This window comes from Colletotrichum scovillei, assembly GCF_011075155.1.
Source record: "Colletotrichum scovillei strain TJNH1 chromosome Unknown Contig00006, whole genome shotgun sequence".
Lineage (NCBI taxonomy): Eukaryota > Fungi > Ascomycota > Sordariomycetes > Glomerellales > Glomerellaceae > Colletotrichum > Colletotrichum scovillei.
The window spans coordinates 1,155,430-1,277,750 of NW_023336264.1; the positions used below are offsets into that span (position 1 = coordinate 1,155,430).

Sequence of the window (122,321 nt, forward strand, 5' to 3'; positions counted from 1 at the left end):
TTAGAACCTTTATAGTTAAGGGCCGCCTCTAACCTTTATAACTAACTATTATAGCTAATTATTATAGCTAACCTCTGCTATTAACCTTTCTAACTAGTACTGCTATATAAGTATATTACTTAGCTTATTATTAATAAATAGTTAAAAGGGTAGTTTATTTATCCCGAATTAAATAGCGGTTTCGTATTAAAATTATTATATTATATTAAGTGCGTATTTAGGGTATATTATGCGTATTATATAGTTAAAAAGTATACCGTATTATATAATTTTTTTAAAAGCGTAATCCTGTTAAGGTCGATTTTTATGCCTATAAAGCTAGAAAAAACTACTATATACTTAGCTTTTTTTACGTAATATATAGTAGTCTTTTTAGTTTTATAAGCGTAAAAGATTAATTTTAATAAGATTATATTTTTAAAAATAATTACATAATATATATAATATACCCTAAGTACGCGCTTAATATAATATTATAATTTTAATATAAAAACTACTATTTAATTTAGGATAAATAAGCTACTCTTTTTAGTTACTTATTAATAATAAGCTAAGTAAAATACTTATATAGTAGCGCTGGTTAAAAAGGTTAATAGTAGAGGTCGGCTATAAAAGTCGAAAGCGGCCTTTTAATAAAAAAGTTAATTACCCTTAACTACAGAGGTTCTAAACTTTAATAATAACGTAAACTAATACGTAAAATATAATATAGTCCTAGCGGATTACTCCATTAGGGAAAGTATTAGTTTATAAAAATAATAAACTTTTATAATTATATTATAAGAAATAGTTAAATTATAAGCTTTTTAATTATTATATAGTTTTAATTTAGGATTTATATAATTATTATATAAGTAGGCTATAATACGTATTTTAAAGAATATTAAATTTAAATATAAATTCAAAAAGAAAATAAGAGAACCTATATTAATATAGTAATTTTTTTATTTTTATAGCAAGGTACTATTTCTTTTAAACTAATTACGAAGCTAAATAGCAATATTAATATAGGCAACGCTAGTATATTAATTTTTAATATTAATATATTAACTTTTATAAATATTATTAATTAAACTATTTATTAACTTATTATATTTTTTATTTTTAATATAATTATAACGGTATTATATTATAACTTAATATATATAACTAAGACTAGGGCCTATTTTTAAGCTTATAATAGCTATAATACGCTATATATATATATAAGGATATTAATATAAGAGTTATTTTAATAAAATAAAACCTATAAATAAGTTATGTAATAATAAAAGAATTAATAAATAATAAGTAGTTTATAAATAGAATTAATAAAATAAAAGCGGTCTACCCTTATAAAACTAATATTATAATATCGGTCTTAATTATAAAAACGATTTAAATAATATATAGGATTTATATATAGTATAGACTTAAGCTGGGTTTAAAAATAGACTTTTATAGCTTTTTTAATAATTAACTTAATATTAAATTTTATAATTATTTTTAATTATTTTATTGAGAAACTTTTTAATAAGATTATAATTAATTACTAAAGCTTTATTTATTTTATAATTTATAAATATAGTTTTAAAAGCTATTTATAACTAAAAAGCTATTTATAACTACGATGTTATTTATATAATTATTATAGCTTTAACTTTGCTAATATACTTATTATAACTAACTAGCCGTAATATAGTGCTAGTTAAAAAGTCGATAATAAAAGTTAGTTATAATAATTAATTATAAAAATTAGAAGCGGCCTTAGTTATTAAGGCTCTAAACTTTAATAATAACTTAGAGGTTTTTTTTTAAAAAAGAGTTAAAAAGATTAATATTTAGCTACTAAGAGCTCGTAAAAATTCTTTCAATCTTTATTACTTTTAGTATTATATAAAGCTATATTTATATTAAATAAATTTATTAATTAAACTTATTAAACGAACTTATTAATATATAATTAATACTTAATAAGCTAGGACTTTAAAACGCCCTTATTAAGTCCTCTACTCTAAAGCTTAATAAACTAAGCCCCTTGATAACTTAACTATTATAACCAAAATAAATATACTTAAAAATAATATAATACTTTTTAATAATACGGAATTTAATTAAATAATAATATAAATATTATAAATAGCCGTATTAATATAAATACTAAAGTTTAATATATCAAAATTTATTTAAAAACTATATTTTATAAAATTAGAAATTCTTTTAAAACGAGCTATATTATAAACATAAAAGAATATATAAAGTATTCTATGATTTCTAATAAAAGAAAATATATAATATAAGATCTAATTATTTATATAAACTAATATTAAAAAGCTTTATATATATTAAAAGAAATATAGCTCGCTCTTTAAATAACTTAAATTTAAAAATTATATTAAAAAGTTAAAAGCTATTTTAGTTAATAATTAAGTATAAAACATAATATACTTAGCTTTTTTATAAGTAATATATAATATAGCCCTAGCGGATTACTTTATTAAAAGAACGAAATTTATATATAATATAAATTTAAGCTAAGGTTAAAAATAGACTTTTATAGTTTTTTAATAATTAATTAATATTAAACTTTATAATTATTTTTAATTATTTTTATTAATAACTCTTTTAATAAATAATAAAACTATAATTAATTACTAATGCCTTACTAATTTTATATCTTATAATTATAGTTTTAAAAAGCTATTTATAATTATAATATTATTTATTTAATATTTATAATCTTAACTTTTATTAATATACTTATTATAACTAGCTAATTATAATAAAAGTAGACCTTAGTTTAATTATATTTTATTAAGTTATAATAACTTTTATATTTATAAAACTTAAAAGAAAAAGACTACTATATATTTAGTTTATATTAATTAGAATTAAAGCTTAAAAAGATAAGTAATTATAAAATATTAAATATTTAAATACTTAACTAAATAAAACTTAGCTTCGAAGCTATAACTAAAGTTTAATTAGTATTTTTATAAAACCGAGTTAAAAAAAGAGTTTTAATAATAGTTTTATAAAAACGATATATTTAAATTTATTAACTATAATAAACTTGCTTTTTTTTTAAATATAGTATTTAGTTATATCTTCATAATAAGATTTAAAAGCTTTTAATAAATAATTACATTTTTAATTTAATTTCAATTTTTATTAAATACTTAAGCAGCTTTTAATATAGATATATAATATTAAAAATACTTCTACTTCTAATAAATTCAAATAATATCATAAATAGTTTTTTTAAATTATTATAATAGCTATAGCTATAAAGAAGATACGGGCTAAAATAGTAAAAAAAGAGAATAAAAGTAAAAGCCTTAGTAATCTAGACACTAGCAGGAAAAGTAAAATACTATACTCATAACAAATCTCTTAATAAGAGTAAGCATAACAGTTAGCTAACGTCATTACGCAGCAATATCTCACGGATTTCTCTAAAACAGGACTTTCTCAACGGCGCAATTCCCAGCTTTATTCATATAGCTTCATTCCATTTACTCTTCCTATAGCTAAACGCCCAATTTCTTAGAAAGTCAGTGTTTATACAAAATACTCATTAAGGGTTCCTTTACAATCAGCAAAGTATACTCATACTAAGATACCTCTACCACCTCCAATAAGACAACTTCGACCGTTACGTCCCCTAATACAAGCCCAAAATACGGCTGCCCGACATAAAAACGTCGAAGAGCTATCGCAGAAGAAGCCTCGGTCAGTACTAGCTACTTACAATGCATACCGTAGGCATAAGTCGAAGGTATAATAGCTCTATACTTCTAATCATCATAGCATAGGCATAAAAAAAGGCTCGCTCAAATTCAAAGCAGTATACTAGAGAAAGGCCAGTCTGCGGCGTCTGCGTTCTTCAACGCAGCTTTTACAAATATACCACGCGACCTAAGGAATCTCAGCAACAAACTACGGATCGAAAACACCATAAAGTACAAAATCGAGCGACTATTCACCAAAAAGTTCTTACTTTACTAAGGGACCTACCCGAAGCCGCTACTAAGGATGTTTTCCAAAAAATCAGGTCTAGGACAGACGTCACCACCATCGTAAATCATATCCAGACTAGGCATTTAATACTCCAGATAGCTATTACGCCTAAGACTCGGCTACGATATAATTTTCCCTACCAGACAGAGATGCCAGAAAGATTAATACAGAACAATCCTTATTTAAATTCGTTCATCTACGAAGCGGCGTCATTATACTCGGCTCACGGATCTACGAAATCTTTAGGTACCACCGGCAGTAAATCGCAAGAAGTCCAGAGCATCTATATCAAACCGTTCCATACAGCACAAATAGTCGAGCCACGACTATCAGATACCAAGATATCGTAGTAAACCACAGTATACAGCGATAACTCACTAATACGAGACCTTCTAAAGGCCTAGTTCAGATATAAGTTTCAATTCTCGGCTACATTTCAAAAAGACCTATTCCTCGAAAACTTAGTAACACAAAAGCAAGATTTTTACTCTTCGTTACTTATCAATATAATCCTTACCTATGCTTATGTATAATACCTACACCTTTATAATCAACACATCTAATAAGCCACAGGTCTACTATCCACAATTCTCAAACCGGGTTAAGTATTAGAATCCTAATACACTTATATACCGCTTTCTAACAAAAGCCAAACGTCTTTAGGAGCTACAAACCTCCGAAGCACGAATTACCACTATACAAGCTAGCATTCTATTTAGCGTCTTCCACAATTTATATAGTTTAGACAAGATCGGCCAGCCGTACAGAGTTCACAGCGTCGTCTTAGCACAAAAGCTTCGCCTACTTTCAAAAAACTCATATAGAAACAATAACCCGAAACAGAAGGGTTAGGCATTCACCGCTTAGGCTTTATACAACTAGGAAACGTAAGTATAACGACCCGAAGTCCTCTATAAGCTTCTAAATATTTTAAGCTAGTTTCATTCTCCTTCATAATACCGCCTTCTATACAAGAGCCTCCAGATTAGCCGCTACCTAACCCTATAAAAAACGGCGGCTAGTACGCCGAAATCTAGCTCAAGTACCCACTCGTACCAAACCTTCAACCAACTCACTTTAGCCACATCTTACGAGCAAAGAGCGAATTTCGAGTAATCATAAATCAGTACTACAACGCAGCATTTTCTTCAAATAGTACTATTAATCTCAATAAAGCTAGAAGGCTTCATAAACAACTAAAAAGTTAGTATAGTAGGTTACCAGAGCCACTTCAACCTAAAACGATTACACTCCCTAGTCATTTTCAACTACAGTAAGTATATACGTCCCTAACCTACTAAATTCCAAAAAGAATAATACTAATTAATAATTTATATTCGTAGTATATACTACTATCATTTACTACTCATGATATACGAACCTTTACTTACCGTAGATAGGGACCCCGATATCGCCTTACAACACATTATTACCAATAGAAAGAAATATCTTAAAACCCTAATCCGTCTTTATTACCTCCAGCATAATTACGAAGCCATAGACCTGTTCCTGGTCATTCCTCTCATACTCATAAGATACAACTATATCAACGCAATTTTAAAAGAAAAATCTAAATATCAAATTAAAACCCTGCAGTCTACGCTCATCCTAGTTACGAAGGGGTTACATTATCAGCGTCGTAATCATTACTTAGCAGAGGCACTATTTCGAGTCTTAAGGGGACGGATGCGCCCACAAGAGGTAGCCCTTCTAAGAAATTCGATAACTTTTAACAACAACCGAGAGGAAGAAAAGCACGGCATAGTACAAGCCGTGCGCAGTCGATAGCCAGTCGCTATTATTAGCAAACAAGAGGATATAAATAATCACATCTTAACACATCTTATTAAGACCTACGGGTCATACGCAGAGGAGAACGCCCGGTAATAGGTACCGGACGTGGGTTAAGCTACAATTTCATTTCACTAAGCATCCAAGTAAAAGCTCGATTGTACCTTAGTTGGCTGCTGAACCTCCTCACCACAACATATTACCGCCTATATATTCCCATCGCCTTAATCCATACAAGCAAAATACCCTCGCGGCTAAATTTACTTAGTATACGCTATAATCCATACGCAACTATTAATATATAATCCAGTATATATGATCCTAATATTCAAACTATTTACACCTTCAGTAAATAGGACTTTCCCACGGCACCTATTCGGTCGGATCAGGGCTAAAGCATGCATATAGACAAGTCGAGAGGTAAGTAAGCAAGTAGCAGACACAAACAGGGGTAATACAAACAAAGAAAGAGGCAGGGATAGTATAAAAAAGTCTAAGAGGGCACCATATCCAAATCAATTTCTCTTACTCCTAATAATATACCAGGGAGCTTAAAAAAACCGACTAGGTACATAATTTCTTCCATCAGAAAACATAAAAAAGTGCTTTACGCAAGTCTTCCGTTCGCCTTCGTAGGTCCCCTACATTAGAGGCTAGTATAAAACCACTTATCTCTATAATCTGTTTATAGATAATAAAGTCTTTTAGAGCTTTCTTTATTTCCTCCAGTGCCTCCAGACAAGTCAATTACTTCTATTTCTAATTAAAAAACATTCCTCAAAGCTCCAAAATTCCGCACGAATAAAATCGCATATTAATATCGTCGAGCTACGGATAAAAGGGCCCAGCAGAGTTTCTCTACGAAGCTCCAACATCCTTAGCAAAGAAGAGAGTAATATTATACTACATATTAAAACTAGTACGGGGCTTTTCTCCCGTTCGTAAAATCCTTAAATAAGTAAACGACTAAGTATAGTAGCTAAGAATTACCTTATAAGCAAAACCTACCAATAAAATCACAATTAGTTTCGTCCGTTTATAATTAGATAGTCACACTAGCTACTATAAAGAAGTGCGCTAAGTAGCTTATGGGTAGATAAAAATAGGCTTAGAAACTTAAGGCTCAGTTAACGAGCTCTCAATAACCAAAAAAGCGGTTTACTACCCCAACAGATAAAAAGTACGGCCCCAATCTGCATAGCTAGGGACGGTAATAGTTAAGAAAATACTAGCAAATAGATACATTTTGCTAACGCAAATACACAAGTAAGCACTGCACTCTAGAGATACGTCGCATTCACAGCGGTAAGTTCAAACAAAGGGCCTCAGAGATTTCTCTCTGCCCTCTAAAAGACTCCGTTAGCCTAAGGAATAGGAATCCTTATTATCGATAGGGACAATCAGAGAAACAAAAAGGAAAGGGGGAAAAGAGAAAAGGGACCCATAGGTAGAACTTATACATAGTAGTATACAAGCTTTACCAATCACTAATCATTATCTTCTCTCGAACACGGAGGCTACGCCCGTCCCGCTAGGCACTTATCACTAGTTAAGTTTCATTCTCGATATTTCTCAACCTATCAGAACGTTCGAACTAAGACTGCATTTTACCTACCGGCAATCCATTCTATCTCCTTGCGCTGTTTTCCAGCGCATTACCATTAAAACTAAGCCTCATTTACCTCACTCAATAAAGCGAGTACGTACCGGCCTATAACATCCGGCTTAAGTACGGTTAGCCAGTTACGTGCTATTTATCTATCAAATATATAAGGGGGCCTTAGTTACAGCTTTACAATCAAGTCACCTGGGCTCATTCCCATTCCCTCAACAGTTCCTCATAGGTCTCAGTAGCCTATTCCCCTATAAGTTTAGAAGTGCATCCGTCTCTTTCTCAGCCTAGTGTAGTCACTAACTATCTCCAGTTTCATCCATCGTACAGTCATCCAACATTCCCAGTACCGATTTCTATCTCATCAGTTAATCCAGTGTAGTCGTAAGAGCCCCCAGTATTACGTCGCCAAAGCATTAGAAATTTGCGGTCACTTGCGCAAATACCATTACTAAGCAAGCTATTCCTAAAGGGGTCCATTTTTATCCTATAAGCGAATTTCCGTGCGTTTACCCAGAACGGGGTATCAATCCAGCTGGGCAACAGACAATAGCTTCGTCGGACGACCCCTGCCTGCCAGATATAGCTAATATTACCGCTATATGCATATTCGTACCACTATATCCCGCACCTACTGGCCGGATCTGCTTAGTCTCCCCTAGTAGTAACCTCCAATGCCACCAATAGATTGGGCAGAACGACCAAGTAGCCGAAACAACGTATAACGAACAAGAAGCATTCAAATTTAAACATTCTTCGCATTCAGAGTTTAACGCGCAGAGTCTAGAGTCTTCACACATTAGAATGGGCGAAACTCATATAACTACTACGTGGGCTTTCCAAGCGAACAACTAGCCGGCTTTTCAACAGGAAAACCTTCAACAGCCGCTGCCATCCCTTAAAAACAGAGACAGGGCCTCGCTTTATCTCGATGCATAACCACAGCCCAAATCCCATCCTCGAGTCGAGACATAGTCAAAACAGATAGCAAAGACGAGGACGAGGACGAGTACCAACATAAAGGCTCGCACCGCTTCTAAGGTCCGCCAACAAGGCCCCGAGAGTAAAACGATGCGAGTTAGAGGTATCGTCGAGCTCGAATTTAGACGATAAAAAGACGATAGCAATAAATTTCAACAGCAAAGACAAGGATGAGCGCGAGGAGCCGGGCAAGCAGGGCAACAGCTCACGTCTAGGACCCAAAAAAGCTTACGGTGTCAAGAACAGGGCAGCTACAAATCGATCTCGGGGGAAGGCGAAACAGTATGAGCAACACCTTGCAGCGAAAGAGGACGAAGTAATAAAAGAGAGGATATAACTCGGTGCGCGCCTGAAAGCGCTCATGGGCAGAGGCTAGACGACTCCGAAATGGGGTTGTAGAATCGTGGTGTTGAAACAATCAGCGACGTAGCATCAGGATATGTATTGCTTTTGTTTCGCCTACTATCCTATCTTTCCTTTTCCACCTTCCGTGTCAGCCCTATTGCCCGCGACTGAGTGTTGCAGCCAGTCAGCTAACTATGTTTCTTAGATTTCATTTATATCTATTAATATGTTCGTGAAAGACCCCCTATAGAAGATATGTCGCCTTTCTTCACTTCTTTACTGCCATTTCATGACTTCCTGTCCGCCAATGGCAAGCACGTGGTCGTACACCCGCAGGTGGGACATTGGTCAGCTGGTGACGTGGCGGCTATTGGGGGAACCGAAGGGGAAACCGAAGGAGCCATCTAAAATGCTTCCGTATTCAGTACAGCAATATGGTTTACTTCGTCTTTTTCTTATATAACACGCAGTCTACAGGGTGGCTTCATCGGATCGCTCCGTCGAGAGTGCGAAACATTTTATATCAGGAAGCCAAGGCTGGCCCGACCGCCGGTTCCTGATCCTGGTACCCACCAGTCCCCTCACTTCTATTCCGGCAGACAAGCGGCATTAGAGCCGGTGCCAAGCCAGGCCCATCGTATCCACACAGTCTTGTCGACGGGTTCAGGGTTTCTACACCCGGATGTAATCAGTCTCTTGTGATTGGCGGGTTCTGTCAAACAACATCCCTCGAAATTCGTCAGAGAGTACGTACATATGTAAAGGCCGTTGATCATGCAATCTCATTTGCTTGTGCACTTTCCATGCGGATTCAGGCAAGAGTCACCCGCACCGAAGCTATCTAACCTATCTCACGCAGAGATATCGTGTTGGGGTTCGAGTCACCAGGGCTGAGTGGCTCCCGACAGTGACGGCCAAGCTATTCTTGAGACTGCGGAACGGGCTTTATTAAACACGAGTACAGTGGTAAGTGGCTGGGGTCATCGACTATAAGGAAATGGGGTCGTCGAAGATCGAGCCCTTCCGGCCTCTCGCGCCGTGCCAACAAGGCAAATGAACAGACTTTCTAGATGTGGTTGTGACATAGTCATTGTCAGTACCTGCGGAGGCGAAAACTTCCGCAATTGACATTAGAAACCATAATTAGTGGACCGCAAGCACGCCCTTTCAAACACATGTCCTATTACGTTTCGGCAGGAACTAAAGGAAATACACGGAAGCGCCCGGCCCTATAAAGCCGGTAGACCGACATAAACCGCCGTCACTGGATCAACTTCAGCGCCATCAATTTCAACCCATCATTATCAACGAACAACAACGCCATTTAGCCAAATTTCTGTGCCTGTTTCCTTGTCTTCGACACCATGCAACTTCGGAAAGATCACGTGGAGAACAGCATCCGCGTCCTTCGTTAACTCATCAAGGACTATCCCCTCGGCGCACTCACAACAGCCATACCGTCAGCCGATCACCCATTCATCCAGTCTAGCCATATCCCCTGGGTATTGGATGTTGAAGATGACTCTGAAACCGAGCTCGGTGTCCTAAGAGGTCATATGGCGCGCGCAAATCCTCAGTGCAAGGCGATGGTCGAGTCACTAGCAGCAGAAAACCGGACAGGGACCGGAAACGTTCTCGATCAGGAGGTGCTGGTCCTCTTCACCGCGCCCGCCCACTCCTATGTGACGCCGAAATTCTACGTCGAGACGAAGCCAACAACGGCCAAAGTCGTGCCGACCTGGAACTACGCCGCGGTACAGGCGTATGGCCGCGCCAAGATCTTTTACGAGTCCAAGGCCGAGGAGACGTCGAGTTTCCTGAACAAGCAGCTCCACGATCTCTCACAACTGGGAGAGCAGTCAATCATGGGATACACTGGTCAAGACGGCCGTCCTGGGCCGTGGCAAATCTCGGATGCCCCGCAACGGTACATTGATCTGTCTAAAATGGCTATCATTGGCATCGAGATCACCATCGACAGGCTGCAGGGCAAATTCAAGATGAGCCAGGAGTTGGGCGAGGGTGATCGCCAAGGTGTTGTCGAGGGATTCAAGGCGTTGAAATCGGACTTGGGCAACCAGATTTCAGACCTGGTAAAGGAGCGCGGCGAGTTGAAGCAGAAATCTAAATAATAAAACTCACCAAAGATTTTGTCCCTGAAATGTTGTATCTTACCGATAGGTGACTCCAGTCAAGCCATTCCCCCGCGTATATGGCGTAAATCCGGGGTTCAACGTTGATGGGCCGCAAGCGCACGTAGCCGGCCCGGTGCTGAGCTAGGGGCTGGCATGTACTATATGTAGGTACAGCTTCAAGCGACCAATGCAAGGGCCTAAATTACATATCGAACCACGTCAAGACGAACTATTGGCTTTGTAGAAGTACCAACACCGGACCGGCACTCAGCTCTAAGTGGAGTACCCGTCCACTCATCATGATACTCTTTACCAACGAAGTCTAGGAGACATACTAACTGCTCGATGATGTCTCAAAGAGCTAGCCTCGATAACCGGGCTTTTTGGCTGAGAGAGAAAACAATGATGACTCGGTGTTATTAAGAAAATCAGCAACGAGGTAGATTTAACAGGCGCGTCGCAATCATCAACACCCCCTTCCCGCACTTCCATGAATCTCTCGCCACTTGCTACAACCACCCGCGGCATCCACCGCAGCTCCGCCATTTTTAACAATGTCTGTAGTCCATCCAAGCGAGCCCCGAACCACCATCACATCTCCACTATGAGCAAATAATGACTTCTCGTCGGGCTCAATGACCTGTTTGTAGTAAGGGTCCGCGTAAGCGGACAAGAACTGCTCGATGCTCGATATGGTGAAGTCGGCTGCTCCGTCGTATTGTAAGATGTACTCGTCCGGCAGCCTCAGAGCTTTTTGAAGGGTCGTGCGGTTTGCCTCGGTGGTGTGGTACTGTGGAATTCATCTCTGTGAGTTCCAAAGGCTCTACGTCTGAGGATTGGGTAATGATATCACGTCACTTACCTGAGTGTACCGATTGACGCCGTACTGGAGAGCCCATGGCACGACGAGGGGGCCATGAGTGTTCGTCCAGTGATCGTGGAACTCTTGCTCCGTCATCCCGGCCTTTCGGGTGAAGAAAGTGATGATGCGCGCAGATTCTTCCGCTAGAGCTGGAACGAGAAGAGTGAGAAGGGCACCAAGGCCGCACGTCGTTGACGTGAACTTCATCGTGTACGCTGGCTGGAAAAATATGTGTAAAGATAGGACCTGGGGTCTCGAATTGAAGCTGCAACCATCGTAATGTAACGACTTTCCTTTTCTTTTATACTCTTCGAGAACCTAGAGTTCAAGAGAAGACCCAAACTTCATTTTCAATGGGTCTTGGCCTTCCGCTGAGGATCGGGGGTTACAATTACCGTCAAAGTGGTCTGGCATCGCCGACTCCGTCTCGTTCCTCGGGCAAGCCGGAGCACATATCTCGACAAAGAGAAATAGCTGCGATACTTTGAAGGTGATCCGTGATGCTCGATAACTTCGGCATGAACGAGCGGATCTTGAAAACCACCGACTACGATATCGAACCGTTGATTTGTTGGGTTTGAGGCCCTGGTCATTTGCGGCAGGGCGCGTACGATGAACCCTGTCCGTTGGCACACGAGTTTGAAGCAGGCTACAGCATTTTGCCATTCCACTAAATCAATTGTACTTTGCGTTTGGCTTGCTCTTTATTTCTTAAGGTTTGAATTACTGCTTCGTGCTGCCTTCTGGCGAAAAAGAATTTCATGGAAGACTGAAGTTGATATCGTCCGACTTCGGTGCGGATTTTTACTGGCAATCGGCAAAGATACAAACGTCAAACCTCGTAGCCGAGATCGTAGAGCCTGTAAGTCGTGCAAATTGCTCCGAGGCCGCTAGTTCTCTTCTGTGTCGCTCGACGGGCTATTTTTTCCTGTAAATGCTCAACATGGCGGCCCAATTGGAAGGATCCCCTGAAGTCCGACCAGTCCCGTTCTCCTCATGCTCTTTGCGCGGGGAGGTGATACCGAGAAGGGATCGGCACCGTAGCCAACCGATACTCGTGGAACAACTCACTCACATGCGTTATCGGTGCGAATCAAGCTTCACCTCATGCAACTGGCCGTCTTTGGTATGCCGCTTCTCGGTCTCGCATGCGGGGGAACGGTTGGGGGGAACTCGGGTGTTTATACGCGCGGGATAGGCCGAGGAGGGGTCGAGAAAACGCAACATGCGGCTCGACGGAAAAAGGTTGACGACATGGACTTTATTTGGGATGAAACTAAAGCTTGTAATTGCCAACACCTACAACATTCTCACATACCGTCAATGAAGACATACAAGTACGAGATTCTCGAGATTCTATATGTGCGTTTATGACTTGAACCGCCTGCAGCTACTTCAATCTAGTAAGAGGCTTTCAGATTGCCTCACAAGAATTGTACTCAAGACTTCAACGCTCGCCTCGTAACATGATGGCAGAAGTGACGAAATCGAGCGACGTCAAAGGTCTGAATAAAAATGGCTCACTCAACGACGAGGAAACTGGCGGATCGCACTCAGAGGCACCCCTCGAGGTCCACGCAGACGAAGACATCGTAGCGCGGATGAACAACCTTGATCCACCCGTGACGCCAGAGGAGGAGAGACGCGTACGGAGAAAAATTGATATGCGACTGCCTCCCTTCCTGCTCATTCTTTACATGTTCACCTGGCTGGACCGTGGGGCACTGGGGAACGCGGCGCTAATGGGCATCAAGGAAGATCTTGGGTTCACGAGCAGAGACTTCTCTCTCGCAGTGAGCATGTTCTTTGTCGGGACGGCGATTTCTGACCTGTTCACGAATATTGGGATGAGGTATGTCCGGCCTTCGGTGTACCTTGCTACGGCTATGGTAAGTCTAGTTCTCAAGATGATAATCAATACAAGGAAGAAAGCTCACTGATTTCATAGATCATCTGGGGTATCTTTGCGACGCTGCAAGCTGTTGCCGGCGGTCCTAGCGGGATGTTCGCCATCCGGTTCTTCCTCGGCATCTTTGAGGCGGCCTTCATCTCCGGAGCGCCATACCTGACGACAGTCCTCTATCCCAGAGCCGTAAGTCTCTCCTCCATATGCTCTTCGTCCTCTCAACGTCTGACGTAACATCACCAAAGGAATGGGGCCGCCGCATAAGCGTCTACCTCTCAGCAACCCCCCTCGCAGGCGCCTTCGGCGGCTGGGTAGCCTACGGCGTCTCCAACATCTCCAACCCGCTCATAAAGCATTGGCAAGCCCTCTTCGTTATTGAGGGGCTCGTAACCATCCTCTTCGGCGTGGCCTGCATCTGGGTTCTGCCCGACCGCCCGCACAACACGCGCTGGCTCACCCCGCGCGAGCGCGACGTCGCCACCTGGCGGATGATGCGCGATGGCAACCGCACGCACGGCAAAGTCCACTGGCGCACGACGGCGGCGCAGCTGACGGGAGATTGGCGGCTGTGGTTGAATATCGCGATTTACATGGGCCAGGTGCTGCAGACGTACACGATTGCGACTTTTACGCCGATTATTGTGGCAACTTTTGGGTATGATAACGTCAAGGCGCAGTTGATGACGGCGCCGCCTTATTGTGTTGCGTTTGTCATGGTATTCGTGGTCGGGTGGGCGAGTGATCGGGTGAAGTCATGTTCGGGGTTGTTGGTAGGGTGTTCTGTTGTTGCTGCTGTTGGGGATTTGTTGCTTGCTGTGTTGCCGCATACGGCTGCGAGCGCGAGGTATGGCGCGACGTTTTTGATCTTGTCTGGGATTTTGTCTGGCGTTACGTTGAGCGTTGGCAACATCACGAGTAATTGCTGCGGCGACATCAAGAAGGGGATCGCGACGGGGTTGTTCCAGTCTTTTGGGAGTACGATGGGCATAGCGACGGGATATCTCTTCCCCTCGACGGATGGACCTAGCTATAAGAAAGGGTTCTGGACGTTGTTTGCGGCTACGTGTTGGACTGGTGTTGGAGCTGCTTTCGTGACGGTGATGAATATCAGGGAAAATAGGAGGCGAGATCGGGAGTTTGGGAAGCCCCCCCAGGATGTCGTGATTGATTATGACGAGGATGGCCAGATGGAGAATCATCCATATTGGAGATTCTACAATTAGGCTCTTGTCAATTGATAAAGATTAGAGACATCTGACTAGAAGCCTTACCACAGGCTCAAGGCGCTCATCAAGTGAGGCAATGGAGTTGACATAGATGTATGTCTTGATAAAGCTATATCTCGTAAGACGTGGAGTTCTTCTAGCGGCAGCTGCCCACTTCAGAGCCCATAGACTTATAGCCAACTCAAACGAGATCTGAGGATGCCCAATAGACTCACTCATCGACTTCAATGAGTCCTAGTTCTGAAAGAGGCTCTAGATCTATTTCGTCGTTGCTTCCTATGACTGAATTACTCAGACCTTCACCGTGCCTTTTGTCATCTAGGTTTTCGTTTACTTTTCCCAAGCGTCACGTTTCGGATGGCGAGATCAGGGATTCTGTGCAAGTGATGGGATTGAGATACAGTCGAGAGGGAGAAACGGAGGTGAGCAGGGGATGAGGATGCGCGCGCAGTGATCTCGATGAAATGTCGCAGCTAGGGTGATGCATTCAACTTAATTAATGATTCTCGAGCTTCAGACATCTCGGACGGTCGCTTTGAGTTACTCTGCCCCGAAAAGTCTACAGCAGTTGAGGGGCGGCTCGAAAGTTGCAATGACTTTCACTTGCCTCCCTCAAAACACCAAACCAGAAATGCTTCTAATTTTCTCACGATGGGAATTGGGGAGACGGAAATCTGTGCCATGAGGGTGCAGCTACCTTGACGCAGTAATCTCCGATGCCGGTTGTCTCATTCGTTCAACTCGCACCGTATCCACAGTTAAGTTTCAACAATAAGTTCACAACCCCAGTAAATATCGGTATTCGTATGTATAGAGATCGGGATAAAAAACCATGACCTGGCTTGACGTCTGTTAGAGCGAGGTTCCCGAGGGAACATAGCTCCATTTGCCCGTGCAGGATCCAAAAAAGTATTGTCTTGTCTCTTTTTTCTTGTCTCCTTTTCTGGTACGAATACAGATCCTTTGCTGCTTCGCTTCCGTTGCGCATTCCTCGTTTCCTCGACGAACACATCGCGTACCCATACGGGACGAGAATACTGTCCCCGAATCGTTCGGTGTCAGCTGAGCAAAGTTACTCAAATTACCCGGAGATCAACTCGAACACACGGCAAGCAAAATGGGGACCAAGACTGGTCTCGCCAACCTGCCCACCGAGCTCGTCCACCAGATCCTCGAATCTATCGCCGTCCCAGTCCGCGCCCGACGAAATGAAGAAGGACCACAGCTCAGCCCCTCGCGCGAGAGCCGCCGAGCACTGAAGAACATCTCGCAGACCTGCCGAGTAATCCGAGAACTCGCGACGCCCCTGCTGTCCAAGCACCTCTGCTTCTTCATGCACCCATCTTCCGACTTCGAGCTGTATGCCCTGCTCCAGTGGTGGTCCAGCCGTCCGGGACAGGCGTTGGCGGTGCAGTCTCTCTATATCGGTGCCAAAGAAGAAGGAGCGTCAAGTCGGCCCCAGAACGAGGATGGGCTGGCCTTCACGGCGTCGGAAATGGCGTTTCTGCAAGCCGCCGCGGAGCAATCCGGACTGCAAGTGACGGAAGATTGGCTGCAGCCGGGCATCCAGCGGACCCGTGTCTTGGCGATGATGGTCCTTCTACAGGTGCGCAACATCAAGACCTTGGAGCTATCCATCAATATCAAAGGGTTCTTAAGATGTCTCCCCGCTGGGAGCGTCGGATTTCCGACACACTACGATGCGCTTACGGACATTCGGCTCGGCAAGAACACACTTGGAACGTTTGATACTACGGATGAAGATGACCCACACTCCGGCAGCAGCGACGCGAGACGTCTGCTAGAATCAGCACCGCAGCGCGAGACAGTCCATCTTGATTTCTTCGCAGGCAACCATCGAGAGTGGTCCGCCATAGATTGGTCCAGCGTCAGGAACCTGCACTTGCGGCGGCTAGAGAGCGATGACGTCCGTGTGACGGATCTGGCGACGTTTTCCCATATTGTACATGCCTGTCGAGGCCTACGGGAGTTGTCGATTTGCCTCGATGGCGTAGAACGGATCGATGGACAACGTGGAGAGCTCATGCGACACATAGCGGCGCATAAGAAGACTCTCCGGGAACTAGACGTCGCCTGGGACTTATTAGACGAACGCGAGGAATGGGCTGCAGTGGCGATGATGCAACGTTGCCAGAACCTCGAGCTGCTCAAGTTACCTCAATCACTCGCTCCATGGGGAATCATTGAAAGGCTGCCCCCAAATACACGCTGGCTGTATGTTCCCACGGACTACTCACTTCAAAGAGACGGACAACATGGCCACTTCGAGTGGCTCAACAACTTTAGCTGTTTGGACGGTCCACTCTATGAAAGAGTGTTTGAAGATGGGAGCCTCCCAAACCTCGAAGGGGTGGTTATTCCGGCCTTCGTATGTCCACACGGTCAGCAGTGTCTGTCTGCGCTGAAAAACGAGCTCAGCAAAGGCTTCGTGCAGAAATTCCCGACCCCTTCGTCTCTAGAAACAGATGTTGCTATCGTGGAGTGTAAGGTATCGAGAAATGTTCGGGAAGGACTCTTCATGCTCCTCGAATCAGGGCTACCCTGTGGCGTGGAATTCGACGACCTCCGTTGCAAAGTGGAGATGCAGCCGGGCCACGCACCTAGCCCGGTTGCTTCTGAGCTGCAGGTGAAGCTCATTCCCTCTGTTATTTAGACCGGAAGCTTTTCACCGGAAACTCCACAAAGTATACAGAGGCCTACAACCTCCCCATCATACATTGGGGAGACAGTGGAACGATTCCTTGAATGACCAAGAGGATTGACAGTAGCACAGGGGATATTGCCTCTTGGAACATGACGATAGGGTTGGGTGGTGGTTTTCGAAGGAGTCAGGTCAGCGTTGTAAGTACAACTCTTGGGAACTGACGAGGCTACGGATGACGCATCACGTCGGACGCGTCATGTTTGTTTAACAGCGGCAGTGAGATGGGCATCCGTTTGATGCGGATATAGGGAATATCGATAGACGTAGGAGTAGTCTTCACTAGATAGCTTGGAGCAATCTGATGTTCCGTCAAGTGTAATACTTGCCTTCCTCATAACTGTCTACCAAAGTGGTCTTGGTGGCAATGCTGTACGGAAAGTGGCAGTCGTCGAGCATTCTTCCAGCTCAAATTCAACTTGTGGAGTCATGTGAGGAGTAACTGGCGGGGCGAATCGGAGGCGGCCTCAGTCAATCCAACTGTTTGGGCAACAGGAAAGAGCAAGGGTTAGCCCGGTATCTGATCACGCTGGGCAGAGGGTCGGGACGGGCGGGAGACCGGGCTGGTGACTGGGATGTTTGCTTGTGTTCCGTGGCCGGGTCATGGATAGACAGTAGGCGGCTGGGACAGGAGTGTTGGAACTCGGACGGCGGAGACGACGAGGAATGGGTATCGCATCTCGACATATGTTTGCTTCTTGGCGGTTGGTGATGAGAAATTATGTGCTTGCATGGTCTCTGCATCTTGAGCAATATCTTGAAAGGCCATGCATGACAGCAGGGTGTCTGACCATATCCGTATGATCGTAGGCTCGAATGGTGGGAGGCATGTTGGCATTCGCCAACCAGCCATTGAAGGTGGACATGTTGTTGGCGGCCCAATCTATTGGGACCAGGGATCGAAGGAGATTCGTCACATCTTGAGCCAGGCTATTGGCGGTTGGCGGTTCTGGGCGGCGGGGTCGAATTCTGTCGCTTTCGCCTGTTTGGGATGCACGTCAATCTGGACTTCCAGATCTGGCTGGAAAGAGGCGGCCAGGAGGAGGTATTCACCGTGTGCTTGACTCGGGTAAAGATTTAAATGCCATGTTCAAATGCTGCAACCGTAGCATTGGGAGAGAGAGAAAGAAGAGGGGTTCTTGAACAAGTACGACTGGTCATCTGTCAGCGACATTGGAGTGGTCCAAGTAAGCGGTTGCAGGTCGCAGGTTTTTGTCCTCGGAGGAACGTGGTGCATTGCAGAAGTCAGGTACCGGCCGGTGAGCGAACAAAGAATCTTGTTCATCAGAGAAAACAGCTGTTCATCAAGAGGAAGCTTGGTTTTACCATATGGTTAAAAGGACGGATAGAGTGAGGTGCAGTTGCCCAACATCCGTCCAGGGCAGGTCAAGGTCCAGTCGGGTCCACGGGTCGGTGCTGGACGGAATGCGGCGGAAGCTTGGGCCGGAAAGCTTCAACAGGCAAGACCCAACTACCAACCAACCAAAAGTCAATGGGAAAGACTGAACATGGACCTGGAGGGTGCGGGCGACGGGACGGGCGTGGTTGCCCTGAATGGTTGGTACATAGGGAGGTAACTGCGGTGGTGCCAGTAGGTAGGTAGGTACGAGTACCCCGTACCTGCTAGTCGACCTGAGGTTTCTGGATACGTACCGCGGTGTGACTAGCGCAAGGAGGGGCACACAAACGCGCATAGTGGAGAATAATTCAATATCCCAGCCAACCAAAACTACCGAATTACCGCCCGTAGTGGCCGGGGTCCGAACGGGAAGGTAACCCCACTGGAGCTTTCCCTTTCCCAAATCTGCGAATCACGCTGCAATGCCGGGGGTCTCCCGCCTTTTTCGACCGTCTCCGCCGTTCCTCGTCCTCCTCCCTCGGCCTTTCTGTCAAAGTTGTCGACCACATCTTTGCCCGTCACATCCTCTTCTCACTCTGCGATTCGACCGCCACCAAGAACATCAACCGCCCCCAATATGCACCTGTCCACCATGTGTGCCGACCCATGCAGCTTCTGCAGGCCCTCGCCTTGCAGTTTCTTGGTCACTTTTGCCAGCTGTTGGTCAATTCCATCTCAATGTTTCCTTCGGCGGTCAACCTGACGGCCTCTACTGCGTACTGATTGCACCTCAAAATGCTCTCCCGTCATTCCGGCGTTGCTCCAATGGCAGCTGGTGAAAGAGTAGTGTTACCTGCGCTCTACGGCCCTTCCCATCATCTTATGGCACATGGCACGACCGAACCAACAAAAACTCAGTTCCGCTGTTCCAGAAGTTACTGAAGCATATCTGTGGCCGTCAGCATCCGCATCTTCCACGCCGTGGGATGCCGCGACTGCCGCTTACGTTTCTGGACTGGCAACCTCCGGGTACACAGACAGACTTCTTCACCGAGGACGTTACCTCGACGGTATTCCAAAGTCGTTTCCTGTTTATACAGCTGCCTACGACCACCCTCGTTCAGTTCAAGTGTCTGGACATCGACCCAGACGACATCGATATGAACTAGCGCTGCGGCGACGTTGGCAATCTGGACATCTTACCTCCCGCCGATCACACTCTTCATTAATGGCGCCCGGAACCAACGCATCCATCCCGCTTGCCATCCCTGGTCTTCATCTTCAATAGTCGTTGTCTGCCGAGCAAACGGCCGTACCTTTGCCCAAGAGCTTGCAGCTTGCTCCTGCATCGCATCCACACCTCTAGCGCCCACGCACCGGCCTGCATTGTGTGACATCCGCCCGCGGGGAACGACCAGAATCGCGGCCAGCCAATATTAAAGTACGGTCAGCCGCTGGGCCTTGTGCCATTCACACTCGCCCATCCGACCCAGAGAAGCCCTTCATCCCCCATCTGGCTTTTCATTGCACGACCCCATCGAGGCCGCAGCCCATCCGACCCCCTCCACATGGAATATTCGCCGTCTTATCACATATCCTCTGCCTTTACACATGTCACCACGCTTGACTGAACCCGCTTCCCAACCGAATCTGTAGGCAACGTGACGAGACTGTCGATAACAGAGGTGTGCTCATCACGCCGCCCACACCCCAGAGTCAACAACTGGGACCTCTCCACTTCGGAGCGTCTCCGATCTCACCTCCATATATCCCCTGGTGGCGCCCCCAATTCGCGCTTCGCCGTGCTCCCGTCTGTTTTCCTGCCGGTCGCTCGTTACTCCGCCAAAGCATAGCATCGCATTGCATCGAACCTACTCATCTTGGCCCCGCTACCAAGGGTTCTTGCACACATCACGCAACACCTCGATTCTTCTCAGCTGGCAACACGATCAACCGACCAGCGAGGGGCAGGTGTCTTACGATCTCGACGACTCCCGGCCATTAGACTCTTTCAGACTGCACCGTATGTCGACATAACTGTACATTTCCGCGCGCAGTCGCCTTACCGCGCAGTATAATTCAAGTTCTGTCGCCTTGCTGCAATGGCTACTCGTATCCGCGACCTGGCAGACGCTGCCACCAAAACGGCAGCACAACTAGCCAAGCGCATTGCCATCACGCCCAAACCCGACAGTCCGCCGGGTTTAATCGAGGCCTTAACAGTTGACCCTTGGTCCAAGTCTGGGAAATATGGCATGGGCTGGACTTACTTCGCGCTGGCCCTCATGGGAACAGTTCTGTTTATGCGATCTTGGCACTTTTGGCAAGACAAAATTCGCCAAGCCATCTACAAGCAAGAAGTGGAGGAATACTATGCCAATCTCTACAACACTGATCCCGACTACGCGCACGCCGTACATACGGGACAAGCACAGCACTTCTTCCCCGACTCTGAAGGGCTTGGCGAGAAGCAATTCAAGCCAAGGGCTCACTTCTCCTCAGTTGGCTTCGTTAACGATACCTTGGCCCTCTTCCGCTGGGTCTTTTACCGGCCGATTCCCGACTTTGTATGGGGTAGCCACCGGTTCACATTCTCCTCCCTCGCCGTAGTTACCTGCGGTCTCATCGCTTTGGCTTTTGTGACGCTCTACTGCTTTCTCCAGCAACCACTCTACTGGCAGAGCATTCAATTCGGTTCGCCACCCGTTGCTATTCGAGCCGGAATGATTGCTGTCGCATTGACACCTTGGATCATTGTGACCAGCATGAAGGCAAATGTCTTGTCCATCCTGATTGGCATCGGGCCGGAGCGCCTCAATGTCTTCCACAGGTGGGCAGGCTACCTCTGTCTGTTTCTGTCGCTTGTACACACCATTCCATTCTACGTTCAGCCAGTATGGGACGACGGTGGCATGGATGTCTTTTCTCGCCTATTCCCCGGCGGCAGCGGCGTCATCTACGGTACTGGTATAGCCTGTCTTGTGCCACTGGTCTGGCTTTGCGTCGCATCTCTGCCCTTCATTCGCCGAGTCGCATACGAGCTCTTCGTCATGCTACATGTACCTGTTGGCATGGTGTATGTTGGGCTCTTGTTCTGGCACACCAAGAATTACCTTGCTTCTTGGGACTACCTGTGGGCAACAGTCGGCATCTGGGTTCTCTGCTATGCCATTCGCCTGATAAACCTCAACTGGACAAGACCATGGCGACTGAGCTTCATGGTCGGAGATGAAGCGGCCATTAGCCTTCTCGCTGAGAACGCCATCAAGATTACGATCCCGACTCAGATGAGGTGGAAGCCTGGCCAATATGTTTACCTTCGCATGCCGGGAGTCGCCTTTTTCGACAATCACCCTTTTACCATCTCGTCGCTCTGCAGCGAGGATTTCCCCTCCGAGTACGGCGAGCAGTACCGTGATTGCGTGCTGGTTTTCAAGCCGTATGGTGGTTTCACGCGGAAGGTCCTCGACATGGCTATCGAGAGGGGGCCATTCCACACATATCGCGCCTTCTTGGATGGGCCATATGGAGGCATGCGAAGAGACCTAGCAGCCTTCGACACCTGCATCCTCATTGCCGGTGGGAGCGGCATCACGGCTTTGATGTCGCAATTACTCAACTTGATCAAGCGCATGCGTGATGGGAAAGCCATCACGCGCAAAGTGGTCGTGGTATGGGCCCTCAAAAGACTCGAAGCCATGGACTGGTTCCGTGAAGAGCTCAGAATCTGCCGCGAGTCTGCGCCGCCAGAGAGTGTTACTTGCAAGTTTTTCGTCACTTCAGCAGTGCGCAACCGGGCCATGATGATGGCTGGCCACGATCGTCCTGCACCGAGGGCCTTGAGTCACATGTTCCATGACAAGCTCGATGGCTTCGTGGCAGGAATTGCTTCCAAGCGCAATTCTGCTCTCATCCAGTCTGTAGCACAAGGCGATCCTGACCGAGAGCAGGAATTGCGCGCCGAGCAAGAGGATAGAATCACCGCCTTACCGCAACAGAAATATTTACAACCACATCAATACCCACCTCCACCCCCAGGACCACCACCCTCTAATCGCTTCTCTGCCCAGGAAGAGTCGTTGCGTAAGCTTGAGGGCCGCGAATACGATGAGGAGGAAGATAGAGATTCCAAAAAGCGCGAGTTCCACTTCCCTCCCATCAACACCAAAGGCGAAGTGCCGCACTTCAACTACGCACCTGCCTCCCCAAGGAAGATCCCCGAGACAAGCCCGCGAAACTCGGATGTGCCAATACGGCCTCCAGAGCTGGCCCACTTGAGGACGACCAACCTCCCGAGCGCAGGTCAAACCCGTCCCACCAGCACGTTCGGCCCGCCTTCAGGCTTTGACTTTGGCTTCCCGGAGACGCCGACAGAGTTCCAAAAAAGCCTGATGCGCTTTGCTTTCCCCGTGCCCCATCAGATCGATGGCGGCTGGAGCGTCGAGTATGGCCGGCCCGACTTGGGATACATGCTGAAAGAATGGGCGACGGGCGGTGCCGACGGAAGAGGCATCCTCGGCAGGCGAACGGCGGTATTCGTGTGTGGGCCGCCAGCCATGCGTGTTGGCGTGGCAAACACTGTTGCCCGGCTTCAGGCAGCGATATGGGGTGATGACATGCTCGAGGAGATTTACTTGCACACTGAGAATTACGCCCTCTAAATCAGGGGCTTGTATTTGTAATGACTGGACGGAAAAGATACCACGGATGACAGCATTTTACATCCATAATAACGAGCCTTTTATTTCACTTCAAAGATCGATACGTGCCTGCTTCCGGTGTACGTTGTTGAACCTCAACGAGTTCATGCTTGTAGGGAAACCCATGAGACAGAAGGTCGGAATGAAGGAGGCAGACGTAGGCTGTATAGGTCGGGAGCTTGTTTGACCTTGATGTGTTTAGAGTCGTTGTCGTCGTGGTAACTCAGTGAGCCAATATCACAGCATGTTAAGCAGGTAAACCAGCGAAACTTATCACCAGAAACCCTTATGACAACAAGGCCACAGTAAGGTAGTTGCAAGGATGCAGATGATATCTCCATTGATGCATGGATAGGCGCCAGTGACAGCTTCCCCTCCCTGTGTTCATAGTAACGCCCCTTGTATGCGAGTTGCAAAACTGTAAAACATGGGGAACGTCGGAAATACTCAAGATTTAGCCACCCGGGCGCTAGGACGGTGTGTAGGGCTGAGTTTGGGTTGCTACCCTTGCAGGATTCAAGCCGGTGACATCGCGACCTCTACGGCCCTGCCATTCTCTTACAAAAAGGGCTGCACCACCCGTCGTTTGGCATTGCTGTTCGTTTTGATCTTCAACAGCTCCCACAGACATACACATTTTCTTTGTCTGTATTGATTCTTGAATACACTGCCCAAGACCGTCTTCATGTCTTCATCCGCGAATCACGTCAATCCACCATCTACTTCAACAACCACAATGTCGTCAAACAACTCTTCATCTCCAACCGACGCCAATGCCAAGGAAAATGGAATGTACGGCATCAGCATGGTCACCGCAACAGCCTACCTCCGCAAACTCCAGCGCGAAACTCCGCCAGAAGAACTCAGAAAAATGCTAGACAACATGGCGAAAGAACGCCGAGCTTCTCCCGAGGAGCGAGTTCGCAGGAAAGAAGCCAGAGCCCGCTTGGTGGCAGCGCGGGAGAGAGTGGAAGCCCACCGCGAGGAGCGGAGGGCTCAAAGAGAGCGCGACTTTGAGGCAGGAAATCAGGGGCCGAATGATACTTCGCGTCCTACGATGGAATCAACTGAAAGCCAGGCCGAGAGGACTGAGGATAGGATGCCTGAGACTGGTTTCTTTACTGGTTTCCGACTATCGCAACAGCTGGGCCACGGATATGTAGCTTCGGGGTCTGGAGACTATACTGTTCCGTTTGAGGCACTGGACGGATATAGCGAATACTTGCCTCAGAGTGCTGCCCTGTATGGATCGGACTGGATCCTTCCTTGGACGGACGTCCGCGAGGATGACTAAAGGGAATAAGGACAATTTCCTTCATTCCGACTTGTATTGCTACATCGGCATTCCTCTTATCGAGAATTCTGCTGGCGATGAAACATACAACGACCTTGAAGGGGCGGAACTCCCGCCCGGAAGCCTAGGTAGCCCGAAAGACTCAACACAATCATAAAGACAGAAAAGGACACTTCGGGTAAAGTTGACTGAGGTGAATGGGAGACGACACAGGTATGACTCATTTCAATAGGGTTGAGCAACGTGAAGATGTCGCTCATTTGCTTTACTTCAGGGACCAAGTCAGAAAACCTGCGACATCGGGTCAAGATATCGGGCTTGAACTCGCTGCGTCGCACACATGGTGCATCACATAGCACTACTAGCTACATTGATCGTCTACAAACATGCACAATTCAAATAATTCCCATTGGCTTTCGTGTGATTTGCCTTGCTCTTTGCTTATCTCTCTCTCAGCCGCTCGAAACACCGCTATCGCAACTGCGGATGTTTGCGCTCCGCACATTGACGATAGGGTTGAGAGCGAGAACACCGGAAGTTCTTGGCAGTGCGCCGGCCCCTCGCCCCAACCCAAGCATCCACATTCTTCATTATACAACATCTGATGATCGATTACTGGTTCAGTCAAGTGGATGACGCGATAGTTTGTTGCTAAATACTTTCCTTTGCTCTAATTCTACTAGCCCTGTCACTGCTATCTCTATTATTACTACTGCTATCCTTGCTGCTGTTCTTGCTACCGCTATGATTATTGTCTACTTCTTATGTATTCCACGCAGAATACCCATCGGAAAGCGCAGGGTAGTTATGATAATAGCTCTAGACTTTGTAATGGTAGCTCTAGGAAGGCAGTTAATACTCGGAATACTCGTCGACTGGTGTTTGATTTTATCGCCCACTGGCCAGACTTTTGTGATAAATCCCTTATTCCGAAAATCATCGGGGGGAATTCTAAGCCGGTATGGATACTTGGATCCTTTGCGCCCTTGAATTGACAGCAACGTCATTCCAGCATCCCACGGTGATCTGTCAGCAAACAGGGCAGACTGGAGAAAACCTATGCTTTGATTCGCCTAACGCCCCCGCGGAGATCTAATCAAGAGGCCGATAGATGGAGCAAATGAGCAGCATTGAAAGAAAAAGGGTCCATGCATCTCCCCACGGCGCCTATTACCTTACCGTGCTTACCTTAACCAGCTAACTGACCCCGCACATCTCCATCTTATCCAATGCTCTAATCATGACAGACAGGGAAGAAGAGGAGGAGGAAGAGGAGAAAGCTCAGCTTCCTTGTTGCCGGCACTAACGCTAGCCGAAAGTCTCAAACACGTATAAAAACGGCGATCGGACATTCTGTACTGTAGATTCCCCCTCATCCCAAGCGGTTAAAGTCAGCCTATTCCAAACATCTCGACTTCATTACATCCTTTACTCTTTTTTTTTCTACACTGATTACTGAACAGTTCATACGTCACTATACACAATGGGTCTGAAGGGAAGCTGTATGTGCAAGGCGATCAAGTACGAGAGTACTGGTAGGCTGGCCTGATTGCAACATCGTGTGAACCACGCTGATAAGAAGTAGAGGACCCTCAAGTCACCGCCCTGTGCCACTGCACAGATTGTCAAAAGGTATGAAAACCGTATCTCACGACTCTCATCAAGTCCATACATGTTGCTAATGAATTACAGTGGAGCGGCTCAGCTTTCACTTCCAACGCCGTCGTTCCTCGTACATCTTTCAAGGTCACCCAAGGTACGAGAGGCTCACCTGGGCTCATAATCTTCCCTAAATATGCACTAAACCCTGATCATCTAGGTGAGCCCAAGTTCTACGACATCACTGGCGACTCGGGCAAGAACAACAGGCACTTCTTCTGCTCCAACTGCGGGTCCAGTCTCTATACCGAGCTGGACTTGATGGCCGACGTCACGTGCATCAAGGCTGGTGGTCTTGATGAGGGAAAGGCGAGCTTGGAGGGGAAGCCCGCCGTCGAGTTCTACTGCAAGGATCGGGTCTCGTACTTGGTCGATGTTAAGGGTGCTGATCAGAAGCCCGCTTTCAGTTGAATGGTGAGACGTGTGCGGTATACATGTAGCTAAGATTCCTTTATAGGCGAGCATTGAAGTTGCGCGATGATATGAAATGAAGTAAACCAATCCTAGTATACCCAATTGTCTCCTATAGTTGGTGGGGTGAGACTTTCCCAAACTAACCTGTCCCATCTCAAAATCTCAGGCACAGCATTAGAACACCCTTCCCGTATACAAAACAACTGAAACCTTGAGGCTTCATTGCCACGGAATGTCATAGGGTCAAGACACCTGATCCACCTTTCTAGACTTAGCTGGCCGAACTTTGGTCGAACTCTGAAATTACCCTCGCTGTTAGAACATAGGGAAAGATGCAAAGAGGACTGTTCCTTTTCAAGCAAGATCTGACGCCCATCCAAAATCCACTCATAAACAGTTGGGCAGCGTGGGCACCTGACGAGATGTCGACATGCATTGCCGCCGGCCATGAATCTGCCCATCAAATCGGGGTTGGAACGATTACGACACGCGCAGCACCTGCAAAGTTCTAAGACTTCGGGACTGTGCCAGTGCCAAATGTTGCCCCGGTCGGAGGGGTTTTGAAAGCAGATACAGTATCCCTGTTCGAAGGCACGCATGAGAAAGGTATCGCCAAAAGCCACGTGAGGGCATAGAAAATGACTGAGCGGCTGTAGCCCCCGAAGAGATTGTTGAAGACGCTCTTTGGTGAGCACCTCCCCTCGACCGATCTTGCAGATGGGGAGTTTCCATCGTGCTATCAATAGAGGTTGCTGATAGTATTTGATAATACCGTGCACCCAAGTCCCACGGGACATGTAAATACCAGGGGCCATTCCGCCACCAAGCTTGAACACCGGGGCGCATAGCTGGCATTCAAATAATTGAATGTAATAATCATCGGAGTCCAATCTTGTTGTAAGTTTGTCCCTGTGCATCTTTTTGAATGACTGCTGATAGTGTGGGCAGATGATTAGCTTCCCTTCCCGTGGGATGCACAACTGGGTTTCTGGAGTCGACATTCCATCCGAGAACCAAGATCTCAAGTGCTTCGTTCTGCAATATAGGCAGAACAAGGCGTCGATACAGATTAAACCTTTGTATCTTCTCCTCGGCGCACGCAAAGCGCAGTCTTTGCAGAGAACCCCCCTTTGGACACGCTCTCTAAAATCTTGTTTGTCTGAGTATGAGAGCTGCCTAACGTCAAATCTCATCAGCATCTGTCTCTTTTGTTGAATTTGTCCTTTAATAGAGGCCTCCTGTTTCTTCGAATCTGCCAGGCGCAAGAACAGTAGGCAGGCCATCAAGACAGTCATCAATCGTGATATGAGGGACTTTCCGACGTCCTTGCTTTCGGGCTCTGCAGGTGAGTCCTTACTATGATATCTAGCAAAGGTTCGGTGGGAAAAGGCGTGCAAAAAGATTGCCGAAGACTGTCGAAAAAAGTAAAGATCATCTGGAGATAAGAAATCCATTATTTCAAACAGGAGTTCTGTTGGAGGTCGGTGCAAGATGGAGGTCTGCGTGCGAGTCTGGCTTCGTCTGGGTGCAAAGCCAACCCATGGCCCGAAGGCAGGAGACCCTGTAACGTAATAAGAGCAGAAGCGGATCTCGTCATCCCCAACTGGCTCTACAAGGTAGCGACATTAGGTTCTCGAGTCAAGTATTGGTTATGTATGACCATAGTCTTGATAAACCTGTGAAGCGACTTCATTACCATTTAAAATCACGAAGAAGTCACGACGACATGAATAACGGCCAGCAGTGAGGAGAGATAGAGGGAGAATCCATTCGCTTTCAGTGCCCGTCGTTGAGGCAAGTCACTTACCTCCTTTGATCATGAGGAATTCATCAGCAAATTTCATCGATCTCCCAGATCGTTGTTCAATGGAGGATAGCAAGGCTCGTCCAATGGGTGGAGGGGAAGCATCATCGTCATCAGTGTCCCTTTGCCAATTGGAAGCTTGCAGCGAATAAACATGGGTCAAAGGAGGGTAACAAGAAGGTCTTACGTCTCCCGGGTGTACTTCAGCTTTGATGAGACGGAGTGAAAGGGTAAACAGTGCATGAGATATGTGTGTTGATGAAGAAGCCCTAGGAAATGTAAGATACTCCAGTCTCAAGTTGGATGAACAGTGTATAAATTTATGAAATGGATAATACAGATTAAGTCCCAGAATCAGCAAAGAGGTATGAGTGGAATCAAATTCCAGGCTGGTGCACCATTGTTATGTACTATCTGGTCTCCCCTGTTGTAGTCCACTGGTAATGGCACCCGTTATTCAAGGAACAGGCTTTAATTTCCATAAGCTTTTATCACTAGTGAAGAGCTTATCCTAGTGCAATCTTGCTCTCTTGGCTCTTCCAGATGACCTGTCATTTCGTGAGTATCATGTTTCAACATAGCGCAGGTAGAAAGCTTACCGCATTTCAGTGGCCCCCTGATTCTTCAACTCCACCTCCTCATCCCATTCATAGTCGTCCCTCCCCTCCTTGCCAGCGCCACGGAACAAAACTTTGACTTCGAGCTTCTTATCAAATCTCTTATACGCCTTGGGAGCATCATCGAGGTCGTACTCTGCCGTAGCAATGAAACCAGGTCTAGCCTGTCCGCTCTCGACCAGCTTCACCAGTGCAGCAAACGTCGGCTGCCCCTGAACAATACCGCTCTTCATCGTCAGCGCCTTGATCCAAAAGTCACTCATTGGCAGACTGAGGTTCTTCTTCATCTTATCTGCATTGGGCGCGCCCGCGCTCTTCTCCTGGGCCCAGTAGACGCCCGGTATCCCGATCCCGCCGCCAACGGAAGTGACAGCGATGGCCTCACGCAGAATGTAATCTTGCTGCGGCTTCAGCTCGGCATTGACACACTCCTGCCCGCAGCAGTCAACGCTACGGTTCACGCCGCCGGGACGGAGAGCCAATATCTGCTCCGAGGCCGAGGCACCGCCCTTGGTAAAGTTGATGGGAACGGCACCGATGCTGGCGGCTTTGGCTAGGCGCTGTGGAACGTGGTCAACGACGTAGACTAGGCTAGCACCGCGAATGATGGCGCTATAGGCGCATAGCAGGCCCACAGGACCGCCACCAAAGACAGCCACGGAGTCGCCTGGCTGGAAGCCCGACCAGTTCAGCCCTTCCCATGCGGTGGGGAAGATGTCGCTGAGGAAGAGCCACTCCTTGTCGGACAGCTTCTTAGGAATCTTGATGAGGGAGCTGTCTGCGAAGGGCACGCGGGCGTACTCGGCTGGAATCAAGGTTAGTTTCTTTCTATATCTTTGTAGTATTGAGTGGCGCAGACACTCACCTTGGAGACCACCTAGATCGCCAAAGTCTTTACCAAGACCGAATCCACCAAGCTGAGGGAAGATCTGGTTGTCAGTGTCGATGACACCGTCTTCGGGAAGGCCAAAGACGACAACGCGATCACCGACTTGCAGATTGTCAACGGCATCCCCTACCTCCTCGACAATTCCCATAGCCTCGTGACCTACTGGGTAGGGCACTTCGGCGCTGGACATGATGCCATGGTAGATGTGAAGGTCAGTGCCGCAGATAGCAGATGTGGTAATGCGGACGATGGCGTCTTCGGGCTCCTTGAGACGCGGGAGTGGGATGTCTGCTTTGACAGCCATCTCATAGGGTTTGCCTTCCCAGACCACGGCGCGCATGGTCTTGGGACGTGAGGTTTGATGATTGGTCATGGTTGTTATTTTTGAGGAACTGGGAATGGTATGAGAGACAAAGCTCAGTGATTGCTCTGTCAGGTATCCTCCTTTGTGGACATCTTTATAGATCTTTGCCGTGAATGATCGAGAGACGGTTTGTCAGATGCTCATTCTTTCCTCGGCGAAGATGGGTACCATTCAGAACCGAATCGGACATATCTGACCCCTTTGTCGACCCCATCATCCCCGACTTGTCATTTCGGTGGCGGAAAATGTCACCTGAGTATGAATAGCCAATTCCCCAGCCCAAGCCTCGTCATCTGGGCAACGGTCATCATCGAATATGCTCGATGTAGAAAGGCAACTATGCCAAGAATGGACCCCGTGAAGCTGCTTTGAGTACGATTTATCCAATTCACCTTAGTCAGACGTCTAGCAAAAGCTGAACGGAGGTTCTTCCTTGCCCAAGATGGTGCGCAGCCTGTATTCGATATCACGTAGGGCTGACCGTGTTACCCCGGCGGCTCTTGGTCTCAGGGGTTGTGGTAAGCTGACAGCGACCCCTTCCATGCCAGGGCGCCCAGCAACTACGCATGAACGACTGACGGCTCTTACCCCTGTCGATATTCGATTGGAAAGTGTGTACGAGAAGGGGCTGAAGCTGACATGAAGGTAGCCACTTAAGGCATGTGAGCTCATCTCAATCCTGCTTTGGGTAAAGACATCAATGATAAGTCAAATGGGAACAGTCTGTCTCGGGAGGGGTGAATGTGCATTCGAAGGTGCCCGCAGTAACTTAGGTGTCTATGATACAGGTAGTATTACAAGAATGGAGTCAATTGCATTCCTCTGGGTCGGAGACTGAGTGCACGACAATGGACTTCATCTCATTGGAAGCGCTTAGGCTTAGAAACGAACGCGACCCTTGGTGAAAGCCAAGGCGAGCCAACCAGCAATCAGAGCAAGGCCACCAATTGGAGTGACGGGACCGAGGAACTTAAGATCAGGGTTGAGGATAAGGGCGTAGATGCTACCGCTGAACATGGTCGCGCCGGCGGTGAAAAGACCGGCAGCGAGGGGGTTGGATCGAGCGATGAGAATGGCAACGGAGTGGACGAGCTAATGATTTTCCTAGGGTCAGCTACTGATCTCACTGATAATGATAAGTGAAATAAGATGAGCGCAACTCACTTGATAGTGAGCGGCGGTGGACCAGCTGGCAATCTTTGCGGGATCAGAGATGCGGTTCTTCAGGCCGTGGGCTCCGAAGGCTCCGAGACCGACGGCGGTTGCGCCGAAGATGGCACCGACTCTCCAAAAGGCCTGGCTGCTCATTGTCTCTGTTTCCTCGGCGGTGGTACCGGGGTGGATATTTCGTGATGGCAAGAGCGAGGTCGTCTCGTTTGCTTGAGCGCTGGACATCGGGGACGTGAGACGAGAGTGAGATGTGAGATGAACTGTTGAAATTCGGTGGTTCACTTCTGAAAGTTACGTGATGGGCCGGTGGGCTGAGAGCGCGAAACACCGAAGAGCGACCCCTTGGCATTTGCTTAGATAATCAAGCTGCAAAGCATTGCCAGCTGGTCCCGACCGGCGCAGTACTAGAACTTGGCGACAGGTTTAAAAGGGAACACTGGAACAAGGAAGGGGAAAGGACCTCTTGTCTGTCTACCATTATACGGAGTACAGCAGGGTCTTTTCTTAGCCGGCTCGGTTGGTTCGGGCTTGGTATCATTTGAATGCCGGGCCGGTATCTGTGGACTCGGAGGTCTTCCGTGCGGAGCTCCCGCCTGCGGGTTGAGCTGTCAACTCCACCAGGGCACGATTCCACCCACACTAGGGCAATCTCTGGCTCGCGTCTTCAACAATTCATATGGTCTGGTGGTGTAGTTGGTTATCACGTCAGTCTAACAAGTTGAGACTCTCTCACGATAATCTCACTGTTCACTGAAGGTCTCCGGTTCAAGTCCGGGCTAGATCATCGTACTGGGCGATTGGTTTAGTGGTATAATGACCGCTTAGCATGCGGTAGGTCCTGGGTTCGATTCCCAGATCGTCCATTCTTTTGTCGAAATCGGGGGCTGAACTTCAAGATTGTGTAGTGATGTTTTTTTTGACGTCGTGGTAGTGGTTTCCGTGGGTGTAGGTGAGCGGCTACTCTATTTGGAGACAAATCTTTTCCCCATTGAGGAGTCTTTGTCATACTAGTGGAAATGCTTGGACCGAAAAGTTTCTGAGTGGAAGAGACATAAGGGGAATAAGACAATCTGCCAGCATTCAACTCGAATTGATAATGAGAGACAGAGGGCAATAACACCATGGGTGTCCGTGAACCAGAATATTGAGGACATTGGTGCCCACTGACATTGTGGACCAGTCCGTACTCAGAAGGCTCTAATTGGTTCGGGTTTGGACTGCCATCGACTGTCCAATCGCTCACTTTACAGTACGTGCAGGGATAAATACGACGGACGCTAAGACAGGCGATGAGCTTCTTCGAGGCGTGTCACCCAGTGACGATCAGACATATCCGGACTGTGGATGGCGTTGCAAATGAAAACATTTCATTGTTCTGCTGAAGTGATGCCTGAACATTCGAGGCAAACGTAGAATGTTGCATATTTATAGCTATTACATGAACAACGTCGGCTTGCATCATCTCTTTATGGGATTTCACTTTGAGTTCGACCAATCATCAGACGAACCGTCCAACGAAACCACCTTTGGACGTACGGACATTACGAGATCTCACTAGCAGCCCACGATATACGCGTATTTCGAATTCTGTTCGGATGACCCTGCCTTCACGGTTTCTTCAGATATTTGACGCAGGACAGCTGAGTATAAATCTCTGATCATCTTGAACTTCTTCTCGCGAAATCGGCGTTCTCTAGTAACCACAAACCCGTCAGAATCATGCACTGCCGCTCATTCCATGAAGTCGAGCGAGCTGGAAAGGCGTCTTCGGTCGCACAGTGCGTGGTCCAAGAATATGCTTGTTAGCGGGGCTTGAGATTGGACCGAGGCTTTAAAGGAGTCTTTCTGCCCTTCCCGATCATGTTTCTGGTAATAATTCATTCAATCGCTTGATTTCTCTCTTGCCTCTTGAAGCCATTCCATCTCAGTGTATTCGCATCAGACGAGCTGCTTTTGCTTCACATTCGCCCGAAACTCGGGAGTGAAAGCCCCTCGAGGAACATCGGCAGTTTTAATTACGCCACTTCGCCCGCTTGTCACCGGAAGCTCTTGGCAAAATGCGCCAGCGGACACCTCATCGAAAGTCGAGATTTGGATGCAAAGAGTGTAAGCAACGTCATGTAAAATGCGACGAGTCCCGGCCGGCATGCGTCAACTGCACGACTGCTCTCAGGAGATGCTCATATCTCGACACTGAGGCGGCAGTACCATCATCATCCACGTTCTCGTACCAATGTCCAAGCCCAGCAACATCAATAGGGTCATCAATAGCAAGCCCGGCGGTTCCCATCAGCCCGGAGCAAGCGACTTGCCGTAATAGCCATGTGCCGACAGAGCCATACGATCTCCGGCACATGGAGTTGCTATACCATTTCGAGCATAACTTGGGCTACAGCCAAGGGTTCGGCGATACTCTCACGCGACAAAAATACCAACAAATGTCACTAAAGCAAGCTTTCCGGGTGCCATTTTTGATGGACGAGCTTCTAGCTATAGCTGCAGCACACAAGAGCACTTTGCCGGGAGAAGATCAGGCTTTCTATCGCAGCGAAGCAACTCGCTTACAGACGAGAAGCCTTTCACGTTTCAAGGTGGCTGACGGCGATCTGTCTGATGAAGACTTCCTTACAGTATTCCTGTTTTCCACCTGGCTCGGTCAACACGTTCTCTTCGACACGTTCTCGATCCCCGCTGATCTTCCAGTCACTCTGGATAAGCTAGTCCACTGCATGGGCCTCCATCGGGTCGTCCGGAGCGTCGTAGGGGGCTCGTGGGACAGGCTCCGGTGTCACTTTGATACCCATCTAGGTGCAGGGAGCCGCTTCGTGCAGAACATGATAATCAGAAGAGAACGGTACGAGACTGGCAACGAGTGTAAACATCTGCTGCGCCTCTTTGAAGCGAGCGACCTCAACGATGCGTCCAAGGCAGCGTGCCAGGAAGCAGTCGAGCACCTGCAGCTCATGTTCGACATTCATCGCAACACGGACATACCTGCGGGTCGGCGGTACAGCACTGTACAGGAGTGGTCAATTCGGGTTCCAGCCGAGTATGTCAGCCTGCTCGACCAAAGACGGCCCGAGGCGCTGGTGGTGCTGGCATATTGGGGCGTGTTGATGCATAAGGCGAGAGACTGCTGGGCGTTCGGGACCGCGGGACAGAACCTCGTAAGGTCCATTGCAGCTCATCTTGGGTCGTATTGGGGGGAGCTATTGGCGTGGCCAAAGGAGATGACAGAAGCCCCTGTAATTTCGATATCAGGCCCAACTTGAGCCCGTCATGAATAAAGTTCCGTGAGGCGAGTGATGGGGATTAGTATCCAAGAATCAGCTTTCTTCACCCAGTGTGAGGCGTGGAACCAGGCCGGATAACCGCTATCTTCATCCTGTGCTCGATTGTGCCATGCTACATCTGAACTTGGATGCTGCCAACCCCACGAGGTCTTACTTTAGCAGCTGCACATCCCCACCTATCAAAGACTCACGCTGCATTTCTCTTGAATGATGGTAACAAAGGACCACTGAATAAGCTACATGTAGTACGGGGCAAGCTCGTGGGGCGGGATCATGCTGGCTTCGGCACGATCTGGGAGGGTCCGGCCTATGTGTTCCCAACAAGGAGTGAAGCAGCCTGAGTATTCGCCAGCCCTGCCTGGAAGATCAGGAGAAGCGTGATTGCATAATTCTACCTCTGCTGCAGTTCCTCACCCAAAGTATAATGCACTAATTCGGTACAACGACACCATCCAGGCCCTGGGAGGCCAGACCGATGTACCTCTACGTGACAGTGCCATGCTCGCTCATAGAGACTTGGTAGTAGCAGCGAATGAATACACAGATGAGATATTGCTTGCAGAATATAAGGATATGTGATTTAGGGTTCTCAAGTAATATGTACATGTTTCATTTCCTTGCAACATCGAACGTCCATACTTCAATGGCCTCAGACCAATCTTCACGCCGTATTGACATCTGGCTCAGGTTCATCATGATGGACTTAGTGACTAGTTCCTTGCCCAGAAAAGATCACAGAAAATCTTTCTCAGACGGAGTCATGCCTGTGCCCACTTATGGTGACTTGGCTCGCGGGGAAAGATTCACCTTCATCTCTGTCTTGTGCCAGGTAGTAAACATCTTTTGCCTCCCTAACCAGCCTGCACTATCAGCGTGTAACTTCATGTCAAAGTTCCACACGACGCGGGCAATGATTGTCCGGATCTCGGCATAAGCCAGACTATGAAGTTGATCAGTCACATTCACTCAAAGGAGGAGTCTGAGACCTACTTCTTTCCAATACAGTTCCTTGGCCCGAATGAGAACGGCTGGGCCGCTAACTTCTGGTCCGACTCAAACTTCTGGTCTCCGAGCCATCTCTCGGGATGAAACTCGTCGTGCTTACTGAAGTGAATCGGCGATCGGTTGATGGCCAGGTGGTGAACGCCGACTGAGTACCCGGCAGGGACGAACTGTCCACAGACCATTCTTCCGCCATCAGGGACCACGCGAGGAAATGTTCCAGGACCAGGAGGTCCTAGGCGAAGGGCCTCTTCGATGGCAGCGTTAAGGTAGCTCAGCACAGCTGTGCTCTGGATGGTGATGTCGTCTTCGTTCTCGAAAGTGTTACGGATCTCCGCAGTGAGCTTGGCCAATGTTTGCGGGTTCTCGCAGAGGAGATAGGTGGCTGCGGTCAGACCCGTCGCTGTAGTCTCACTGCCAGCGACGATGAGTACCTGGGCAGCGGCATAGATCTCCTCGGTTGACATGCCCTTCTCATCGCTCCCTTGCAAAATGTAGTACACTATGGATCCCGTCAGCGACCTGCCTTGATTGAAGTTAGCAGATGTGAACCTACTGAAGTCGGGACGATCGGTCTCTTGCTCAAGACGGCGGTTCACACGCTCAACACCAAATTGGAACTGTGCAACTCTCGTCTTGATGAGGCGGCGGGGAATGAGAAGCAGAAGCATCTCAGACAGCGGTGACGGGAATCGACGGGCAGCACGGAGGTAGGTCCCAGCCTGAAAGATATCAAAGACAGCATGCAGCCACCAGTGCCACTTAGCATCGCGCAGACAATAGAAAGGCTCGCCAAAGGCTAAGTCACCAATAATGTCAAAGGTGGTGAAGTTGTACCAGGAATTCATGTCCACGACAGCCGCGGATTCTGCGCTCCCACTGGACGCCTGACCGTGGAGCTTGTGAATGAGAAGCTTGACATAGCCGGTGATGACGGACTCTTGAGCCTTGAGGGCCTTGTCCGAAAAGGCAGGATTCTGGAGCCTGCGCATACGCTTGTGGCCGGCATCGTCGGCTGTGAGGATATTCTCGACGCCGTTGACATTCTTGTTCCACCACTGAGCGTCTTTCTCAAAGTTACCTGTACCCTCCTTGTTGGGAAAGCCTGCGTAGGCGTTGCGTTAAAATGATTGAGCGCCAAGATGATGCTGATCCCTCTGAACATACCATATATCGTTTGCCAAGCCTGACCAGAAGTGTATGACAGCTCGCCGGGGGCGATACGGACCACCTCTCCGTACTTCTCGTGCCACTCCTTGACCTTCCAGTGGCTCACACCGCGAACATCAAAGAATAGATAGTACGCCCTCGTCACACCGGCGAGCTTCGGACCGGGGTAGCGGCTGAGTGGGTGTAGGAAGGCATTGTAAACGCACTTTGCCACTACTCCCAAGAATGCCTGCAAAGTGCCCTGAATCAGTAGTCTGGCTCTGCCAGTCCCAGGATCACACCTACTGCGAGAGCTAGAAGTCCCCAAAGCGCCATTTTTACCGCCTTGGTCAGTTGTGGTTGTAAGACCCCGCTGGTCGTATTTATTGCTTGCGAGGGGTTGTTGATGAAACAAATGGATCAAAAGAGCAACACGACAAGGCGAGTCTCCCACGAGAGGGCACGGGGGTTCATACAAGGAGTAAATCGGGATGTGGAAAAGACGACATGGCTACCCCAAAGGTCCTCAAAGGGGGGCGATTGTTCGACGATATGACGCATCGCGGTACTCGTCGGATCGCTTTACGCCCGCATCACGAGTCAGATGGTAAGTCCCTATCAAGGAAACAAACCGTATGTACGCGGTCCAATTGTACTTATCTTTTCCAATTAAGCAATGCTTAAACTTTCAGTCGATGTGTTCCACTGTTAGCGTAACTCCACGGCCGAAGCATTGAGAATGGGAGCGGATAAGCCCGAAGGTGTTTGAGCTTGCTTCCCTTCTTGGCAGGCCGACGTCGATGCTCATCTTGGCTTCTGGGGTAATCGTGGAGTGTGCCCTGACTCGTCGACAGTCCAGGTTAATTTATTATACTTTGACCGAGTGCCGGGCCCGGTTTATCGTGCCGATATGGGTAGATACCAAAAGCTTCGATTTGTGGAGTCTTCCTCACTTAGAATGACAAGATTGCATTACTGCGATCCGAGCGGCAAGCTCCCAGCAAGGCAAGCCTCCAACGGTCGTGCCATTGTGCTTAGTCAATGAGATAGTGTACGTAGAATTCTATAGCAGTCGTATAAGTAACTGTAGCTAACTCCGTGTATTGATTGGCAACAAGATACACCTGTTTCGAAACATCCCTATAACAAGGCCTTCGAGCGGGCAGTCTGGCTTATCTCCCCCCCACTCCGACCTTCAGACAACCCAGCCGTGCAGAGTCCTGGGTGTCGGAACACTCCTTATGGCCATCGGGTCATGTATGCGAACTAGTGGAGATTGAGAGTCGAGTTTTCTTGGAATACGCAGCTGTGGGAAATTTAGAGTAAAGGGCTGCTCCGAAAACGAGTTCGTATAAAGATTACGCGTGCCCCTCACATCAGACTCTCGGTTGTATCAATGTCCGTATGGAGCCCTTCAGAAGGAGGCAAGAAGCTATAGTGACCGGGACGTAATCTGACCAACAGATATCCTAGATGTAGTCCCTCTACATGCGCGGATAGAAAAAGAGTAGGATGTGACTAAAATGTATTTCATTCTGATGTTCACCATGACTTGACTCGGTCTCGTAGAGGGCTCCCGCCGGCATGCAACCGCCATCAGGCGAGCATCGACCTTGGAAACCGTGCTGCCGTCGTGGAGCGTCCAGGATCCCCTGGTCGGTCCAAGTTATCACGAAACTTGACAGGCCTATGCCACACATTTACCTTGCAATCCCACGAGTCGACGACTCTGAACCCCAGTATCAACAACCGCATCAGACGAACCAATGAGCTAGGCAAGAGTCGTCACCTACGGATATACCCCGACGGCGTTGGGATGGCAAAGTTGCGGGAGCTGAGGGGCTATTATAGTGATTGCTGTCGCGGGGTTTAGGTTGAGACATGTGATATAACACCAGCTAGATCGTCCGGGAGTTCTGCTGAGCTGCTTTCGCCCTCGCTCTTTCGCCTCGACTTTTGCCTCTCACCTTACTTTGTTCCAATCACTACGTCCTGCGCCGCAGTATCAAATTCAATATGGGCGAAATGATCATGTCAAATGAGCCCTGGGACTTTCTGAACTCCGTCTTGCGGTTCAGGGACGACGATTCCCAATTCTGGTGGGACAAGACAGGGCGCATGTTTTCCAAGCTCCTGAAATACGCCGGCTACAGCGCAGGAGACCAGTACCGTGAGCTCAATTTTTACTCCCTCTTCGTCGCCCCTGAGCTCGGCCCCTCACCAGACTGCCACGGCAATCAGAAGATGGAGAAGTCCTGGAACACCAGACTCTACTCCCATTGACTTCAGTTGGGAATGGGGCCGCGACAATCAAGCTGTCATTCGTTACTCTTTCGAGCCCATTGGCCTTCACGCTGGCACAGAGCTTGACCCTCTCAACAGACACGCAACAAACGACTGGATCTTCAAGCTTCAGCAACAAAAGCTGGTTCCCAACCTGGACCTGGAATGGTACAACCACTTCACAAGACAAATCCTGCCCCATGGTACGCGGACAAAGACCGTGGACTGCTTCATCGAAGAGACAACGCCAAAGGCAGGCACAGTAGTGGCCCTCGACATCGAGAAGAGCGGACCCGTCATGAAGATCTATATCTATCCCGGGCTCAAGGCTGAAGAGCTCGGCATCACAAACCTCGAGCTCGTGGAGCAGTCTATTCGTAGCCTCCCGACCGACCAGTTCAAATCACTCGGTGCCGAACCCCTCCTGGAGTTCCTTAGAGAAGGCACAAAGAAGTACAGCTTCGAGACGGGCATCCTCGCCATCGACTGCCTTGCACCGAAAGACGCTCGCATCAAGGTGTACATCAGAGCAAAGCATACAACCTTCGAGTATATGATGGACTGTCTGACCCTCGGAGGCAAGCTCGATATGTCGGGCGAGGCGATTGACGACCTCAAGGACTTTTGGAAGACCTTCCTGGCGGACGCACCAGATGTTCTCGATGATGATGCCCCCGGACGTGCATCACCGGGCTTCTACTACACCCTCGGATGTGGTAAAGCGATCTCACCAAAGGTGTACATCTCTCCCAACTATTTCAGCAAGAATGATGTAGATGTTCTTGCCCGCCTTCGCAAGTTCTTCTCTACCCGTCGGTCGGACTCAATGATGGACAACTACGAACAAGCCCTGAACGATATCTTGTAAGATCCTCTCAATCCACTCATCGCTTGCAATTGCTAACGAATCTCTTAGTGGGCGCAAAACTCTGGAAACTCGTTGTGGCAGTCATTACTATGTTGGATGTGCTCTGGCCAAGGGCCAATTAAGAGTGGTGACGTATCTCAGCCCCCAGTCATTTGACTGCGAGAAGGACATGATTCAGGCTCGGAGGCCATGATAATGAGTGATGAGATACTTAGCTGTGGCATGGTAGTGTAGCTTTCCTTTATGACTTGATATCCGATATGGTTTATGATGTTGATCGTTCCTATTTGCTCATTGTTCTAAGTCGTTTGTAGCATGAATTTGCATGTCGTAAAGTCCGAGCTTCCCGTCGGGACGAACGTTTGGTCCGTGTCTAGAAGTGGTGTTGAATTTGGTTTTTTAAACTCCGCGTTATCTGCACGATGGCAGCGTACAACGTCGTATCACTTCTTGGCAAAACGCTGACAGGCAGAAAATTGACTGGGTTCATAAATTACCACACGTGTGACGCAAACAGAATGGGACTCTACGAGAACAGAGTTCGCTGTCATCATGTCACAGCTCGCAGGTTTCAAACTCTATAAATTCTTGCAGGGAATCTACGTCATTATTCTATTCGTCGTGGGAGTTCTATCTATGTTCTCCCCGTCGGGGCGCTTAGCTCTATCGCCGCCTTTTCCAACAAATCGCACGCTCTCTTGGCACCACCCTGTGCATTGAGCTCCTCTCCAATTCTAGTCGCATTCTCCTTGTAACTTGTCTCATTGAGCACCTTGTGCACTGCATCGCGAACCTGGTCCACTGAGGGAGTATCGGTCTTCAGATCAATACCCGCACCAACCCAAGTCACTCGCGCAGCTGTGTCCTTCTTGTCCTCCGAAGTTCCGGCGCAGACGAGAGGGACGCCGTGTGAAAGGGCCTGCGTAACACTGCCATATCCACCATTTGTTACGAGCAGACGGCAGCGTGGAAGGAGGAGGTCATAGGGAACCCAATCCGCGATACGGACGTTATCCTCGATCTTGACCTTATCGCGGATCTCGTCGGCGAGTTTTGATGGCACAACCAGCAAGTGACTCTTGTCGTCTTGAAGCGCTTTGATGGCGGGAATGATAAGTGAGGTCGGGTCCATGGCAAACGTGCCCTGTGTGATTCCAATAATGGATTTGGCGTCGAGGACATCTTGCCACCATGTTGGCACACCAACACTTGCACCGGCAAGACGTGTAACCAGAGGTCCGACATAATTAGCCTGAGGAAGAATAGGCTCGGGGCCCTCCTGGAATTCCAAGGAAGGGCACGAAGCCTGGATGTGGAGGAAAGGACTGTAAGAATACGTGTCTGTGACTTTGAGGGCAGGTAATCCGAGCTTTTCTCTCTCTGGGTTGATCGTAGGCAGGACCAGTTGTGGTTGACTGATGAGCAGTCCCAAAGCAGATTGAGCAGCATGCTCGATGGGCTCGGGCCCTATGTCGGGCAGATACAACGGGACAACCCCCAGAGTTGCGTAATGAGGAATCTCGCCCAGCTCGTAGAGCGCTGCGACACCTTGAGGCAGAGCGTCGGTGAGAACAAAGTCCGGCTTGAACGTCTTGAGGACACGACGGATATCAGCGACTTGTGCCGTAACTCGCCCTAGGAACATGACTTCTGCCGTCTCGGCCATGTCTTTCGGATTAGCGCCCTCTAGGTTGGCATCTACTTTCACTACCTCCTCCGCGGCAACGAATTTCGCCCCCGATGCAAGGACTCGCTGCTCTTGAGGTGCTATGGTAGTCCAAACGACTTCATGGCCACGTTCAACCAGCTCCCTGGCGACGGCCTGCATTGGCAAAACATGGCCGGTAGCGGAGAAACAATGCAACAAGAATTTGAGCGGTTGACGACTTTTCTTGGTCGTGACCGCAGCCGTGGCCGTTCCGTCTGGTGTTGAAAGGTGCATTGCGTTCACGGGGCGGTGAAGTTGAACAGTGCTATGGTGATGATCTGTTGGATTTGGTGATTGGACGGACGAACACCTAGCGAATTCAGTTGGCATTGCAGCACGGAACAGAGACACAAAATTATTGCATCTAGCAGGTATTATGAATCTATCGATATACCTCAAACTCTAAAGCTCCTGATTCGTCCATCCGTGTCGATTTGTCAATACTAATTCAACACACGCCTAAAGGATAAGATCAGTCGTCATCGACCCATAGCAAGGATAATTCCAGATAGCTATCTTGACATTATCTTTGCAGAGCGCTGATTGAAAAGTCCCATGCGGGTCGAGATACGACGTTACAAACTCAATTATTACCCCGGACACTGGGAACCCACACGCATGAGTCGGCGAGCATCACGAGTCATTGACATGTTGATGGAGTTGATAACGAGCCGGGGGCAGTTGGGGTAGGCAACCCGGCAGTTGCAATGGAGTCTACCAGCGGAGAGACATTTGGAGGTTACGAGTAAAAGGGTCAGCGACACCGCGCTGCTTGCACCAATGTGCCAACAAGCTTTACTGCATCCTTCACAGATCTGTCAAAATGTCCCGAGCTATCGATAAACTTCCCGCTCCTGCAGAGGGCCGCTCGATGAAAGTTGTTGGACTTGGTCCTAGCCGGTAAGAATTATAGCGAAAGCGCAATATCAAGGTTTGGAGACACTTCACTCATCTATTTACCAGTACTGGAACCCTCGGTTTATGGCAAGCATTGAAGACTTTGGGGTATACCCCCTTCCACATCTCAGAGCTCCTGCCGTACGGCTTTCAGCAGATGAGAGCACTTCAGGAGGCTATCATTGCCAACGATAGCGACAAGCCATTTCAACGAGCTGAGTTTAACAAACTTTTCGCCGGTTATGATGTAAGTTCAGAAGCACCGACTTTGAGAGCTGGGCAGAGGAGCTTATTTGATACCACACACTTTTAGTGCATCGTCGAAAGTCCTTGCTATCTTTGTCCCAACATCATCAAAGAGTACCTCAAAGACCCGGATGTTAAATTCATCTTGACGGAGCGTACACCGGAGTCATGGGCCAAGTCAATTGCGGGATCCCTCGGAGCCTATCATGCAAAGCTAGCGAAGCCGCCGTTGTCAATTGCCAGATACTTTGACAGCTTCATCTGGGAGCTGACTGCACTATTCAAAGCCATGACATACAGATGGTCTGGCGGCCTGGAGCCTAGTGACCCTGGATTTAATGAAGCACTTTCCAAGAGCTATGTTGAGTAGTGAGTTATCATCTTGCGCTTCACAATCACTATAAGCAGATGCTGACGATTGCAATAGCTTAGAGAGTGTGAAAGCTCTTGTGCCTGCTGACAAGCTTCTGATCTTGAACCTTGAAAAAGGATTCGGCTGGGAAGAGATCTGCACGTTTTTAGGGAAAGACATTCCCGAAGAACCTTACCCGCGCATTAACGCCATGTCCGACTTTCATGTTGCCGCAGAGATGGTGGTCTCTCCCGCAATCAAGAAGACAATGCGAATTCTCACTTCGTCAGCGGTTGCTATTGCTGGTGTGGGCATTTGGTACTGGCAGAGAAAGAGGTAGCACCCAGTTCCTCAAGCCGGGGGGCTTTTTGCGACAACTGTGTAGTCATCAAGTACTTCAACAAGATCAGTGATACCCATGAAATAGCTACGGGGTGTGTAACTCAGATTTCTGGGATTCCAGGGTGGTATAACAGCAGCATCCTTGAATAATTGATCGAAACTGCGTCGTCCAATTGTACTGTACCACTGCCTTGATTCCACGAGAGTGGGAACATCACTTAATCTCATCTACAAAGGAGTCAGAGGTCATCAGAAATGATATCCATATATTCTTGCCTGTTCGAAAACCAAAGGCGGCAACTGGCCAGTCTTGGAGTCTATCTGGGACCTTTGGGGTCGTAGGCCGAGACCTCAACTTCGAGCCGCATACCGGGTTGCCCAAGCTTTGAGGCCCCAATACCTGTAAGAATTGGCGCGTGGACAGGAGTCCACTTCTTCATGTTCTCTACCATTCGGCCAAGGCCATCTTCAGTCCAGGCCTCGTCAAGTGCATACAACCGGATACGGAAGACTTGTGACCATCCTTGGCCGCCAGCTTCCTTTAGGGCAATGTCAACATTCTCAAATGCTTGGTCGATCTCCTGCATGAGGTTGCTGGGAACCTCCCCGGTCCTCGAGTCCCAACCTCCTTGAATTTGGTTCAGTAAGCGATATGGTTGCACATTATATACACCTTGCTTGCAATTACCTTGGCCAGATATTTCAATGTTATCCCCCACCCGGACTGCTTGGCTGTAATGCATCTCCTGTAACAGTTTCTCGCCATATCCTTTGTACGAGAAGTACTGAAGACCCGACATTTTGATGTTGCTGAAGTGAGCAGTCGCGACAATAGTACTTGAAGGTAATTGACGTAGATAAGAAAGAGGGATCGTGAAATGGTTGGTTTCCTGCTGTTGAAAATCGGGTTCGGCGACAAGAAGCAATGTGTATTTAATGCTTGCACTTGGATTTCCTGTCGGTCTCTACACAGGCATGTTCCTCATTTATAGGCCTTGCGTATCTTACTCTCACGTGGTGCTGTGTTCACTAGTACTTACTATCATGCTCACTACATGTAAGTATTGTCAGTGTGGATAAACACCGTTTTAGTGATGCGGCCGAACTCTCTTAGCCGGCTGAGTAATGTTGCGATTGTGCGGCTTGTTGAGGCGTGCTTGCGCCAAGCGCTCTCCTCCAACCTGGTCCTGATCAGGTCTTGGCCAAGCTTAGTGCTGAGAGAATTGTCAGCGGACGAGCAGCCAAGAATTACATCTTACTAATCTTGAGGGTCAATATTGTTTGGCCCATTCAAATTCCCCTCAGAGTTGGGCATACCATCAGTCCTTGTGGCGAAGCCAACCAGCGAAGGAAGCGAAGGCAATTTTCAAAGCAACTTACGGGCTTCTGTAGCTATGGATGCACATATACTCTGTCGCCTGTGATGACTTGCGATTCATCAACCTTGGCGGCATTCCATGAGCAGAGGAGAATTCGACGCTCAATTTCCGGCCTACACATCTTGAATCAAGGTGTAAACGCACTGCAGTCGTCCGCCCAGATCCAATTCATTTTACCATGCCTGTCCTACATCGCTTCCGTCAGGGAGATGACCTGTCTAAGTCATTGAGGACAGAGTGAGACACAGTCTCACCTTTCTGGGTAGAAGATCTGCCATACACGGGCCGAGCACTGGCGCTGAGACCTTGGAATCGTGGCGCAATTAACACGGTGAGGAGTGGATTTGTAAACGTTTCTGTCATTCGGAGAAGCTAGCAGCACCCCGTGGGCCCCATTGACCGTGATAAGTCTGGACTGGCGCCATGGGCGTCATGCGTCGGGCCCCGAATTTCGTCCAAATATCGGCGATGCGGCCTGGCTCCGAGACATTCTCTGGTATCCAAGATATTCCTGACGTACGGGCCTACCGGATATCATGTCCAGAACCTCCAGATTCTCGTTAAAGCCAGCACGATACCAGACACTGCTACCGGTACGATCAGATACCTCATGGTCCTCACCGCAGCCATCAGCCCTCTCTTCACCTCCCTCTGTTGGAAATCCCGCATCCATAGCTCAGATCTTTGCCATCATTAAGATGTGGAAAAGGCTTGTGTGGGATTTCCTTGCCGAGGAACTTGCACAATGGCTCCCATCCCGAGCCAAGCTTGTACTCCAACAGGCTTTCTTTAGGAACGAGCTCCCGGATTTTCTCAGAATGCTCCTGGCATATTAACTTGGCGTTTCTTTGCCATTGCGTTCGATTGCTGCAGCGAAACATTGCGTACTGCAGATCCCTTGTAACAGTAACGGGCTTCAGCGTTTGGAGAGGCTCGATCAGATTAAGTACAGCCCACATCTTCCAGGTGAAGAAAGACCTGATGACACCTTCGTCATATGACTTATACCATTTATCCAGATCTCGGTAGACAAGTACAACTTTCGCCTTGATAGCTAGATGAGCCAGTTGATCATTTGGGTTGTGGTACGGTTGGCTCGACTCAGGATAAGTCTGGAGAAGCTCCTCTACGAACCCGATCGCCGGGTTATCTGAAACAACAGCCCATTCTCCTACCAACTCATTGAAATCTTCTGTCGTGAAGGGCTTGCCATTTCCGTAGTATTTGGCCTGCACTGCATCGAACCAGCGGAGATGGTCTTGCGGTCTTTCGATATAAACGAATCCGTGGTATGTCGGCATTCCAAGCTCTTCATATGCGGCCTTCATGGAAAAGCTCCCCGTCCGAGGAAGGCTCATATTCAAGACTTGAACATTGGAACTTTGAGCCACGGTGGGGGTCATTTCTGAGCGCATGCTGCAAAAAGCATTGAGATGATCAAGAATGTAGACTTCAAGGCCTTGGAGGGGGAATTGTTTTTCAAACAAAGCTTCTGCGGCGCGGCTCGTTGCCTACGGGCTTCTGTAAGCTGACTGCATTTCGAAGTCCTATATAAACACACCACAATATCTATGCGCCTCTGGTGACCTTATCTTTGACGCTCGTTCCTAATCGAGGTTCGCTTGCGTTACCTCAGTTGTTCTGTCCAATCATAACAAGTCTACCGTAAACATCGTGACGAATTACACCAGGTCTACCACGCCAAAGCGCCTTAAATCATGCATGCTGCCATTCGTGTCAATCCGATCACACTCACGCTGCGAGTTCCAGCCTTTGAAGTTCCAGCGGTAGGGTCGTTATCGCCCAACCAAGTATTCAGATACCGGAGATATGTTGGAGTTGGCGGGATGAAACCAGGCTTCTGTAATCAGCATCTGATTGCTCCAAAATCAACCTGTTTTGTTTTGCGACCTCGGATGTAACATACAATAAGGGTATATACCTTAGATCGCCGCTCTTCAATGTTCACAGGAAGTCACAGTCAATTATTAATGTGTTGACTCTGATTCTTCAGTACCTCTGTGACATTGTTTCTTTTCCATTTGTGACGGCCAACAACTTTATTAACTCGTCAATGGACGTTGGTGTAGAACAATTATTTCAGAAAATGCCTCGAGGCGCACTCACGCCATAGAATAACCCTCAAACGTCGCCTTAATTCAAGTTCCGTCTTCATCCAATACAGGGAAGCGTCCACTTTTGTGAAATATGTCGAAACTTTACCTTGAAAAACATACTTTACCTTGACAGATCCCTTGCACGTGACTTAACCTCCCCAAGAACCTTGTTGCCTGGATTGCAGCCAGCTACTTGCCGAATAACTTCCTTCTCATCCTTCACCACTGCAACATACGTTACCCAATTTCTCTCATATTTTTCACCTTATTCTTGGTCGATCACTTTGAGTCCGCATGACCAACCAGAGAATCAACGCATCAAAACATCATGTCGTGGTCCTCTACGCAGCAAGAGGCTGAGGGACTGGCCCCGATCGCACAGTCATGGCATCAATACGAGCCAACGATCAACTCTTGGGAGATAGTCGAAAACTACGACGCCAACAATCCTCCCCCATACGCACCTCAAGATACTACCGAAATGAGCCCTCATCTTGTTCTCGCCACGTGGAACGTGGAGGCTTTTGATCAAGAGCCTGCCCGCCGCATCACCGCAATTCTCGACCATCTCCTGAACCACTCGCCCTCACCCGACGTAATCTTTTTCCAAGAAGTATCGACAACGATGCTGAGTGCGTTGCTGAACAACAGCATGGTTCGCGACAATTGGTATTCCAGCGAAAAAGACTCACAAAACTGGATAGGCGCTCCTCTCACCGCTTTCGCTACAATGACTCTCCTATCCAAGGCCAAATTTGGTCACATTGGCAGGGCAGCTCTGGCGGGTCTAGGACGGGTCTCGCGAATCAAGTATCGATCTTTCTACAGACGGGACGCACTGTGCAGTGAGGTGTTTGTACCATCGCGGCAGCCGGGGGCTCAGATGACTGCGTACAAGCGGCTCCAACTTGTCAACGTGCATTTGGACTCCCTATCAAACGGGGCGGCATGTCGTCCAGCTCAACTGCAGTGTGTTGGATCACTCCTACACGACGTTGGCCGTGGGCTGGTAGCGGGAGACTTCAATCCTGTCACTCCACATATCGATGCAAGCCTGGTGGAAGACAATGGCCTCGTCGACGCGTGGAAGGAGTTGAAAGGCGAGGAGACTGGATACACGTGGGGAGTTAATGGTACCGAAAGATTCCCCGCGAATCGCATGGACAAGGTTGCAATGGTGGGGCTCAGACCACTGCATATTGAGGTTTTGCACCCGATGCAGGTACTTTTACCTGGCGAAGATGGCTCTGTTCCATGGAGCGACCACTCCGGACTTAAGTGTACTTTCACGCTTGTGTCACCTTGAGTAAGCCGAATTGCAGAGGCTGGCATTATCCAAATAGTCACAATGTCATACTTTACTATCGCAAGAGTCCCTTGGGTCTCACAATGTTTTCTCTACTTTGATCGCCCTGTGCTCTGGCTACGTCAGCGCTAGCACCAGTGTCAGCAATAAGCGATGTAGCTGCCTGGAAGACCCCCTCACAAGTAATGTCACGACGAACCGTCATAGAAAACGAAGCTTATTGGCTTACATCTGGCTTCCTGTGGAAATCCTTCAGTCTTTGCTTCAATTTTTGGCTAACTTGAGTTTCCTCTCACGACTCTCAGATATTTCACTCCCTCGACGATCAAATAACAATAACGATAATAATAAGGCCAACACGACCCGCGTCAGCTGGTTTCCCTATCAACTCCTTGTGGAGACTGTAGTCGTTAAGACACTCTGACATCTACTTTGTGCCGCATCATGGAGCATCTTCCGATACCCCGCGACCCAATTAGTGAACATCCGACGATAGCATTGGGCACCAAACAGTTCCACAAACCGGGGCCTTTTCTCGACTACCCGACACAGCACGGCGATGTTCTCAACGCACAGTATCCACATGTTCCCACTCAAGCCGATGCCCTTCAAGGGCGGTTCACAGCCGGGATATCGCATATGCAGGTTATTGACTATTACCAAGGCTGGTTGTTCTGCTCCTTGCTCCAGGAGTTTCTGGGAAACCTGTATAAATGGCAAAAATATACGTCATGGACGTACGACGATCAAGAAAAGCTCAAGACTATCAGCCTATCTACAAAGACTTTGCACGAGGACATGGCATCGTTACGCGCAAGCGGGCCGCTGGCATCCATCCGAAACGGTGATGCATATGAAAAGCACCTAAAAACATGCTTGGATCAAGCCTTCGAGGCCTTTCATGAGATCGAGTCCAGATTCCCGGGCTTCTCGGCGGCCTTTGCCGAAGAAATTCTGTGCCTGGCCAGCTTGGCTGAGACATTAGACTCTGCGGTTCAGACGGCCCTCGTTCACGGACCAGTCGCCGGTAAGTTACGCACCCCATAATAACAGCTAGTAAGGTCCAGACCCTGGAGCCTATGCTGATGCTACCTCTTCATACAGAAATGGACCGAGGTGTACAGCACTTCCCAGAGTCAGCCAAGCGCCCCTTGTTCTCCAAGGTCGCCTCCTTGCTTGATCTGTCCTCGGGAGATAATAAGCTCGCAATGATTAGGGCCGGATGGTGCCCTGGTGATATCACTAAGATCGGCGAGAGCTTCAACACCATCGCCGCGTTCTATTACTTTAGCAAGTTCAAGGCGGATTCCACCGTGGCAGACTTGCACAAAGACTGTCCCGAATATGGCTGCAGTCTCAGAATACCAGCAGAGCCTAAACACATGAGCGATGGTTGCAAATGCCCGGGAATGATTTCATTTGATGAGGAAAATCTTATAGACATCTACCAAAAGGGCGATGTCCCTTGCTTTTCTATCGGAAGGCTTGAAGACGGCAGTTTGGGCATCGCTCTTAGCTCCTGTAGCATCGACGAAGAGTCGCAGAAAGACCCTAGTAATCACTACGTCGCTCTCTCACATGTATGGTCAGAGGGTATGGGCAATCCGGCGGCGAATGCCCTACCCTTTTGTCAGCTGGCTTACGTACAACACTGGGCAATGATGGCATACCAAGTTGTGGAAGAGAAAGAAGCAGACGAGTCAAAGGAAGGCACGGGGATCATGATCCAAACGAAACCCAAAATACGCCAGCTCAATATCTGGATCGACACCATGTGTTGTCCTGCGACTCCTGGATACGGAAAGAATCTTTGCCTCTCCATGATGCGAGACATCTACTCCAACGCCAATGTCGTCATGGTGAGAAGCGCAGTGCTTGAAGCTTTGGAAATAGGCGACATTGTACGGGATCCCTCCAATGGGGTGATGGATGTTGCAGCACAGCTGTATCTCTCTCCTTACATGCGCAGGATGTGGACATTACAAGAGGCAGTCCTAGCTGGGCTTCCAGAGCTCGAGGTATTGGCGACCGGCTTTGTCTGTCATTCGCCGATGGCATCCTCTCGCTCGAATCAATCATCAACGTTCTGAAGCAAGCCCCCCGACAAGAGGCCTTGTTGGCATACCGCTTCATGGCAGAATTCCGCGACCTCAGCACTCACATGTGGCAGCTAGGAGATGATGATGGCGACAAGCCACTGGAGCACAGTCTGAAGGGGTTTGACTTCTTCTTGAACATGCTCACTGTCGCTTTGAAATACCGCAACGTCACGGTTGCGTCCGACGAGGTGATTTGCTTGGCTACGCTGATGAATCTGCGTATCAACAGCACACGGGGAGTCGTACCTCTCATTGGCCACGGAGAGACTCCCGAGGAGGGCATGTGTGAGTTGTGGAGGAGGCTTCAGGGCCTCGGTGGGAGTCTGCCATCTGACCTTATTTTCTCCTCTGTCCCGCGTGTTCAAGTACCAGGATATCGGTGGGCACCCGCAACTCTTGTCCAGTACGCGAAACACGGCAATCTCTATGTTTCTCATTCCAGTGCGTATCCGGCGAAGATTTCCGACAAGGGTCTACACGTGAGGCTTCCTGGGGCGCGACTCACGAGTTTGGCTGCCACTGCTGGTTCATTCGGCAAGTTATTGCCAAGGGTATCAATGAATGACCCAAAGGATGTCCACCCGGAAGATGAAGCCACACCCCCTTCTGTATTCTTGGCAAAGCTACAAGCAGATGGAGATGGATGGTTTGCTGTCAGAATTCACAAGGGCGAAAATGAGACCCGGGAATCCGGATCTGCACATGCAGAATCACGCTCAGAATCAAGGCAGAGTCCAAATCTTCTCCAACTCCTTGAGAGCAGGTCTACGGCGCTCATATACCAAAACGCCAACATCAGCGGGCCAGGTCTACTCGTTTCCATTGTGTCGCAACCGTCAAAACTGAGCGCTCTCGACATTCTGAGTCTGAATCAGGAGCCTTTGCAGACCATAAGCGAGTTCCCTGTAAAGATAATGCCTCTCAGCGGCGGTGCCAGCATCATTGCTGAAGCAGCCAACAACTGTGTCGAAGAGCTGAACCGAAGGGTTGTGGCTGAGTCGAGACAGCGGACAGGCGGAGATACCGTTGAAAATGTCTGGGAGGATGCGATTGTCATTGCTGAGCTGTTGAAGCAAACGGCCGAGAGAACCGTGGAAGAGTCCAGTGCAGCCCTGAAAGAAGCCTTGTATTTCGAGGTGTTGTCTACGAAAGCCTCTGCCACGTACGAGGCCGCCATCGAGCGCTTCATGCAGTATGTGCGCCAGGTGGCGTACTTTGGCGGCGGTATAACGTGCGAGTCTTATCCGGACGACCAAGACTGGTATGTGGATTGATTCTGGTCTGGATCGGGTTCAGACCTTCGCGGGGTTGGTGGCATCACCACCTCGCAGACAGAGCTTGTGTCCCTTTGGACCGGATGAAGATCTTATTGGGCGCTCTCCAAAGCACATGTGCAAAAGGTGATGAGGGCTAGTGTACGTTGCCTTCATGTAAATCTCCTACTCAGAAGGGCGAGATCTTTGTTGGAATCAAGCCTGATGTTGATCGAAGAGGGGCCCTTCACGAGGGCGTTGAACCCGGTTCTCAACTCGATCAATCCTCAACGGAAAGGCTCACTCTTTCAGTCTAAACTGCTTAGATATTTTAGGTAACCCCAGTACCCGAGTGGGGAACTTCAAATCTGATCTTGAAGTGTTCAAGTCACAAATGGGAGGTCTCGTGTACCCCTGTCTTGAAGGTGGCGGCTGCTTGTGGCTTTGAGACAACTAGATAGCCGAGAGTAATGGTCGGCCAGCGGGGCCACGGACGCTTACTCCGTATCATTCTAGGTACTTTGAACATGCTCATGACGTTTCAAGCACGGAAACAGATAACCTTGTTTGAGACATTACTTGATTTACGGGTGGCTTGGCAGATCGGCGAGATTGGATCGCGTGCCCGGTCACGATCCGGCGGAGCTTGCACAACATCGAATCTCTAAGATTAACTATTAATACGTGTGACTGCAATCCTTAGATGGTCCGAGTGAAGGATGAAGTTCACAAGCTTTGACGCAGAAAGAAAGATTTGTCTACTTCTACATTTACGCTGGGTCAATCATTACGTGTATGATATTGATGGGTTAGAGTCCTTGCAAGAGACCTCCGCGTCGTTCGGGGCGTTGGGCGAGAATACCCACCGTCTCCCGACAGTCTGGTGCTCGTTACACGAGTCTTTGAGACATTCAAATGTACGAGTCATCCGAGTTATCCGCGCAAATCTTCATTAACAGTGAGTAACTTTCTCAACCTACTCTCACTGCCCTTTCAATGTAGGTACATCGATCGCAACCGGCCATGCAATGACCACCGCCTCAGCCCGACGTCTCTGTAGCTTGTGCCGCACCCATGGATTCCACATATGGCGTATGGGAATTAGATCTACTCCTGTCATTTCCTCCCACAAAGCACTCACATGGAGTATCGGCTGCTGCCGAGCCACAAGGCCTTCCATCTTCTGCGTCCTAATTCAGTCGGTTTGCCCGATGAAGACATTCAGTAGGCGATCAATTAGAGACAGACTGATCTGGATCTTGAAGATAACATCGCATGTCCATTCCTGCCAGTCTTAAGAGTATCCCAACAATCGGCTAACATGAATCCCATTGTCTCCTTTGCTATGGAAACGGCTACTTGGGACCCATCTGCAAGCGGGCAACCAAATGGCAAAGACTTGGCGATAGAGAAAGGCTAGTTGATGTCGTCAAGGTGTTCAAAGATCCGCCCAGACATCCCCGCCTGGATTTCACCGAGAAGATTTGAACGCATGTAGAATGGCCGTTTCGACGATCACTCTATATGCAATCGCTCTTGCTGCCGTTTGATGCCTCTAGCTTTTTATCCTTATTGGAGAAGGCGTGTCACTCAGGTCACGGGAGAGTGGTCCTGGGAAGACTTCTGGGAGCATTCCTATCTATCGCCCATCAAGGACCGAGCCTTGGGCTCTAGAATACCCAGTTCTTGAACGAATATGTCGAAATTGACGGGCTTATGGCGGCTCATCTTGCCGCCGCTGCTCCTAGGAAGCAGCAGCCTGGCCCAGTCATGCCTCGAGGCGCTCAACAACAATCAGGTCGACGCATGTGTGTGCTACTCCCTAGAATACGTCGTCAGTTACGTCGCCTACGTTGCTGTTTCTACGTCATACACGTCAAATTGCGAGGCTCTGCCCACGATCTCAGCCACCACATCCGCCGCGCCTCAGATTCTAGAGAGTAACCCTGCAGGTGGCAACTATTCAGGGTACGTGACAGTCAGCAATGGAGTTTACACAGGAACAGACATCTTGGCCGGGCCGACTACGAGAGCAAGTCTGGGACTCGATGGATCAGGGACATTGGTAGTGGAGGATCCGCCTTCGTATACGACAATTTCCCGAGGCGGTACGGCAACAGTCAGCCCTGGATCACTTCCGAGCTCTGTCAACTCAACAAGCTTTCTGACTACGAATCCCATCACGGCACCACGAACCATTCTCGTCGCCAACCCCACGCCGGGGGCTTCCACAGCTTCCCAAGGAACTGTAATCGTTGCAGTACCTGATCCAAGATTATACAACACGAGCACACTCGCTTATTCGGGGCCTGATCCCCTAGGCGCAGCTCGAACGACCATTTCAACTATCACCGAGTCTGGCTTTATTCCCGGCACCTACGTTGTCGCTGTCGCCACAACGAAGACACCAGATGTGTCCTACGATGTTTCTACGGTTGCGTACACTGGGACAGCCGTTCTCTCGGGCCCTACCGTAGTGTCAGTCATTCAACCCACGGAAGAGAGCGGTCGAGGAACTGTAGTGATAGGAGTCCCGCCGACAGGAGTTCCCCCTCCTCAGGTGACGTCGATAGTTCCGTACGAGGGCATGAGTTCAATTACAGGACCGACGACGATTCTCAACAGGCCCTTCGATGGCACCGTGCCGGGAACCGTCATAGTCGGACTGCCACCAGCATCTTTCATCACCCAGACTGTGCCCTTTACGGGCAGGGAAATCCTTACGGCCCCAATCACTATCTCGATAGCACCACCAAGCGGCTCTCAACTTGGTACCGTTGTCATCGGAAGTCCATCAGCCGCATTCCTGGCCAGCTTCATTCCTTTTACAGGGTCTACCCAAGAGACACTATCTGTGATCCAGCCTACAGGCACATCTCCAGGAGTTGTAATCATCGGGCAAACCGGAGGTCCCAATCCAGATGTCGAGGATCCCACGTACGTCGCTTCGGCGCCTCAAATAACACCGACCCGATATTTCACGTCGATTGTGACCTACCTTCCTGCCTCAGATGCTCCGAACACACCATCGACCTTGGCTGTCATAGATGGTACGGTTATCATTGGGTTGCCGCGCATCGTCTCTCCAGCTGCGACTGGCTCAGACTCTTTTATCACTTCGGCAAGAAGAGGGACCTTTGTCACCTCTACTGTCGACTTCACTCAGGGCGTGGATTTGCCAAGAACTGTTGATCCTGTGGGAACCGTCCCTGGAACGGTTTTTGTTTATGCCTCATTGAGAGGTGAAAATTCGGCAAATCCGTTCGTTACTTCTGACATCGTGCTGCTTGGAACAGCGGCTGGCTCAGCGCCTACGACGATCTCCGTTGTGCAACCAACCAACGGACTTCCTGGAACCTTGATCATTGGCAGACCAGCCATATTTGTGACTTCGACTGTCTCTTGGACAGGTTCAGTTCCTCTGCCATCTAGAACAACACTTGCAGTCGTGGCCCCCTCAGGAGATAGCCCCGGCACGGTGTTCGTTGCGGATCCCGCGGTTTTGGGTAGACAATTCTCAACTTCCTACGTTCGACTCTCTGGTACCCAGGAAGAGGGCACTGCAACAACGTTAACCCTGATACCAGATCAGGGTACTTCGCAGCCAGTTATCGTCATTGGAGTCTCTGGTGACTACGTTACTTCTACAATTGACTTCAGCGGCACAGATATACTTACGACAAGAACCACACTTTCGACATTGCCGCCGAATGGAGTGGCACCAGGCTTCATTATTGTAGCTGACCCACCAACTTCAGTGTCTACAGGAACACCTGGGGTAATAAATGGGGCTTCTGGTGACCTCCAGCCCGACTTAATCACCTCAACAGTCTTCTATGAGGGCTCGACTACATCTGTTTTGACCAGTGTCCAGCCCTCAGGACCCAACAGGGGTACAATCCTGCTTGCAGTACCCTCAGTAGCCTCATCATTAAGACCTAGCGAAAGCCCCGTGTCGAATGTGGACGATCCAAGCGTGGCTCTGGCCTCATTCGTTACTTCGACGGTTGCCAGTCTTGCCGGCTATCCTGTTACATCAAGAATTACAATCTCGACAATCACTCCTGATGTTGAGGCCTCTATGCCTGGTACGTACGTTGTGGCCTTGCCCAACAACTACATTACCTCGACTGTGCCCTGGACTGGTGCGATGCCCTTGTCAACCTTGACCACGATCTCAATCTTACCACCTTCCGTCTCTCAGCCGGGTGTTTTCGTTGTAGCTGCTCCGAATGCGACAGTCTCATCTACACCTCAGCCAGTGAGTAGTGATTCAACCTCGCAGCCGGTTCCTACAAGCAATGCTGCCCCAGGAGACTCAGCTACGCCGCTTCCTGCCACACAGCTATCAGCTCAGACGCTGTTTACAACCTCGACAGTACTTTTGGCGAGCAATCTTGGGATCTCATCAGCAACCACTCTGACAACACTTCAAGGGGATCCGGGTTCACCATCCACAGTTTTGCTTGGTGTTCCTGCTGCCACCGAGACCGCCATAGGGGAAGAGACACTGGAAGCTACTTCCAATGCAAATGCTGGGTCTCAGTCACCTAGTGAGTCAGAATCTGGAACCAAGTCACCTCCTGCAGGCAGTTTCAGCTCGACAGCCACGCCTACTGACTGTTTACCAATGACGACTGCCCTCGCCAACTCTGCAATTGGTTCCGTCGTCACTTCGGACATTTTCTACAGCGGAACCAACCAATTTACCTCGCCAATCCCGCTGACGACTCTCTCTGCTGGCCTAGGCAGTCCTTCTACCGTAACAATGCTCCATCCATCATCGGCCACTGGCTCAACTAGCAACTCTGCAGGAGATTCCGGCTCCAGGCCGCTGGAAATTGTGTCATCATTGACGACTAATAGCTCACCAAGCCCAACTACCGTTGTCCTTGTTGAATCTGGAACGACAGTTCTGCTACAGGCTTCCTTTGTCACATCTACTTTAGATGCGGGCAGTAGTGCCTCAGAGGGCTCTCAAGGGCTTATCCCTATTTCTACGATTCTACCGAGCGCTGGTGAACCAGGTACTGTTGTGCTGGGATGGCCAGTAGCGATAGCATCATCGACTACAAGCAGGAGCTCGTCTTCAGAATCGAGCCCAGAAAACACGCTTCCCGCACAACTGTCAGGCTCATTAGATTCCTCCACAGTTTCTACCATACAGTCCAAGGTCTCAGACCTCCAAGAACTTACGGGGAGCTCGCAGACCGATTCAGGCCCAACAAGCATCTCCTCTTATAGCGACACAGATAGCATAGCTTTCTCAACTGTTGCTAGCACGGCAGCCCCAACGGACTTCAGCACCACTGATGCGGCTTCTTCTGGGCGCCTTTCCAACCAATCCCCCTTTGGCACAGCCCCAGACTCGGCGGTGACGACTGCTGTTGCTACAGTCCTCGTCGACTACACAGGCACTGGGGTTCCAAGCGAGTTTTTAACGCTTAGAACGACTTCAGGGACCGTCATAGTTCAGAGACCTCGACCTCTTACAACTGTACAAACGTTCATCCCTGGAAGTATCTCCACTGCATTTCTCACAATCATCCCATCTGGCACCGAGCCTGTCACCATAGTCTTCGGGATTCCATCGCCTGTGGGCACAACGTCCGTCCTGAGCACTAGCCCAGAGATTGTCAGCGTGGGAACGCAGTCAAGCACAAACTCGGTTGATACACTGACCTCTGTGGATCCCCAAATAGCCATTAGCAGCCCGACAAGCTCAGCAACGTCGGCATCTCAACAAGATGTTCCAAGTTTGCCTGTTTCCACGTCAGCCGCCATATCTACTTCGAATGATCCAATTTCCCAAAGCCCCTCTGAGCCTACTCCTTCCGAAAGTACAACTTCCGTGACTGTCAATCCAGGTTTCCTCTCCCCACCAGGAATTGTCTCTACTTCGAGTTCAACTTCAACGTCCTCAGTCTCAGAAGCAACTTCGTCTGTGAGTCAGACTTCTGCAGAACTTACAACAGACTCGTCTAATCAGATTCCGACAATTTCTTCATCCCAGTCTTCTGGTCCCGATACTATTTCCTCTTCTGGTAATTCTGGCATAGACACTCTCGCACTGTCTGCAATCATTTCCCAAGTGTCCGGAACTTCGTCAGCTCCAGATTCGACCTCGAATGTGTCCTCAACTACAGCGACTCAGCCGCAGGAATCCCCGTTGACTACATCAATGACTTCACCTTCCACTACTACGTCAACAACAAATGTGGTTACCGCGCTTGCGTCGAACCGCATTTCTGATCCGAGTAGCTCGTCTTCCGCTTCTGGTGCCGTTCTTCCAAACCCTCTTGATTCGCCCACACCCGCATCTCAAAGCACTGAAGCAGGAGCCAATACCTTGAGCCCTGCTAGCTTAGATGTCTCAAGTTCGGGTTCAGCTTTGGAGGTTTCTGGATTCTCCAGCATCTCAATTTCAGACACGTCCGCCCAGTACTCATCGAGTTTGTTACTTCCGGTCACAACTGATCCCAATCTGATTGGCCCAACTTCCTTGACTGAAATATCACCATCTGCAGAATCATCTCTTGTCTCGTCCAGAACTACTTCCTCCCAGGGCGCTTCTGTATTATCGACATCTGTTCCCATTCTTGGAAGCACTTCTAGCACAGGATCCCCGACTACTAGCACTCTCTCAGTAGCGCCGGGTGTACTTTCAACAGAAACTTCATCTTTCGTTGAATCTAGTGCCACAACAAGCTCTCCTAGCTCACTAGCAGGCTTTCTTCCAAACTCCCTATCGAGCGGTGGTACTATTTATACCGATGTACCCACTTCAGTGACAACCACGGGTCAGCCAACCGTACCTTCTTTTGCATCTACATCTGACACACTCTTTTCGACTGGAGGCACAAGCTTATCACTTCCAGCCTCTACAGAGACACCAGTTGACACAAGGATCTCTTCAGCTGTTACAGAAACCTCCTCTATTATCTTGCCCGCCGGCTCGAGTTCTGTGACCTCCTCAGCTATAGACATTCAAAGTTACACGGCGGCTTTGTCTTCTCCTGATTCTTCCAGCGTAGTAGAGTCACAGACCTCATCGTTAACAGAAACTACAGCCGGCTTATCAGCCAGCTCCGAGCTTTCAACTCAATCTGCGTCTTCGATCAGCTCCACCAGTACCGAACTTTCTGCGCTTTCTGACCCAACGATCTCATCCTCACTTCTCAATATTCTGAGCACCCTGTCATCGAGCGCTGTATCATCTCCCACTGTTGCTCCTCCATCTTCGAGCGTGTTGACTTTTACTGGGGCAGATCCGGCCACCGCAACGATGGACACCGTTTCTGCCGACTCAACAGTTCAGGACACGACCTTGACCTCAACGTCTTTAATCTCACCTGACTCTGGCCTCTCCTCGTCCAATCTAAGCAGAAATTTAGGCTCCAGTAGTCTTTCTGCTTCAGCCACACTATCTAGACCTAGCTTGGTGACCCCAACAGCAACCTTTGTGACGTCTGTGGTCCTATTCACAGGAACTGAGACTCTTACGGGCACCGGCCTTGTCCCTCTCACCACCATTTATCCAAGTAATGGCGACGCACCAACTGTAATATTTGGTGCGGCTAGGAGACTCTTTGCTTCCGTTGCTGTGCCGTACTCTGGTACAGGGATCATCACTGGACCTCAGCAGGTGAGCATCGTGTTGCCAAGCGGTTCAGACTCACTAGTGCTGGGGACAATTGTCTACGCAACACCAGACCCTCTGGTCACGTCCGAGGTAGACTACACTGGAGCAGGCACCCTCACTTCGCCTCTGCCATTGACCACTATCTACCAATCCGGCACGGTCCCTGGAACCATCGTTTTGGCGAGGCCCGCTATTTTTGCTACCTCTGGGACCAGTTCTACTGCCGTTCCCAGTGCTTCGAGCGAGTCGTCCTCCCCTGTTGTGTTAAGCACAATATTGCAGTCTACAAGCTTGGTTGAAACTCGCTCCTTTTCCACATTCTTTTTTCCACTAAACTCTGCCTCGACTTTTGTTTCCTTTGGAAGCTCGTCGGGATCGAGTGGAGTTTCCGAGTCTACCGCCTCGAGCTTGCCCACTGTTCTGGCTGAATCCAGCACATCGAGCGAACCACAGCGAGGATCAAGCAGCCTTGTAGCGGTTTTCCCATCAACTTCATTCGATAGTTACAGCTCGATGGTCGGTAATCTGAGCTCTTCCACGATCTTTCCAGCTTCCCCGGTTGGTTCTATTTCAACCCCAGAATTGTCAACTTTCACCGCAACATCAACGGATGACAGCCTCTCAAGTAGCGTCAGCATTGATCCAGCGTTTTTGGGCACATCTTCGAGCTTGACAAGCGATCCAATTGTCCCAACCTTCACAAGCGAAAGGCCTATTTTCTCAAGCCAGACAACAACGTCAACTGATCTAGAAACCACCGCAGTCCAGACGACGGTATCGCAATCATCTGAAACAAGCATTGGAGTGTCTCCTTCCAACACTGTTGGATCGAGCGACTTGGCATCCTCTTCTCTTTTGGTAGTGTCTTCCACTGCTTCTTCATCTGATTTCAATTCTTTCACTGTAATTTCTTCTGTGGATTCCACGGCTTCCATCGAGTTTCCTTCGTCTGTGGAAAGTAGCCCTGCATCTGAAGAAACCATTCCGACCATCTCCCCTATCTCGGATCAGGCACTGGTCTCGAGTTCAGCTCCGCCAGCATCTGCCCTCTACGACAGCATTCAGGTGCCCTTCACAGGCACTGATCAGTTGCCTACTCCGGTCCCCATCAGTACAGTGCCTCCGAGCGGAAGTGTCCGTGGAACTATTTTTTACGCCGCCCAGTTCCTCACGTCAACAGTATCGGGGACAGGTCAGTCCACAGTGACCCTTTCAACGATCCAGCCTTCTGGGACACAGGCTATTGGCTTGGTAATCATTGCAGTCCCTGTCTCGCTACAATCGTCAACGACGTCGTCTATCTCACCTGATAGTGGAGGATCGTCTACCACTGAGATCAGCTTTGATTCATCAGCGACTTCAATCACAACATCGGTCACTTTGGCATCTCCCCTAGCTGCAACGAGCAGCATCAGCTTGAGCGGAAGCGCCGGCAGCACTGGAACTATCGAACTTAGCACAACCCCTGAGTCAACTAGCGTGGCGGCGACATCCAGCGAAGTCGAGAGCTTGAGCACCCTTAATCCTGAGGCAATAAGCACAACCTTTGCTTCTCTATTTACCACCGCCGATTCAAGCTCTCTGAGTGATGTTTCTTCGGCATCTGGCCTTAGCACTCTCCAGAGTAGCAGTACCTCCTTTGAGGCCCTCAATACCGATACGAGCGCAAGAACTTCGATTACTATCGGATCAGAAGCCAGCAGCTCCACTTCCATCGATGCAACCTCAACTGAAGCCAGCTCCTTGACATCTTTCACTGCCTCAAGCCTGTTTAGTGAGTCTTTCACAACGACAGCAAGAGTTGATTCTAGCAACAGCATCCCATCGACTAGCAGCACAAGCGACTTTGAGACAATTTCCACAGCGCTTGCTTCTCTGATATCTACCACCGATCTCATCTCCACATTTAGCCCGCCTACTACAGCAGATGACACTACCTCAACGTCCCGCAGTTTACCTACAGAAACCGCCAGTTTGACCACAAACGCTGAGATCTCTTCGGCAGCTTCTTCCAGTCTTGCTTCCGAAACAGCCAATATTTCTCTCAAGATTACTGCCTCAACTGGTGACACTCCAAGTACATCAGAGAGCTCGCTGATAGAAACTTCCTCTTCTCTCCTGTCGACTACCACCGGCACGATTGCCTCCTTTTCTTCGGATTCTACAAGCAGCGATTTCATAGCAGCCACTTCAATTCCTTCCGAGACTTACCAATTCTCGACCACGTCAATATCAGCGGAAGCTGCTTCTTACATCACCTCGCAACTCATTTATACCGGCCCATCTCCACTATCTGAGCCTCTCCCATTGAGCACTGTCCAGCCAACGAACGGGTCTCCAGGCACTGTTATCTTGGCTATTCCAGCGTCCTTCTATGTCACTTCGACTTTGATCTACACCGAAGGCGACTCCTACATCGTTCCGTCTGCCATTAGTACAGTTGCACCTTCCGGAACAGCTAAGGGCACCGTCGTCTTTGCCGCTCGCTATGCAGTGGCTAAAGTTGCGTACTCGGGCACTTCAATCATCACGGAACCTATCCCCATCGCCACATACCCGGGCAGCGGAACAGTTCTTGGTACCATTGTCTATGCTGATCCTCCATCAACCTCAGCAACATCAGGGCCATCTTCTACTACGTCAACTTCTACAGACTCCCTTGACCTGTTCGACCCTTCAGCCACCTCGACTTCGTCAACTTCCTCCGACGTGGGGATCCCTTCTACATTGTCCAGTAGCTCACTCCTGTCTACTGTGTCTTCAACATTGGAGGTTTTTACCGAATCTTCGACTTCTTCGAGAGACACATTCACAGTAAACCCTGACACACTAGTACCAAGTTCTACCTTTGTGTCCAGGTCGACGACAGAAGAGCCAATAACGGCAAGCGGCTTATCTCCCGAGATTTCTTCATCAACGTCAACATTGACATCATCATCAAGCGGTTTCACAGACCCCGGAGCTTCTTCAACTTCTTCCACACCTAGCTTAGATGGTCAAGAGACATCATCTGTCAGTGCATCATCGGGCGAAGAGTCGAGCACTTCAAGCACCTTGGTCACTGAGTCTTACCCAACACCAATCTCCTCATCATCTCTGTTGTCTTCAAGCTCTTTGGAAACTGTTGGCCTTGATACACTGTCGCCTACTAGTATATCTAGCAGTTTCTTATCTGGCGTGGAAAGCAGCACATCGGTTACATCATCTAGCGACTCTGCTCTTCTCAATCCAACGCCCTCATCTGACTCAGAGTCTACAACGAGCAGTAATTCACAATCGCCATCGGAAACGTCTACTCCTAGCTCAGCTACCACTATCGCGTCGACAAGCGATTCGGAGAATGAAACCTCGAAGAGCTCCTCGGCGGAATTTTCGTCATTAATCTCAAGTACTGCAACGACGCTTGAGCCTGACACCTTACTTCCAAGCTCAACCAGTACCTCCTCGAGTGAAACTATTACTGCGACGAGCATCTCCGCTTCAGGCCCGAGCCCATCATTTATATCGATTTCTCCTGAAGATTCATCCTCATCCTCAAGCACTCGGAGTATAGTAGAGTTCAACACCTTGCTATCAACGTCTAGCGACTCAACAGCAGTACCATCAGTGTCCTCGGGTGGCACTGAGAGCTCTTCTGTGCTGAGTACCTCAACTTCAGAACCCAATTCCCAGCTTACCTCAAGCTCTGTTGAGGATTCATCGTCTTCTTCCGGCACTCAGGCAACTGCCGAGATCAATACCTTGCTACCAACGTCTATCGTATCTGCAACTACGGGCACAGAGACAAGTTCCTCATCTTTTGAGTTGAGCAGCTCATCAGGAGTTTTATCTGCATCAAGCTTGACTGTCACGTCTGATCCGTTATCGTCCATCACCAGCAGCACATCCTCGTCAGCTGCAGACTCTTCAGGTGTCCTGAGCAGTGAGGGTTCTGATTCCATTGGTTCGAGTTCAAGCGTTGCCGTCGATCTGAATACGCTACCTTCTCCAACTAGCCTCCCAACAAGTGAGGGTAACAATTCCTCGACCTCCAACGGAGCAAATGCATCGACGCCAACCCCAACATCGACCTTGTCGCAGTCAAATCCAGGCAGTCCAACGCTAGATAGCACAACCACTACGTCTGAGGGCTCTTTGAGTTACGTTTCGTCTTCTAGTGTGACAGTTGATCCTAACAGTCTGCTGTTTACATCCTCAAGCTCATCTACAGAGCAAGGCTCGAGTTCCACGGATATACTTGGATCGTCCTCTTCAATTCCACAGTCGTCTGCGAAAGTAAATTCATCTACAACTTTGGACACTTTGGACACTTCTTCTGGCTCTTCCACCAGTTCCAGTACCATTACTACGACTTCCGTCGGTTCAACATCAGACGTTGCCTCCTCCTCTTCAGAGGTTTCCAGCACTATTGCCGCTTCGCCCAGCCTTACAATCAAGCCGGATAGCCTACTGCCAACCTCGCAGAGCACTTTGACTGAAAGTGCATCAAGCACCTTTGAGAGCTTCTTGCTGTCATCTTCAGTTTCTACGGCTACGTCTACTATCAGCTCCACCGAATCTTATTCTTCTTCTTCAATAATAACCAGCATTTCAGTCACTGATTCAACTTCAGTGAGCTCGCAAGCAAGCTCTGAAGAAATTACAATCATACCAACACTTTCCTCCACTAGCACATCCACAAGTAGCTCTGAGTCTTCTGCTTTCACGGTCGACTCCGCAACTCTACTTTTAAGTTCGACAACTTCAAGCTCTTCAGAGAGTGATTACCTATCGCCATCGAGCTCTATCGTTAGTTTCACCGAATCTTCCGTATCCTCACCAATCGACACTTCTGCTGTCATAACAACTTCTTCAACTCCCCAATCAAGCTCCGATGAAGCCGCATCCGTAACATCTATATCCTCATTCGTTACCACAACTACGTCTCCATCCTCATCTCCAACCATTGACCCCGCTAGTCTTGTCTCGACGTTCACAGAATTGCCAACTACTGATTTGACGTCTTCTCTTTCCTCGTCAATTTCGGATCGAAGCTCTTCATCCGAATCCAGTTCCGAAAGCTCAGTCGAGGCCGCGTCTAGCTTTTCACTTTCCTCATCATCAACCTCGATCGGGCTGTCTCTATCTTCGAGCCTCCCATCGATTGATCCAGCGAGTTTGGTTTCAAGTTCGGAATCATTTTCCTCGAGCTTATCAACGTCCTTCGTCAGCTCAACCGCCGGGATCACAATCACAATTTCAAGCTCGACTTTACTCTCATCTTCTGCTTCTTTCACTCCCGCGTCCTCCAGTGCGACAATCAATGCAGAAACCTCAACTACTCTGTCCGAGTCATCGTCGGCGAGCACTACAAGCACTCCTTTGCCAACATCTTCGTCGTCGCCGACCTCCACGACTGCACCAGAAGTCACTCCGTCGACCTCATCTGATTTGTCAGTCAGCTCGTTTACCTCGTCAGCATCCTCAAGCCCAACGGTTGATCAAGCAACGCTACTGCCCACTTCGGAGCCATCATCGATCAGCACGTCTACAGATCCAAGCAATCTATCTTCGTCTTCGATCGCGCCGGATGCGACTTCGTCAAGCTCATCTGACTCGACGTCCATTTCAATTACTTCATCTACGTCTTCGAGTTCAACAGCCGGTCAAGATACGTTGCTTCCTACATCAGAGTCTTCGTCGATGAGTACTTCGATCTTCTCCTCATCGTCATTAGCTTCCTCTACGCTTTCATCCAGCTCCGCCTCCGAGCCTTCTGATACTCCATCCGTTACATATGTTTACACCACCATTTTCCTGACAGCTTCAGACTCACCAGACTCAACTATCATTGCTTCAATCAGTCCGAGCGGTACTCAAGCTGGCACTATAGTCATCGGAAGACGAGCACAATTTGTTACTGTCACTCGCCCATACAGTGGGACCAATACTCTAAGCGACGGTGCAACTACTGTCAGCATCGTGCAACCGCAAGATGAGCAGCCAGGCACAGTCTACGTTGAGACGACTCCGACTGCGCTACCTTCGACTTCCAGGTCAACATCCACTGACCTCTCGCCAGGGTTGTCGAGCTCGATACTCTCAAGCTCTTCGACCTTCGAGCCACTCCCAAGTACATCGTCTACTGGCGCCAGCGCCACTTCTACAAGTACGACTGATGCTGTCGAGCCGAACACTTTGCTATCAAGCACGAGTGCCGCTTCGACGAGCTCGTCTTCTAGTTCAGACTCGCCCCCGTCGTCCTCAACTTCTCAGCCATCGTCGACTTCAGCTAGCACTTCTGAGTCGACTGGTAGTGTGTCTTCCATCTCGGTTTCGAGCACACCTTCCAGTTTCAGCTCAAGTAGCCCCTCAGAACCATCTTCCAGCATTGCCAGTTTCACATCGTCAACTACAGCCAATACAGCGGAAGATAATACCTTGCTCCCGACCACGAGTGCGTCCTCAACGAGCGCCTCATCTAGCTCAGAGCTCCTTTCATCAGGTTCAACATCACTGTCTTCGTCTGAATCGACAGTAATATCTTCGTCGACCTCAAGCAGTGGCTCCAGCCAACTCTTCCAGAGCAGCTCGAGTGACCTTTCAAGTGCCTCTTCTACTGTTACCTCATCCACATCGAGTCTGAGTGTCGATCCCGCATCTTTGTTGTCGACATCATTGACTCCATCGTCGTCATCAACCACAAGCACAACTGAGTTATCTAGTTCAAGCTCCGTCGGTTCTTCCAGCACTTTCGTGACCGCAAGCGTCGCAAGCACATCCTCGACCTCCTCTCTGGGCAGCTCCGCGTCGTCAAGCACCACAGTCAATCAGGCCACCTTACTGCCGCCCACCACTAGCGCTTCTTCGACATCAACTTCGGGATCAACTACCAGCTCGGCCGCATTCGCTTCTTTGGATTCTTCCAGTGCGAGTCAAAGTTCAAGCTCCTCAGCTATAACCATCGTCTCGCCAACATCCACGTCTTCAAGCATTACAGCTGACCAGGCTACCTTGCTAACGGCTACCTCAAGTGGTTCTTCGACGTCAACTTTGAGCTCAAGTACTAGCTTGGATGTGACCTCGTTGATTTCTCCCTCAAGTCTCTTCAGCACAACTCAGAGCTCATCAGCGACCGCAAACACATCATCGACGCAGATCACATCCAGCCTCTTATCAAGCGATTCTTCCTCCACAACCCCGACCCCAAATGCTGCTACGTTGCTTCCAACATCAACTAGCACCTCGCCAGGCCAGAGCTTAAGTTCCTCTAGCTCGATTTTGGCTTCTCCCACAATATCGATCAGTAGCCCTGTTCCCCAATCAACATCATCTCCAAGCGGCCTTTTCGGCAGCTCCTCGTCGACTGACTTATCGTCACCCATCCCGTCATCTACTAGCTCTACTTCTTCCAGCGTGTCTGTCAACCCCGCCACATTAGTACCTACGGCTTCTAGCGCTTCGACGAGCAGCTCTCAAAGCACTTCATCATCAGTAGGCACCTCCTCTAGTCCTGCCTCATCTGCATCTACGTCCAGCAGTATTTCAACGCCACCCAGCAGCTCCTCGTCAATCACCTCAAGTACATTATCGTCAGCCAGCCCAACGGCGAACGCCGCCACGCTGCTTACCACAAGCAGTAGTACAACAGGGCCCTCTTCGAACAGTTACAGTAGCAGTTCTTCTCCATCTTCTAGCTCTGCAATCAGCTCAAGCTCCCCTTCCAGCGGTCCTGCGTCTAGCAGTAGCTCGCTCAGCAGCTTTGCATCTGATAGTCCAACTGCCAATGCCGCCACACTGCTCCCGACGACAAGCAGCGCAGCAGGGTCACCTTCAAGCACGTCGGCCAACAGCCCGTCGTCGTCCTCGATTCCAACGTCCAATGTGGACTCCACTATCAGTAGTACGGTACCCAGTGCTACTTCATCCATCAGCGCAACAGTCAATCCATCTACTTTACTGTCATCAAGCACCAGTTCAACAGTGGCACCTTCCAGCAGCTCCGCAAGCAGCTCTCCATCCTCTTCAAGCTCGTCGGCGAGCTCATCTACAGGCGTCTCTACTAGCAGTAGTACAATTACGACTAGTAGTCTCTCTAGCACGTCTTCTTCTCCTTCTTCGTCTTCTTCATCCAGCCCAACAGTCAATGCAGCCACGCTCCTGCCAATAACCAGCAGCGCTTCTACGAGCAGTCTTTCAACAGTCTCATCTTCATCTTCTAGAGCAACCACAAGCTCCTCACCAAGTGCAACGAGTAGCTCTTCCGTAGGAACTACATCGTCTTCGTCTAGTTCATCGAGTCCGACGGTTAACGCGGCTACTTTGATATCCACCTCCACCATCGGGACTCCGACGAGCAGTGTTTCCGTCATCAGCTCGTCGTCAAGTACTACAGCAAGCTCTTTAAGTTCAGCTCCTACCAGCAGCCTCAATCCTACGAGTACGAGCAGGTTCTCGAGCAGCTCATCAACAGGCACTTCGTCTTCTTCAAGCCCGACGGCTGAAGCAGCCTCATTGGTTCCCACTACTAGCAGTTCGTCTACAAGAAGTAGCTCTTCCACCAGCTCAACATCTCCCACCTCTGCCAGCTCTTCGATCTCGGTATCAATTAGCAGTGGCACTACTAGCAGTGGCACTACTACCAGCCCATCATTTAGTAACTCTGCTCTCAGCTCGTCTGCCACTTCTTCGAGTGTGACAGTTAACGCAGCTACCCTGTTGTCTACAACAAGCTCCACAATGAGCACCTCGACAAGCGTCTCGACGACCAGAAGCTCGATATCTATCACGGCGTCTCTAAGCAGCTCTTCAAGCAGCTTTTCGAGTAGTTCTTGGAGTAGTTCTACTGCTTCACCCACGGCGAACCAAGCAAGCCTAGTCTCCACAACAAGCAGCACAGGCAGCAGCAGCACTAGCGGAACGAGTGGCAGTGCTTCCACGACTAGTAGTAGTAGCTCGAGCAGCATCCCATCAGGTACCTCATCCTCGAGCGTCACTGTCAACGCCGCGAGCTTGGCGTCAACTACAAGTTCATCAACATCGACCACGAGAACATCAACGTCGTCGTCATTCTCTTCGAGCTCTGGCAGCTCTTCCTCGAGCACAGCAGTGGCCTCGTCATCTTCTACATCGTCTACAAGCACTTCTCCGAGTTTCTCTTCAAGCTCCTCCGTCAGCGCTGCGCTCAACACATTGTTAACTTCGTCGAGCGCCTCCACGTTCTCGACCTTGACAAGATCGTCGTCTTCTTCGACGACTTCATCTACGCCCAGCAGTGTCAGTCTTCAGGCAAACACGCTTGCGTCAACCAGCTCGAGCTCAAGCAGTACATCCACATCGGCGACCACAACAAGCACACCAGGCTCGGCTTCATCGTCCACCGCACCGACCTCATCCTCATCCTCACGGGCTAGTAGTACCTCCTCTTCAAGCTCGTCTTCTACCCGAAGTACTACATCAACAAGCAGCTCTTCCAGCTCGAGCAGCAGTAGCACGAGCACCTCGTCGTCCTCATCCAGAGTCGTCGCCTCAGCCACACAAGGCCCCGCGTTCTCGTGTCCCACAACCGGCTTCCTGATTCAATCCCTGACCCTGTTTTCACTGAACCTGGCTACCGGAGAGCGAACCCAAATCGCCGACAACATAGGCGGAGACTCAACGCGCAACATCAACGCCTTGGGCTATAACGCAAGAGAGGACTACCTCTACGGTATCTCCCAGAACGAGGCTGCCACCGACTTCAAGATCATCCGCATCCTGGCCAACGGCACGGGTACGTATGTTGCTACGGTCAGCAAGCTCACAACCGGCCTGTTCAACTCGGGCGACATCGACGAGAACGGCCAGTACTGGATCTCCACTGGTGGTGCCGACTTCTATCAGTACAACTTCGCTCCTGGCACCGCAAATTACGGAGGTCTCGTCACTAGTGGCAAGCTCACCGGCACCGGTGGATACACAATCGGTGACTGGACTGTCGTGCCTGGCGTCGGAGGCGGAGATCTATGGTCCGTCGGCGTGAGCAATCAAGTTGCTTACCTGTTGCGGTGGAGCCGGACCTCCCACGCATTCACAGTGGTTCGCAACTTGGGCAACCTCACAGGAGCAACCGGGACTACGGTGCCTTTCTGGGGTGCTAGCTACGCAACCACAGATGGCTACCTCTTTGCGGTGGAAAATGGCAGTGGGCAGATTTGGCGTATTGCCGTTGATGGCTCTTCAAACCCTCTAAGGTTGAAGGATGCACCAGTCAGCAGTCGAAACGATGGTGCCAGATGTCTTGATTCCGGTGCCATTGTTGTTAGTGGCTAAGCATGGCCTGATGTGTCCCTGGATCGTTTATTTCTTCTTTGTTTTTGCGATGCATTTTTAAATACTCAAATTAATCTCGTGTCAGCGTTTATTTGTTCCTCCGCGTTTGATAACAAAAAATGTTAATTCTTAAAGACGAATCAAAATACAGAATTAATAAACAATGTTAAATATGCTGAACGAACTATCTTAAATGAGGCCGCTTAAGACTGCCAGCTCCTAAAAGTCGATCTGTGCTTTCTTGAAGGTTCCATTACCACAGCGCACCTATGGTACAAATAAGACCTTGTTGTCGGCAGAAAGAGCTGAAGCAACCAAGCCACCTGTAGTCACACAAGGTGCCAAATTGAGCGAGCTGGCTCCCAGAAACCAAAATGGCATCGACGTTCCCCAGCCGTGGCGAAGACTAAGCTGTTTCACTTAGAAGCCCTAGGCCGGTGCTAGCAGGAGGCAAATAGGGATCTTGCAATATTACCAGGCATCATCGCCTTGCACATATACTTATTTGTATACGCACGAAAGGGGATTTCAAGACGGACGGACGGTTCCTGTGATGAAGTAAAATGACTACACGTAATTTGAGAGCCCAAAACTGTGGCTAGCCGCAACCCCGGCATATACTTTTTGACTCAAGATACTCATTGTTGGGAGTATACGAGTCGACGAGTTAGCCCTTTAACATGAGCTCTCAAAAATTGACGTCCAAGAGGGGGCTTTCATAAAGAAGATCTAGCTCCAAGGTTCTAGGTTGTAGGGTAGGCAAGCAACCTGTGTTGTCGCGAACCATAGTGATCAGTGCAAAGGGCTGCGTACAAGCTGCAAGTAATAAATCCCCAGATTCGCTATCCCGCATGGCTGATATAGACTTTAGGGTCATATCACAGACCAACGTCAGTTATTAAGCTTCAACTTGGGTGCGGTGGCCTTGAAGTTTCCCAAAGTTCCACCGAGTCAAGACCCATGCTAATTTTGGCACCAATTTGGCACTAGATGATCGTATTCTATCAGTAGTTACTCATCACAGGGATCGCAAGGGATCCCAGCCCGCCTTAAATTGCTTAAAATGCATCTCCAAGCCAACTAAAAAACTGTGAAAAAATGACGCTTTACGCTGTAAATCAGGCTTGGCTGACATCCACGGTCGCTATGAACTCTGACGTCGCTGGTTCCGCACAACAACTTGGTTTTTTCTCAGCCCTCCCCCATCCTCAGTATTCTGGCCCGTTGGTTAAGAGTCAGTCATACCAACAAAAAATTATATCACACCGGGATTACCGGATGTCACGCCATATATAGCATTGTTTGCCTATGCCCTCTCCACTGCGAAAATCGCCAAGATGCCAAAAGAGGAGGAAAAAAGGGGGTTCGCCGTTCAAATTGGGTAGGACCCGGAGGAGACTTACATGGGGTCTCCACCGCGGATTGACCGTTACACTGCCGCAAGCCGAGGCTCAGGACGAGAGAATGAAGAACTACATAGTCAGCGGGGGTTCCTCGCTCGTTTTTTAGTTTCCCTTTCGTTTCTCCAGTGCCATCGCCGAGAGCATACACATTCGTTTTCGACATTCGTTCTTTTTGCTGATTCCGGAGTCAAGATGAGCGCTGTCACCAAGTTTGGGTTCGAGTTCCAGACTGCCACTATCAATGGCGTCGAGTACAACTACATCCACGCCGAGCCTGCGGGCAAGGTGGTAGGCACAATCTTCCTCATCCACGGGTGGCCCGATATGTCCCTAGGATGGCGCAACCAGATTCCTTACCTCCTGTCCAAGGGCCTTCGGGTCATCGCTCCGGACATGATGGGTTACGGAGGCACTGATGCTCCCGCCGACGTCAACTACTAGTAAGTCTCTTACACCCAATACCTCACCACAACGAAGAAAGCTTGGCAAAGACTGACCAACGCAATCAGCACATTCAAGCGTGCCTCAGATGATATCGCCGCCCTCGCCAGCCACCTCGGCCTCTCGCGCATCATCCTTGGCGGCCACGACTGGGGCGGAGCGGTCGTCTACCGCGCTGCCCTCTGGCACCCGGAGCTGATCTCGGCCTTCTTCGTCATCAGCACCCCCTTCGCACCGCCGCGTCTGGCCTACGTCGACCAGGCCACCGCGCTGCCCACCCTGCACTACCAGCTGCAGTTCCGCACCGACGCCGTCCAGGACTACATTGGCCTCGGCGACGTCCAAAACGCCACCCGCGTCCGCCAGATCCTCAACACAATCTACGGCGTCAGGCTGCCCAGCGGCGCATCCGCCTTCAACTCCAGCGGCGCCGGATTCGACTTTGACCTCCTCGACGGCGTGACGACGGACACGCCGCTGCTCAGCGAGGAGGAGCTCGACTACTACGTGGAGAACTACGCCGGTAGCGACCCCTTTAACAGGACGCTCAACTGGTACCGCACCGGCGAGCTCAACTGGCAGGACGAGCTTGCGCTAATCCCCAGCAACGCTACCGCGTACACGGCCAAGTACTCGCAGCCTGCGCTGTACATCGGCGGTTCGCTCGACTCGGCGCTGCCTCCCATCTTGTCGACGGGTATGGAGACGTACTTCGACAGCTTGTCAAGAGGCGAGGTGAACGGTACGCATTGGGTCATGTGGGAGAAGCCCGAGGATGTGAACGGTTATGTTGGCAACTGGCTGAGTAGCTCAGTATTGGGCAACCTGAGTCTCGGTGTCAATGTCACGGCTGGGAGCGCTCTGGCTTTGCTGTGATCGGTGACATGTCGGTGGAGGAGGGTCTTGCCTGGGAGTCGCATGGCAAGGACAACGATGCGTATGACTATGAAAATCAGTATATAATAGAAGAATATTACCATTGTACAATTGAAATTTCACAACGTGCCGCTGTGATAGTTGAACGCAATCAATCGATCGATTTCGTGTCTTGAAGTCGTCAACACTGCAAGAAAAAGTATGGTGGGGTGAGAGATACGCGATGATGCAGCTGCAGGAAGGGACCATCCGTTCACTGCAGCCCGGGCAGGGCCTGGAACTGGAACGCTGGCAGCGCTACCTAGGTACTTACCTTACCTTAGTTGAACCCCACCGGAGCCACTGACGCCGACCTCCGACTCCACTCAAAATTTCCAGCTCTCACTTCATCCCACCTCAGACAAGTCCAAGGCCACCCTCTAGGTCGTTTGCGCTTCAATTGAGAGGATTCTCTGCTTTTTCGTTGTTCCGACAAACATCACGACAATGGCTACCTCTAAGGGCCTCCCTCGCGATACATTCGCCAAGCTGTCGCCTCACCCCTTCCTCCTCGCAAACCTTCAGCCTCCCGCGCCCGCCAACGCTGCCAGAAGCAACGGCCGCGCACCCAACGAAGCCCGAATCCCCAATGTCAACGCCTCCAGCTTGACCCATGCCAATGGAAGCGCCGTTGTGCGGACGGGTGATACAACCGTCATCTGCGGTGTTCGCGCCGAAACACTTCTCGCCTCCGACATCCCCAACTTCCGCACCGCTGCGAATCTCGACGATGAAAACGGCAAGCCCAGCTCGGAGCTGAAGGACTACGACTTGCTCGTGCCTAACATCGAGCTCGCCACCGGCTGCGCACCGCAGTTTCTCCCCGGCGTACCACCCACAACACTGGCGCAGACCCTGAGCACGAGAGTTTATTCACTGCTGCATTCCTCCAACCTCGTCGACCCGGATGACCTGAGAATATGGTACACACGCCCTGCCGAGAAGGCCGAGGTGGAGGGCGATGATGGAGATAACAAGATGGATGAGGACGAGGTCGAAGAGAAATCTGAGGGTGAAAGAGTTGTCATGGCTTACTGGGTTCTGTACATCGACATCTTCTTCATCTCGTTCGATGGCAACCCCTTCGACATTGCCTGGGCTGCTATCCTGGCCGCCCTTCGCGACACAACGATCCCCATCGCACGATGGGACGCAGACCGCGAGATGGTCGTCTGCTCCCGAGAGAGCCCCAAGCCCCTGACGTTGTACGGCTTCCCTATCGCCTGCACAGCTGGCGTCTTCACAGGAAAAGAGACAACGGATCGACCTGCTGCCGGCAAGTTCTGGACTCTGGTCGACCCGGACAGGTTGGAGGAGAGTCTATGCGATGAAGAGGTAACAGCAGTGGTGGACCGAAGCGAGGGAGAGACGAAGGTATTGGCGATATCAAAGCACGGAGGAACCGTACTGCAGCCGCAGCTCATACGGGAGTTTGTGGGCGTTGCAGAGCGGAGATGGGAGCAGTTTTACAAGGCCATGGCATGAAGATAATGATACCCACCAAAAGGAAGACATGAAAATCCAAAACGTTTGGGGAAAGGAAGCTGTTTCCTCTTATGTATCCTCAGGTTATGCTCTACCCGACCAAGGGCGGCAACCGATCCCCCCCTATCGTGAGCTTTGATGACCCAGCCGCCTTTCACTCACCAGCCGCCTTTGGTGCGGTCCGGGTGAAGATGAAGGCGCATACCTACTTGAGCCCATCAACTTCCATTATCTTTTCTCTGACACGACCTTCTGAAGCTGCTAAGCCTCTCTCTTCACATCACCTTGAAAAATCAGCATCACTTGAAAAAAATCAACATCACCACTTTCTGGGTATTTTGCTTCAGAAACGCCAAGCATCATCATCCAACAATGGCCAATCTTCATTCTCGAATCCAGGAGGCCTCGAAGGAGGAGCTCGCCCAGATCCTCAAGGCTGTCTGCAGCTTCACCGACACCCACTACCACGTCGAGAGCGTCCTCGACTACCTCGACGACAAGAAGCAGTCGGAGGCCGCCGCCGCCGCCAAGCGTCGCCTGTCTACCCGCCGCGCCTCCCTGTCCAACAAGAGCTGGGCCCAGCCTCTCCCCAAGACTGTGAAGCGCAACATCAAGATGTGCAAGCTGTGCGAGTTGCCCTTCGTCGAGAAGGAGAACACCAACGAGTCTTGCCTGTATCACTGGGGTAAGTTGCGATCCATCCGAGACGTTCCCTGTTCAATGTGGAGTGAAAGTTTGCTGACGAACTGCGTTCGACGCAACAGGCAAGTGGCTTCTCGAGTGCGAGAATGAACACGAGGTCTGGTTCGCGGATCTTGACAAGGCCGGCGAGGAGTTCACTTCCAACAAGGACGCCATGTGCATCATCGACTGCTGCAACAGCCAGCGTGGCGCCAGCAAGGGTTGCGTCAAGCGCAAGCATGTCGCCCTGGTCCCTGATGTCGACACCAGCGAGGACTCTTCCGACAACTAAGGGTACACCCGACGATACGATAACGAGACATGATTATGATACCACAAGGGCATTGCAATTTGGGGGTTATAGGTCTGCTTGTTTATACAGAGTCATCGTGACCTGAATAAGGTGTCGCAGAGTGCGCCAGGAATTGTTACGAGGCATCAGAATAGGTCACAACAGGTTTTCACTAGCAGACAGGAAACAATCAGTAGGGATTGATAGCAGTCTGGTTTACTTGTTTTTGGTTCATAGAATCAACTTAGCAAAGAAACCAGAGCTTCGTCATCTCCCATAAGGATTGAGCCAAAGTCTGCGAAACACAGAACACACAATGAGCGTGCCGCGGTGAAGATATGTATTCCACAATTCGAGCCACCTTTTCAGACTTTATTCCAAGGCAGTAGATACTAGGGAAATTCCATCTACCGCCCGGCGCCGAGGAAGCCTAATGAAAGGCCCTCATGAGCCGCGAATCTGCTGAATGTTGACTCGCGGCTTGGTTACCGAGCGGATGATGAAGGAAGGAGAAAACCACAGAAAATCGCGCTTTCCTCGCGATGAAATTTTAGGCGAGCCAGCTACAGTGCCAAAATACAGTGCCCGCTGTGGCTTTCACACACCTCAGCCTTCGTTTTCCAGACTTCCCCACTACAGAGCCCCATCGTCAATCTTCCAGGTTCCAACCTCATCTCTCGACTTCTACGCAAATTTTCCCTCCTCGCTCTCCCTTCGACCTTACACTTTCCAACACCATGGAATCGCTGGCCGAGCAGACGTGGGATGTCATACTCCACGGCACTGGCCTGCAGCAGTCGCTGCTAGCCTTGTAAGCTCTCTTCCTGGCCTCTCTTTTCCATTCCCAGCCCAACTCGTCGTCGTCGTCTTTCGGCATCGTTGTTTCTTGAAAAAGCCTCGATCTGACTGACGCAGTCTCGTCTGGCCGTGAAGAGCCCTCTCGCGGTCAGGAAAGCAAATTCTGCACCTCGACCCCAACGAGTACTATGGCGGTCCCGAAGCCGCCTTCAGTTTGCAAGAGATTGAAGAGTGGGCGACTGCGAACGCGGCGCCCGCCGACGATGTCGCCGGATCATCGCGCGTCTTCTCGTCAGCGACTGTGAGCAAGCCCGAGGTAGCGACCGGTTCCGGGCCTTCACTCTCTTTCCCGAGAGCCTACTCTCTCGCTCTCGCGCCGCAGATCATACACACCCGCTCAGAACTGGTGAAGCAGCTCGTGTCGTCGCGCGCGTTCCGACAGATCGATTTTCTCGCCGTCGGGTCCTTCTTCATCTACACCCCACCAGCTGCCGGAAGCGGGACCGAAGCTGGAAAACCGAGCCTTGTGCCGATCCCCTCGACCCGCGAAGCCGTCTTCTCCACGAGTGCTATCCCCGCAAGGGCGAAGCGGTCGTTGATGAAGTTCCTCAAGTTCGTCTTCGACTACAACTCGGAGGACAACAAGGGCATATGGGCTCCACATGCCGACAAGCCTCTGTCGGAGTTCCTGTCGTCTGACTTCAAGCTGGAAACCGCTCTGCAGACCTACGTTGTCACGCTTACCCTAAGCCTGGATGGCAAGGTTTCTACCAAGGACGGCTTGGCAGCTATCCACAGGCACCTCTCCTCCATGGGCGCCTTCGGGCCAGGCTTCGCTGCTGTGTATCCCAAATGGGGCGGTCTCTCTGAGATTGCGCAAGTCGGTTGCCGCGCCTGCGCCGTCGGTGGCGCAGTCTATATGCTCGGCACGGGCACGAAAGCTACGCGACAGCTCGACGAAGCCCAGGAAGATGGCGCCCGCTTCGAGGTCGACTTGACTAGCGACGTCACGGTGAAATCCCGGACGTTCATTCGCGGCGCTGAGGGGATTGCCTCCGGCGGCCAACGCGTGAGCAGGTTGACCGCGGTCGTTAAGTCACGGCTCTCGTCTTTGTTCGATGCTGTTGTCGAAGGATCACCTACACCAGCTGTAGCAGTCATTGCATTCCCGGCCAACTCGATCGCCGACGTTGCATCAGCATTCCCCATTTACGTCTTTGCTCACTCGAGCGAGACTGGGGAGTGTCCAACCGGTCAGAGTAAGTTCAAACACCCCTATTTCTCCCCGTTACAAGCCCTCCATCGTACACATGATGATTTCAGAAAAAAACTTATCTACATTGCCTGAGCTTTTGCTTTGACGTAAACTTCTGTGGAACTGATTGTACACATTTTCTTCACACTTTGACCTGCAATTACCTCGTATTGTTTTGTCACACGACTAACCGGGTCACTGTTTAGGCGTTCTCTACTTTGTCACTCCAACGACACCAACTTCAGCCGAAGCCTTGGAAAAGGCTCTGGCGTCGTTGCTTTCTGCCCTCGGTGATGGCGAAGACAAGCCGGAGGCGATCTACAAGGTCGCGTACCAACAGGCACATGCGGCTGCGTCAAATTCCGCAGACGCGTCAGACGTCCTTCCCAGCCTCCCGCTCGATCTCGCCTTCAGCGACACGGCTCTGGAGCCAGTCAAGGATGCTTGGACGAAAGTCATGGGTCCGGCGGCTGAGGATCCCGACATTGTCTACATGAAGTTTGAGGATCGGGAAGGTGTTGGCGATGAGGAGGATGTCTACGAGTAGTCTAGCTTTGCAAATGAGTGCACGTAATAATGAACCTCGATGACAACCTTGAAATCAAGAACTTTTCTGGTGAATGTAGCTAATGTGTGTGTGTAATGTCTAGCAAGTCTTCTGCCCGTATGTGATCCCAACTCCCCGAGATAGCAATTTTCAGATCCCAAATTCTCCACTCGACCGATACCTTGGTCCGCAGATGACTGGAATCGCCTTCTCACTTCGAGAACAGCCCCTTTCATCCTGATCCGGAAAATCAAATGCGTCGCAATGTAAAACTGAAATCAAAGACGCAGAAAATGTCAAACGAACCTCCCTTCCCGAACGAAACTTTTCAAGCAAACAGATTCTCCCCGATTCTTACTTCCAAGCAATTTGCAGCATTTGACCACCCCCATGTCGTTATGTTGCGTAATGAAATCGATCGCCGAGTTCGTCGTTCAGTCGTCGGTCCTCGCTGTTGATGTGCGCCGTCATATCAACTCCAATTCGAATGGTTCCAAAGGGCTGCAGGTCTGCGACGTGCTGTTCGACCGTAATGGCGTCCTTGGTCGCCAGGGTGAGAACATGATAGAAAGCCTGGGCCGCGACGACGTGGTTCTGCTTCGCGGGCTCGATAAGATTGTCAAAATCAACCCATCGGCGGTTCTTCTTCGCATCTCCCTCCTTAATCTGGCCCGTCTTCTTGGCTTCTTCCTCGGTCCATTGCAGGAACTCTCCGCTTGCGGTGTCGAGCATCGATCGCATCCATTGAGAGTCGTTCTCACCTTCCTGCTGACCAGTGATAAGGATCTCAGCTGGGTCAAGACCTTCAGAAGCCAAATCCTGTGACGCCGGCATGTCGAAAAGGAAGGCGTCGAAGTCGTTCGTGTGCTGCGCATCATGGAGAGGCTCGAAAGGCGGCATGCTGCTTCCACGGATGCTTGCAGACTTCTGGCGGCTAGCGTTTTCATGCCGCTGAGCGCTATGGCTGGCAACGGAAGAGCCTCTGCCTATCGAAGGGGTTTGAGCCCATGGCATCAGGGAGGATGAATGATTGTCGCGCATGGGCTGGCCAGCCTCCATGCCCATTTCGGGCATCGAATCGTCCCCGAGTGCCATCTCGAAGCCAGTGTCATCGTCCATAGAGCGGCCTCGCTGCGGTGTTTCATTGAGCCTAGGCCGAACGTTTCGGTTCGCATTTTCACCGCCGTCGTCTCCAAATGCTTCGCCTGCTCGTCTTCGACGGCCTTTAGGGGAAGGTGTCTGAGCCTCGCGTTCCTCCTCTGTGGGCGAGCCGTAAATGATGTCACGCAGGCCATTGCCCGCGAACATCTCAGCTAAGGGGAAGTCAACCCCATAGGTACCCACGCCTCCAATACCCTTTCCAAATAGAAAGAAGTAGGCGTTCTCTTTGGCTTGGTTTGCGTTGCCCTTGCGCCTTTTGATCGCTCTTTCTGTGTTATCGAGGTAGCCTTCCTGCCAGGATTTGAGAGTTGAACGGGAGAGCTGTGTGCCGTTATCCAGCTTCAGAATGCGGCGACGCTTGTTGGCAGGAGCAAGTGCTTGGTCGCTCTGGACCTCCCGAGAGGCTTTGGGGACCGATGACTCCTCTCTCAAAAGCGGAAGGGGGTCGCTTCCGAGCAAGGGCACGGCATGTTGCGCGTCGATAGCAAGGCCATCGCCAGCAACTTGATGATCGTCCGCGAACTGATCTTCCTGAACTTGAAAGTCGGCCTCGCCCATGTCGATCCCTGCAAGCTCCGGTAACTCGAGCTCGTCTTCGTCCAGGATGACTGCCCCGTTTTCGTCAATTGCCAGCTCCACGCCACCAAAGTTGTCGAAGTCGTCTAACACTCCGAAAGGGTCTGCATTCATGTCGAGTTCCATATCGTCCCGAGATCGAGGAAGGAGCGTCTTCTGTGCAGAGCCTTGTGCGAAGGGGGAAGGCAAGCGGAAATCTGGGATGTCTGGCGACTGGGAAAAGTTGAGATGGAAAGGCGAGTTTCCGTGGCTGCTGTTGTCAGGGAAGTCGATGGGATCCGGAAATGGGCTGAGTTGCGACTGCGACTTATTTTTGGAAGCCGAAGAAGACTGACTTCCAGCAATGAAGCAGGGACTACCGTCGTCGTCAATGATGAAGTAGGGCATAACACTCGAAGGAACGAAGCCCGGGTCGTCGCTCAAGGTGATTTGCTCGCGCCTGGCAAAGTCAGCAAATGTGTTGAGAGAGGATTGTCGGGGGACATGCCCTGCTCTTCCGGCCTTAGGATCAGTCTCGTTGTTGGCAATGAGTCTGAGAAAGGTTCTCATCGTCGTTTGAACCTTTTCTGTATCGGTGAGCATGTATTTACACTGCGATGAGTAAACACGGGAGACCCCATAGAGGAGATTGCTTTGCAGACGGAGTGAGATGGGAGCTCCCGGCTGAATGATCTTCTCGCAGGCCTTCCGAATATCGACATCTTCGATAGCCCGACGGGACACCTTTTTATGAGTGCCAGCGCCACGAGGACCAATGGTCGCAATGACCCTGGAGATAAGGGATAAGTATAAGGGTTTTTTCATACGGACAAGGTCTGACTTACCAGATGGTCGCAACACCGAACTGGTGGCTGGTGAGGACTGCTTGGTGTTAGTAATAGGTGGGATCGGGTGTAAGACTGGAATGACCAACTCTCGTGACTGTAGAACATGATGGTTTCTACACAAGAGATCAACGCCGTCGCGGCGGGAGTTGAAGCTTCGAGACGACTAGACTTGGCAGAAAGTAGGAGGTTGGGCGTGGTCTTTGTGATGTTGGTGTGGAAGTGACGGGGTGAGAGTGGAAGAGAGTAGAAGGAACGACATAGAGAGAGGACAAGCAGTCACGTCGTGGCGCGTCGACGGATCAGGCAGGCTAGACTATGCCTTCCGTATTAGAGCATTGTTGCCTCGCGCTTGCCCAAGTGCTCCTGCCATATCGAGAATTTTCCAGCTTGCAGAAGGTACGTTCACCAATGGGCACCTGCCTCTTCTAATGGGCACCTAAGGTACCTCAGATGAAGACAGGTACGGGTACGCGCAGTTCGATCTGTTCAGATTGGCTGGCTCATACCTGCTACTCCAGACACCATTGTGTCCCAAACATCATTCTCAAGGCATCGTGATATCATGCTGGATGCTCTGCCTTACAGGCTCGGCGGAAAGTCAACGGAGTATCTGACTAATAGTACTCAGTTCTTCCTAGGAACTTGACAGAATGACATAGATGATTGCCGAGCTTGTCTTGTTTGAGTGGAGCAATTGATAGATATTCTAGCCTTGGTAGTCCGTCGCTTACCGTCAGTATCCATTTTGTTACTTTAAAAACTACCTACCTTACAAAGATGCCATACCCAGGTGTTATCTTTACGTCACAGCTAGCACCTTTTGCGACACAATTTAGACTTGGCTGGCGTTTATGGTTTTGATATCTCGGAGAACAATAACCCCAAACTGAGGTAGACTAAGGAATTGGTAGCGTGGGACTTCTACTCGACTAAGATTTGAGTAAGAGAGATATCAAAAATTGAGGAAAGATGTGTGCATTTGGGACTGTTGAGATGTTTTATTCACTGGTACTCGTACTAGAAGTCAGGCTTTCTGATCAGAGTATCTTGAATTGACAAGAGGAAGCCTCAATTTACAGAGGGCTTGAAATTGCGATTGAGGAGGACCACAATAGAAGGAAGCTTGCTTGGTTTTAGAAGTTGAAGGCTCTACTAAGGATGTTCTCATATCAAACCCCCAAACTTCGATATGCTTCTAGTTGATATTAATGAGCTTAGAAACATGAATAACCGTCGGCAATATAACAACCCAATTGAAATTACTGAAGATCGCTTTTTTGGCCACTACTATATGAGATCGCGAATAATTCATCCTGTGGTTAAGACTTGAGGTTACGATGGGACAACAGATGACATAAGCATTGGATGGCTCCAGTGTGCACAGATCCTGAGACCCCTGCAAAACCCGACAGGAACCTAAGCCGGGCCCAGTAAGGTACACCCGGAAGTCGGCAGGCTGATATTCCGCTGGGTCGTTGCTGGGTCAGGCCTGGGTGCCTTTTCGCATTGGAAAATCATCACCACGGGCCATGTGAAGTCGACCACAGTAAGGCACTTTCTTTGTCCTCACAGAGCCAAAGGCACAACAGCGACTCGGCGGCCACCACACACTCCTTTTCCCAGTCGTCTTTAACTCCCTGCGTCCGAGTTAGAGTGCGATTGATTGTGTTTGCCTGCCTCGAAGCACGTCGAAGCTCCTTTTACCGCCGCCTCTGCGACAGCTACCCCGGACCGTCTTACTCGACGAGGCAGCATCCTCCTAATACCAACAACGCGATGGCGCCTCTCATTCTTCACAATGTCCCCGACGAGGAGCTTTACATTGGAGACGACGGCATCAAACGGCCCTACGCCATGGTTTTCCCACAGTACGTCTCGAACACAACCGCGCTCAACTGCAAGCTCAATGCCACGCGCAATGACATGCCGCTAACACAGACTTTCCTCCCCTTAGACAAGAAGGCCTTCCTGGCGCCCGCCGCCGCGGCGTAGCAGAGACTGGATCTTTTGGAAAATCAACACGCCGCTCGCGTTCGAGAACAGGAACTCCCGCCGGCCGTCGCGAAAACCCAACAGTCGCAGCCGCCGACAAGATCTTTGGCGACTGGATCTCCTCCCAAGCCACAACTTCCAACTCCAACCTCGCGCCTTCATCAACATCGGGCAGCGGCGCGACGAACCCTTCCTCCGCCTCCGGTGCCAACGCCGCACCCCAGCGCAAGACCTCCGGCCTCTCGCAGCCGCCCCTCCTTGCAGCCGACGACGCGCCCGCCGCCGCCGAACCCCGCGTAACCCGTCACGTCCCGACTGAAGTCGTCCTCCGCGGCTACCGCTCCGCATCGCAGCAATACGCCGCAATCTCCCACTACGAGCAGCTTGCCGGTCTCATCTGCGAGGACTACCCCCGCGAACCGCCCCTCGAGCAGCGCCGCTACAAGTCAGAGCTCCGCGACCCTGCCTTCACCCGCCGAAGGGGCCTCACGCCTGAGGAGCGCGCAAAGGTCAACCGCGCCGACGGCGGCCAGCACTGGATAAAGGTCACCTTCGAGTCCGCAGACGCCGCCGATGCCGCCGTCTACGCCAGCCCCCAGCGCGTGCTGGGCTACCTCGTCTACGCGGAACCCTACCACGGCCACCAGCCTGCCCGCGACGAGCCCATCCCAGACGTCGACTCCCTCGTCCCCAGCGCCGACGATCTCGGCCGCTCACAGTCCGTCCCCGCAGGCAGCTTCGGCACCCACCGGACGCCGCGCAGCAAGCACCGCACCGCATCGTCCAACAAGCCCACCGGCGGCAACCCCTTTGCCCTCCCCAACGCCCGCTCCATGAGCGACCTCTCCCCGCCCACGTCCCTCACCTCCTCCAACACGATCGAGACGGCCACAATCTCCAACGCGACAAACTCGTCCGCGACGGTGACCGCCGACCCCTTTGCGCAGCAACAGTCTGCGCTGACCACCGCCACGACGACCACCGAAGACAGCCTCTTCTGCCGGCGCATCCCCACCGCGCGCAAGGCTAAGCTCCTCCCCGCCGAGCAGGCCCTGCTGCCGCAGCAGAGCTACACCCAGAGGCTGGTCAACATGGTGCCGTTTCTGAAATGGTTCAGCGGCTCCATGATTGGCAACGAGGTGCCGCGCACCGACAACGGCGACTTTGACTGGAACCGCGCCAGCTTGTACTGGAAGGTGATTTGCTGGCTCGACTCGACGTTTGGGCTCTTTGGCGGCGAGATCATGAGCGCCGACAAGGACGATTAAGGGGGTTAGATTAATGGACTTGGAGACGAGTTGAGGACTTTCAATAAAGGGGGGGCTTGTGGGGGTTTAACTTGACGGGCGAGATGGACGGCGTTCGGAAAGGGGCTGGTAAACGGGCGGGGGTTTTAACAAAAAGTTTCATGTTCTATACGAATACCACGCGCATAACTACTTTGTTTATAGTTCATAGATTTGGGCGAGCAAAAGCAGGTTCGGTCAGAGACCAAGCACCGAAACAGAGATTTGAGAGGCTCAGGCAGAGAATTACTACATGTCCAGATCAATTGTCGTTGCGTGGAAAATCGTGTGCGGGAAGAGTTTGTCAACCAGAATATGTATAACAGACTATGTATCTATGCAAAGCGCCCAGGAGAAAAGCCAAAGGGGAGCGACCCCTCAACCCACCATGTCAAGGTGGTGGTAGGTTTAAAAAAAAAAACGCCGCCTCTAAATGGGTATAACAAGAATGAATCATGAGTCTTTTTCGCCGCCGTCAAAACCTCCGAGCAGAGCAACCACCGAAAACTTGAACGGGAAAGGAGAACATCTAGGCGTCGTCTTCATTCACACTCCACCGCCGTCCAGGCCGCCCCCTCTCCTCCGACCCGCTCGCGATTGCCGCCTCGTCTTGCGCGGTGGTATCTTCCACGACGGCAGTGTCTCCAAGCAACGCCGCAGACTCTCCTTCTTTTTCTTCTTCTCCTCTTTCAGTAGGACTTTTGGAGTCAACCGGCTCGTCGCCCCAATTCTGCCTCTCCCCGAGAGTCTCGTCTTCATCTTCCTCCTTGAGCACATCATGCCGCCTCTGTTCCACCTTATCCTCCGGGCTCTTGTGCTCTTCGCTCCTAGGCTCCTCACTCAAGCCAACCCCTAGACTATCAAACGTAACGTCGGTAGCGTGCCGTCGGATAGGCTGCGGCGAAAACGGCCTCACGCCCCTGGGTCGGTTGAAATTCGTCTCGGAAAAGATGCTATCCGTATCGTTATCGTCGCCGCCAAAACCAGGCGAAGGTCCTCCCGCGGCGGCAGCAAGACTCTGGTACCGCTCCGGGTCGCTGAGCAAACTATCGCCCCGCGCGTGACCCCCTCGCCTCGTCATATCCGACGCCGCGTCCGCGAGGATACTCTTGGGCGGGAGAATGCTAAACAGCTTCGCCGTTTCAGCCGACCCGCCGCCACCACCTACACCACCGCCAATAACGCTTCCCAGCCCAGAGTGGTCACCGACCTCGTCGCTGGCAAACAGATCCGCGCCCTTCTCCAACAACTCGTCCAGTCCGCCGCCGCTCCACCCTTTCCGCGCAAGCGACTCGAATATGTCGACCTCGGCGCGCACAAGACTACACGACGACTCGAGGATCCGCCCGCTGGTATCCTGGCTCTCCCGCAGCAGCGTCCGCGCGTGCTCCCCGTGCAAGGACGTCAACCCATCCAGCCTTGTCGTCAAGTCCACCAGGTGCGCCCTGAACTTGCCCACGTCGCGCCTACGCTGCTTATGCAGCTTCAGCCCTTCCTTTTCCAGCTTCCTGATCTCGGCGTTGCGGGCCTTGACCTCGCGCACGTAGGCCTCCTCCTCATCGTCGACGCGCTGCCGCCATTGGTCTAGCTCGTGGAGTAAAGGGACCTCGAAGTCGCGGTAGACGGTCTCGGAGAGGATCTGCTGGTGGTTCGCGACCAGATGGTGGACGCCCGAGGCGGAAAGGAGCAGGTCGGCGGTACAGGACCCTTTTGGTCCGCCGGCCGTGAAGCTCGCCGATAACAGGCCTCCACCGCCGCCGCCTCCCCCTCCTCCCGAGAGGCCGTTTATGCCGCCCGATAGGGACTCTGCACGGGCTTCTTTGAGTCTTGCGCAGGATTCCAGTGCAGAACCGAAGGCGGAGGCTGCGGTGGAGAGGGATGCGAGGGCGATACGATAGGCCTTTGCGGACTGAATCAGGTCGGTGTAGGCTGTCTGAGAAGACTCGAGGTCGGATTTGGTGAGGACGGCATGTACGGGTTGCGGTGGTGGCGGGAGGGGCAGGTGGTAGGAGGAGAGCGGGTTCGCGGTCGAGGCGAGGGAGTAGACTGGCGACGCGGGAACCGGCGGGAGTTGTGAGGGAGTTGGGGTTATGGGGCGGGAGTCGCCTGGTGCGCCTTGCGATGCCATCGTCGGGCTTGGAGCTTCTGGGAGTTTTGCGGTGAACTTTCTCCCTTTCACCGTCTAGGCGCCGTTTCGTTTGCTTTTCTTTTTGTTTCTATTGGCGATAGCAAACAGCTGCGGGAGTATGGTATCTTTGGGAGGGGAGGAAGATCTCGGGGCTTCGGGTTTGCTATGTGCCGGGATGTGTGCGACAGGACTGGAGTTGTGGGCTTTGTTTTGTTTATCGTGGTCTGTACAACGCCAGTGCGGACAGTGACATGCTCAACGGGCCCGTTGAGGATCAAGAATAAGAAACGAGAGGGTTTGCGATGAGAAGCGCTCCCACCGGGACGATGAAGATAATGAAGAAAAAAAAAAGAGGGAAGAAATGGGAAAGTTGTGGTTGGAGATCTTTTTTTTTGGAGAAACGCAAGACGAACGCCGCCGCTGCTGCCCGGGTTGCTGCTGGATGCAGATGCAAGCTGCAGCTTCCCAGGAAGGACAGCACAAGGTCACCACCCGTTGGGACTTGGGAGGGTTCCGGCTGGCTCAGGATTGGGGCATCTGGCGCATCTGGCGCATCTGGCGCATTCTGGGCTGGCGTCTTTTGCATGTCCATGGGGGCCCATGGCGCTGGGAGACCTTGTGATTCGGGGGACTGTGGGTGGGGGGAAAGGGGACCCGCAGGTGACCCTGGAAGATGCCCTGCTTTGCGGCAGGCGGGAGGGAAGACTAAAGAACAGTTGCTGCAGCACCACACACCGCAGTGAAGAATGAAGGTGAGATAAGACGAAGGCCCTTGGACGAGACAACGCTAAGGTAGCGCAACCAAACGGCGGATTGACGAGCTTGCCACAAGTTGGTTAGCTTAGTCTGACATGGTTAGGTAAGCTCATTAAATCTTTGCATGTCTGTGTATGTTGTGTGTTTGGGAATGTGAGGCAAGGAAACCCTCTCACTGAGTTGCTTAATGAGAGACATTGTCCATGATTGCATTTGAGCGTGATCTCACTCTAATCTCTCATGACGGGTCCACGGGGCGATTTGAAACGAAACTACTTCTCAGATAGGCCATCGAAGATCAGACAACTTATTCTACATCATCGATTTCGTTCACTCTCACTTTACAGGACCATGCATACATACATTCTCATCGTGCGATTGGCCTAGTGGATGTATGCTTTTGGTATTGGAGATGATGTATCATGGCATGTTGTTTATCATGAGCAAGACTGGGTCTATCGGACATGTTCTCTGTCGAAAAAAGACCATCCCCTCCCGGCTCCGTGGCTCTGTCTACCCTTCAGTTGCCTCGTGCTCTTTCTACATACATAAACACATCTTCCAGCTACCTTTTTCCTAGAAAGATCTCTGCCAACAGCACCCTACTTCTGAGTAGGCGGGAGTCTCTCCAACAAGAAGGCTTCGACGTCGTCCAACTCTTCAGGGCAAGCAGCATGGCCCATACCCCTGTGATTCATGTCAGCATTCCGCCCTAATTGTGACCTGGCCCTATGAAGAAGGAAGTGAGAGGGCGACAGAGAATACTCACGGGTAAAGCGTCCTCGACACCTTATACCCAAGCCCCTTCAACGCATCCATACTCAGCGCCCCCAACTCGGGCCTAACAAGCGGATCCGCGTCGCCGTGGCCCAGCCACACAGGCGTCTCCTGGTTCGCCTTCTCCTCGGGGACCAGCCCGGCAAACTTGTTACTCAGCAGCAGCCAGCACGACAGGCCCACGATGCCGCCGATGCGGTGCTTGCCCGTCAGACCCGAAAAGATGGCCATGGCGCCGCCCTGGCTGAAGCCGCCGAGGACGACGCGCTCGGCGGGGATGCCGGCGTCCACCTCGGCCTGGACGAGCTGCTGGAAGTACTCTGACGAGGCGAGGATCCCCCGCTCGTCTTCGGATTCGCGGAGGGCCTCGACTGTGCCGTCGAGGACTTTCTGTGGGTGGGGGGTGGTGGTTAGCTTGGGCGACGATGAGGATGATGAAGATGCTTGTGCCTGTTGTTGGCGGTGGCGGTCGAAGATTGTAGCGCGACTTACAATGTCGAACCAACCCGGCATGCGCATGCCCCAGTTCTGTGCATGATGTTAGTAATCGGCAACGACTTCCACATTTTCTAAATAGGATAGCATATAAAGTGAGACAAGGTGTCAACTTACACAGGTAATGGGGATCTGAGGCGCATGAGGCAGCACAAACTTGACCTCATCAAGCCTCTGCCTCCGCCGCCAGTTCTCAACGGCGCTCGCCCAGCCGTGGCCCGTATCGCCGAGGCCGTGAGCAAAGATGACGGTAGCCGTGTGCTTTCCCGCGGCCGGGAACACGAGCGGGGCCGTCCGGGCGACGGAGGACGACATGGCTTCGTAGGTGGTAGGGGGTGAGAGAAAGTCGGGACCTTGCGCTTCTGCGATGCCTGCGAGAGAAGGGTGATGAGGTGGCAGGGGGTGGAGCTCTTCTGCCTCAGAAAGCGGATCCTGCTGCTCGAGGTGCTTTTGTTCTTGTTGTTGTTGTTCCTGTTGCGGTGTGGCGGCGGTGAAGGGCGCGAGGAGGGTGAGGAGGATGGTTGTTGCGGTTACTCGCGAGACGAGCATTTGCGGATTGTGTCAAGCAAGGGCAGGACAGGACAGACAAGAGCTGAGAGACGACGCGGCGAAAGCTCGGGCGGCGGGCCGATTCAGATGTGGGTTTTGCTTACCCTTTCTCCGATGGCGTATGCGGGGCGCTGATCCGGGCTCGGTACCGTTTCTCAATGCAGCTTGCACTGTCCTATCCGTGGAAACGGATGCTTACTCGTAAGATATACGTAGGAAACACAGGGATCACCATCTCTTGGTGCGCTTGCTGAGATTCGAACTCAATCTCGTAGCCTGTCGCTGAGTACTAAGACAGCAGGTGTATTGATTCCTGACCTTGAACTATGGAAGGTCAGGTAAGGTACTCCACCAACCAGCCCAGTTTGATCTAACCCGTCGGCCTTGATGGACACATTCTGGCCGGTGAGAGGAATGGTATAAGACTATGAGAAGGTTCCTGTCGGTCTGTATTCCTTGCGTCATTGGAACGTCCTCCTTACTTATAGCAATGCATGCGGTGTAAAAACGTAGAAGGAGAGCAGCAAGCACCCATCGCCTAACCAATGAGTAGGGGAGCTTGGAGCTCACTTGGAGCTTAGACTGCTCTACACCTCGAGCTTCACACTGGGACCCGCAAGGCCATAAGATCAGTAGATGGCCCAAACATTCCTCCCTTGAACCCCCTAATCCGTAAATCCGGTAACTCTTCCTTCATGAACTCACGACCACCTTGGCGCATCTTACTACGCAAGTGGGTGACATAGTTATTTGCCGCCAGATACCCCAGCTCTATTACTTTTATTCCTGCTAGTGCTATTTCTATTACACTTACTTATCCTTACCTCTCATCTTTTACGTGTTCCTCAAGTAGGCAATGTACTTTGAACAGAATAGGAAGACGATTAACGATTCTGCGTTGACGCATTCCTATTTCATTGCCCACTTGGAACGGCTCTCCCAACCCGCCCGCCCGCTAAGACAACAGTGGACCCGGCCGCGCGCGACGAAAACAAAACCACCCACCATCCGGCCCCTCCTCACTCCCCGCGCCGCATCCCTCATCCGGGCCCGTCGGATAGCGCCCAACGACCTCCGGAGGTTCATATATGCTTGTGTTCCGTACCACTCCAGGCCGCTCATTCAAACAAACACATCGTGCGCGCGTCAAGCAACCCAACTCAACAAACCCTTTCCAAGATGCCTCGTCTAAATCCCCTATTCCTCCTATCCCTCACAGTCGCCTTGACAGCCTACATGCTTTCACCAACTCTCCGCGACTTTCTCACATCAGTGACCTCAACTCTCATACCTTCAACCTCCTCTCAATCTCCAGTCTCACCAAGTACGAGGAAACCGCGGATGCCAGTCTATTTCTTCTCCCACGGTGGCGTAAGCAAACCCTCCCCGTCCCTCACTCTCATCCCATCACCTCACCTCACCCCACCACACAACCTCACCAACAAACTAACACCCACAAAGCCAGACGTAATGTACAACAAAGCCCACCCAGTCTACCCAACCCTCCAACACATCGGCGCCGAAATCACCTCCCTCGCCCCGACCGCAATCCTAGTCTTCTCAGCCCACTGGCAACCACCATCTCAATCAACGCCGCCCCCGGCCCGGCACCCTTAATCTACGACTTCTCCGGCTTCCCCCTCCACTACTACTCAGCAACCTACCCAAACACCGGCTCCCCGCAGCTCGCATCCCGCGTCTGCTCCCTCCTCTCCGCCTCCAACGACAGCAACATCTCCTGCGTGCCCACGACAGACCGCGGCCTAGACCACGGCGTGTGGGCAGGCTTCCACGTAGCCTTCAACCCGTCCTCCAACCCGCTCAACGTTCCGCTAGTCCAAGCATCGCTCTTCCGCTCAGAGGACCCGGACGCTCATTATCGCCTCGGCGCCGCCCTCTCCGCCCTCCGCGACGAAGGCGTCGTTATCATTGGTGCGGGCATGTCCGTCCACAACCTCTACCACATGAGCAACGATCCGCGTCCCATGCCATACGCCGTTAGCTTCGACGACGCGCTCAAAGAGGCTGTCGAGGTTGCCAACGTCGCCGAGAGGCAGGACAAGATGGCTCAGGTCTGCAGACGGCCCGATGCCAAGCAGGCTCATCCGTACATGGATCATCTCATGCCCATTCACGTGGCTGCCGGGGCTGCGGGCGACGACCGCGGGAAGCAGCTGTGGACCATGAAAGAAGGCAGCTTCGCGTGGGCTCAGTATCGTTTTGGGGATGTCCCGAAATCCGTGGCATGATGCCATCACAAGGGCCTTGCATTCGCAGCAAAACCATGTATTAACATTGAATTTGGTAACAACACATCTATGATACCCGCGAGTCATCGTTAATTATAAAAGTGTCTGACAATAGACTTGCATTAATCGTTTTAGTGAACCGAATACGTCTCCATTACGAGAAATCCACAGTGTCTTCTCATACGAACGCCCCATGGACTGATGGCCGACGCCTACTGCTGAGAAAATTCTCCACCAAGTGATGGCTGCCAGCTGCTTCGGCCTTCCAGTCAAGGCTCGCGGTATCGGATTTCTCACCATCATGCGAGTCGCTGGAGTCTAGTAGCCGGCGAACGGATCCCCGCCTCTCCCTGGGAGACCCGCGATCATGGCTGGCCAGCATGGGACCAAATTGTTTCTCGATCGTCAACCTTGGGCTGGAAGCAGACGGTTGAAGTCCTTTTTGTAGTCCGGCGCGTCTGACTAATTTGACCGGAGATCGTGCCTTGGGCTGGAAGGGGGGCTCGAAACTTGCGGCCTTTGGGATGGCGTCCATGCTGCGAACCTTGGAAGCTTGTCGATCCACGGCTTTGACGGGTAGGTTACTATGAGAAAGACGAGACTGCAAAACCGGCATCGAAGGAGTCGTCCTCAAAGAGCTTCTGGGCGGAATTGGTGGAGGGTTGTAGATGCCACGAAGACGCCTAGCCACGCGTCCGTTCGTCTCAGGGATCGTGTTCTCGTCTCTCAAAGGTGTGGAGAACTTTGAATCGTCTATGCCATGCTCAACGCGGCTGGCAGACGACACTTGACGTGGGTTGTGGCTCGTCACTCTCAGCGGCGTTTGCAGTTTGGCCTTTCCTGTGCCCATAGCTCTGTACAGATTTGGAGATTCAGGGTCCTCAATCTCTGCGCGCTCACGCACATGACCCAAGCTTCTAGGCATACTTGTTTTTGCGTAACGAACTTCCGTCAGGTGCTGGTTCTCAGTATTGGCCAACTTGGCGTCGGCATGCGCCGCATTGGCAGAGAGCCAAGTCTTCCACTCCACAGAACTTGCGTTTGAGACCGTTCGGCTCCGTGGCATTGTCGGTGTATAAGTATAATGGCCACTTGGTAAGTAGCGTATTTGGTGTGTGTTCATCGCAGGCGTAGCATTAGGACTGTGATCCTTTGCAACAGGCTCCGAGTCGTTGGACATAGAGGGTATCTGTCGATAATCAGAACCGGCCACTATGTGGTTGGGGTGTCGGGGTGGCACTCTGGGTTCTGATTGTTCCCCGAAACTTTGTGGTAATGCCCGTGGGGAGAGAAGGTCGTCAGAGTATATACTTTCAGAGTAAGCAAGTCGGGGATCTTCCTTAGAGAGACTCGGGCGACGCCTTGTGGGTATAAGGTCGAGGTTTAGCATTGAAACCGATGGTGATAGTAACTGATCTGGAGCTGGAGCCTGTGACTCGGATCTGACCTTCTCTTGCAAGACCTTGCGATATGGACTCGTGGTGCGGAAGAGGTGGCAAGTCGGGCTGCCAAAGAACGCCGAACTGCGCGTGGACAATGCTCTTGGTGGATTCGCGGTCTTGTCGCCCTGCAAATTATACGGCTTCGAGGGCGAGTGGTCTGGTTCGACCCCGGCCACGGGTCTTGAGCAAGGCTTGTAAGACCCAATGGTAGTCTCAGAAGCCGAACGCTGGCGATGATGCATTGTGCTATCGGATGGAGACACCGCTTCATCGTGACCCGACTGAGGGGCCTCGGTCTCAACCACTGTTTGCAATCTTTGCTCCCAAGGACTGTCATGGAAGACGTCGTCCTCTTGCAAAATACATCTTATGGTTGGTAGGTCTTGATTCGTAGCTTCGTCAAGTTCCTGGCCGCCGAGGGATGTCGACGAATCAACTTTGCCATTCCAATTGAGACCGGTACTCCCATCACTACCATGCCGTAGCTGCTCTTCTCGTTGACCCTTTTGCTTGCATTCGTTCAATCGCTTCATGAGGGCGGAGTAGACTCTGGCGCTATCGACTGATGGGCCGAGGCGGACAAGTCCATCCTGTTGCGGAGATGGTAGTTCGGACTCGAATGGATTGCGGTCAGCCAGGCTTGGTCGCTGGAAAGAAGAAGAGGACTTATGTGGTCCAATCTCTTTGATGACGGACAGCCGCTGGCGCTCCCGCTCCCCGCCCCAAGTACTTTGACTGTTAAGAGTATGAGTGCCCGAGCTCGTCCAACTGGTGACGCGAGATTTCTCATCCGATGCCTTTCTTTCACCTCCAATGCTCTCTATGCTTCCTTTTCGCGAATGGAGCTTCTGGGTTGGGGAAGCATCGTGAAGAGACGGGACTCGCGAGGGTACTTGGGAGATCGAACACTCGTCCAGCAACACAGGATCCGCAATGTCCATGTATGCATCGTCCTGTTCGTTGTCAACGCCAACGAGATCTTGGACTACGTCCGAAACCTTTGAAGGAGGCTCGCTAGCTTCCACAACCAAATCATCCTTCTTGCTCCGGCGGAACATATCTTTCAATTTGCTTTTGAGACTGCTTGAGACTTTCCGGGCTTTCTTTCGTAGAGAAGCGTCTTTATTGATTACCAAACCATGTTCCGGGCCAAGGGATTGACCATCAGCGCTAAAGTCTCTCATGGATCGGCGTAAACTCAGAGACGCCTGACCCTTCTTTGCTTTCGAGAATATCGTCGATGGTCGCGGTTTTAATTGTCGTTGTTCCTCGACGTCTTTGCGAAAACTGTCCTCGGCTTCTTGGACTGCCAAATCGATCTGCTGTCGGCTTCCAAGTCTGTCAGAATCCAAAACGCCCCGAATTTTGAGGAAGCTCATTGACTTTGGGTTCCTCAGACCAAGAATCTTCTTCGGTGAGGGCTTGTTCTCCTTCATGTCTTGCATAGACTGTCGCAAGGCAGGCTGTACATTCTCCTGCTCCGGAGACTCGCCGAAGTATGTCTTGCTTGGTCGGCGCAGACCGGTCGGATTCAAGGGGGCAAACATTGAGCGTGACTTGCGCAGTCTTCGATAAGATGCTGGAGCAGGTGCACAATCGTCTGGAGACCCGAATGATTCGCTCGGAGGTAAAGAATTGATGTAGTTGGTCGTATAAGTGCTCACAAATGGACGCTCGGCAATACGACAAGTTTGGCTAGCGGGCTGATTGACAACATCTTTGAGGACGCTCCGGTGACAAACAGTCTCTACATCAGAGGAGCCATCGTTGATTTGACTTTGCTGTCGCTTGGTTCGAGCCCCTTGCTTCACAAATCGGATACTCTGCTGTCGGCGTAGACCCCCGGTATTGGAGCTGAGCCGATCCGATTCGTCTGGAAGCCGACTTGAGGGATTCTCCGACCAAGTCTTCAGGTTGACAGGCTTTTGGAATTGCCTCGAAGTCTCAAATCTCATGTCCATATCGGCATTGTGGTTCGCACGAGAGAAGGATAGGGTGGCAGCAATATGAGCATCTCTTTCGGCAGTGGCTGGATCAATGTGCTCTAATCGTTGAACAGCCGAGCGAACGGAAGCCGTAGACTTGCTTCGAGTCAGAGTCGACCTCGACTTGGTACTGTTATGTCGCCGCATAAGGTGAGCGTGGATGTATTAGGAGGAGGGCCTAGGCGGAAGGAAGACACCAACTCTCGAGGCGGCTTAGGAATAAAGGGAAGTAGAGAGATTCAAGTGAAGCTGCTGTCTGTCGGTCGACGTCCGGAAACTCGGCCTGGGGCTAACCAAAAGCAAGCTGGGAGACTATGAAGAAGTATCGTCGAGAGTGTCAAATGATGAGCCGTGGATGCTTGAAAAAGAGGACGTAGAGGAGGGACGTCGTCCCTTGAGCAGGGCCACTGACAACCAGCAGTCAGTGCAACGGCGAGCTCCATGACTGCTCCTTCTCCAGGGTTGAATGAACTTTCAAAAAGAAGAGGTGGGAAGCCACGTCATGTCCAGGCGAAAGAAGGAGAAACGCTGACTGATCCCTTCCCTTGGCCTTTGGGGGGCAGGCATGAGATGGCATCTGGGCAAGAGCCAGCCGTTGTGCCATTCCTTCCGCGCAGGGACCGAATCACATTCCAGTCTTCCCTCTTTTCCCCTTCACACAGCGAGCGCGAGGTGCAGAAAGTCAGGCAAGCCAACATTGGCTGGAAATTCAGGACCAGGTGGTTGAAATGCGTTGTCTCAATGCCAGATTGACTCAGATGACGGAAGCTAGCCATGCAGCCATGGCACTAATTCCCAAGGATTCTGTGACACTATTGTACCTTAATACACTCACTTCAATTCTATTTTGACTTGACAACTTGAACCCCAACGGCATGGCTGATAGGCTTACTCATGGACATCATTAAACTTTGGCATTCTCACGCTCGTCTAAGCCTCCTGGGGCACGGTCGACAGCAATGGCCAATTAGCAGACTTGAACAATCAAGATCACCGTGGGTGGAAATGGTTACAGTTAAGAAACTTATTGGTTGTGCTATGAGATCTGTATGTAGCTATGAAAGCGATGCATCCATCCTGTCCCATCCCGCAATAACCCTATGCGTACACTCTCATGGACCCAAAGAAAAAGGAAATAAAAGACCATTCTAGCGCTCTATTACAACGCTTACAAAGAGGTCTCCCTGAGGAACTCCTTAAGCTCCTCATCGACCAAGTTGTGGATCTTCTTGGCGAACTTCTCGGCCTTGGTGCCGACGCTCTTGGCACCCTTGACAACCTTGCCAGAGAGAACCTCGAAGTCCTCCTCAATGGCCTTCTCGAGGTCATCGATGGTGGTCTCCTTGGACTCCTGCTTGACAGTGTAACCGCCAGCCTTGACGATGGCAGTGTAGTTGTTGCAGCCACCGCCGTTCCAGGCGAGGACGTTGGGGGTGTCACGGGGAATGTCGCTGAGGGCACCGACGGTACCGACGGAAATAAGAGCCTCCTTGAGCTTCTTGGGGGTGATGGGAGCAACAGAGTACTCGGAGTCAGAAGCGGGCTGAAGAGAAAGGTAGTAGGCCAGGAGACCGCAGATGTGGGGAGAGGCCATCGAGGTACCGGAGATGGTGTTGACGGCGTACTTGCTGCCAATCCAGGTGGACTTGATGTTGGTGCCAGGGGCGAAGATGTCAGTGCACTTTCCGTAGTTGGAGAAGTAAGAGCGGCGGTCACCGAGCTCAGTGGCACCGACGGTGACGGCCTTCTCGGCAGCAGCGGGGGAGTAGTTGCAGGCATCGGCGTTGTCGTTGCCAGCGGCGACGGCGAAGTGAATACCAGCATCGACGGCGGCGTTCACAACAGCATCGAGAGCCTGGGTCTTGCCACCACCGAGAGACATGTTGGCGACGGAGCCCTTGAAGCCCTTGCGCTTGCCATCCTTGGCGGCCTGAACCTGCTCAGTGTGGGAAGTGGCAGCCCACTCAACACCCTTGACGACGTCGGACATGGTGCCGGAGCCGTTGGAGCGGAGAACCTTGACGGCGTAGACGTTGGCCTTCTTGGCGACACCGTACTTCTTGCCAGCGATAGTGCCGGAGCAGTGAGTGCCGTGACCGTTGCCATCAGCGTCCTGGTCACCAGAGGGAATGGTCTTTCCCCACTTGGCACGGCCCTCGAAGTCGACGTGGTCGACGTTGGTGCCGGTGTCGATAACGTAGGCATCAACACCTTCACCAGCATCCTCAGCGTAGAGGTACTTGTCATATGTGCCGAAGCCGAGAGACTTGCGGTGGGAGACACGAGCCAGACCCCAGGGGGCCAGCTTCTCGAGCTCGCCGTCACACTTGTCCTCAACCTGGGACTTGACGGGAACTTGAGTGTGGACAACGGAGTCGACCTCGATGAACTCGACCTGTGAAGAAGCATGTTAGTGACTGTGTCAGGAAATGAGGCTAGGAGACCGAAAACGGCCGAGCCGAGCTTGAGAGCCCGAGCCCGTCAGGGTCGGACAGCCAAGACCGCCTCTGCCGTAGACTGCAGCGATGGTGGGTCCACCGGTTTGGGGTGCGTCTTGGATCTCGGGACGAGGGTATCAGGGTCGGACTTACGTCAGGGTGCCTCCGGACCTTCTCGATGGTGGCATCATCGAAGTGACCGGCGTAGCCCAAGAAGTCCTTGCCAATCTTGTATGTGTGCTTCAAGCCGTGGAAGACATCGTCAACCATGGGCTCCTGGCCACGCTTGCGCAGCTCAAGACGCTCATCCTGAGCGGAGGAGTGAATGTTCTGGACCCAGTTGTGGTGGTCCGAGGCGCCGGAGTCCGAGACGTGCTTCTTGAACTTGACGATGTATGAGTTCGGGACAGCCTCGGCGTTGGTGGAAGAAAGAAGGGGAGCAGCGCCGTCGTGGACAGTCTCAATGGAGAGAGAGGGGGTAGCGCTGGCAACAGCGGCCAGGCCGGCCACAGCACCGATGAAGCCTCTCATGATGGGCGGTGTTGTGGTGGTGAGTAGAGTCTACCGGAGACGCTGGTTGTGATGACAGAGAAGGAAACTGAAGCTGCGAAGGACGCCAAGGACAGACGAATACTCGATGGGATTGAGAGGATGGATGGTCGATGAAGGAGGGGGAGGGATGGGAGAGAGATGGAGCAGAGAGATAGACGATGGAGCTGTCGGAGAGCGGGAGCGGGTAGATATAAAGGGAAGGCAGCGACAGCGGTTGCGTGCGCACAGCTCTAGGTGAGGTATCGGCCTTAGGATGGTTGCGCCGCCCCAGTGTTGCCAGTGTGTGACGCAGCCAACCAAGATAAGAGCTGGAGGGTGGCTGACGGGGCCGAAACCGGCTTAGCGCGATGGCGAGAGAGCCAATGGAATGACTCGATAGGGTTTCCTCGGCAATGCGATAAGGGAAGTACTGGGACAGTCTGGGAGGGTCACGTTTGGGGTTTCCCTGGGACAGTCCCCGCTTACAGGCAACAAGTACGTACCTGATTCCTGCTGGGAACCCAGTACCTTAGGGTAGGTAGAACGGTAGGTACCTTTCCACTTTACCTCGAGCAGCTTGTCACTTGTTCGATACGGGAGGCTGCTTCAAAAGAGGACGGAGGACGGGGATGGGATTGTGCAAATGGGCGATAGCAAGCTACTTGTCCAGGTACCTCTACTTCTCCTCTTTCTTTCTGGCGGCACGATGCATCCGCCAGGAACACAACCAATCCGGCCTCCGTCTGTTGGGGAAGCTTCACCCAAGCTTCCCGCCATCGACAATGTGCCTGCCATGCCATGCTGCTTTTCTATCGTCTTTCACCGTTTACGCTCATCCGGATCTCTAAAGACTATTTCCTTCCATGTCTTAGCAACATTTCTCAAATTCTCGTGGTTGCAACCGACAAGCAAACACGCATGACTGATTATTGCACCTTGAGAGCCAGAGTCAGAGCTCTGAGGGCGACGTCATACCCCCGAGGCTATCTGACCGAGTCCTAATAGCCAAGGCCGATATGGAGGCAATCAGTCACAGCAGAGCATGGGGCAATGTACTCCGTGCTTCGCCCTGTCCAACAGCCTCGGGGTCTCACTCTTCCTCACGACCTATAGATCTTAAGTGACAATCAGCCCATGGCTACGAGGGTGATTTCTCATTTCTAGAAAACCTTCCTACGGATACGGTTGACAGCTTTCAACCGACCATCCCAAGCATCCCCAAAGCAACGGACGATCAAGCCAGCACAGCGCCAATGCCATGCCAGATGTGCCAGGCACCGACCGGGCAGCACAGAGGCACAGCCTACCGACCAGTCGCAGCTTGGGAGCACCGGCTCCCTGGTCACGAGCAAGTCGAGAAGATGTACCGCGCTATCAGCATTCCTCAGACATTCTTCACCCACTTCTACTAATCCACAACCAAGCTCCCCCTCCCAACCCACCTGAGCACACCCACCCAGTCCGCATATCCCGCATAACGCTGCATGCGATAACGCGTAATGGACGATTCACGGAGCGGAGGGCGAGGCAGATCTATCCGGAGGACCCTGAAGCTTAACAAGCGCTGCCATCCCGTCTTATCTCGACACTCGAAGCTTTCGTCGTTTTGTTGAGCTCTGTGGTCGACCACTCATGGGGGTAGAGACCCAAATCCTACATGTCGTGTGCTGGCAGTACGAAGTATGCATCGTGGTGTTTGTCCGGATCTGCTATTGCCTGCCTGGCTTCGGGACGCAGGTCGGCGTCTCGTCTCGGTTCCTTCTAGCCTGCTGGGCTGCCGGCTGCCACATTGAGTAAGGAACATGCTCAACGATGATGCGATTAACTGTAATAAGGTGTCCGGCGCAGCTGGGTCTTTGTGTGGATAAGACCTACCCGGGATTAAATCCAAGGCGAAGAGGGTACCAGGTTCCGGAGCCACTAGGTAGGCGATTGCTTTGTTGGTCTCATCAATGCCCCCAGCACCCAAAGATCCAAGGTGAAGCTGGCGGGCGGTTGTCGCTCAGGTGGTTCTTGATGCTTGAGCTATCCCGCAAGGTACCTCTGCTGCCCTGCCACCCTCTGCACAAGTGCAAGCTCCTAGGCGGAAGGGGTTCAAGAGCAAGCTGTCTGACTGGAACATGGAGGCGGGGAGACGAGGCCCAGCACCAACGCTACGCTGGTCCGAGCTAGTCCAGACGCCTGACCCACGGGTCAGATGAGAGCGTCCCCGTGTGGTGCCTGGCACGTGCCTCTATCCATTTCCCTGTCTTCCCGTCATCGGGAGGCAGTCTGGCGTTGGACAAGACACTGCTGGAGACGGCAAGTCAGACGTGCGGCGTGCCAGACAGGCCAGCCGTAGTTTGGTACGAAGAGCCAACCTGTGCCAGCCCCGAGCTCTACTACGTAGCTCTCATACAAACGACTCATCCGGGTTCTCTCAGTGATTATGGGAGGCGACAATAGGTAGCGGGATGGCGGCTTCGGCGGCGGCTTGCGTTACTCGTGCAGGTCAGCAGAGCGGAAACATTCGTCCGAATATGACAATTGCCTTTTGTTTTAGTTCACCAACCGCCGCCCATCGGCTCAGGAACGTCTCTGTGGGTGTTGCGTATAAAGAAAACGCCACGAGCTTGCGAGTCGCCTGTCAATGCGAGGAGAGCAACCCAACACACCATCTTGATCCGTCCGTAAAGGCAATTGGGCCATTCACGCCAGTTCGATATGGATGTATGCGGTACGCGTGTCGTTGACCGTAGACGCAATAACGAAGCTCGACACCATTTCGGCGAACATGTCGGTGAGCATCGTCGCCTTGCGAGAACATCTCGGGACTATTCCCAGTCCTTTCACAATCAACCAAGCTTGCCCATGTTTCGGTGTCGAAGAGTTGGGGAAGAGGCAGACTGAAACCACGCATGCCGCCTAAGCTTCCTCCCAGATGCAGCAATACTCCTCCGAAAGGATGGCCAGCGCCTGAGCCGATGATCGCCCAAGCAAACCCCGGTCAACGGAGTCATGACACATGGGCAGTTGACCGACTCTCTGTCTTTTGTTTACCTGCATTGTCATAGCCATCTAGCGCTGAGGGCTGGCCACTGACTCAAAGAGCTAGAAAGACTGATAGGCCGCCGTCGACTGATTCGTGTTTCTATGTCTTTGGGGTCTTTCTAGCTTTTGCTGGTGGGTTTCATGCAGCAGTGAGGGTGTTCTCTTCAACCCTCCAGCTACCTTTAGCGATTATGCAGTTGCGGGCGATTGTGTAAGGTATACATGTACGGGATATGACACCAAGCGGGCTACCTCCTAGCAGGTATTCTTCGCCATCCCAGGCAAGCAAGACAACTCGCGTCAGCTTGGTACTTGGGATCCTAGCTGCCGACCAAAGGCCACAGCATCCATCTTCTATTGATTCGGTACTTGGCTAAACAGATACCTTGGTGTCTGTATCTGAGAGCGTGCTCGAATGGGATGAAGCATCAATGTTTCATGGGATCCACTCTGATTATCCCAGTCCACTGTTAGGTGTTAGCACCGGAAGCTATCCGTATCTTTGTCTGCACATCTCAGCTTGGCCGCGATAAGCCAGGGTTTATCTGCACTTAGACGCACCTTGTTTCTGAAGCTCAGCTAAGCTTGTCGGAGCCAGGCTCGCATTTTACTGTGTAGAACATGTCACTGCAGATACCCGCAGCAATACGGAGTACTTACTATTGAGAGCTCTCTGGAAGTGAGGTAGGTAGGTAGCGAACAAGATGAACTCTTGTTAAAGGGCGTCATCAACGTAAATAAGGTCACCAAGCCACCTCGCATGTGAAGATGAAGACCAAGAAAGCCAAGGTAAGATGGCTCTCACTGTGTGCTTTGCATCCTTCTCACGCAGAATGAGCTGTTTCCATGAATAGCATGGGGGCCAGGCGTGTCACCATCGTCTCTGCGCAATGCAACGGGGTCCCCCAAGCTGCACACCTCATGGACGTGGTGGTCTGCTTCAGTGGAGTATTTCATTGAGCTGCATCATCTTTTAGCGGTGTCGGTGTCTGTCCACAACGACTGAGCTGCTGCAGCACCGCCACCATTCCTACCCCACTCCTTCCCAACGCGGCCGGCACGTCAGACGTTCCTTCCTGCTTGTGCGTGACAAGGCGGCCACTGAGAGCGGTGCAAGCCACACTTCACTGCTCAAGGCTGACACTTCCAAGCATCAGCTCCGACTCCGTCTTTGCGATAACGCGTAGTTGCAACAGTGAGAAATCGAAGCAAATTCGAGGTGAATCACCCTATTTTTATTATCAAGAAATTCGAGAATTGCGGTTTCTTCCTTACCTTGAGATTGTACTATTCCGCCACCTCAAACCTCCACCCACACATCCACTACACATACTACTCGAATCCCCCACCGACCGGTACCCTCAGCTGCGAGCTGCCGTTCGATCCCACGCCGCATCCCACTTTCGATGCCGACTAGCTTGGACCGTTGCCTGGACCCTCGATGGGTGCTGGGATTGAACGTTTTGGAATGAGGGAAACGCTTCAGTAGCAGAAATCAAACATGTCGACCTTACAAGTGTCGAGGCGTTATCGCTCGTCGACTTCGGCGTCTTCCAGATCGTCCAGCGCCGCCAACTCGAAAGCTCTCGAAATCCTGCGCGGCCTCCTCGATACACTTACGTCCAGCACGCAACGGCGAACCAACAATGGATACCCCGAGTTTCCCGTGCTCATCAAGAGCCTCCGTCAGATTCGACAGCACATTGCCGCGACCGAACCCCCGAGCCCGCCTCAAGACGATTTTAGGCACCTACACGGGTTTAACAGGCTCCTCGACGTGCTGAGATCCTACTCGGGTTTTTACAACCCCCAACGCCGGACCAAAGAAGAGAAAGAAGGTCTATTTGGATTGCTTGAAGCTGTCTTGGACGTCTTTGCCGCGGCCTTTTTGGACCATCCAGGCAACAAGCGATACTTTCGCCACAGGGTGGAGGGAGGCGGATGGGAGGCTCTCGAGCAGACTATTGCCAGCGTTGGCCTTGGTGGAAGCGACTCTGACTTGTGGACCAACTGTCAGATGTTTGGGAAATTGCTGGCATTCTCGCTCGGGGACAAGACTATGGACGCCATCTGCCAGTCGGTTGCGACAAGTTCAGAACCGGAGGACGAAGATGCCAAGAACTCGACAGGTCCAGAGGAGCCCCCTGAGGGCGATGCTCAGCAACCAAAAACGCCGCAAGTTCCAGAACGAAAGGACATAATCCAGGAAGTACGCGATGGCATGCAGAAACGGGCCTTCTTCAGAAATCCTGAAATTTTGCGTGCTGTCGTGGGCTTCTGGGAGTCTATTCCACGAGCGCAAGACATGCCAGCCAACTCTTGCTCGATGGTCGTCTTAGAGATCATGTCAAGCGCAGTTTCCGTCTCGATGTTCAACCTCGCAGCTCTCCACGCAACCGGAGTATTATCGCGTTTTCTCCGCGTGCTGTTCAGCCCCGTCGCCAAACTCGACCAAGCAGAGAAGGACAAGCTCCTCATCATGTGCAAAAAGCTCATGTACTTGGGATTCAATCAGCCCGCCGACACCCAGTTCTTACTGGCGAGCAAATTGCCGGAAGCCTCAGAGTTCTGCTTGGAGATGACTTCAACGTATAGCGGTCCGCCCTTCTTCCAGTTCGACCTCTCCTTACATGGCCACTCGTCCATCGAATTACCCACCCTCGGCCGGTCTTTTCCTCCCAGCTCATCTCCAGGCTATACTTTTACAGCATGGATTCGAGTGGATCGTTTTGACCCAAACTCACATACAACCCTCTTCGGCGTCTTTGATGCTAGTCAGACATGCTTTCTCCTCATGTATCTTGAGCGAGATACACGCAACTTCATCTTACAGACCTCGGTCACTTCCAGCCGACCAAGCGTCAGGTTCAAAGGGATGTCATTCAAGGACAAGCAATGGTACCATATTGCCCTTGTTCACAGACGGCCAAAAACAATGACTGCGAGCAAAGCCTCACTATACGTCAACGGCGAATTTGTTGAGCAGATCAAGTGTGCATACCCTTCACCGCCACCACTCACCAACGCTAGTACCGAAAGCTTCGCATCATTTGCTTCGACGAACGCAAAGCAACATCCCGTGCAGGCATTCCTAGGAACTCCAAGAGATCTTTCCAGCCAACTTGGTTCCGGTCTGGTATTTTCGAAATGGTCTCTGGCCTCTGCACATCTTTTTGAAGACGCCCTAAGCGATGACTTCCTGGCTGTTCACTACGGTCTCTCCCCAAAGTACCAGGGCAACTTCCAAGATAGCCTAGGCGGCTTCCAGACTTACGAGGCCTCGGCGAGCCTAGGACTACGAAACGAGGTTTTCCATCCTGGAAGAGATGAGAGTTCTGACATCATAAGAGCCATCAGAGACAAGGCTGGCAGCCTCCTCCCAGAAAGCAAGATTCTACTGAGCATACTCCCGACAGGTGTCTTCAGAGAAGATGGCGTTTATCAAGATACTCAGCTTTACCGCGCACTGCCTCGGCCTGCAGCAACGAATCTCATTCAAATGACCCATAGAAGCGGTTCAGCCATTGCGATTAACGCTGCCCTGCCATGCCTTCTGGATGCACTCGCACGTTCCCAAGGTGTTGCTGTTCTATCTGGCAATCCCGTGGTGGTGATCCCCTCCTATTTTGACGACAACTTCTGGCGCCTTGCAGGCTTCACCCCTTTAGCTCTGAAGATTGTTGAAAGGGCAACTTCAGTGGAAGAAACTGTGCGAGCAGTCGAGATGACATTTCTGTGTATCAGAAAAAGCTGGAGAAATAGCGAGGCAATGGAGCGTGATAATGGCTACGCTATCCTCGGCATGCTTCTCAGAGCCAAACTGGGCTATACTGTCAACTTGGGTGCTGACAGCGCCAATCTACGCTTACCGATTTCAAGTGAAGAACGGGACAGATTGAGTTTCCAGCTTTTAAGCCTTGTCCTCGAATTCGTGGGCTATAACCATGCAGAGCCTTTGGAGTCCTTCATTGTGAATCCTCTGGCGTACCGCATTCTGCTTATCGATTTCGACACTTGGAGACGATCAGCTTCCATCACCCAGGAGCTATACTACAAGCAATTCGTGACATTCTCAGTGAAGAGCAAGTATCATCAATTTAATAGCAGGAGATTAATGCGCATGAGTGGGTCGACCCTCAGATCAAAGCCATCGGCACTGCTGACAAGCGACATGAAAGGAATCGTCAAACGGCTGCTCGATGCGATGAAAGCAGAATCGATATCCGAGGAGGTGCAACCACACTTCATGGCTGCTTTGGAGCAACTGGTGAAATGCAACTACACAGCAGAGGTGCACAGGTCACTAGCTTTGTTCATCACATATGCCTTCCACTCGCCAACAGCCTCTCTGGTAAGGTCACCAAGACCTGTGTCTGCCACAGCCCGAACACCCACGACCGGATATGCCAGACGGGCAACTTTCGACTCCAATACCACATCGAATACGTCCCCCTCCCGGTTCCTGACCAAGAAGCAACTCGGTGCCAAGATTCTGGGAATGTACTCAAACCTGCTCTGCGAAAAGGGCAACCTGGCCAACATCCGCAAGTTTGCAAGGACAGTGACGAACAAGGTGAGACCACCGTTTGGAGAAAAGGATAAACAGTTATATTTATTGAGTATGGACCAGTGGCTGCTATATCTCTTGGCCAACGACGATCCCGAAACGGTAGTATATGGCAGCAAGATCCTGGCCAGACTCCTCATCACGCACGGCTCCACGTATACGGCAAAGTTCTCCGGTAAGACTGGTGGCTTCACCATCATGGCACATCGACTTAAACGCTGGTGGCACATTCCCCCCCTGTGGCCAATCTGCTTCAGCATCTTATTCGGACTTGACGTGGCGAACGTGGACTTGGAGCGCAACTTTGAGTTTTCAAGCTTACTCGAAACCTTTGGAAGAGCTCGCGTTCTCTATCCTGAATGTCTGCAAGTCATAACTTCAATGTTACAACATGGCTTGAAGGATGTCATGAAGCATCAGGAGGACCCAAATTCTCCTCAAAAGTCACATCATCTCCAAGCAAGTGGATTCGAAGGCCTAGAAACCCGGCCTCGGGCCAAGTCCATGGAGACCAGGGGTCTAGATGCGAGAAGTGAGTCGTTGCCTCTATGAACGGTAATGACAACGCTGACCTTGATTGCAGTATCAGAGAATGGCCCGCGTGATAGCGAGCGGATATCGAATCACGCACCCATGCTGCTGACGGTTATTCGATTCCTGGCAGACTTGCACTCCCGGTCAGCCGACTTTAAGGACTTTACATTGACGTCCGAGTATGTGAGGTATCTTTTATGGGCGTGTTATCCCATCATCGTTAGCACCGATGCTGTCACGCCAGATACGGAGCTCAACTCTCGAGATTCAGCTCTGACATTTGAGGGCGGGGATGTGATGATTCGCCCACTTGCCGGCTCTCAGCCTGGCCCCATCGTGCGGACGACGAGCACAGATGCAGTTGCTGCTTTGGCAGGGAACCCTCGTGGAACACCTCTACGAAAAGCTTCTGGTTTCGTTCTGCTCACCAACCAAACATCACCTCAGGCCCCAAGCCCGGTCCGATTTGCACCTGTCATGTCACCGAAGAAGAAGGTCGCTTCTCAACAGTCAAGCAGCGCTACACTTGACAGCATGATGGATCTGGTCGTCAGTGTTTTTATAGAACAAGTCTTTACGCGCAAAGAGTTCCCTGGGTTCGGTCTCTTCCTCAAAATTCCGCCAGGTTTCCAAGAGCATCAAGCCTATTTCGAGTCTTTTGTCCTTAGAAAGACGCTTCAACAACTTGGAAGCCACGTCCAGGCGAATCAGAAGGTTCTCAGCGAGCCTAAGGTTCTTACCAACATGGGTAGACTTGCGGCGCACGTCACCGATACCATCTTCGAGGGCTGGTTCATTAACGGTACTGAGCCCATGCTAGAGTTCGCTGGCATGGTGCTAGAGTACCTCCAAAGGCCCGAAGTATCGACCATGAAGAGCGTTCGCCTGTGCAGTCAAGCCGTTGGAACCATCCGTCAATCATTCTTGAAGCTTCTTCTGTTGCGGTTTTCAGAACTGGACGATCCAGACACGCCGGACGCCAGCGCAAAGGAATTCTTGAGTAACATTCTCTACTGGCAAGCTCCGATTCTGGGCTGCCTTGCGAACGAGGAGGAGTACATGAAGCTTTTCTGGTATCAACTGTACTCGAAGCTGGTTGATCCCCGAACATCCGTCAGGTCTGCCGCAGCTACGATCATGCGCATCATGCTTGTCCAGAAGCCCCATGAGTCCAAAGTGTTATTCAGACAATGTGTAGCACCAGACCAGCAGCACCTGACGAAGGATTTCGTTGTGAAGCTCACCGAAATCGACGACGAGGCTTTCATCGAATGGGTGGACCAACATCGTGCGTCACTTGATGCATTTTTTTTCGGTGGCATATCGAAGATCTGGGAGGAGTTTGTCGTTGTCGAAAACCAGCGAACGGTTGATTCGGCTAAGTTCCGATTAGCGAAGCGCAGAGATCGACTAAAATCATGGCAGACGGAGGCACTTACCGTGGATAACATCCTCCTCCGTCACGACATGGCGAACGGGGCCTGGATGAAGAGCATCTTTACCAGCGAGCACTTCAAGCATCAGCGTCTGACACAAGACCAGCAGGATGATATGGCCTTCCTGGGTGCGGCATTTGTCAAGATGGACAATGATCTGCGGCGCCCAGGTGCTGTATTTAGCGAGCAAGCTCAGCTTAAGTGGAAGCTTGATCGGACTGAAGGACGCAACCGGATGCGTCTGAGGCTTCTGCCTGACTATTCTAAGAAGCATTCAGACTACCAACCGAAGAGGAGAGCAGGAGAGCCCTCCACTCCTTCAGCCCTGAAAGTCAACACTGCTATGGCCCCCGCGCAAATCGCACCGTCGCCCATCAAGTCAGCTACACCGGCATCATCACGTGTACAATCTATTCCGAGCCTCGATGGTGCAGAAAACCCCGGTACCCCGCCGGATGTTGACCAGGACGCGGAGACAAATGAGTCTGGCGTAGGCGCCGAAGAAGATTTTGAGCTTGTTGACGATCCGAACGATGCCAACGAAGGCGATGATGGCTTCGAGGACAAGAACCGCAAGGTTATGCGGCGGCTTGAACAAGGTGACCAAGTCCAAGCCGTGTACAACATCTCCCGCATCGTCGGTCTTGAGGGATGTGAGGGAATTCTCATCATTGGCAAGGATGCCTTATATATCATGGACAACGTCTTCCAGTGTGCTTCTGGAGAGATTGTCAATGCCTGGCAGGCACCTCCTGAGGAACGAGACCCTTTCTCGGAGATCATCACGGACGCCAAAACGACGGAGCAACGCCAGAGCTCAAGCCGGAGTGAACAGGAATCTCGCAGCTGGAGATGGCATGATGTAATCAGTATCTCCAAGAGAAGATTCCTTTTCCGAGATGTCGCGATCGAGGTCTTCTTTACAGATGGACGCAGCTACTTACTGACGTCCATGAACCCGATCCTGAGAGACGAGGTCTTTGGCAAGCTCATGAACAAGGCGCCGCATACAAACTCCGCTAGCTCACTTCCGAATCCCGAGGATGCTTGGCGTCTTGAAGCGCTGAAGGTATCGGAAGAAATGCCCCAAGGCTTTGGTTCGAAGTTTGGAAGCATCTTCAACTCCACGCCCTGGAATCCCGCCATGAAGAAGTGGCAGAAGGGAGAAATGTCCAATTTCCACTACCTCATGCTGGTCAACACGATGGCTGGACGTACATTCAACGACTTGACTCAGTACCCCGTCTTCCCTTGGGTTCTCGCAGATTATACGAGCGAGGAGCTCAATCTGAACGATCCGGCAACTTTCCGGGACCTCTCAAAGCCGATGGGTGCTCAGACGGCTGGCCGCGTGTCCGGGTTCAGGGAATCGTACGATGCCCTGGCAGAGATAGGTGAAACTCCGTTCCACTACGGCACCCACTACTCATCAGCCATGATTGTGTCGTCATATCTCATTCGCCTTCCACCCTTCGTTCAGTCTTATATACTCCTTCAAGGCGGATCGTTTGACCATGCCGACCGTCTGTTCCAGTCGATTCCTCACGCGTGGCAGTCTGCCTCGTGCGACAACAAGGCCGATGTCAGAGAGCTGATACCGGAGTTCTTCTGCCTTCCAGAATTCTTGACCAACATCAATCAGTATAACTTTGGCAATCGCGAAAGCACAGGAGCAAAGGTCAATAATGTTGTCCTGCCTCCCTGGGCTAAGGGTGACCCCAAGATCTTCATTGCCAAGCATCGCGAAGCACTTGAGAGTCCCTATGTCAGCCAGCACCTGCACAACTGGATCGACCTGATATTTGGGTACAAGCAGAGAGGGGACGCAGCTGTAGATAACCTCAATGTTTTCCATCATCTCTCGTACCGTGGAGCAACAGACTTAGACAACATCAGCGATCCGCAAGAGAGGCGCATTACTGCTGGCGTCATCCACAACTTTGGTCAGACTCCTCACCAGGTGTTCACTAGGTCTCATCCTGGCCGCGAGCACTTTTCTTGCCCAATACGGCGGTTGGATACCTCGGTCTATGCTCTGACTAGGCTCTCCCACCCACTGCTCGGTATGCTTCATCCCAACACAGACTGGTCACAACTAACGAAAGTCCTAGAATCCCACGAGAGAGTAGCGACCCTGATCTACTCGCCAAAGATAGACCGCCTCATATGTGCCTCACCTTTCCGCCTAAACGTGGCTCCGTACGACAAGTTCCTCGAATGGGGCTATGCCGATAACAGTGTCCGCTTCTTTTTCAGCGACAACCGGAAGGTAAGACAGCCTGACAGGACTGTTACTGAGGGATTTGCTAATGGCCACAAGCCCGCGGGACTATTTGAGAATCTTCACATTGGACAGTTATCTTGCGCCATCTTTGCAGACTCGAAGACGCTCATCACAGCGGGAGAGGATTGCGTCATCTCCGTATACGCTGTGCAGACAGCGCCCGGGAAAGTAGTTGATCTTTTGCCTCGGTCGTCGCTCTTTGGTCACCGGGCTCCCGTGACGAGCATAGCCGTGTCCAAGTCCTTCAGCACGTTTGTGTCGGCGTCGACGGATGGCCAGGCTTTCCTCTGGGATATCAACCGTCTAGAGTTCATCCGCAAGTTGCCTCTCTCGCGGCCCGTGGAGTGCGCCCGCATCAATGACGTCTCTGGCGAGATCATGCTTGGATCCGGCCCCAACGTCATCCTATACACCCTTAACGGCACAGTCCTCGTCGACCAGAATGTGTGCGCTGAACCTGACGACTACGTTCACTCATGTGCATTTTACGAAAGTGCTGGCGACGAGTGGGTTGAGAATTGCCTGGTCTTCACCGGCCACAAGAGAGGCCGTGTGAACGTTTGGAAGAAGTGCGTCAAGAACGGGAAGTGGGTATTGGAGCTGCTCCGCCGCTTGGACCATACCGATCCACGATCAGAAGTGGGAGCCAATTACGACGCAGGCATTACTTGCATCACGCCCATGCCGCAATGCGTCTACACAGGAGATGATGACGGGCGAGTGGTAAGTTTACACTACCTTTCGCTTTACAGAGCTTGTGGTTTCTAACGCGGTTGCGCAGTACGAGTGGAACCTTGTCCAGCGGGACAGATAGAGTCTGGCCATTGCCGGCAACAAAAGTTATGGGAAGGGTGGCAATCGCATCCGATCAAGTTTATAAGGGGGCATAGCGGATTTCTACCAGGCTAGCATAGAATTGGCGTCCTCTCTCTCTCTCTCTCGCTCTGTCTCTCTTGGTAAATCATCATTGCCGCAATTGAACGACTTGGAGTGGGCCACGAGTGAATTGCAACTTCGCGTGACTGGTAGTGTACAGCATAAGCCTTAAAACAGATCATCTCCTGGGTGGAAGTTCGACCCCGCGAGCCGCAAGTTGTAGCTTCAGTTCAGCAGCTCGCCTGAATAGCCACTTCAGCCCTTGTTCGCTGTCTAGAGCCCGAACGCCGTTCATATTTACAATAGCTTTCTTCCTTCGCCGAGTATTTTGGATTTTTTAGATTTTATCTTGCGGCGGGGGTTCATTCGTCGTCATAGCCCGTCAGCTGCTTTCTGGGTCCTGCGGGAACTGTGTAACATCCAGCGTCATTAGCATTGCTTCTGTTTCCTTTCCATGCTCTCCGCGAAGAGGGAGGGAAGCCAGCCCTATCGGCCTTTCGCGGTGTTTTCGTTTTTCGAGACTCACCAGGGTATGTGACGGGGATGGGGGGCGCGTTGTAGTCGCCAATGAAGTTTCTGACGGGAGGGACGACGGCCAGCTGGATGGGGCCGAGGGCGCCGAGGACGACGGACCAGAAGTAGGCTGGCTTCTCGCGGGATGCCCAGCGGCAGTAGCGAATGGGCCCGGCCCAGAATCGGGGAGATGCGGCGGAGGACATTGTTTGGGTGCTGTGAAATTGACAATTAGCAATGCGAATAAAGTACAGAAGGCGGCGATGCGATTGCTTGGCGTGACGTACTCAATTGACCGTATGGTGTGTCGTCAAATGATTGTTGCTATCGCTAGACGAACGTCTTTCCACGATGACCGAAGCTCAGAATGGAGCCGCAAGAGTGCCGGGGCCCGGCCAGGGTCGGATAAACCTCGTCGGAATAACCTGTGCTCTCTGAGGTACGCGGCGGGTACGTACCCCTGTTGGAATGCGAGACGAGAAGCTCAGGCCAGGCACCTCAGGTCCCGGGAATGGACCTCCCACCCACCTGCCGGGGATTCTCCGACCACTACCTTAGCTTGGCAACGGCTACGTATCCCCAAGCTTCAAGACACATGCACCGGATCCCAAAAGTGCATGTCAAGCTCTCCCGCGCAGACAGCTACGCAACGCAACGCACCCCAGCTGTGCGCCCAACTTTCTCTTTTTTTCTTGAACCTCCCAACCCACCACCCCCTCCTCCTACGAATTTGTCTTTCGAATTTCGTCGATCATGCGGTCTCTTCTTTCGCTCTGTCTGCTATTTCTGGCTGCCGCTGTGCACGCTGTTAGCGTCACTGGCGGCCGGCTTCTGGCAATTCTCGACGATGTTGCTGAGAAGGAGGGATACTCCAAGTTCCTCGGAGATTTGGAAAGTACGTGGGACGTTATTTGAGATCATGCAAAATCTCGTGAATGAGGGCAATGGAAAGACAAGAAATGCGATTGGCTAACCAATTGTTCGAAATAGGCCGCGGATTCAGCATCTCATACGAGACGCCCAAGAGCGAGTCTCTGAACCTATTCAAGCTCGGCGAGCGTGTTTACGACCACGTTCTGCTCTTCCCGTCTAAGAGCAAGGGTATGCGACTCAATTGAAGTTCCAGACTCTGTCAATGCTATACTTACAATGGCATCTCCAGGTCTCGGTCCCAACCTGACCCCCAACATTCTTCTCCAGTTTATCAACGCCAAGGGCAACATCCTCCTGTCCCTCTCCTCCGAGTCCACCGTTCCGACCTCCATCGTGAGCCTTCTGGCCGAGCTCGACATCGCCCTCCCCGCCGACCGCACCGGCCTCGTCGTCGACCACTTCAACTACGACACCGTCAGCGCCTCCGAGAAGCACGACGTCCTCGCCATCCCCGCCCCCAAGTCGGCCCGCACCGGCGTCAAGAACTTCTTCCACGAGGACGGCGAGGTTATTGCCTTCCCCAACGGCGTCGGCCACGTCCTCGGTGCCGGCCAGCTCCTCACCCCGATCCTGCGCGCCCCCAAGACGGCCTACAGCTACAACCCCAAGGAGCAGGCCGAGGTCGTTGAGGCCAGCGACCTGTTTGCCACCGGCGAGCAGCTCGCTCTCGTCTCAGCTTTCCAGGCGCGCAACAGCGCTCGCTTCACCCTTGTTGGATCTGCCGAGTTGCTGAGCGACAAGTGGTTCGACGCCAAGATCAAGCCCGCGGCTGCTGGCAAGGAGGTCAAGACCTGGAACCGCGAGTTCGCCAAGAGAGTTGCCGGCTGGACTTTCCAGGAGACTGGTGTCCTTCGCGTCAACCACATTGAGCACTACCTCAACGAGGCTGCCAACGAGACCAACCCCGAGCTCTACCGCATTAAGAACGAAGTCGTAAGTCATTCTGAGTTAGATGCTCAGAGAAGAACAAGAAAAGGCTAACCCCCTGAGCAGACCTACTCCATCTCCGTTTCCGAGTACTCCTGGGACAAGTGGACCCCCTTCACTGTCCCCAGCGGTGACGACCTCCAGCTCGAGTTCAGCATGCTCTCCCCCTTCCACCGGATCCCGCTCGCCGCCAAGGCTAGCACCGCCGACGCCACCACTTACACCACCTCCTTCATCCTGCCTGACCAGCACGGCATCTTCAACTTCAAGGTCAACTACAAGCGCCCCTTCTTCACCAACGTCGAGGAGAAGAACACCGTGTCCGTCCGCCACATGGCCCACGATGAGTGGCCTCGCTCGTACGTCATCTCGGGCGCCTGGCCCTGGTTGTCTGGCATCTTCGCCACCGTCACTGGCTTTGTGCTGTTCTCGGCTGTGTGGATGTACAGCGCGCCTTCCGGTACTGCGACTGTGGCCAAGAAGACGCAGTAAATATCTCAAGTTAGAGGGGGTTCTTTGAGTTGAAGAACGAGGATATGCAGATACAGAGATGAGGATTTTGTGGTAGGCCACGATTCACTCATGGGAACTTCGGGATAGAGAAAGCGAGCACAAAATGAGATCTGGATTTCACGAATATGTGATGTGGTCTGGAGCGTGTAACTGTAGTGTACATCTGGCTATAGGATTGCCTCCTGATGTGAAGGGGGCCAAAAGCTTAGGTATCAAATGACTTTTACGTTTAGAGTGTCTTGCTGTGGTTGTCCCGATTACCCCTTCATCTTCCCTTTCGTCTTTGTTGTAGAATTTGGCCTTGAGCAGCGTCTACAATGAATGGCTGTATTACATCAACGAAACGACAATCTCCTCCAGGACGGCTTCATCGAATGTACGATGATATGAAGTACCTAAATTCTGGCATCTGGCATGCCTCGAGCAAAGCTGCGTCACCGACCTGACTATCTTACACACATAAAGACCCAACCTGTAAAGGCCTTCCCGTGAAGGCCTCGATGAAGCGAATGCTACCACTGTTTCCGAGACTGTTCTGCCATGGAGATATGACCGCTTCCACCCTTTGCCAGAGACTCTTGCTTCATCTGCCGGCGCAGCTGCTTGTTGTACGCCGGCGTCTTCATGTATTCGGATTTGGGGCGCGCCGTCCAGCCCTTCCCGTCGTCGATGTAGCCCCACCAGTAGGGGTCGCTGTTTTTACTGCTGGAGGAGCCCATTGTCTCCTTCTGAGGTATGCGAATTGGTATAGGTTGGTTCTGTGAATGGTGGATCTTTGTTTGTTGAAGATTTTGAGTTGTGATATTGCAGTGAGAGATATGGATTTGTTCCTTGAGCAAAGAGAGAGCAAGTGGAAGATGCCAACGCTTATTATATCTTTCTTTACATTCGCTCGGCAGTGAGAAAGACCACGATAAAGGTCGGCTCAATGACACCACCCATCATTTTTGAGCTGACGTCAATCGTCATTCGCAATCGTTATTTCCAAGGCGCCGAACACCGAGTATTGTCGATCTTTGCGGCTGTAAGTGGCGGCGAGTCGGTTCCTCGAATTGCCGTATCGGGCAGTAAGAATGGCCAAGAGAATACATGCTGTGCTTCTATTGGTCAGAGCCCTGAACCCCCCGCCCCCTGGACTCGGATCATGACAAAAGCTTTCTAGACCTCATCTCTCCCATTTAAGTAAAATTCAACAATTACGAGAACGATTTTGAACTTCAAATCAGATCCACTTTCTATGAGTGTTGTAAAGTAGATCGTCTCATCACGTTCTGTTCTGAACAGCTTGGTGCGTGGGGTCCGAAGTACCTCATAGCAGCCTTGCACCCCTGAATCAATACGAACTTCATTATGACCAATCGCTGAACTGTGATTAAGACTCGCTTCCAATAAAACCCCCAACGGTTGTCTTCCATAGGTACTCCATATCAGACCGTTCTAATCAGTTGTTTGTAAGGCTGAGGAAGCTGCTCATCACGGACAGGTTTTGTGGACTACGGGGACTATTTGAATTGAAGATGGCTTGCCGATAGGCTCCCGCCATCATATAAGCCGAGTAAGGGCTTGAACGTAGTCGACATATTCAGCCCCATAGGTGCCATGAAGATGCCCGAGCAAGGTTCACAAACGGTGGAGGGGAAAGAGAGAATTTCAATTGCTTGAGAACCGTCACTGTTCGTATGGTGGAAGCAACCCGGATCGCCAATACGTATCGGCGAACTTTGTCTGATCTTCTCTGAAGTTTCCATCAACGGTACTGATTGTTCTACCTCGAAGAATAGTGGATCGCGCTTTAGCCTTTTGTCTTTCAACTTTTGCCGTGATGGGAAGAATTAGTATCAAGACTCAAACATCTGGGAAACCTCCGTAGGGGTTGTCGCTTCGACATACGATGTTTGCCTTGGAAAATGTGGTTTTGAAGTGTACCACGCTCAGCAGAGTTGACAACTCTGCTCTGACTGACGTCAACGTTCTCATTACTGTTCACAACATTCATGGTCTTGATTCCTCCCTTCCCTCACTACCCGTAATGGCCGCAAACTCGGACCAATCGCATGGCTTTCCGTCGATGTGTAGACTTGACAGACCCTGTGTCAGAAGAGCTATGCTTCCTCGAAGGAATTCTTCGATAATTAGATGGCAACAAACAAGTGAATGGCCATGTCTCTGTATGCATCTTCGAGTTGGCGCTCATCTTCTGCTTCCCATCGCAGACTGCCGCTAGCCTGGAGATGTTAGTTGTGACGAGAGTGACCAAAGACTCTGTTTCGTCGGCGACCCAGAAACGTAATGTATCGCTGGGAGAATGCTGCAGCGAGGTCATCCATATGCAGCTCGAAATCGCGATATTGGATCAGAATCATCAGCTCGCAATGCTTTTGCACATTTCTTGAAGCCTGCGTCTCAGGCTAATTAAGTCTAGGGATTGGAGGGGGCAAGTCACACTGATTTCTCGCATTGCATCTTGTCGACTTCAATCATTCTGCATTCTTCTTTGAAACTACAGTAGCCTGCCTCGATCACATATGCATTTTGAGAATGAGACCTGTGAGCGAGACTTGCATGGCCTGTATGGGCATGCTATAATCGGCAGTTTGTTCCTGTTCCTCTTGTATGTCGACCATTTCGAGACGTCGCACCGAAATGATGGAAATGGTGACTTCTCGACACATCTAAATCATTCAATCCTTCGCTTGACTGTCGTTGGGGATTGCGTATTGCCAAAACTTCCGCTCACTACCGGTGAACACGCGGGTCCCTAGATGGAGAGATATTGCTTTTACGAATGTTCCTAGCCGAAGTCAACCGTCATGCTTCAGTCTTAGCGTAGGGGGATATGACTATCAATCTTCCGCTTCCCACGCTGGCATCGCCAAGAGTGAGTAAGAGAATGGATCGATGTCGACCATACATGAGGGTTCTCGTCCAGTTTCAAAGCTATCTAAATATACCCAACTAGAGAATCCTAGACTAGACTTAACATAGCTTGAGTTACACTACAAACATGTGAGCGAGAAGTCAAGAATTTTCCATTATTAGGCGGCCAACCACGCCCTACAATGATCTATATCGACATCTGATATTTATGTGAAATGGAAATTATCAATACTTACAGATGTCAACAACAAAAATGATGACAATAAATCATGCGAAGTAAATCCCAGGCGAAAGCTTAATACGAAATTCATTCTGACCAAGGCTCAAGCTCTAATTAAGAGACTTTATCGTGGGTTGGGACTTCATGTCTCGACACTGGCTTCTTTTCTGCATCATACTTATGCATGGGACTACGCCTCTGCTGGACTGCAATTAACCGGCTGCGGAATAGAGACAGTATTACCACGTAGAAATCGCTTGCGACTAGTGGGTCCACTTCTTTAGAACCTCTCACCGGTGTGATCTCTGCTTGATGCCCCTGACGCCACTAAATACTAAGAGGAATGGGATCTACTTTTACTCATTTTAGTGTTCTAGTCATTCTACACAAGCAGCGCCCTCGTCAAGTGCGTCCAAGCCATGGCGAAATCTTGTCAATCTGTCCGTTCAAAGTTCCGGAACGATAAACCTACCTGATGAGAGTTTATTGCAATTACCGGATAGCTTGGTGTTTGCAAATCAAATGTGTACTCTACCTCCTTTGCGGACGCGAGAAACTTGTGCACTATACTATACCTCGTTTTGGTTGCTCCACAAAGTTAGGGTATCTATTGGAAAGAGTGGCTCCTAAGAGAAGAACCAGAAAGCAGAAAAGGGGAACAGTGCCAACTTATATCAATCCCCCATCTGTCTGATACCTTGCATAGCATCGTCAAACTCTCGACCCTTTTCCCACTTGTTGTCAAAAAAGCAGAACAGGCAATGTTTTTGGGTATATTGCTTTGTGTCGGATTCCTTCCACGAGCCGCTCTTACATCCGTATTACCACGCGGCGGGGATAATTATGGAGGTCATCCCACAATCAACCATAATGCAGTCATCGCACTTCCTCAGATGACATCCTCTGGGTTCGCGGGACAGCTTGAGTCTAAATACAACCCTTTGCTTTTTGTTTCGGGAGGCTGCGATCCTTATTCTGCTGTCAACGCTGATGGATCTCTCGGGTGAGTTGGTGAAGCACATCTTGAGAATGGTACATGAGCTAAAGTCACACGGTAGTGCTGGATTACGGCCTAATGGAGGCGGAAGAAGCGGCTGCGACGACGGCGGCAAAGCTCAGGTTTATATTCGACGAGGAATCAGCAACGGCCATCGAGGCATAATGTACAGCTACTACGTCCCAAAGGTTCGCTGGGGCAAGGGAGACGAAGAGGGCCACCGCCATTACTGGGCGAGTGTTGTCGTCTGGATTGCCAAATCGACTTGCGATGGTGCCACTATGAAGGACTTGCGTTCTGTTGGTATATCTTTTACGACTGATCACGAGAAATGAGTTTCTGCCAGAGGCGACCAAACATCCGCCTTCCATGTGCAAATACATGACAACGCCATTTCTCCCTACAGTGGCAGAGACGACGGTCGACTTTTCCAGCGTACTCCCGTGAGCTGGGATTCTCTTGATAAGGTAGTTCAGCAGGCATTAAATGATGTGAGGTACGAGAAGACACAGGTACCGTTTAATAACGTTGCCTTTCAGGCTTCCCTAGATGCTGCTCATGGAGCTTTCTTCTCGGATGTGCCACTGGAGGCAACCGATTGTACGGAAGGCATCGCGTCATCTGAAGTCACTCATTAACGCTACCCTTTCCAAGTACTGCAAAAATATAAGAATTCAGCCCCATTCGCTCGATGAAAACAAACCAACGTAAGACCGGGTGTTCTAAGTAATGAGGTTATGCGTGAAGAGCTGAGAGCGATGCGAGTATCACACACAACGTGAAAGGTACAATATCGCGAAGGATATTCATGCGCGAGACATCAAACAAACCAGTGACAATTAAAACAAGGTTTATTATAAATGTTGCTTCTTGTCCGCAAGTTTATTGTATTTGAGAGCCATTTTTGCATATGAATGAATTGTTTGAAGAGGGGTTGATAGCTGCTGAGGTGAAGCTTTGAGCTCAAGGGTGGGCAGTTGTCTTCTGGGAAGAACAGCATATGTCTATAGTCTGTTCTTGGGATTTTCAATTAGCTTGAAATATTTCCTATATTCTCTAAGACAAGAGTTATCAGGTAGTAGCGATTGAAGAAAGAATATACGACTTAAAACGGGTTTCGTTTCAGATCGTTAATGGCGATTAAGTTTAGTGCTCGCGACCAAATTAAACTAGGAAGCTTAACCGAATTGGAGGAAATCTGGCTAAAAGTCCGATCCTAAGATACCGATCCGCTATACAGTGTCGTTCTAAGAGAAAAAAAGCACTTATTAGATCCTCCGATTCCTCTTCGGAAGTGGCGGTGAGCAGGTGACTTTCGGGGTTCGATTCCCGGGTCAGCGACTTTAGGAATAGGCGTAGTAGTAAAAGTAGCCAAGACTACTAATTCTAAAGTGTTACGGCTAGCTAGTCGTAGTAAGTATATTAGTAGAAGTTAAGGCTACGAATACTAAATAAATAGTATCGTAGTCGTAAATAGCTTCTTTAAAGCTATATTTATAAGTTATAAAATAAATAAGGTTTTAATAATTAATTATAGTTTTATTAAAAGGAGTTCTTAGTAAAAATAGCTAAAAGTAATTATAAAATTTAATACTAAGTTAATTATTAGAGAAGTTATAAAAAGTCTATTTTTAAATTTAGTTTAAGTTTATATTATATATAAGTCCTATTTTTAAATATATCCTTTATTTTTAGGTCGTTTATAATTAATTTAGTTTAAAATAATTATTTAGCCCTAAGTTATATTAAATTATTTTAATCCGAAATAATTTTTATTTTATTAATATATAACTTATTTTATAATTTTTTTATTTTATAAGGAGTAGTTATATTTTTATTTTATTTATATATATAGTATATTATAGTTATTATATTTATGGGCTAGTTTTAAATTAGTTATATATATTAAGTTATAATATTAGTTTTTTTTTAAAGGTTTAATCCTATAAATTTATAAATAAGTAGTTATAACTTAGGTTAGGGTTTATTAAGCTTATTTTTATAATATCTTAATATTATATTAGGTCGTATTTAAAAACCTAATTTTTATAAAGCCCGTTATAATAAAATTAAGTATAATTATTAAGCTCTCGGTATTTTTATAGCGTATAAAGGATATAATATAATATTATATTTTTTTATTTTTAATATAATTACGTATATAAAATAAATTTATTTAATTCTAAGCGCTATAATAAGTACGCTACTTATAGTTTATTAAATTATAATAATAATAACATAGCGAATATTTATAAGTTTTTTTATTTATTAATTATTGTAATATTAACTTATTATAATAAATTATTATTTTAAAAAAAACAAAATAAAGTATAAAAAGTAGGAGGCTAAGGAGGCTTTAAAAATATTATAAACTTAGTTAGTAAACTAAGTCGTTTATTTTATTTAAAAAATAGAAGCGTTTTTAAAAAGTATAGTTCGGATTTTATTTATTATAGGATATAATTAGTTAAAAATAAGTAAAAAAAGGTTTTTAGAAATATAAAAATACGTATTATAAAAGATTTAGCTATTTAAAGGTACTCTTAATAAGACTAACTAGTCCTTTTTTAATATTAGCTTTATAAACTTAAGTTTTTTAATTATAAATAAACCTTTTAGGGCTTAGCTATTCTTTAGTAGTTATTTAAAAGTTTTTATATATTTTAAAAATTATTATATAGTGTTACGACCCAACACGCATGACAAGGCCAGGGCCTGCCCCACAGGACCTACGGCGGCTACCACACCATATATGCGGGAACACGAACTCAGGGCGACTCCTCTCGGGACGGAAGAACTATGGGACAAGTCACGTGACGATAAGAGATAAGGAACTCCGTACGTTCGAGATACGGGGTCCGTCCTTTCACGATACGGAACCCGTATGTTCAGAACACGGGAACCGTTGGGTAAACATACGGACAAAGAATATGTTCAGGAACGAGACTTGTATATAGTGTGGACTTGAGCCGGGCACAAGGACAGACTTCCATAGCTTCTTCAGCAATCAACTTAGTATCAGATCTTACGATCGCTTTCAGCTATCTTCACTGAGAACCCTTCTGACAAGACTACGATTGATCACCGAAGCCTTACCCACCTTACGATTTACAGACATAGCTTCAGGAAGCTATCCACGACTACGACACTGTTTACTTAGTTATCGCAGCCTCAACTTCTGCTAACATACTCACTACGACTAGCTGGCCGTAACACTTTGATTGCTCCTGTTCAGTAAGTTCACTCTACGAAAAACTAACTAAACAGTACGAACGATGTCGTCCCGCGCCTCAGCCAAATCTCTCCTACCCGGGCTCTTCAGCCTCTTCCAAACAACCTGTTCGAAGCCTGGCCGAGGAAATGGAGACAGCTCCTATGAACGTCGACTCCGACGATGAGGTCACCTCAAAAAGAGACCTACGATCGACCGCGAGAGAGTCAAGAAAGGAGACGCAGACATCGCCAAGGTACAGACCATGTACAACGAAACCGCGAATGAGCTCCAAAACCTCAAGATCATGATCCAGCAGTTCGGGAATGGCCCTCAGCGCATTCAGGACCTGGAGAACGAAGTCATCCGACTCAGAGAACAAGAAGCAAGCAAGTACCAATGTTCAGGCGCTTCAGGAGAGGTCAACACTCCGAGCCGCTGCCAACATCATTGGTACCCCATCCAGGAGGACGACAGAAACTCAAACTCAGCGCACCCATCACCTATGACGGCACCCCAGGTACTCTCAAGCGATTTCTGATTCAAGTCAAAAACTATCAGAACTTCCATCACGGAGACTTCACCAGCGAAACCGAGAAAGTTGTGCACGCCGCCAGCTTCCTCAGGGGACGAGCCCTCAAGTGGTTTGAACCTATCCAGGAAGAATATCTCAGCAAAGAAACTCTTGACGAGTGCTCTACTGAAGTACGCGACATCTACAGTAACTTCAATGGATTCGAAGAAGCTCTCAGGTCCCTATTCCAGGACCCTGACGAGAAACGACAAGCTGAACGCGACCTAGCGCAGCTACGACAAACCAAATCGGCAAAGGAATATTCCGCCGAATTCAGACGTCTCAGTGCCCAACTGGACCTCACTGACGACACCAAAATGTTCATGTTCTACCAAGGACTGAAGGACGAAGTCAGGACGAGCTGGTCAAGCTCGACAGACCAGAAGACTTCAGTACGGAGAACTCGCCATCAGAATTGACAACCGACTCTATGAACGCAAGAAGGAAAGGAAGGAACGACCTAACACCGGACGCAAGTACCAATGGCAACCTCAACGCAGTTTCCAGGCGAACCAGCGACCTCGCAACAACTGGAACAACAACCGACAAAGCACTGCCTACGGACAACATGACGGTCCCATGGATCTCAGTGTCGCCAAGAGAGAAGACAACCGCCCCAGGAAGGACTTCAAATGCTACAACTGCGACAAGCCAGGACACATGGCTAGAGACTGCCGACAACCCAAACGCATCCAACACCAACCCGTTCCAGAAAAACGAGCCAATATCGCGAGCAAGGAAATTCCCACGCACAACTCTCATGGACGGCTTGTTACGACGACAACTGCCTTATTCACCAAGACAGTAAGGAACAAACCGGATGGTACCCTAAAAACCCAAGAACAACGAACGACCCGGATACGACACCACCCCACCACCTGTCAAGACTCTAGCGGTGGCAACCAGAAGAAGAGATACCCATCTACCGACCTCTCACCTCGAGGATAACAACATCGAATGTCGCCATACTCTCTCAAATCTGCCAGAATATAGAAGAGAAGGCCAAGACAGACCCCATCATGAAGGATACCCTTCATCTCCTTGAAGAAAGAATCATGCAAAGACTTCAGGCAAGTACAAGGGAGCAACTCCTCAAATTCGAAGAAAGAGGCCCCGACACAGAAGAAATCATGGGTAATCTCGTCCACATGGCACGACGAAACAACAAGAAACAATCCCTTAGGAAGAAGGGACCCCATCGGACGACATCCCGACCAAATCCATCTGTGTGATGCGACGAGACGACGGAAACAAAAAATTCATTCGCAAGGTCAAAGAACAACTCAAGAACCTAGAACGCGAAGACAAAATCGAAGTAATCAAGAGGCCCAATCTTGACTTCGAAATCAAGAATGGAAAGGTAGACTTTCGACTCAAGAAGGACGAACTTGAGATCGGCTCCAGCAGCCACACCTTCGACGAAGAATCACCCTATGATTCGGACGAACCTCGCGACGTCGCTCGACGACGTGCTCAGACGGAGATCGACCATGGATTCTATCCTAGTGTGGACGACACCAGCTCTGATGAGGAACCCGAAGAACCACGGTGTAAGAACATTGATCCGTACGAAGACGACCAGACAGTACAGTTCCACGGAACTAGTCAACCTAAGGAAGTACCTATGACACCACTAGTCAAAGGAGATAGCTCCTTGCTCAACACCAAGGACGCATTCCACGAAGAATTATTTTGGGCAGAATGCCTCGACGATAAGTGTCTCTGGCATCTCTCACCCAAGAAAGAAAGTCGCTTCTACCCCCGA

General features: G+C 50.4%; 35 protein-coding genes across 35 annotated transcripts; 22 read left to right on the forward strand and 13 right to left on the reverse strand.

The window, feature by feature from the left end:
- Positions 1 to 10,092: 10,092 nt before the first annotated feature.
- HER10_EVM0012822 (uncharacterized protein) lies at positions 10,093 to 10,860 on the forward strand (the record flags this gene model as incomplete). The annotated part of the gene is made up of 2 exons (XM_035482204.1): positions 10,093 to 10,138; positions 10,181 to 10,860. 2 exons carry the CDS (start codon positions 10,093 to 10,095, stop codon positions 10,858 to 10,860), a joined length of 726 nt encoding a protein of 241 aa, XP_035333555.1.
- A 469-nt stretch (positions 10,861 to 11,329) lies between these two features.
- Positions 11,330 to 11,932, reverse strand: HER10_EVM0003111 (uncharacterized protein; the record flags this gene model as incomplete). Its single annotated transcript, XM_035472797.1, has 2 exons — positions 11,330 to 11,653; positions 11,726 to 11,932. The coding sequence occupies 2 exons, from the start codon at positions 11,930 to 11,932 to the stop codon at positions 11,330 to 11,332; spliced, it is 531 nt and encodes a 176-aa protein (XP_035332363.1).
- Positions 11,933 to 13,194: 1,262 nt separating this feature from the next.
- On the forward strand, positions 13,195 to 14,854 carry HER10_EVM0012725 (major facilitator superfamily transporter; the record flags this gene model as incomplete). The annotated part of the gene is made up of 4 exons (XM_035482113.1): positions 13,195 to 13,371; positions 13,480 to 13,614; positions 13,674 to 13,817; positions 13,877 to 14,854. 4 exons carry the CDS (start codon positions 13,195 to 13,197, stop codon positions 14,852 to 14,854), a joined length of 1,434 nt encoding a protein of 477 aa, XP_035333544.1.
- Positions 14,855 to 15,974: 1,120 nt separating this feature from the next.
- Positions 15,975 to 17,531, forward strand: HER10_EVM0009705 (F-box domain protein; the record flags this gene model as incomplete). The annotated part of the gene is made up of 1 exon (XM_035479185.1): positions 15,975 to 17,531. One exon carries the CDS (start codon positions 15,975 to 15,977, stop codon positions 17,529 to 17,531), a length of 1,557 nt encoding a protein of 518 aa, XP_035333145.1.
- Positions 17,532 to 19,481: 1,950 nt separating this feature from the next.
- On the forward strand, positions 19,482 to 23,898 carry HER10_EVM0000334 (ferric reductase like transmembrane component). Its single transcript, XM_035470120.1, has one exon. The coding sequence runs from the start codon at positions 21,021 to 21,023 to the stop codon at positions 23,577 to 23,579; it is 2,559 nt and encodes an 852-aa protein (XP_035332024.1). The 5' UTR covers positions 19,482 to 21,020; the 3' UTR covers positions 23,580 to 23,898.
- Positions 23,899 to 24,354: 456 nt separating this feature from the next.
- On the forward strand, positions 24,355 to 24,912 carry HER10_EVM0002487 (uncharacterized protein; the record flags this gene model as incomplete). Its single annotated transcript, XM_035472196.1, is given in 2 exon segments — positions 24,355 to 24,410; positions 24,423 to 24,912. The coding sequence occupies 2 exon segments, from the start codon at positions 24,355 to 24,357 to the stop codon at positions 24,910 to 24,912; spliced, it is 546 nt and encodes a 181-aa protein (XP_035332288.1).
- A 1,384-nt stretch (positions 24,913 to 26,296) lies between these two features.
- On the forward strand, positions 26,297 to 26,982 carry HER10_EVM0002493 (glutathione-dependent formaldehyde-activating enzyme; the record flags this gene model as incomplete). The annotated part of the gene is made up of 4 exons (XM_035472201.1): positions 26,297 to 26,447; positions 26,498 to 26,544; positions 26,605 to 26,668; positions 26,732 to 26,982. The coding sequence occupies exons 1-4, from the start codon at positions 26,396 to 26,398 to the stop codon at positions 26,980 to 26,982; spliced, it is 414 nt and encodes a 137-aa protein (XP_035332290.1). The 5' UTR covers positions 26,297 to 26,395.
- Positions 26,983 to 29,300: 2,318 nt separating this feature from the next.
- HER10_EVM0006369 (alcohol dehydrogenase GroES-like domain-containing protein) lies at positions 29,301 to 30,668 on the reverse strand (the record flags this gene model as incomplete). The annotated part of the gene is made up of 3 exons (XM_035475956.1): positions 29,301 to 29,337; positions 29,389 to 30,211; positions 30,272 to 30,668. The coding sequence occupies 3 exons, from the start codon at positions 30,666 to 30,668 to the stop codon at positions 29,301 to 29,303; spliced, it is 1,257 nt and encodes a 418-aa protein (XP_035332755.1).
- Positions 30,669 to 31,538: 870 nt separating this feature from the next.
- HER10_EVM0000968 (uncharacterized protein) lies at positions 31,539 to 32,054 on the reverse strand (the record flags this gene model as incomplete). The annotated part of the gene is made up of 2 exons (XM_035470732.1): positions 31,539 to 31,751; positions 31,824 to 32,054. 2 exons carry the CDS (start codon positions 32,052 to 32,054, stop codon positions 31,539 to 31,541), a joined length of 444 nt encoding a protein of 147 aa, XP_035332104.1.
- A 1,832-nt stretch (positions 32,055 to 33,886) lies between these two features.
- HER10_EVM0012161 (Upc2 protein) lies at positions 33,887 to 35,101 on the forward strand (the record flags this gene model as incomplete). The annotated part of the gene is made up of 2 exons (XM_035481562.1): positions 33,887 to 34,701; positions 34,843 to 35,101. The coding sequence occupies 2 exons, from the start codon at positions 33,887 to 33,889 to the stop codon at positions 35,099 to 35,101; spliced, it is 1,074 nt and encodes a 357-aa protein (XP_035333473.1).
- Positions 35,102 to 35,896: 795 nt separating this feature from the next.
- On the reverse strand, positions 35,897 to 37,609 carry HER10_EVM0004845 (cytochrome P450; the record flags this gene model as incomplete). The annotated part of the gene is made up of 5 exons (XM_035474476.1): positions 35,897 to 36,062; positions 36,113 to 36,626; positions 36,681 to 37,229; positions 37,292 to 37,523; positions 37,580 to 37,609. 5 exons carry the CDS (start codon positions 37,607 to 37,609, stop codon positions 35,897 to 35,899), a joined length of 1,491 nt encoding a protein of 496 aa, XP_035332544.1.
- A 1,680-nt stretch (positions 37,610 to 39,289) lies between these two features.
- On the forward strand, positions 39,290 to 40,617 carry HER10_EVM0007369 (aromatic prenyltransferase; the record flags this gene model as incomplete). The annotated part of the gene is made up of 3 exons (XM_035476927.1): positions 39,290 to 39,525; positions 39,563 to 40,420; positions 40,473 to 40,617. 3 exons carry the CDS (start codon positions 39,290 to 39,292, stop codon positions 40,615 to 40,617), a joined length of 1,239 nt encoding a protein of 412 aa, XP_035332866.1.
- A 441-nt stretch (positions 40,618 to 41,058) lies between these two features.
- Positions 41,059 to 42,366, reverse strand: HER10_EVM0010321 (MGT family Glycosyltransferase; the record flags this gene model as incomplete). The annotated part of the gene is made up of 1 exon (XM_035479784.1): positions 41,059 to 42,366. The coding sequence occupies one exon, from the start codon at positions 42,364 to 42,366 to the stop codon at positions 41,059 to 41,061; it is 1,308 nt and encodes a 435-aa protein (XP_035333230.1).
- Positions 42,367 to 42,955: 589 nt separating this feature from the next.
- On the forward strand, positions 42,956 to 43,967 carry HER10_EVM0003606 (uncharacterized protein; the record flags this gene model as incomplete). The annotated part of the gene is made up of 4 exons (XM_035473276.1): positions 42,956 to 43,032; positions 43,096 to 43,276; positions 43,343 to 43,644; positions 43,703 to 43,967. 4 exons carry the CDS (start codon positions 42,956 to 42,958, stop codon positions 43,965 to 43,967), a joined length of 825 nt encoding a protein of 274 aa, XP_035332406.1.
- Positions 43,968 to 44,286: 319 nt separating this feature from the next.
- HER10_EVM0001579 (endoribonuclease L-PSP) lies at positions 44,287 to 44,769 on the reverse strand (the record flags this gene model as incomplete). Its single annotated transcript, XM_035471323.1, has 2 exons — positions 44,287 to 44,597; positions 44,658 to 44,769. 2 exons carry the CDS (start codon positions 44,767 to 44,769, stop codon positions 44,287 to 44,289), a joined length of 423 nt encoding a protein of 140 aa, XP_035332179.1.
- Positions 44,770 to 45,989: 1,220 nt separating this feature from the next.
- HER10_EVM0005932 (endonuclease exonuclease phosphatase family protein) lies at positions 45,990 to 46,751 on the reverse strand (the record flags this gene model as incomplete). The annotated part of the gene is made up of 2 exons (XM_035475533.1): positions 45,990 to 46,394; positions 46,479 to 46,751. The coding sequence occupies 2 exons, from the start codon at positions 46,749 to 46,751 to the stop codon at positions 45,990 to 45,992; spliced, it is 678 nt and encodes a 225-aa protein (XP_035332700.1).
- A 945-nt stretch (positions 46,752 to 47,696) lies between these two features.
- Positions 47,697 to 48,771, forward strand: HER10_EVM0003052 (uncharacterized protein; the record flags this gene model as incomplete). The annotated part of the gene is made up of 1 exon (XM_035472739.1): positions 47,697 to 48,771. The coding sequence occupies exon 1, from the start codon at positions 47,794 to 47,796 to the stop codon at positions 48,769 to 48,771; it is 978 nt and encodes a 325-aa protein (XP_035332358.1). The 5' UTR covers positions 47,697 to 47,793.
- A 444-nt stretch (positions 48,772 to 49,215) lies between these two features.
- HER10_EVM0002458 (uncharacterized protein) lies at positions 49,216 to 52,144 on the forward strand (the record flags this gene model as incomplete). Its single annotated transcript, XM_035472168.1, has 3 exons — positions 49,216 to 49,798; positions 49,876 to 50,743; positions 50,782 to 52,144. 3 exons carry the CDS (start codon positions 49,216 to 49,218, stop codon positions 52,142 to 52,144), a joined length of 2,814 nt encoding a protein of 937 aa, XP_035332284.1.
- Positions 52,145 to 53,819: 1,675 nt separating this feature from the next.
- HER10_EVM0008962 (uncharacterized protein) lies at positions 53,820 to 56,926 on the forward strand (the record flags this gene model as incomplete). Its single annotated transcript, XM_035478467.1, has 3 exons — positions 53,820 to 55,629; positions 55,954 to 56,281; positions 56,872 to 56,926. The coding sequence occupies 3 exons, from the start codon at positions 53,820 to 53,822 to the stop codon at positions 56,924 to 56,926; spliced, it is 2,193 nt and encodes a 730-aa protein (XP_035333058.1).
- Positions 56,927 to 68,483: 11,557 nt separating this feature from the next.
- Positions 68,484 to 70,055, forward strand: HER10_EVM0001476 (proline rich protein 5MeD; the record flags this gene model as incomplete). The annotated part of the gene is made up of 1 exon (XM_035471221.1): positions 68,484 to 70,055. The coding sequence occupies one exon, from the start codon at positions 68,484 to 68,486 to the stop codon at positions 70,053 to 70,055; it is 1,572 nt and encodes a 523-aa protein (XP_035332164.1).
- A 1,207-nt stretch (positions 70,056 to 71,262) lies between these two features.
- HER10_EVM0002563 (uncharacterized protein) lies at positions 71,263 to 72,991 on the forward strand. The gene is made up of 2 exons (XM_035472269.1): positions 71,263 to 71,898; positions 71,968 to 72,991. The coding sequence occupies exons 1-2, from the start codon at positions 71,459 to 71,461 to the stop codon at positions 72,773 to 72,775; spliced, it is 1,248 nt and encodes a 415-aa protein (XP_035332293.1). The 5' UTR covers positions 71,263 to 71,458; the 3' UTR covers positions 72,776 to 72,991.
- Positions 72,992 to 73,186: 195 nt separating this feature from the next.
- On the forward strand, positions 73,187 to 74,299 carry HER10_EVM0005110 (exosome complex exonuclease RRP43; the record flags this gene model as incomplete). The annotated part of the gene is made up of 1 exon (XM_035474735.1): positions 73,187 to 74,299. Exon 1 carries the CDS (start codon positions 73,262 to 73,264, stop codon positions 74,297 to 74,299), a length of 1,038 nt encoding a protein of 345 aa, XP_035332584.1. The 5' UTR covers positions 73,187 to 73,261.
- Positions 74,300 to 74,656: 357 nt separating this feature from the next.
- HER10_EVM0006945 (uncharacterized protein) lies at positions 74,657 to 75,272 on the forward strand (the record flags this gene model as incomplete). The annotated part of the gene is made up of 2 exons (XM_035476515.1): positions 74,657 to 74,984; positions 75,064 to 75,272. Exons 1-2 carry the CDS (start codon positions 74,672 to 74,674, stop codon positions 75,270 to 75,272), a joined length of 522 nt encoding a protein of 173 aa, XP_035332817.1. The 5' UTR covers positions 74,657 to 74,671.
- A 668-nt stretch (positions 75,273 to 75,940) lies between these two features.
- On the forward strand, positions 75,941 to 77,919 carry HER10_EVM0007140 (rab protein geranylgeranyltransferase component A). Its single transcript, XM_035476706.1, has 3 exons — positions 75,941 to 76,083; positions 76,206 to 77,329; positions 77,532 to 77,919. The coding sequence occupies exons 1-3, from the start codon at positions 76,010 to 76,012 to the stop codon at positions 77,870 to 77,872; spliced, it is 1,539 nt and encodes a 512-aa protein (XP_035332841.1). The 5' UTR covers positions 75,941 to 76,009; the 3' UTR covers positions 77,873 to 77,919.
- A 349-nt stretch (positions 77,920 to 78,268) lies between these two features.
- Positions 78,269 to 79,996, reverse strand: HER10_EVM0007523 (uncharacterized protein; the record flags this gene model as incomplete). The annotated part of the gene is made up of 1 exon (XM_035477077.1): positions 78,269 to 79,996. The coding sequence occupies one exon, from the start codon at positions 79,994 to 79,996 to the stop codon at positions 78,269 to 78,271; it is 1,728 nt and encodes a 575-aa protein (XP_035332887.1).
- A 1,984-nt stretch (positions 79,997 to 81,980) lies between these two features.
- HER10_EVM0013045 (uncharacterized protein) lies at positions 81,981 to 83,701 on the forward strand. Its single transcript, XM_035482417.1, has 2 exons — positions 81,981 to 82,304; positions 82,391 to 83,701. Exons 1-2 carry the CDS (start codon positions 82,213 to 82,215, stop codon positions 83,694 to 83,696), a joined length of 1,398 nt encoding a protein of 465 aa, XP_035333577.1. The 5' UTR covers positions 81,981 to 82,212; the 3' UTR covers positions 83,697 to 83,701.
- Positions 83,702 to 84,183: 482 nt separating this feature from the next.
- HER10_EVM0001964 (uncharacterized protein) lies at positions 84,184 to 86,278 on the reverse strand. The gene has a single exon (XM_035471696.1). It carries the CDS (start codon positions 85,840 to 85,842, stop codon positions 84,244 to 84,246), a length of 1,599 nt encoding a protein of 532 aa, XP_035332223.1. The 5' UTR covers positions 85,843 to 86,278; the 3' UTR covers positions 84,184 to 84,243.
- A 740-nt stretch (positions 86,279 to 87,018) lies between these two features.
- Positions 87,019 to 88,789, reverse strand: HER10_EVM0006404 (phospholipase/Carboxylesterase). The gene is made up of 3 exons (XM_035483012.1): positions 87,988 to 88,789; positions 87,368 to 87,903; positions 87,019 to 87,285 (listed from the first exon to the last, which is right to left on the reverse strand). Exons 1-3 carry the CDS (start codon positions 88,417 to 88,419, stop codon positions 87,201 to 87,203), a joined length of 1,053 nt encoding a protein of 350 aa, XP_035332758.1. The 5' UTR covers positions 88,420 to 88,789; the 3' UTR covers positions 87,019 to 87,200.
- Positions 88,790 to 89,105: 316 nt separating this feature from the next.
- On the forward strand, positions 89,106 to 92,676 carry HER10_EVM0004041 (uncharacterized protein). Its single transcript, XM_035482942.1, has 2 exons — positions 89,106 to 89,790; positions 89,881 to 92,676. Exons 1-2 carry the CDS (start codon positions 89,508 to 89,510, stop codon positions 90,666 to 90,668), a joined length of 1,071 nt encoding a protein of 356 aa, XP_035332453.1. The 5' UTR covers positions 89,106 to 89,507; the 3' UTR covers positions 90,669 to 92,676.
- HER10_EVM0003541 (uncharacterized protein) lies at positions 90,847 to 94,065 on the reverse strand (the record flags this gene model as incomplete). The annotated part of the gene is made up of 1 exon (XM_035473214.1): positions 90,847 to 94,065. One exon carries the CDS (start codon positions 94,063 to 94,065, stop codon positions 90,847 to 90,849), a length of 3,219 nt encoding a protein of 1,072 aa, XP_035332400.1.
- A 1,041-nt stretch (positions 94,066 to 95,106) lies between these two features.
- Positions 95,107 to 97,418, reverse strand: HER10_EVM0010865 (subtilase). Its single transcript, XM_035480312.1, has 2 exons — positions 96,687 to 97,418; positions 95,107 to 96,490 (listed from the first exon to the last, which is right to left on the reverse strand). The coding sequence occupies exons 1-2, from the start codon at positions 97,062 to 97,064 to the stop codon at positions 95,264 to 95,266; spliced, it is 1,605 nt and encodes a 534-aa protein (XP_035333300.1). The 5' UTR covers positions 97,065 to 97,418; the 3' UTR covers positions 95,107 to 95,263.
- A 3,445-nt stretch (positions 97,419 to 100,863) lies between these two features.
- Positions 100,864 to 109,729, forward strand: HER10_EVM0003579 (beige/BEACH domain-containing protein; the record flags this gene model as incomplete). The annotated part of the gene is made up of 7 exons (XM_035473251.1): positions 100,864 to 104,218; positions 104,273 to 104,667; positions 104,725 to 105,193; positions 105,245 to 108,694; positions 108,743 to 108,900; positions 108,952 to 109,638; positions 109,697 to 109,729. The coding sequence occupies exons 1-7, from the start codon at positions 101,596 to 101,598 to the stop codon at positions 109,727 to 109,729; spliced, it is 7,815 nt and encodes a 2,604-aa protein (XP_035332403.1). The 5' UTR covers positions 100,864 to 101,595.
- A 424-nt stretch (positions 109,730 to 110,153) lies between these two features.
- Positions 110,154 to 110,510, reverse strand: HER10_EVM0011142 (putative NADH-ubiquinone oxidoreductase 9.5 kDa subunit; the record flags this gene model as incomplete). The annotated part of the gene is made up of 2 exons (XM_035480580.1): positions 110,154 to 110,200; positions 110,318 to 110,510. The coding sequence occupies 2 exons, from the start codon at positions 110,508 to 110,510 to the stop codon at positions 110,154 to 110,156; spliced, it is 240 nt and encodes a 79-aa protein (XP_035333347.1).
- Positions 110,511 to 110,910: 400 nt separating this feature from the next.
- HER10_EVM0009967 (dolichyl-diphosphooligosaccharide-protein glycosyltransferase 48kD subunit) lies at positions 110,911 to 112,845 on the forward strand. The gene is made up of 4 exons (XM_035479437.1): positions 110,911 to 111,199; positions 111,295 to 111,405; positions 111,467 to 112,170; positions 112,231 to 112,845. The coding sequence occupies exons 1-4, from the start codon at positions 111,058 to 111,060 to the stop codon at positions 112,654 to 112,656; spliced, it is 1,383 nt and encodes a 460-aa protein (XP_035333176.1). The 5' UTR covers positions 110,911 to 111,057; the 3' UTR covers positions 112,657 to 112,845.
- A 3,958-nt stretch (positions 112,846 to 116,803) lies between these two features.
- HER10_EVM0008082 (NPP1 domain-containing protein) lies at positions 116,804 to 117,409 on the forward strand (the record flags this gene model as incomplete). The annotated part of the gene is made up of 2 exons (XM_035477616.1): positions 116,804 to 117,044; positions 117,108 to 117,409. 2 exons carry the CDS (start codon positions 116,804 to 116,806, stop codon positions 117,407 to 117,409), a joined length of 543 nt encoding a protein of 180 aa, XP_035332959.1.
- Positions 117,410 to 122,321: the final 4,912 nt, after the last annotated feature.

What these genes read in the sequence shown, in the direction of transcription:
- HER10_EVM0006404 (XM_035483012.1), bottom strand. Translation starts at nt 88,419, where the DNA reads ATGCTCGTCTCGCGAGTAACCGCAACAACCATCCTCCTCACCCTCCTC. An exon ending in CTCAGATCCCCATTACCTGT is followed by an intron (nt 87,904 to 87,987) that starts GTAAGTTGACAC and finishes CATCATGCACAG; the next exon opens with AACTGGGGCATGCGCATGCC. An exon ending in GTGTCGAGGACGCTTTACCC is followed by an intron (nt 87,286 to 87,367) that starts GTGAGTATTCTC and finishes CATGAATCACAG; the next exon opens with GGGTATGGGCCATGCTGCTT.
- HER10_EVM0002563 (XM_035472269.1), top strand. Translation starts at nt 71,459, where the DNA reads ATGGGGTCTCCACCGCGGATTGACCGTTACACTGCCGCAAGCCGAGGC. An exon ending in CCCGCCGACGTCAACTACTA is followed by an intron (nt 71,899 to 71,967) that starts GTAAGTCTCTTA and finishes CAACGCAATCAG; the next exon opens with CACATTCAAGCGTGCCTCAG.
- HER10_EVM0004041 (XM_035482942.1), top strand. Translation starts at nt 89,508, where the DNA reads ATGCTTGTGTTCCGTACCACTCCAGGCCGCTCATTCAAACAAACACAT. An exon ending in ATTTCTTCTCCCACGGTGGC is followed by an intron (nt 89,791 to 89,880) that starts GTAAGCAAACCC and finishes ACACCCACAAAG; the next exon opens with CCAGACGTAATGTACAACAA.
- HER10_EVM0013045 (XM_035482417.1), top strand. Translation starts at nt 82,213, where the DNA reads ATGGCGCCTCTCATTCTTCACAATGTCCCCGACGAGGAGCTTTACATT. An exon ending in TACGCCATGGTTTTCCCACA is followed by an intron (nt 82,305 to 82,390) that starts GTACGTCTCGAA and finishes TCCTCCCCTTAG; the next exon opens with ACAAGAAGGCCTTCCTGGCG.
- HER10_EVM0001964 (XM_035471696.1), bottom strand. Translation starts at nt 85,842, where the DNA reads ATGGCATCGCAAGGCGCACCAGGCGACTCCCGCCCCATAACCCCAACT.
- HER10_EVM0007140 (XM_035476706.1), top strand. Translation starts at nt 76,010, where the DNA reads ATGGAATCGCTGGCCGAGCAGACGTGGGATGTCATACTCCACGGCACT. An exon ending in CAGCAGTCGCTGCTAGCCTT is followed by an intron (nt 76,084 to 76,205) that starts GTAAGCTCTCTT and finishes CTGGCCGTGAAG; the next exon opens with AGCCCTCTCGCGGTCAGGAA. An exon ending in GGAGTGTCCAACCGGTCAGA is followed by an intron (nt 77,330 to 77,531) that starts GTAAGTTCAAAC and finishes GTCACTGTTTAG; the next exon opens with GCGTTCTCTACTTTGTCACT.
- HER10_EVM0010865 (XM_035480312.1), bottom strand. Translation starts at nt 97,064, where the DNA reads ATGAGAGGCTTCATCGGTGCTGTGGCCGGCCTGGCCGCTGTTGCCAGC. An exon ending in AGGTCCGGAGGCACCCTGAC is followed by an intron (nt 96,491 to 96,686) that starts GTAAGTCCGACC and finishes GCTTCTTCACAG; the next exon opens with GTCGAGTTCATCGAGGTCGA.
- HER10_EVM0000334 (XM_035470120.1), top strand. Translation starts at nt 21,021, where the DNA reads ATGGCTACTCGTATCCGCGACCTGGCAGACGCTGCCACCAAAACGGCA.
- HER10_EVM0009967 (XM_035479437.1), top strand. Translation starts at nt 111,058, where the DNA reads ATGCGGTCTCTTCTTTCGCTCTGTCTGCTATTTCTGGCTGCCGCTGTG. An exon ending in GTTCCTCGGAGATTTGGAAA is followed by an intron (nt 111,200 to 111,294) that starts GTACGTGGGACG and finishes TGTTCGAAATAG; the next exon opens with GCCGCGGATTCAGCATCTCA. An exon ending in CTTCCCGTCTAAGAGCAAGG is followed by an intron (nt 111,406 to 111,466) that starts GTATGCGACTCA and finishes TGGCATCTCCAG; the next exon opens with GTCTCGGTCCCAACCTGACC.